General features: G+C 35.0%; 13 protein-coding genes across 14 annotated transcripts; 6 read left to right on the plus strand and 7 right to left on the minus strand.

Annotated features, from left to right (window-relative positions):
• Nucleotides 1-49,333: 49,333 nt before the first annotated feature.
• On the minus strand, nt 49,334-53,270 carry LOC143915225 (cytochrome P450 6k1-like). Its single transcript, XM_077435765.1, has 9 exons — nt 52,998-53,270; nt 52,760-52,924; nt 52,523-52,659; nt 52,319-52,449; nt 52,011-52,245; nt 50,841-51,062; nt 50,116-50,234; nt 49,918-50,044; nt 49,334-49,750 (listed from the first exon to the last, which is right to left on the minus strand). Exons 1-9 carry the CDS (start codon nt 53,180-53,182, stop codon nt 49,581-49,583), a joined length of 1,491 nt encoding a protein of 496 aa, XP_077291891.1. The 5' UTR covers nt 53,183-53,270; the 3' UTR covers nt 49,334-49,580.
• Nucleotides 53,271-58,821: 5,551 nt separating this feature from the next.
• Nucleotides 58,822-63,298, minus strand: wol (Dolichyl-phosphate beta-glucosyltransferase wollknaeuel). The gene is made up of 6 exons (XM_077436023.1): nt 63,047-63,298; nt 62,789-62,960; nt 62,376-62,581; nt 62,083-62,297; nt 59,330-59,467; nt 58,822-59,244 (listed from the first exon to the last, which is right to left on the minus strand). Exons 1-6 carry the CDS (start codon nt 63,119-63,121, stop codon nt 59,052-59,054), a joined length of 999 nt encoding a protein of 332 aa, XP_077292149.1. The 5' UTR covers nt 63,122-63,298; the 3' UTR covers nt 58,822-59,051.
• A 2,700-nt stretch (nt 63,299-65,998) lies between these two features.
• On the plus strand, nt 65,999-66,890 carry Polr1D (RNA polymerases I and III subunit AC2 l(2)37Cg). The gene is made up of 3 exons (XM_077436025.1): nt 65,999-66,385; nt 66,456-66,556; nt 66,630-66,890. The coding sequence occupies exons 1-3, from the start codon at nt 66,371-66,373 to the stop codon at nt 66,817-66,819; spliced, it is 306 nt and encodes a 101-aa protein (XP_077292151.1). The 5' UTR covers nt 65,999-66,370; the 3' UTR covers nt 66,820-66,890.
• A 2,319-nt stretch (nt 66,891-69,209) lies between these two features.
• Nucleotides 69,210-71,023, minus strand: RpS2 (ribosomal protein S2). Its single transcript, XM_077437159.1, has 3 exons — nt 70,854-71,023; nt 69,769-70,291; nt 69,210-69,562 (listed from the first exon to the last, which is right to left on the minus strand). The coding sequence occupies exons 2-3, from the start codon at nt 70,288-70,290 to the stop codon at nt 69,251-69,253; spliced, it is 834 nt and encodes a 277-aa protein (XP_077293285.1). The 5' UTR covers nt 70,291; nt 70,854-71,023; the 3' UTR covers nt 69,210-69,250.
• A 303-nt stretch (nt 71,024-71,326) lies between these two features.
• Nucleotides 71,327-72,398, plus strand: LOC143915706 (uncharacterized). Its single transcript, XM_077436460.1, has 2 exons — nt 71,327-71,569; nt 71,624-72,398. The coding sequence occupies exon 2, from the start codon at nt 71,661-71,663 to the stop codon at nt 72,063-72,065; it is 405 nt and encodes a 134-aa protein (XP_077292586.1). The 5' UTR covers nt 71,327-71,569; nt 71,624-71,660; the 3' UTR covers nt 72,066-72,398.
• Nucleotides 72,399-73,364: 966 nt separating this feature from the next.
• Nucleotides 73,365-75,800, plus strand: LOC143915707 (uncharacterized). Its single transcript, XM_077436462.1, has 3 exons — nt 73,365-73,511; nt 73,921-74,090; nt 74,166-75,800. The coding sequence occupies exons 2-3, from the start codon at nt 73,977-73,979 to the stop codon at nt 75,660-75,662; spliced, it is 1,611 nt and encodes a 536-aa protein (XP_077292588.1). The 5' UTR covers nt 73,365-73,511; nt 73,921-73,976; the 3' UTR covers nt 75,663-75,800.
• Nucleotides 75,801-78,175: 2,375 nt separating this feature from the next.
• LOC143915923 (zinc finger MYM-type protein 1-like) lies at nt 78,176-81,546 on the plus strand. The gene is made up of 5 exons (XM_077436743.1): nt 78,176-78,205; nt 78,925-78,994; nt 79,067-79,227; nt 79,349-79,477; nt 79,534-81,546. The coding sequence occupies exons 1-5, from the start codon at nt 78,176-78,178 to the stop codon at nt 81,544-81,546; spliced, it is 2,403 nt and encodes an 800-aa protein (XP_077292869.1).
• A 1,303-nt stretch (nt 81,547-82,849) lies between these two features.
• mIF3 (mitochondrial translation initiation factor 3) lies at nt 82,850-84,419 on the minus strand. Its single transcript, XM_077436463.1, has 3 exons — nt 84,021-84,419; nt 83,675-83,900; nt 82,850-83,597 (listed from the first exon to the last, which is right to left on the minus strand). The coding sequence occupies exons 1-3, from the start codon at nt 84,254-84,256 to the stop codon at nt 83,412-83,414; spliced, it is 648 nt and encodes a 215-aa protein (XP_077292589.1). The 5' UTR covers nt 84,257-84,419; the 3' UTR covers nt 82,850-83,411.
• Nucleotides 84,420-86,578: 2,159 nt separating this feature from the next.
• Nucleotides 86,579-92,744, plus strand: LeuRS (Leucyl-tRNA synthetase). The gene is made up of 11 exons (XM_077436464.1): nt 86,579-86,680; nt 86,850-87,062; nt 87,621-87,992; nt 88,061-88,305; nt 88,379-89,536; nt 89,603-89,967; nt 90,049-90,320; nt 90,395-90,652; nt 91,563-91,775; nt 91,847-92,075; nt 92,146-92,744. Exons 1-11 carry the CDS (start codon nt 86,678-86,680, stop codon nt 92,352-92,354), a joined length of 3,537 nt encoding a protein of 1,178 aa, XP_077292590.1. The 5' UTR covers nt 86,579-86,677; the 3' UTR covers nt 92,355-92,744.
• A 2,624-nt stretch (nt 92,745-95,368) lies between these two features.
• Rrp1 (Recombination repair protein 1) lies at nt 95,369-100,690 on the minus strand. Of its 2 annotated transcripts, none has more exons than XM_077436466.1 (5): nt 100,629-100,690; nt 99,428-99,575; nt 96,025-96,606; nt 95,769-95,949; nt 95,369-95,686 (listed from the first exon to the last, which is right to left on the minus strand). In XM_077436466.1, exons 1-5 carry the CDS (start codon nt 100,653-100,655, stop codon nt 95,560-95,562), a joined length of 1,065 nt encoding a protein of 354 aa, XP_077292592.1. In that variant the 5' UTR covers nt 100,656-100,690; the 3' UTR covers nt 95,369-95,559. The 2 variants fall into 2 exon arrangements, with proteins under 2 accessions (XP_077292592.1, XP_077292591.1); XM_077436465.1 differs by having other exon boundaries at nt 95,371-95,686; nt 99,649-100,676.
• Nucleotides 100,691-104,941: 4,251 nt separating this feature from the next.
• Nucleotides 104,942-107,770, plus strand: LOC143915716 (uncharacterized). Its single transcript, XM_077436473.1, has 2 exons — nt 104,942-105,228; nt 105,304-107,770. The coding sequence occupies exons 1-2, from the start codon at nt 105,115-105,117 to the stop codon at nt 106,360-106,362; spliced, it is 1,173 nt and encodes a 390-aa protein (XP_077292599.1). The 5' UTR covers nt 104,942-105,114; the 3' UTR covers nt 106,363-107,770.
• A 1,749-nt stretch (nt 107,771-109,519) lies between these two features.
• Nucleotides 109,520-112,353, minus strand: LOC143915711 (uncharacterized). Its single transcript, XM_077436467.1, has 2 exons — nt 112,168-112,353; nt 109,520-112,082 (listed from the first exon to the last, which is right to left on the minus strand). The coding sequence occupies exons 1-2, from the start codon at nt 112,348-112,350 to the stop codon at nt 110,073-110,075; spliced, it is 2,193 nt and encodes a 730-aa protein (XP_077292593.1). The 5' UTR covers nt 112,351-112,353; the 3' UTR covers nt 109,520-110,072.
• Nucleotides 112,354-124,833: 12,480 nt separating this feature from the next.
• On the minus strand, nt 124,834-127,044 carry LOC143915712 (uncharacterized). The gene is made up of 2 exons (XM_077436468.1): nt 126,609-127,044; nt 124,834-126,533 (listed from the first exon to the last, which is right to left on the minus strand). The coding sequence occupies exons 1-2, from the start codon at nt 126,720-126,722 to the stop codon at nt 124,959-124,961; spliced, it is 1,689 nt and encodes a 562-aa protein (XP_077292594.1). The 5' UTR covers nt 126,723-127,044; the 3' UTR covers nt 124,834-124,958.
• Nucleotides 127,045-135,703: the final 8,659 nt, after the last annotated feature.

Here is a 135,703-nt window from a genome sequence, read left to right on the forward strand (position 1 = left end):
TAAATAGAACTACATACATACATACATACATGTATATTCAATAATCTATATATGTATATATATATATATATATATATCAGTGGCGGGCGGTGACTTTTCAAACAAGGGATGCTGTCCCTTGTTTGAAAAAAAAAACCGACCAATTTATTTTTTAAAATTTAATTTTATTCTTCGTTCCTTTTTACAAAATTCATCGATAACCGCATCATAGAATTTTTTATTGTTTTTTAAATTTGACATTATTTTCTTTTCGATTGCAATTAAAGCAAGACCAGAGAGTCTTTCTTCACTTTGACTACTTCTGGTGAACGTTTTAATTCTTTTCATAGTCGAAAATGATCGTTCAGCCGATGCGCTCGTGGAAGGTATCGTACAAATTAATTGTATTAAACTAAATACTTGTTCCAAAACGTCTATTAGATCATCTTTCACAATTAATTCCTTTACGTCATTTATAGATTTCAAATGAAAATCTTGCGTTGAGTACATGTAAATTAATTCGCTTTTTAATTTCATAAAATCAAAGTATTTTCCATAAGTTAGGTGGAGTGATTTAAATAGGATATCTGGAAAATTATTTTCATATTCTTTAAATTTTTTGACGTTAAAAAATTCGAGAAATTTTAAATTTTCGATATCTCGAAATCGATTGGTTGTATTTACTGAAAGAGTTTCTAAAATTTCAGAATAGTGAAGTTTATACGTTGTTTTCACATCTTCTTCACATTCAGCATATTTTCTTTTTCTATTAAAATTTTTAGTTATTACTTTGTTCCACAATGAATCAAAATCGTCTTTTTTGTTATCTAAATATTTTACAAATTTTTTAATTTCACTTACGCAATACGATATGTCAAAGGTTTTTTTTTTGTAAAATTTCAAATAAAAAATCTGCCGAATTAAATATTGCAGAAAATAAATGCAAATTGAAATTGAATTCAAACTCTTTTAAATAACGATGAAGGACTTCAGCATTTATGACAGCATCAGTATCCCATTCGTCTTCGTCATTAATTATTTGATTAAATATTTCCATTAATTCTGTTTGATATTCTAATATCATATTTAAAATTTTGCTATTGTAGTTCCATCGTGTAGGGGCAGCAGTGGGAAATCGTTTTTTTATTTGACAATCGAGAAGGGAAATTCTTCTTGAAGACTTACAAAAAAAAGTTGAAAATGACAACATACGGCTGAAAAAACGTTTGCATCCGGATATATGTTTAACAGATTGCGACAAAACTAAATTCAATCTGTGAGCGTAACAATGGACAAATAAAGAATTAGGACAAATATCTCGAATTTTTCGTTGCACTCCATTATGCTCCCCGGACATTACAGCCGCTCCATCGTACGTTTGTGCAATTAATTTGTCCAAACAACCAAATTCTTCCAAGGTCTCACGTATGTGCTGAAAAAGAGCATTAGCTGTTCTATTGGGACTAACATCGACAAATCCAACAAATCTCTCCTGAATTTCATTATTTTCATCTACATATCTAAAAATAGTAGATAGCTGAGCTTTGCGACTGATATCTGTAGATTCGTCCACAATTATGGAAACAAATTTTGATGCACGTATTTCAGTTTTAATCTCATCTAGCAAGACTTTTGATATTGCGGATACCAAGTCATTTTGTATATGGTTCGATAGTCCAGTAAACACCGTAGAGTTATCTAAATGAGTTTTCAATTTTATGTCTGATTCACTCAACAGATACAGCAATTCAATATAATTCCCTCTATTTTCCGATTCCTGGTGCTCAAAATGTCCTCGTAAAGGTTGTTCTTGTTTTGCTAAAAAACAGATCGCGCTTATTAATTTCGACAAAATGTATCTATTTGCAGTAACTTCTTTGTTGTGCATTTCAATATTTGCTTTAAATTGAGCACTTAAAAAATTTTCTATACGAGGTCCCTTTCCAAATTTTTTAAATTGAGCAGCAGAACATATGTGAGCTTGAGAACATTCATGTCTCTTGCGCGATTTACTTAAATTGTTTAGGTCAGAAAATCCAAATTTACTCCAGACATTCACTTCTTGAGAAAATAAAATACATGGCCAACAGAATAATTTCGTTAAGTGAGCACATCCACAAATCCATGAAATTTTTTCGTATGTTTCTGTGTTAAAATACCTTTTAAATGTTTTTGTTTTAGACTGAATATTTAATATTGGTGTGGGTTTGGGGCTCTTAACAATAATCTCCTTTTCATTAAATGGGAGAGAAGCAAATCTTCTTTTCAGCACATTTTCAATTAAACAATTGCAATTATTATTGATCTCGACGACAAGTCCACTCTCATTGTTATTTTCGATATCCATATTAAAGGCAATAATGAAAACTCGTAAGTAGTGGAACAGTAAACTAAAAATAAAGTTAGACGAAACTAATTTAAATGAAAACTTAATTCAAAAGTAAAAAATAACCAACTTACAGTATAAATGATTAACTTCGTCTAAAGAAATGAATCGGCTAGCTTTTTGATAAATAACTTGGGGCGTAGCGTGCGGAAATATCGATCAACAGCGGCTTCCAAGTGAAACTCAATAGATAAGCAAACAGAGAAACCGAATCCACCGTAGAGGTTAAACAAGTGTCAACGCGTCCGCGCGAATAAGACAGCCTCATAGTGCGCATGCGCAAATGGGATCGGTCGCGACTCCGAATCCATGACGCGCGCGCACTTCACTCAGCGTCTACTCGCCAGCGTCACTCGCCTGTGGCCGGCCTATGCGAATGCGGCCTATGCGAATCCTTAATAAAAATTATCAAAAGATCCTATATAATGCATCATGTAACAAAAAACACGTGATATGTGAAATATATATCATATACTACATCATAATCACGTACATCACTAAGAATACATCGAAGCGAAATTCAAATATTTATTAAAAATACTCTTGGCTTTTTAAAGTTATAGGGGATGCGCCGCATCCACCGCATCCATGGACCGCACGCCACTGATATATATATATATATATATATATATATATATGTATATATATATATATATATATATATATATATATATATATATATATATATATATATATATATATATATATATATATATATATATATATATATAAAATTGAATGTCTGTTTGTTTGTCTATTTGTCTGTCTATCTCATATAGGCTCCTAAACCACTCAACCGATTACGATGGAACTTTCAGAATTTATTGTATGCATGTCCGGGAAGATTACTGTGAAAAAAAAACGGGTAAAAACCTCTTGACAATAATATTTAGAATTACGATTTTACCGACGCCAAAGTATGAAGCACCATTGTGAAGTCAAGGAAATGTGTTTGTTGGTAACCAAGTTAACAGGTTGGTTTATGAGGACATACCGTTGAGCTCCAATCATCACTTAAAACGGTAACGGGAATTGTATGCCTTATTCTGGCATTGCAACGCATGCCGGGTTCAGCTAGTTACATATATATAAAAATCGGACGCAATGTATGTATGTATGTTTATGAGTATGTATGTATGTATATATGTATGTATGTATGTATGTATGTATGTATATTTGTGAGTAACCAGGAGAATAGACTAGTGGTTAGCATATAATGCTTTGAACAGAGTGGTCACGGGTTCAAATCCCATTGGTTTCTGCTGGCCAGACCATGGATTTGTGACTCCAGATCAATCGTTTCCTATCAGAGTTTGCCAATTTTCTCTGATTATATTGTTGAAAAGCTTCCCAATTAAAAAATTTCTAAAATCCTTCCTACCTACTATGTCACCACTATTTGAGTATGATTAATGTACAATAAAATTTATGTTCAATTCATAGATGTCTCGTTAATTTGCGAGTTTTTCAGTATCTCGTAATTTACAGATTTGTATAATAAAAATGCTGTATTGTTTGTAACTGGCCAAGAAAGCGCATTGGGGTTTACCTCTAGGGCTTTCCTGGTATAAAATGTAATGAAAAATAAAATAAAAATATGTATGTATATATGTACATACATATGTATATGCCCAAGTTCTTAGTATCAGATTCACGATTGCTGTGTTATGTAATTTTGAAGAAAATTGCCTCAATTTCCTAAAAAGTCTTTCTGTAAACGTCTAAGTAGGCTGTGGAAAATTCCACTCAGTTTTCCCGCGAGCTTTTGCGCCGATTTGCAAAAATGCGTTTTGCACGGCGGCACGTGTCATCTTTATCCGTCTAGAAAAAAATAAAAGATTTGCCTAATCCACGTGGAGGAATTCACCACGCCTAAGGTTATTTTCGTGCGTAGTTTTTGCGGATATTGGAAAAAAGGTGGAAATTTTCCGTGGGCGCTGTCTTTGACTCGCATATCCTATCAGCTGTATATAACAAATCTTTATGTGAGCTGTTTATTTCCAAGGTGGAATAAATCTACTTGTTACAAAACAAAAGCCGTAGTAGATAAACTACATTCAGCCTTTTATTATACTACTAGTGGTTTTACCCGGCTTCGCTCGGTATTTGTAATATAAACCGCTTAAATATACTAATCTAATACTAAACTTGTCATTAAATTTAGTTGAATAGTTTTATTTTATTTAAATTTATTTGAATATTGATTTGTTTTTTTACTTTATCTATGTATACGTAGTAACAATAGATGAAGTTTTGTGATCATGCGAAAATTCGAACTTGAGATTTTGACTGATTCGAACTCAGAATCGATCACTGATCACGTTTTCATGATCTAGAAAAAATGTGTGTGTGTGTGTGTGTGTGTGTGTGTGTGTGTGTGTATTTTGGGGATATTTTTAACACCGTTAGTCTTATTGAACTGAAACTGAGTATCGGGTAATGAAATTCTTATCGACACGTCGTAATTTTTTTTCAAATTTTTAAGTTGACCGGAAATGGTACCTTTTTTTATAGGTGTCCTCTTTTTTTTTAAGTTTTTGAATTCAATTATCTTCCAAACCACTAACTAAATCAGACTGAATTTTTTTTAAATATGATAGAAATTATAATTTTTATAACCTTATATTTTTTAAATATTTCTATCTGAACCGAAAGTAGTACTTTTACTCTAGAGAATCGAGGTTTTTTATGTTTTTCTCAGAAACCTTTTGGTTTATTGAACTGAAATTTCATATCTAAAAGTTTAAGTTTAATACCAACTTATATATAAAATTTAGTAAGTATCTGTCAACCGGAAGTGGCAGTTTACTCTTGTTCGATTTTTCTTCCACTATTTTTTTCGACCCCTTTAACATGTGTGTTCGTCACAAAAAAATTCAAGTATAATTCTTGTAGCAATTTGATGAAAAAAAAAAAAAAATATTTAATTTTATAAACCGGAAGTGGGATTTTTTTCACTTGAAAGGTTGAAAATGTTGTGCCCACTCCTCTGTCCACACCCCTGAATGTATGAAGCTGAAAATTTATATTTCTATCCTTTATGTACTAACTTAGAGCTGGTAGGGTTTTGGTCAGAATTTGTAAGCCGAAAGTAGTATTTTTTTAAAAAACAATATTTCATTATTTTTTCATTATTTTATTTTGACCTTTTAAATTGTTTTAAGCTTCTTGATATTTAATATGTATAATAAAAATAGTGATTTTAAGTAAAAATAAAAAAAAAATTACTTAATTTAATGAACCGGAAGTGGGATTTTTTTCCTCGTAGAAAGGTCAAAAATGTTGTGCCCACTACTCTGTCCGCACCCCTGAACGTATTAAGCTGAAAATTTATATTTCTATCCTTTATGTACTAACTTAGAGCTGGTAGGGTTTTGGTCAGAATTCATAAACCGGAAGTAGTATTTTTTTTAAAAACAATATTTCATTATTTTATTTTGACCTTTAAAATTATTTTTATTTTCTTGATATTTAATGAGTATAATGCTGATAGTGATTTTTAGTAATAAAAAAAATTTGAACAAAATCTCGAAAAGAATTTTGTTTTGTAACCTTCTTATATTCCTCAAATACATAGATAAAGTCATGGGTTGGTCACACCAGAATTTTTTTTTGTTAAATTTAACGACACGGATTCTATGAACCAACAATAGTTACATACATACAATATATTAGTAATAAACTGGTCAATTGTCGTTTCTCACTATACGCTGATGATTTAAAGCTCTATTTGAGTCTCGATTCTGAACGTTCTTGTGAGCTTTTACAAGATGATCTTAATGCTCTTCATGATTGGTCGTTAACCAACTATTTGCCTCTTAATGTCTCCAAGTGCAAGGTTATGTGTTACTCCAGATCCAGATCCACCCCCGATCGTACCTTTCCATATCTTTATTGAACTGGATCGATTCAACTGTTGATCTTGGGGTTGTATTCCAGAGTGACCTGAATTTCTCTGTTCATATCGACTCTATGTGTTGCTCTGCCTCACGAATGCTTGGGTTTGTCTTTCGTAATTCTCGACACTACCATAATCCCGCTGTTTTGAGATTGCTATACAATGCTCTAGTTAGGAGTATCTTGGAATACGCCTCTATGATCTGGAATCCTTACACTAAATCTCTATCTATGATACTTGAACTTATCCAAAGACGATTTCTCAGACTGCTTTATAAGGAGCAATATGGGATTTACCCATACTTACATATTTCCTTCACAATTCGTCATGGGTATGGTCGGCTACACTTCTCTTGACCACACGAGGAGTGTTGCCCTCATCAAGTTCTTGTTTTCCATAATTAGTAGCTATATCTCCTGTACGTCTATCCTGGCTGAGTTGGGCCTTCATGCTCCAGAGAGTGTGATATGGACCCGCCATCGTCCCCTTTTTCATATTCCTTTGGCTAGAACTGTGGCTTTTAGTTATTCTCCCATTCCTCGTGGCCTCCGTTTCTTAAATTCACTGGATGGTGCCATTGACATTTGTCACGTCTCTCTTCATTCTCTGCACCACTTCCTAAGTTATTGAAGTCGTGACCATTTAGAAAGGTTGAGTTAGTTTATTTAATTATGATTTTATTAAGAATTATTTTTTTCATGTTTAATTTAGTTATCTTTTCTTTATTTAATTTGTATATTTGTATATATAATTTGTTTATTTAACTTGTATTTTTTCCTTTTGTACTTCTTAATCTTTTTAGCACACTGTTAGACGAGTGTGCTTGATTAATTGATGTTGTAAAAAATAAAATAAAATAAAAATACAAAGTCTCTTTCGGCTTCGCTCAGTATTTGTAATATAAACAGCGTAAACATGGCGAATCTAATAGTAAATATTCATTTGTTTTTTTATTAAATTTATTTGAATCGAAAAAAAAAATCAACTCGTCGTCATAGAAATTTTGACTTGTTTACGAAATTCCCAACCAACAATACTGTTGCGTAGGGGTGGGTTGAGGATCTAAATAAAACGCCAAAGTCGCTTCAAAGCATTTATTGGGTGATTAAGGAGATCCACGCACGGACAGTGCTCCGTCCAGAATGCCTTGGTATGGCTTGGTGTGGTACCTGCTTATAAAAGGCAGGTCGCTTACTGCATCTTCGACCGCCGTTTACTTCCCCATTGTTTAGGCACGTACACGGACATGCAGTCCAACGGTCCAATGCACTCATTCCCATGCTTTCGCGGTATCAGTTATGAGAAGCTCTAGTGGGAAGCGACCGATATCTAGGTCTGACCAGCAGCACTACAGATATACTAAGAAAAATTATTTTCAATCGAGTTCAGCTCATGGGATCGAACCTCTCGGTGTTAGGGCCGGGCCGCACCGCTCAACTCGCGAACAACTTAGTTGAGGGTGACCAGACCAATGCATGCAGGTAGATGGGACATGCCACACCCGTCAACTTGTTTGTCGCACACATTTCCATACATTTTTTCGTGTCGCGCAACAAGTCGGCCGACAAAGTTGCACGGTGCGGCCCGGCCCTTAGGCAGAAGCCGAGACCGAGCTATACTAAATATGTATGTATGTATATGCCCAAGACAGCAGTATGGCTAGGCGGTTGCGTTTTTATTTAGCAACGAGAAATTACTGGGTTCGATCCCGTGCTTTGATACTGCTGGTTAGACTTTGATATTTGTGACTCCAAATGGATCGTTTCTTATCAGAGTTTGCTAATTTATCTGATTTTCATTGTTGAAACGGTTCCTCAAATTGGCAAAAATCATCCTACCCGTTGCCAAAAATATCTGAATTTGATTTATGTACAATATGTAAAAATTTATGTACAAGTCTAAATCCATAGATGTCTCAATGGATTAATTAATTAATTAATTAATTGTTAATTTCGTGTTCTTCTGCCTCTTTAAATACAGTGATTTGTGTAATAAAAATGCTGCATTGTTTGTAATTAACTGTCTAGGCAGGCGCATTGGAGTCTACCTGTTACCTGTCTTCCTAAGGTCTTCCTGGTATATATCTATATAAGTAAGAAATATATATATATATATATATATATATATATATATATATATATATATATATATATATATATATATATATGTATATACGGTTATAGACTAGTGGTTAGCAAATAATATAATGCTTTCGAAGAAAGTGGTCACTGGTTCAATCCCACCGGTTGCTGCTGGTCAGACCTTGTATATGTGACTCCAGGTTGATCGTTTTCTATCAGATTTTGCCAATTTATCTGATTTTCATCGAAACGGTTCCAAAAAATAGGCAACCTTTACCCATTTTCTCGCCAAATTTAGAGTTTTCCTGTATCTCGAATTTCGTTCATTTGTATAAATGCTGCAAATTATTCATAGATGTCGCTGTGGATCAATTTTTAATGTTTAATCAATGTTTGAATTTGCCTTGTATAATAGTTACAATACTTCTATACAATGTTTGACCATATATGTATGTATATTTAATATAAATATTATATATAATTAACAATTCTTAATCTGTATACCACATTCGTAACTTTGGAGAAATCTGTGAGGACAAGTGTGCACGATTGATTGAAATAAAATTTAATCAATCGTATACCTTCCAAGCTCGCATACTCTAATTTTGGTGATACGAGGTAATAACAAATCTATAAAAATATTTGAAATAAGATATTTTTATTGTATTTATTATAATATGTGAAATAAATAATGAAAAATACCAAGTTAATATGACTATATAAACTACTATATAAAACAGTTAATCAGTAGCAGAACCTCCATTTCATTTCTATCGAAAAACGAAAAAGGCTTTTAATAAACGGTTCTACACGTTTCACAAGTTCATCGTTCCAGCCTCAAATTCAAATTAAAATGCTCTTCAAATACACTAATAATAATTAAAAATGTACATTAAATATAAGGATTCAGTGTTTAAATAATCTCTTTCGCTATAACTTGTATCAGAACTTTAAAACTATTAATCAAATAAAAATTATAAAGAAATAGTGATTGGGATGTTGATTGAATCATCATCATCCTAATAAACTTTTTAAAAACATAAACTACTCCTGAAACCTGACAATATATGCATACGATTATGCATTCCAGTACATATGTAGATAATATATATGCATATCTACCATCACCGATAAACCATCATGTCCCACTTTACACGTGGTAAGTGACAGATGTCTGTTATGTATGTATGTATGTACATATGTACATATGTCTATCTGTTGAATATTAAATGAAGATTTTGCATCGACATCCTGTTTATCAAATCTGATATATGTGCACATGTGATCTCAAAATATTATATGTATATTGACATATAATATATTTATAATATTACTTCCTACGTACATGTATGCATCTCTCTGATTCACTAATTCAGATGATTGTTATTCAAAACATCGTTTTTATTCAGATATGTTATTCAGTATATTCAGATATGTTATTCAAAACCGATTGTTATTCAGATGATTGTTATATAAAACATAAACATATACAAATGTATGTATGTATGTGTGTATTCGTAATTCTGGTCCTTTGTTAAAAAATTTTCGACCTGAAATGTTAAAGCACATTTCCTTTGTGGAAAAAGCTATATTATTTACTTACATTTTAAAGAAACGAATACTTGAAGAGTGCGAACAAATATAGGCTGTTGCTATATATATATATACATGTATTAGACTGAGTTCAAACATGATAAGAAGAATTGTAAATAGGTTTTTGAGCACTTTTTCCTATTATTCTGTACATTAACATTAGAATAATATCATACTATGATTACTAACAAAATTAAATTAAAATTGTAATATAGAAAATGATCAGTAGTTCAGTAGCTATTAAAATATATATAAGATGTATTGTGAACATAATTTCGTAATAATAAAAAGCATTTAAAAATCAAAAATCATAATAAGCAATCAAATGATGAATTAGACTCAATGTTATCATAAAATCACTGAAAGTTATGAGTTTGGATTCATTTGAAAATGTTATAAGCAGTTATTTGAATGGCTTCTATCCGAATTAGTCTTAAATTACGATTTACATATTGACAACTTATCGAGTAAGTCTTGTAGCAAGCTCATCAAAATCATTATAATTATATTAATCGCATTCTTTAAGTGATTAGTATCGACTGGTTGGCTATCTCTGAATGTCTCAAGGCTCTGAATGACACGTCAGGGATATGATAATCTCGGTGCAAGCCAAACTGCATCCCTAATAGGTGGAGATATTGCACCTCGGTGCAGTCAAGTTACCCAATTTGCATAATACATCGTTAAATTCTACACACGAAAAGCTGGAATTATCCTCGAGTGCATTTGGAGAAGCGATAAATCGCAGCTGCAAAAAGACTCGCTCAAAGTTTTTCATTCGACTTATCCAAGTTTAGTTTTGGTATGTTTAAATTAAAAAAAATTGGATGTGACCAACCCACGACTATATCTATGTATTTAAAAAATATAAAAAAAATTGCATTAGAACAACCCATAATTTTATCTATGTATTTGAGGAATATAAGAAGGTCACAACACAAAATTCAGTAATTAAACATTCATACACGTTCACACATGCCGGTTATGAGAGTATTTTTGATACAAATTGAACGCAAATTGTAGGGAAACTTAAACAACACAAAAGTTCTACTTCCGGTTGTCAGATTTTGTTCGAAATTTTTTTATTACTTAAAATCGCCATAATTATTGTACACATAAATATCAAAAAAATAAAAATAATTGTAAAGGTCAAAATAAAATAATTAAATATTGTTTTAAAAAAATACTACTTCCGGTTTACAACTTCTGACCAAAACCTAATCAGCTCTAAGTTAGTACATAAAGATTAAAAATATAAATTTCAGCTTGATACGTTCAGGGGTGTGGACAAAATCGTGGTCGCAAAATTTTTGACCTTTCTAAGAAGAAAAAGTCCCAATGCCGGTTTTTTAAATTTAGTGATTTTTTTTTATTTTTATCACATTAATACAAGAACTATACTTGATTGAAAAAAAAAGTGGAAGAAAAATCGAACAAGAGTAAACTGCCACTTTACTGCCGGTTGACGGATGTTTACCAAATATTACAAAATCACAAAACTTCATCTATTGTTCTTACGTACATATGTAGATAAAGTAAATGTATATTAAAAAAAATACATACACATTCACACATACCGACTACGACAGCATTTTCTATACAAATTGAGCGCCAATGTAAGGAATCTTACACAAGACAAAAAATTTACTTCCGGTTGTCGGATTTTGATAAATTTTTTTTATTTCTTAAAATCACTATAAATATTATACAAATTAAATATCAAGAAGATGAAAATAATTTAAAAGGTCAAAATAAAATAATAAAATATTTAAAAAAAAAATACTACTTCCGGTTTAGGAATTCTGACTAAAGCCTCATCGACTCTAGATAAGTACATATATAATATAAAAACAAATATAAATTTTGAGCTTAAATTCAGGGGTGTGGAAAAAATCGTGTGGTCACAACATTTTTGACTTTTCTAAGAGAAAAATCCCCAAAATACACAGACACACATACTAACATAGATACACACAAACACATTTTTTTAGATCATGAAAACGTGATCAATGATCGATTCTTAGCCCGAATCTGTCAAAATCTCAAGTTCGAATTTTCGCATTATCACAAAACTTTATCTATTGTTACTACGTACATAGATAAAGTAATAAGACAAAAGTGCAATTGTGAAATCTTTCTTGAATAGAGAGAGAATGAGCTGTGTTTCGAAATTCGTTTAATTTAAAACTCTAAAGAAAGTCAATAGAACTTTTAAACGGTCCCATAGTAAAGTTACACTATAAAGAGCTTCAACTTTGTTTCGTATTACGATCGCAATCTTTTATTCGTGCCGGGTATCTTGTACTTTTGTCTTTTTCAAACTATGGATTTGATATATATCTACTCGTACCTGTACTAAGTTTCCAAAATGAACATTGTCAAATTGTAGTATCTATTTCCGGGCATCTTTTTTAGTTTGCAATATTAGATTTCCCACGATAAATTAAGTGGCAAGCTTACATGGTATCAATAAAACGTCAAATAAAAAATTTCAACAGTTTTAAACAATGTTTTGTGTCTCCAATCAATCAAATTATCTCGAAAAAAATTTCGAAAATGTGTATTTTTTCATAGATCTTATTTTTTAGATAAGTATAGAGGTTAACACCATTTTTTGAAAAAAATAAACGCTCAATAGCAACCTATTTCATTCAAATTGGGTTGATTTTCATTACTTTTGACTGATTAACGGTAATTCAAAGTCACCGTTTTGCTAGAAACTCCCATACAAAGCGCACTATAGCCATTTACATGGCGGAAGTGGCATATTTAGAAAATCATTGTTTCATGTTCCCGTCATTATTTTAAATATAAAAATTGCTAACAGCTTTCTTGGATATTTATCTTTATTTTAAACCAAAAAAAATCTGAAAACATTTACTAATTTTATTAAATATTAGCTTATTTTACTCCGGTTCCGGCCAAATGTACATACATACACGTTTAATAGTTCAGTCTATTTTGTTGAATTTTTTTCATTATGATTCACTTATATATCTAAACTTTATTTAGTCTTAAAATAATCTTACAAATTGTAACTACATTGAGGTTTTTTTACAAACAAAATCACTCTAAATTATGAAAGCTATTGAGTGCAAAAAGATTTAACAGTATTTGTGATACTTCAATTAGAAGCCTTTATTCTTTTATCTCTTAAAAAATTAACCCAAATTCGCCTAAAGTTTTACCTTGACCCTTCAAAACTCAACCACAGACAACAATAGATTTGTCATCGAAAAAATACTGATACGTTTATTGAAAAAGATCTGAATTGTTCGTGTAATATTGATTACGTTATCCAACGTGAGGCGTATTGATGACGTAAAACAATCCACAATTACATGTGTATATTCCATTATCTACAAAGCTGTCACGTTTTGCGTTTGCGTAGATTGTATGTAACTATCTGTATATACCTACATAGTATATGTAAATTTTACGTATAGGCAGATACATAATCACGATGATATAAATTCACAGACACGGCAAACAGTGCGGTCAATGCGGTTTACTGCAATTAATTGAATCTCGCGTACCGTTCGAATAATGCAGATTTGCGAAATTCTCCCCTATCCCTAGAATTCAGGAATGATTGTTGATCCAGGTGGTAAATATTATTTTACATGCTTTCGGTGTAATCTATTGATGTTGATTGAAAAAATAAGATGATCAATTACCATCGATTTCAAATTAAAAATTTACATCCGTCATATTTGAAAGTAGTGAAAAATTTTCAGTTCCAAAAACCCACTATTTCTGTTTGACTTTTTTCTCAAATTTTTGACACTTCTTTTAATTCGATATACCCAGAATCTCGGAAATGCAGAATAAACTTATTACAGGCCACCAGTATTTTTAAATATTTCTAAACGCAAAACAATATACATATTTTAATGGTTTCCGAAATATTTCTCCAAATGAAGAAAAGTGGACTTACGCCATTTTAAAATATAAATTTCAATATTGAGAAATGTATATTTTTCTATTATTTAATGAATATTATATAATACCTACATATGTATATATATGTAGGTACATTTCAGGTTAATAAGATTTTAAAACCTGTAATTAATATATGTATATTCATAATGTTTAAGTCTATGATTTATATAACTAGTAATATTTTATGGAACTCTCAAGGTAACTGTGAAAAATTTGATTCAAACTTATGAATTATGTATTTATTATAAATATATATATAAGAAACAAACATACAAATAGTCCTTAAAAATAATATATACAGTAAACTTTTAGATATACATATTGCATACATATAATATGTACATATGTATGAACTGGAGGCTGGAGCGAAAAACACAACTTTTGAACTTTCATCGGTGGATCTAGTGGAAAACCTTTGTCGTTGGGGCATTAAAATAAAAATTTTCATTGATTTTAAACAGCGTCCTGTGCCTCCAAATAATCGATTTATCTCGACAAAAATAGGTTCGAAAAAGTATTTAAATTAACATTTATTTGTCAAAACTTATCATAATCGAATAAAATAAACTTCAATGTATGAATATTGAGCGTTTAATTTATTTAAATAATAAAAAAATTTAAATTTTTCACGAAAAATATATGAAAATATAACTACTTCAATTTTTTTGTTGACATAAATCGATTTGTTGGAGGCACATGACGTTGCTTAAGATCAAAGAAAATTTTTATTTAACGTTCCCTTGACACCGCAAAAGTTTTTCACTAGGTCCATCAATGAAAATCCAAATTCGTATTTTTTGGCTCAAGAAAAAGTACATATGTATATGAACGTATATTGCTCATTCAAAAAAATAATAGCATAACATAAGTTAAATTTGGCTCATAGTGCCATTGACCCAATTTTTTTTACTAATATTACCAAAAATCAAACTCTCCGATACAAGAAGAATTTCCAATGTTGACTAAAGAAATGTGTTTTATTTAAGAAATTCATTGTAACATTATTAACATTAAATTCATTATATCATCATAACAGTATTACAACTGCTATCGTGCTCTCTTCAGGCTACCAAGGAGTTGCAGCGCGTCGCAAATGTTCGTGGAGGGACACAGGCCTCACTTTGAGGCCATTCTCAGGATGAGAGCGGCCTCTCTACGTCTTCGTATATTTTTACTAGCCTCTTCTTACTTCGCTTTCAATTTTTACGTCTGATTTTTGTCTTCTTGCTGTCGCGTCTTCTCATTTATACTCTTCACTGTATGTATGTTCGATGGATGACACTACTCCACCAACCGCCTTAAATAGACAATAAATTGATTAATTAATTAATTATTATTCCTATTATTATTATCATTTATTATTTTTATTACTTATTATTATAATCATTTATTATTTTTATTATTTACTAGCTGTAATACCCGGCTTCGCTCAGTGTTTATAATATAAACCGCTTAAACATGACTAAGCTAATAGTAAACATTTAATTAAAAAAAAAAAAAAAAATTTAAATTTAAAAAAAAAATAAAAAAAAAAATAAAAAAAAATAAAAAAATAAATCAAAAAAAAATTTTAAAAAATCAAAAAAAAAATCAAATTTTTTTTTTGCCTTCTAGGGCTTCGCCCTCGGTGCCCCCCTAAGCCTTTGCCTTCTAGGGCTTCGCCCCTCCACGCCCCCATGAGCAATTGCCATTTACGGCTTCGCCCCCATGATCAGTTGCCTTTTAGGGCTTCGCCCCTCCGCGCCCCCATGATTAAATGCCGTCCAGGGCTTCGCCCCCCTTATTTAATGCCTTTAAGGGCTTCGCCCCCCGCGCCCCCAATATTAATTGCCATTTAGGGCTTCGCCCCCTTTAGTTTATGCCTTTTAGGGCTTCGCCCCTCCGCGCCCCCATGATTAAATGCCATCTAGGGCTTCGCCCCCCTTAGTAAATGCCTTTTAGGGCTTCGCCCCTCCGCGCCCCCATGATTGAATGCCGTCTAGGGCTTCGCCCCCATGATCAGTTGCCTTTTAGGGCTTCGCCCTTCCGCACCCCCATGATTAACTGCCGTCTAGGGCTTCGCCCCCCTTAGTAAATGCCTTTTAGGGCTTCGCCCCTCCGCGCCCCCTTGTATGTATGCCGTCTAGGGCTTCGCCCCCCTTAGTTAATGCCTTTTAGGGCTTCGCCCCTCCGCGTCCCCATGATTAAATGCCGTTTTGGGCTTCGCCCCCCTTAGTTAATGCCTTTTAGGGCTTCGCCCCTCCGCGCCCCCATGATTAAATGCCGTCTAGGGCTTCGCCCCCCTTAGTAAATGCCTTTTAGGGCTTCGCCCCTCCACGCCCCTATGATTAAATGCCGTCTAAGGCTTCGCCCCCATGATCAGTTGCCTTTTAGGGCTTCGCCCCTCCGCGCCCCCATGATTAAATGCCGTCAAGGGCTTTGCCCCCATGATCAGTTGCCGTTTAGGGCTTCGCCTCATAAGGCTGCGCCCCATGGGGCTTCGCCCCATGAGGCTGCGCCCCCCTGCGCCCCCTTCGGGGCCCCATGTGGCTAAGCTCCATAAGGCGGCGCCCCATAAGGCGGCGCCCCATAAGGCGGCGCCCCATAAGGCGGCGCCCCATAAGGCGGCGCCCCATAAGGCGGCGCCCCATAAGGCTGCGCCCCATAAGACTGCGCCTTATAAGGCTACGCCCCATGAGGCTGCGCCCCCTTTGGGGCCCAATGAGGCTGCGCCCCCCTGCGCCCCCTTCGGGGCCCCATGGGGCTACGCCCCTTTTGGAGCCCCATAAGGCAGCGCCCCATAAGGCGGCGCCCCATGAGGCTGCGCCCCCCTGCGCCCCCTTCGGGGCCCCATGGGGCTGCGCCCCCTTTGGGGCCCAATGAGGCTGCGCCCTCTTCGGGGCCCCATGAGGCTGCGCCCCCTTTGGGGCCCCATGAAACTACTCGCCTTGCGCCCCCGCGGGGGTGAATCCATTGAAACGAAAAAAACAAATCGGCGCCCATGGATCGAAAAAAAAAAAATCGAATCACGTGTTCGATGACGTCACCGATCTACGGACGACGACGACGACCAAGGATACTTACATACATACAAAGTCTCTTTCCAAATTATAGATTAGATTATTATTTATTATTATCATTATTATTTTTATTGTTTATATATTTACTAGTGATTTTACCCGACTTCGCTCGGTATTTGTAATATAAACCGCTTAAACATGAGTAATCTAACAGTAAATATTTTATTAAATTTATTTGAATAGTTTTATTTTATATAAATTTATTTGAATATTCATTTGTTTTTTTTATTAAATTGACTGTCTCGAACAAACGAACATATATACTATCTCTTTCGAAATTATATGTATACCAGAATCTGGCGCCTGCGCCCCGGAGTCTTCGCCCCCGGCACCTGCGCCTTCAGCGTTTTCATCCTCGGGAACTTCGAATCGAATCGGTGCCTATGAATCGAAAAAAAAAATTAAACTTGCCATCTACGAACCAACGAACGAAGGTGACATACATACATACATATATACAAAGTCTCTTTCGAAATTATATATTACATTTCTTTTTTTCTTTTTTTTTACTTTATTTATTATTTTTCTAGACTATTGTATTTATTATCTACTAGCTGTATTACCCGGCTTCGCTCAGTGTTTATAATATAAACCGCTTAAACATGACTAAGCTAATTTAATTAAAAAAAAAAAAAAATTAAAAAAAAATTTAAAAATTAAAAAATAAATAAAAAAAAAATAAAAAAAAAATCAAAAAAAAAAAAATAAAAAAAAAATTAAAAAAAAATTAAAAAAAAATTAAAAAAAAAAATTTTAAAAAATCAAAAAAAAAAATCAAAATTTTTTTTGCCTTCTAGGGCTTCGCCCTCGGCGCCCCCCTGAGCCTTTGCCTTCTAGGGCTTCGCCCCTCCACGCCCCATGAGCAATTGCCGTTTAGGGCTTCGCCCCCCTTAGTTAATGCCTTTTAGGGCTTCGCCCCTCCGCACCCCCATGATTAAATGCCGTCTAGGGCTTCGCCCCCCTTAGTTAATGCCTTTTAGGGCTTCGCCCCCCGCGCCCCCAAGATTAATTGCCGTTTAGGGCTTCGCCCCCCTTAGTTAATGCCTTTTAGGGCTTCGCCCCTCCGCGCCCCCATGATTAAAAGCCGTCTAGGGCTTCGCCCCCCTAAGTTAATGCCTTTTAGGGCTTCGCCCCCCGCGCCCCCAAGATTAATTGCCGTTTAGGGCTTCGCCCCCCTTAGTTAATACCTTTTAGGGCTTCGCCCCTCCGCGCCCCCATGATTAAATGCCGTCTAAGGCTTCGCCCCCATGATCAGTTGCCTTTTAGGGCTTCGCCCCTCCGCGCCCCCATGATTAATTGCCGTCTAGGGCTTCGCCCCCCTTAGTTAATGCCTATTAGGGCTTGCGCCCCATGAGGCTGGGCCCCCCGGGCCCCCTTCGGGGCCCCACGGGGCTGCGCCCCTTGTGGCGCCCCCTTTTGAGCCCCATGGGGCTGCGCCCCATGAGGCTGGGGCCCCACGGGGCTGCGCCCCCCGGGCCCCCTTCGGGGCTGCGCCCCTTGTGGCGCCCCTGGCGGGGCCCCATGAAGCTACTCGCCTTGCGCCCCCGCGGGGGTGAATCCATTGAAACGAAAAAAAAAATCGGCGCCCATGGATCGAAAAAAAAAAAAAATCGAATCACGTGTTCGATGACGTCACCGATCTACGGACGACGAAGACGACGACGACGACGACGACCAAGGATACATACATACATACAAAGTCTCTTTCCAAATTATAGATTAGAATATATTATTATTTGAACGATGGGGTTTGCAATATTCTCCCTGTCGTCTGGAATAAAAAAGTGATTATTATTATTTAAAGTCTATAAATTCTGAAGTTAAATATTTTAAAAGCATTTACATTTTATTTATAGATGCACGGTGATAACGCGTCGATGAGTGTTTTATATTTTACGTTAATATAAATCCAAAAATTCGTCAGGTGGATTACTTCAACATCCCATACAGTGTTCCGGTACAGTTCACGTGCCTAGTTTCAGCTGAAACCCCGACTAAAGTATAGGTAATCAAGTTAAAGTTAAAATCGCAAGGCGAAAATTCACGTCTCATCGGACGGAGAAAACTGTTCAATTCTTATCTTCGTCTCGCATGAGTAATTTTCGCACCCCTATCTCCCACCCCTGCCAGTCTTCCTTCTGGAACCCCGAGTACTAAACAAGTGTGAAGCGAAGCCTTCAAATGGTATTTTCCTTTCAAAATTTCCGGTCGAACGGAGACGGGGATAGCTCGACTGGAGCTTTTTAGAGCGATACTAACGCCTCACGTAGTACGTATTTTAGGGGTTGGAAACCTTTCCGGTTTTTTTTTTTGTTGTATTTTGGGTCCTCCAGTGTAGTAGACATCAATTGTTTGGGCCTGTAGACGGAGATATCGATAAATTGAATGCGTACGTGCAATGAATGGGATCTCGATGTACATATTGAGGTCGACTATGAGTACTAAAGGTATCGGACTCGCCGATGTGCGACACGGTGTGAAATCGACTGTGATACGATAATGTGCGATATAGCTTAAACTGTATTTATGTCTAATGCATACATACATACCTGCTATATGTAGGTGGAAATTTCGATACATGTTCAACTGGAATAATTCTGTAATTCTACCGAAACCTATATGTACATATGTACAGGTATATGCATAAGTACATTTGTAAATATCTGTCGGTATTTACGTTTATTGTTTAATATTATTGATACTATAAGAAAATTGAACTTATTTAAAAAATATATTCAAGAGTGTGGTTTTCCACACATGATATTTTCAGATGTTGCTGATTTATTTTCAATTGACTTTTCTTCTGTTCAAATAACTTCTTGTATGTATATATTTTATTTCGTGGTGTAGTCGAAAGAATACTTCAACCATCTGTTAACAATACATCTTAGGTCTATTCAAATACCTACTATTGCAGTAATCGTTATTTATTTTACACAATTATATTTCTTGTTGGTTGTGTCCCGACAAAACCGCGCGGGGAAAAAATCGCGGGGACAAAATCGCTTGGGCGAAACCATGTATGTATGTATGTGTGCGTCATTATCGAATTTTGCTTTTTGTACTTCTTATATTCCTCAAAATTTTTAGATAAATTAATGGCTTGGTCACATGAGATTTTTAATTTCTCTATGTACATGTACGTACTAACAATATATGAAGTTTTGTGATCATGCGAAAATTCGAAATCGAGATTTTGACTGATTCGAATTCAGAATCAATCACTGATCACATTTTCATGATCTAGAAAAAATGTGTGTGTGTGAGTCTGTGTATTTTGGAGATTTTTTGAAACACCGTTAGTCCTATCAAACTGAAACTTAGTATCGGTTACTGAAATTCCTATCGGTACGAAAATAAAAATAAACTATAAATTTGATAAACCGGAAGTGTGATTTTTTCCTCTTCAAGAAAGGTCAAAAATATTGTGCCCACTATTCCGTCTACACCCCTAAATGTATTAATCTGAAAATTTATATTTGTATTATTTATGTACTAACTTAGAGCTGATAAGGTTTTGGCCAGAATTCGTAAACCGGAAGTAGTATTTTTTTTTTTAAACAATATTTCATTTTATTTTGACCTTTGAAATTATTTTTATTTTCTTGATATTTAATGTGTATAATACTTATAGTGATTATAAGTAATATATAAAATTTGAACAAAATCCGACAACCGAAAGTAGAACTTTTGTCTTGTGTAATTTTCCATACATTTGCGCTCAATTTGTATCTAAAATGCTATCATAGTTATTAGTATTTCATAATCTGTCTGTACGGTTGAAAATCGAATTTTATTTTGTAACCTTCTTATATTCCTCAAATACATACATGGATAAAGTCGTGGCTTGGTTACTTCCGAATTTTTTTATATAAATTACCATTTTACATTAATCGTCATTTTCTGTACCATTCATATGACGCTTTGTGCAAATATTTAAAAATATATATTTATATTTAAAAATATTTAATGAAAAATTTCATTATTTGGAAATCTATACCCCCTTCTACCCACTCTCTCAGCAGTAAACATTTAAAAATAAAATTACCCTTTATTCCGTGTATTTATCGAAAATATAATATACATAGGTACGTCAATGAGATGAGCTTAAAGCCTACGGCGATTGACTTAACCCAAAAGTCTTATATCGTGTAGGTCCGATTTTTATTATTTTTTACGTACACTCTAGGCGTATATTTAGGCGTGGCCCGGGAGCTAAGGGGTTGCTGACGTCTGTTATAATATAATAATATACATATATTATATAAGACGTACGAATTTGACGGGCGCTTTCGTCAATACGATACGAAATATTCCAATACGTAATGAAATATTTTACGAGTCCGCGTACGCTTCATATCGTATGCAACCATCGTCTTAGATATGTATGAAATTACATCTGAAGTACAGTGTGCGTGAAAAGTGACGTCAATTTTGCCCTATTGGATCATTCAACTGTACATATATGTGTACATATTGGAGGAAACGATGGGAATCTGAGGCGCGGGCCGCATGTGGTCCAGTGAAAAAACATCGATATCTAAAATTTATGAGGTTTTGAAATTCTGCAAAATACAGATATGTTTGCATGGACTTTGGAACGTGTTTTGCTAGAAGTGAACAGCGGGCAGATTTGAACGACTCTTTATGATAAATAACGTTGAAAAAATAAGAAGAAAAATCCGATTCCCCATATACTTTTATTTTTATACAGGTAAAACAATTTTTACAAGCTTTTTATTTTTATTAACCGGCAGAATATACCAGGGCTTAGCATATAATGCTTTGAACAAAGTGGTCACGGGTTCAAATCCCAATCCTTTCTGCTGGCCAGACCTTGGGTTTGTGACTCCAGGTCGATCGTTTCCTACCAGAATTTGCCAATATATCTGATTTTCATTGTAACGGTTTCAACAAATTGGCGACCTTACCAATTTTCTCGCAAAATCTCGAGTTTTCAGCAATCTCCAATTTCGCTGAACTGTTTAAAATGCTGCCAATTTACAAATTTGACCATGGATGTCTCTGTGGATATTAATTGATGTGTATTTATGTACTTATATAATACTAATAATTGGGGATTATTGGGGTTACCTTTTAGGCCTTTCTGGTATAAATTAAAGATAAATAAAAAAAATTAAATTAGCTTCACTGACATTCCTGCCCGTCAAAAAATTTTGATCTAGTTTTGAACCACTTGAACTCTTCAGGTCGCTTTGATATCTTACTGACAAACGGGGGTTAGATAGCATCGGAGTAAGTGGAGTTCAATCATTAACGAAATCATTAAAAATTACATCGGAATCTTGTGTTAGATTGAAGCGATGACAACTAGCTATCCAAAAACATCTTTATACCAACCCTTCACAACTCACAAGCTAAACAGATAAATAGTTATAACAATTTTCACTCTCATTTACTCTTATCTTATAAAAACTGAATTTTACACGCTTTTATACTTTTTCAATTTACTTATAGCTCGAATAAAGTAATATATTGGTAGTATTCGTGGCAGAGAGATGTCCTGAAGCGTCATCGGAAGACCAATGAAGGTCCCGATTCTCAAAAATGAGGGTATTGATAAGAATATGTTTAGGATCAAGGCTATTTGCTGCTGGGCAAGCCTACAGTGACATTCGTAGAGTGAAATTACTAAATGTACTGCGCATTGAAGAATTGGTCTGCTTTAAATTAAATGACAAAACACAAAATTCTTAATTACATTAAAAAAAATAAAAATTCAATTAAATTTATACTATGTTTATCATAAAGATATCTATAGACAAATTTGATATACAGCAAATTTTCACGAGAAATACATCAATTTGTATGTACATAGGTGGGTAGCATATTTATGATAATCAACAAATGTTAGTAACATGGATAGAAATATGGATAGGTTGTCAATTTGGTGGAATCGTTTTAACAATGAAATTAAATAAATTGTTAAATAAATTCTAATAGGAAACGCTCGAGTCACATATATCCAAGGTCTGGCCAGCAACACAGGGTCAGTGATTGAACCCATGGTCCCTCAGTTGAAATCAATATACGGTAACCACTGAGCTACATATATACATATGTACATATATTGCTATACTGAACTGAACGGAATTTCCAAAGAAATTTCGAACATCATTATTACAGACGTTTAAAATGATATTCTGTCAAAATAATGGTGTATAATATAAACACTGATGTACAGAAACCATATCAAATAATATCTATCAAAATTATCAATACATTACATAGTAACATTTATCTACATATACTATTTGTACGTATACAATTATTGCTTACACAGATGATATAATATTACATATAACAGATTGGCTATCATCTCTTCTCACGACTCGGTGATTTTATCTAAAGCATTGTTAAGTAATTGTGTCTATCATTTTAGGATGCGTAATGGATGATTAGTTTGGATATAATACAACACTACTGATAAATTTCAATTCATTTTAAAAATTTGTACACCCCTGACGTATAGCATAAAGGACTTTTTTTTTAAATTGATGGATGTATTCGAAATGAAAAATAAAATTGAAATCGTTTCTGGAGGTGTGATCGATTCGCTAAGGAAACGGAAGTACAGTGATTGACGCGTTGGACGTTCTTTGTATGAGAGTTGCTTTGTTTTCCCAGCCGGATGTGCACATTCGATCCCTTTGTCTAGTGTTTTTCCGCTTTTCCGGAAAAGCAATCGGACGCGAACAACAAACGAAAAAATCACTAACCTTTGTTGTCGATTGACGGCACGACGAATGCACACGTTTGCATATTTATATATGTATATATTTGTATGTATATATAAATATATATGTATATGTATGTATGTATATATAGATCTGGAACATGTGTATATCAAAATACTATAATGGTTTTCATTATATTATAATTTTGCTGTAAACAATTTAGTTGACACTTTTCGTACTGTGATGGATAGCGAATGACCAGGAATATTTTATTTTATACTAGTTGTTTAACCCGGCTTCACTCAGTATTTGTAATATAAACAGCTTAACTTTTGAAGGACGGGGCGTCGAGATCAAACGAGTGTCTCGAACCGGGGTTGAGTAAGACCCCAGTATTTTTTAATCAAAATACAGCTTTTCTCAATACAAATAGGTTCAATATATATCTTATTAATCATTTTATACATCAACATAAAAAATATATAAATAAAGTCCTATAAGTACGTTTTTGACTATACGTAAGTAAGGCCAACAAGCGACTGCATGACTCAATAGCCACGCTCCAAAAGCGACGAAAACAATAGCTTTCGAAACTATAGCTGTCTCTGTCTCTCGCATTGGTTCATCGATCAACAAGAATATGCAAGCGAACAGTCAAAAACAGGACTTATCGCTACCGCCTTTAAATCATACTTTGGAACGTAGAAATGTATAAATGGATTTTTTTACAATGTTCCCCTTTTCTAAATCATACAAAATCTATTAAAATAAATTTGTTGTAGTTCATTCTAGGAGTACAAGAAATATAGGGTGTATAACTTTGAAAACGACATAGTTATTACGAAAAACGTAAAAATTGGGGCACTTGCAAACCCCACTTTGGTGAGGGAGGGTTAAACATGGCGAATCTAATAGTAAATATTCTTTTTTTTTTTATTAAATTTATTTAATCGAAAAAATATATAATATTCAACCAATTGAATTGTCAGCATAGAAACTTTGTTTTGTTTACGAAGTTCCCAACCAAAGATACTTACATACATATATACATACTTACATACAAAGTCTTTTTCGAAATTATATATTAGATTAAATAAATATGTATACTGAATGCAGGGTCTTCATATTTTATGTACTCTTCATCAAAACCTCTATGATTCGAATCATGCTATTACGAAATAAAAACATTGGTCGATATCAACTGAAATAATTATTTTCGTGGGAAGCCCCTTACAGATGCGAGAGAGAGAGAGAGAGAGAGGGAATTCAGTACGCGCTGTGCTCAACAGTCAGTGTGGGAAGGATATCCGCCTTGAAATGACGGCTCTGCTTCAGTCACCATTTTTTCATTTCTAACACTTATTTCATATAATTAGACGTTTAATACTTGATGAAATTATTTTTTAGGTAATTACAATCATTTATCTCGCAGATTTTGCATTATTTTAACTTAAAACACACATTTGTAACTGAACGCTAGGAGTCCAACACAGTGACTGGCGGCTTTTTTTAGCACAGAAAGGCATATTTTAACGATACATCAGTGAGAGTTATTTAAATTTTCATAAATAAGATTTTTCATGCAATATATGTATATATGTAATACAAACCATTTTTAGTAATTTAATCTGTTAATATGTAAAGATATTTTCCTTTAATACAAAGTTTTCATAGTAGAATACTTAAAAATATAATTACCTAGAAATGACATTGAATACGAATATCATAGAGTACGAATATAATTATATAAATGTTATAAGAATAAAATGTCGAAAACAAAGACATGCAAAAGTTTTTCTTAGAATTTGGTATTACATTAAATAAGCTTTCTTATTTTTCGCATAATACGCTTTTAACAACGTCATTATATACTCGTACTTAAGAAAAATATATTCTTGATGGTAAGAAATCTACATAAATATGTGTATTTATATTTTTAGTACGAAAAAAGGTATATCCATATAAGCACAGCACGTACTGGCAACTACACGAAACCAGCAATACGAAAAGTGTTATTCGGTACATGTTATGTATATGGACACATTCATATCTTATATAGCGCAAATGTAACGGCAAGTAACGGTAGTAGCCGACAAAATCTATTCATACTACACAGCAGTACATGTCACCTTAACGTATCAAGCAATATTTCGCCGTATCGTCGCGTTCTGTGATGTAGCTTAGCCAAAACTTGTCTCAACGTGCCAAAACATGCCTTGCTGTATAGTATGAATAGAAACTGTCGTTTACGTGAGCTGCTGTGATGTTGTGAACTGCTGGTTTGTATAAAAATACCTTATAGGTCTGTTTTTGCTATCTAGCACTACACGTCACCAAATCGACAAAACACTGAACGGAAAAGACTTATTTTATTCATACTATTCAGCATCAATCGTTTTCGGCACTTTCATAGCTGTTTCGGATAAGGCAAGGCAAAATTGGTTTACATGTACATTACAAAGCGTGACGATACGCCGTAATATTGCTTGCGTCGTAACTAAAGATACATATGTATACTCATTTATACAGTTAAGAATAGGTTATTAATACTAAGATTGCATTAATGATTTGCTTTAAGAATGAGTGATTGTCCATAAATGAGTTTATGTATTTACAGAAATGAACTTTTCAATCATCAGATAAATTAAATCAGCTGATAACTAAAAATAATTGTATGTGATAAAACTAAATGTATGTAAGCTTATTGTAAATCATATTAACAATTAGATACAACAAAACTTCTTATTGAATACTTATCTCGCAGATAAAACCGACTGAGGAGATATACAGTGAAATGTCAGATTTGACATATTTGGCCAAAAATCAATATATATCGTGTATTACATTACATGAAGCTGGACGCCAAATTTGAAATTTTTATATACATATGAGAGTTAAAACTATAAATATTTAAATATTAGAGATAACGAGAACCTATAGAGCAAATTTTATAAAATATAGAGTGAATTATAGGCGTTTAAACAATTAAAATCTGAAATAGCATATCAAGGCGAAAAGGTTGAAGATAGATTATGGTAGCCTTACGTACCGTCATAAACGTCACCGTATCCGAGATTCTGGATATTTGTTACGCATTGTCTACGATATTTTATCTCCAACGTAATGGCAGACGATACATTAACGTATATTGATGACCAAAATGAGCAATATGGCAAAGTATGAAAACGATCGGATAAGAGATAAAAATGACCACTGACACGAAAGCCATGTGAAACGTAAAGGAGGTATGTAATAAAAATGAATATTGTCACAATATGACTTTTTCGATAATAAAAATACTCACATGGTAACACTATCGTTAGTATGGGTGCACTCGCCATCATGCCGTCACTTCGTGCGTGAATATTTTCAGTGGCCAAAAATCCGGTTCTGCTTGACGTATTCAGTGACGTGTACTGCTTTATAATATGAATAGATCGTGTTGGTTACCGCTGTAAAGAATACGCCACGTACACATTACGGAACATGTGAATGTGTCCATATAGAATCTACATATATTGTAATTTTGGTGGTGCCAATTTTTCATGGAACCATAACAACAATCACTACCAAATAAAAAACTGACACACTCTGACGGGTGATCGATCTGGATTATGAAATGGATCGTGTGGGTTACTGCTGTTTCGGTACGTCACATTACGAACTTGCGGAACATATGAATGTGTCTAAATTACGAAACATATGAATGTGTCCAAATAGAATGTACTAAATAATTTTTTCATACTACATACTGTTTAAAATCAGTTGCTGCTTTGGGCTGTACTTGTATAAATGAAACTTAATATCTACAAATATAAAGTTTCGTTTGTTTTTAAATATAATCGTGACTTTATGTACATACATAACGAAAAAGCTTTCGTAATAAATAAGGCAGACGTTGCGAGTACGTCCCTTATCAGGCAATGTATTTTTTATTCATTTTTAATGAAGACAACTTCGTGGAATTTCTGTGTTTGTTGAACTTTCCATACATAAAAGTACTTTCCATACATTAAATATAATAAATAAATTGTATTTAAAATATAACGCCTATCAATTTTTAAGGGCATATACATATGTATGTTATGTACGTACATAAGATTAAACAACAGAAACTAGGATATATTTTTTTAATTCACCCATCATATCTATGAAATATTGATACAATAAAAAAACCCCTTTAACATACATACATATATTCATACTAGCACAGCTCAAAACGGCAACTGCACGTAACCAGCAATACGAAAAGTATTTCTTGTTACATTTTGTATGGACACATTCATGTCCAACGTGGCGTTGACGTAACAGCAAATAACGAAAAATCTATTCATACTTTACAGCAGTACACGTCACCATAACGTGAAAATCAAGCGAAACCGGTTTTCTTTTGCCACTATGAAAATATTCACACACAACGTGACGTTATAGTGATAGCCGACACGATCTGTTCATACTATACAGCAGTACACCTCGCCAAAACGTATCAAGTTGAACTGCTTTTCTTTGGCCACTATGGAAATATTCACGTATAACGTGACGTCATAGTGGTGAATGCACGCTTACTAACGAAGGTGCACAATCACATATGAATATTTTCGTCATATTATGACAATATTGATTTGACGATAAGACGCAAGCAATATTGCGCCATATCGTCGCCCTCTGTAATGTACATACATATATGTACATACATACATATGTATGTAAGCCGATTTTGCCATGCACTTACTTGCGATTTTGTCTGAACATGATGGAACCGTGAGGTGCTGGACATTATGAATAGAAACTGTCGTTTACGTGAACTGCTCTGCTGTGCTGTAGACGTGAGCTGCTGAATAACCAAAGACCTTAGATCTTAATTCAAACATCGTTTATATGCCTTCATCGACATTTTTGCATTTTTAATTTACATATATTGTACAAATATATAAGACATACAAACTTATTACATTATTTTAGATTTTATTTTATTTACATACATAGTGGGTTTGGTGCATCCGCTCTAAAATCGCCAGATTAACAGAACGGCAGCTTCAAACGTAATTCTCGTTTTCTCGAATGATAGATTGCACATCAGATGACGAGTAACCTTTCGATGTGCACAGATGCAATTATTAAAATTGAGTTGGATCTTTCTGGCGAATTTAATAAGGCAAGATTCGAAACTTATTAAATCTTGCCTTATTAAACTCGCCTAACAGATACAACTCAATTTTAATAATTACCATTTTAATAATTGCGTCTGTGCACATTGAAAGGTTACCCGTCATCTGATGTGCAATCTATCATTCGAGAAGATGAGAATTGCATATAAAGCAGCCGTCCGTTAATCTGTCGTTCAATTTGTCTGGCGATTTTAGAGCGGATGCACCGCATCCATACGTAGTATATACCAGGAAGGCCTAACAGGTAAGCCCCAATGCGCATTTTTTATGTGTATAAATAAATTATATATTAGGTACCGCAATTTATTCTCCTCGCCTGAGGAACGTACCATTTTAATGGTTTCGTCGCCTGTTGCCAGGGGCATCAAACTCCTCAACCGGATTCCTATTAGTTTGGATTTGTTTAATCTAAAATATACTGATCTAGTTAAAGAATTGTTTAATTTGGGATCGTAGTATGTTCTATTATTATTATTTCTTATGATTACTTGTTTTTAATTATATTTTATTTTATTTTCATCATATTGTATACGTTCTTATTTAGCCTTAGTGACGACTCTGTAATGTCACTATGACAAAATTATAATAAATAAATCGCCAAATTTCAAGATGCTGACAAACAGAAAATATGCAAGATATATATGGATAAATTTGCAGTATTTTATAAATCACTAAATCGAGAGGCTGTTAACTCAAATTTTGCAAGAAATAGGACAGAATTGCCAACTTTTTGGAACCGTTTCAATGAAAACAGATAAATTGGCAAACTCTGATAGGAAACAATCGACCTTGGAGTCACATAACCAAGGTCTGGCCAGCAGCACAGCCAGGGATTGAATCCGTGACCACACACACAATTGTAAGCATTACATGTTAACCATTTACCTATGCTAACTTCAATCAAAATGCATCGATGTTCGATATTTCTTAATTTACATACGTATTTGTTTAATAAAAATATTTGAAATCCTCTGACCGGAAAGCCCACACAGCAATATCACAGCATACGAGGATTATCAGATTATTTCGGGTTAAATAATGGCGATTTGATGTGTACGTAGTGTAGGGTTGAGCCGACACTGCAAATTTTACATTTGCTGAATTTTAATCAAGCTCCTCCATAGTGTAAATTCTAACCGTAAATAATATTATTTAATTCACATCTGCACGTATATTATTTAAACATTACATAGATATTCAGTTTACTTTCTGTTTGTTTTATATTTAATATGGGGAAATTCGTACGGGGAAAAAGGGGAGCACATTATCACGTCCGACCCGTAAAATTTCCCCGTCAAATTTTATATTTATTATACAGTTTTCCGTACGAACAACTTCTTAAACCGCTCAAGGAAATTTAACGACACACATACACACGCGCGCGCATTCGAGACACTTTTCATATTGTTTTTGTGTCGTTTCAGGTACAATGTGCGTATATGTAGGTGGGTAGTTGGTTCGTTTTAAGGGTTCCCCTTTAAGGGTCTCGCATAAATATGGCGTATCGAGCAGCCGGTAACTGCTAATGGAACGATTTCTGCAACAACGATAACTTCAACGTCTGTTCTTTATGTTTTCCGCCATTTTTTCTCTTCTCAACTTTTTTTTTCTTTTTTTTATGTTTCAATCGAGGCGAGATAAAGTCGCATCAGCGAAAATGCTTTCCACATATTAAATCAACGAATTATTATGTGAAAGAAGCTTAAGAAATTCAAAATAGTGTCTGCATATGATTTAGAGCTTTGCATAATCTATATAATTAGTCTAGATACTAATCTAGATTAATTAATCTGGAGTCTAGTATATAAACTTAGGTTTTTTGTTTGTTTGCTAATCCGCTATTCAAATCTACAACTTCCAATTTGGAGCCACCAAATTTGTAATATTTTTTCAAGCCCTAACTAAGACAAAGAACTCACTCCTTTTGTCTCTTATCCCGTCTTCTGATTCCTATAAATCCATTCTCCAAAATATTGTTGCATAGGGTTGGGTAGGGGATCCAAATAAAAGGCCAAAGTCGCTTCACAGCATTTATTGGGTGATTAAGGAGATCCACGCACTGCCAGTGATTTGGTATGGCCTAAGTACCTGCTTATAAAGGGCAGGTCGCTCAGTGCATCTTCCATGACACGTTTGTTTACCTATTGTTATAGTCACGTACCAGATGTGCAATCCCACGGTTTCGCGTTGTCAGTTCTGAGAACTCTAGCGGGAAGTGGCTGGGTGCCGTTACCGACCACTAAGTTCATTCGGAGGTCTCCATTGTTAGCCGACAGCACTTAAGCCTGGAGATAATTATAACGGTGGCTCCTTTTAGCATATGCTACAATATCATACTTTATACCAGGGACGGTACAATGAAGAGGCGAGAGAGACATGCCTCATGTGAACAATAGAAAGGGTGCCGAATTGGTTAGTTAATGACTAAAAAAATAATGGAAAAAAGACATTTGAAATTTGTAAGTTTATCAATTTCATTTTCGTTACAATAATTACAAGAAAGCCTTTCAAAATATTTTGCTTATATATTATATTGGATATTTTTTTGTGTAAGCTCTTAAAAAATCAATTTTTGCATTTTATTTCTGAATGAATGTGCATTATTTGTTCCAATAGTTAATCAATTAGTAATAATTAATTTGTGAAACCTTGATTCATTATACACTAATATGTTAATCTTTTATGAATACATAAAATACATATATTTACATATTAAGTCTTTTAAAGATACTCTTCTTCGAACAGTGGCCTTTTGAGCTAATAATATTTAATTTCTGATAGTATCGCTTATTCAGAGATTATTCAGAAGCGTTTTCTGCGTCTTTTATTTATTCCACAAGGCTGGTTTTGTTAAATTGTTGCCAACCTACATATAGTACATATAAAGACAGACTTTCAAACTTTAAGATTATAAGTTTGTCTCATCGCAAAAGAGTTTCTGATTTATTGCTTTTATATAATATAGTCACTGGTGCTATTGTTACATCACTTTTGGCAGATATTGATTTACTCTGTCCGTACTCGATTCACTATATGTTTAAAAAAATTTTATCCGCCAAATATTAATAATAATACTTCATTTAATTGTACATTTTCCCGGATATGCCGTCTTTACGATTGTACAGATGATTGCTCTGATTTGTTCTCTAATTCAATCAATACAATATTTTTTTATTTTTGTATTACGTACAAATTTCAATTATGTACAAATCTCTCATCAATACTCAAACCATATGTTTAAATGATTACATGTATAATCTTGTAAATAGTCAGTAAAATCAAACGAAGCATATACTCATGTAGTTTGGTATTCAGAATATGTTATTTTTTAAATTAATTTTAATTAATCTGCTTTAGGTCGTCGACTTTCGATCATCGTTTTTAATTAATATTATGTATTATATGTATTATGAGCATTTATAAGAATTGTAAATAGGTTTTTGAGCTCCTATTCCTATTATGCTGTACATTAACATTAGAATAATATAATACTATGATTACAAACAAAATTAAATTAAAATTGCAAAATAGAAAATTATCAGTAGATCAGTAGCTATTAAAATAGATATAAGATGTATTGTGAACATAATTTCGTAATAATAAAAAGCATTTTAAAATCAAAAAAAAAAGAATTGTACTGATTTAAAATTCATGCTTTTTGTATAAGATAACTATGTATTTGATTGTAAAAAAAAAATTCAATAAATCGTCACATTATGATAATAGATAAAAAAATGCACCGATCTTAATACATCACCTATCGCAATAAATAAATAATATTATCAAATGCTACTACTTCTGCGATATATCTTTGCAATCTTAATTGATGATTGATACATCGTTTATTGATTATTTTCTAATGACTAATTTGATATGACTCTTTCGATAAAATAAAACAAATTGATTTTTTTCACAAACGGACATTAGTAGATTTAATCCATCAAGTCGAATGAAACATCAATCAAAAAAACATTATTAATTTTAATTGTTTAAAACTCGCCTAATATATCGACATATGTATGTATGTATGTAGCTTTTATTGTGATCATTCATACGAAATTTAAGTATAAAGAAAGTTAAAGTATATTTATATTATCCGTTCGGTAAAGCACTGCACAGAAAAGAGTACTGATTTTCATACTATTCAGCACCGCACGTTTTCGGCATGTTCATACTTGTTTTGAACGAGTGTAAGACAAAATCGGCTTACTTATACATTACAGAGCACGATAATATGGCGCAATATTGTATCGTCGACTCAATGTTGTCACAATATGACGTTTCCAAAAATATTCATATGCCCATGACAGCACTTTCATTAGTTCAGGTGCACTCGCCACTATTACGTCACGTCATGCGTGAATAATTCCACAGCCAAAGAAAACCAGTTCTGTTTGATACGTGTTATTGACATGTACAGCTGTATAATATTGTAACGTGGGAACATGAGAGGAAGTATCCACAGTCTAAGTACATTCGTGGGTGAACAATAGAGACCCCGGATAACGGGACTCAGTACGTTCCCGAGCAAAGGATACACTGGAGTTCTCACAGAACAATAGTCTCACCACGGTAGACCTCTACGTCGGGGAAGCTGTGGTGTATAACTTGTCCTTTATAAAAAGGTACACACGGTAGATTTGATTATTATGGAGTGAGCGGTAGTATCGTTGAATCGTTGAAGAAATGCTGTGAAGCGACTTTGGCATTTCATTTGGATCCTGAACACACCCCTACGCAATAATATGAATATATCGTGTCGGTTACTGCTGTAACGGACACGCCACGTACATATTACGGAACATGTGAATCTGTCCATATATGTAGAAGCGGTCTCCGTGACGAGCCCGAATTTGAAACGCCGGAAAACGCAAATATCGGACGGCAAAGATCAAAAATCGAAAGATCAAAAAAAAAGGGTGCATGGTAAACGGTACATACTCTCGTACATACACACTTAATTTGCGCGAGCAGGATACAACAGGAACAAGAGGAACAGGCTTTTCCTCCCGTATTAATGTGCGCACGCAGAATACGGGAGGAAAACCCTGTTCCTATTGTTCCTGTTGTATCCTGCTCGCGCAAATTAAGTGAGTATGTACCGTTTACCATGAACCCTTTTTTTATCTTTCGACTTAAGATTTTCGATCTTTGCCTTCCGATATTTGCGTTTGCGGGCGTTTCACATTCGGGCCCGTGAGATAGACCCATGTATGTAGAAGGTATACTTGAATTTTTGGTAGTGCCAATTTTTTGGTAGAACAATTACTATCAAACAAAAAATGACACACTCTGACGGGTGATCGATCTAGATTATATTATTATACATTATCACCTAGATATGCCACAACTACATACACTGTGGCTACTATATGTAGATATACAATTGATTAAAACCGACTTTGCACTTCATAGAACGAGCCGCGTATTCAAATCCACTTTTCATTCAATCCGTTGGACGCAGATTAAATCCCGGAATTTCCATCCGGTTTACCCAGACACTCTTCCGCCGAACAATTATAAGTCAGACGCGAGAAATTATTTTTCATTTCTGCGCGCAATCTCTTTCAGAACTTTCCCATCGATTTTCCGCAGACGATAATAATACCACCAGTCCTGTCTAGCCGTGGTGGAAGGTTCACTATAATTTCAGAGTGATTATGGTCCATTGTCGAGGACGTATAACGCCCACAACAACAGTAATCACGGGGGACTGGGACAGTGTTTTGGCGAATAGCAGGTGATAATTTGTCGGCGTCTTGCGACCGGTAGATGGGGAAATTATGTTGTGGGGAAAACCCACCCCCATCCTGTCGTTAGTAATTATCGCGTGACGCTACGGGTTCAGTTCATCCCTGTGATTAATCACGTGCTCGTCTGTGCAACGGAACGGTACGTAAATACGATGTGAAACTCAAAGGGAAGGATTTTTCAAAAGACGCTTTTCCACGGCCGCTGCTTAACAAAAATTGCGCGAAAATCCGCGGAAAAGCTCACCGTATGAAACGATGGTGGAAAGTCTCAATTATTTTATGATAGAAGGATAGTCTAAACCTGGTTGAAATACATAGCTTTTCTGATCCAGTTTTCTGAATACAATAATACAGTTTATACAAGCATTTTTATACAATGTGAATTTATAAAAACATCATCCACAGTGACCGATATACATCTATGCAGAAATATTTGCAGCTGAATAACTTAAGATTTGCAAGAGAGATTAGAGAGGAAATGCCAATTGGCTGGAAACGCTTCAATGAAAAGCAGAAAAATTGAAAAACTCTGAAAGGAAACAATCGACCTGGAGTCACAAATTGAGGTGTGGCCAGCAGCGGGACTCTTGTTGGACTCATGACCACTCTGCTTGAAAAATAATATGCTGACTATTGGTCCACGCTACTGGTTATCGATAGTTAGCTCGTAATGTCTTCAATTGTGTGGTCACAGGTTCAATCTCTGACTGTGCTGCTGGCCAGAACTTGGATATGTGACCCCAAGGTCGATCGTTTCCTAGCAGAGTTTGCCAATTTATCTGATTTCATTGAAACGGTTCCAACAAATTTGGCATCCCTCACCTATCTCTCTCGCAAAATTCGAGTTAACAGCATCCCAAATTTGCTGATGTTCATTAAAACCTCAGCGTATAAACGAGCCATATACAACAGCCAATAAGGTCTCGCGACCCATCGACCAATGATCTCTCTGCGCTGAAAGTACACGCTGTGTATACATATTCGGCAGATTTTTTGCTTCATTTGGAACTGGCTCGTCAATGGAACAACAATAAACTACTTCTACCACTACCCGCTGCGTCTTTCACTCCGATCTCGGAAACCCTTCTGCATGTCTACACTACAATTTCAAGGATCTAAAAGTGATTTTTTCACTATAAATTGGATTTATCAATATTTTTTTCATATTATACAATACTTACATACATATAATATAACATATATGCTAACATTTAAAGATAATACTTCATATGAATACTATCATGGTTTCCTTGATTGTTCTGATTTACTGAGTAAGGTTAGTTTCAGGATCCCAGTTAGGTATTCTAGACACGTTGCACTCCTTTCGCTTAATCTTTACAAAACCAATTCCCTAAAATATTCCTATCTACAGCGTATTTATCGTATCCTTAACGGGGATGTTACATTCGTGGGTGATGTGTATTTTGTTGTTATTAATATTTCCGCTGCCACCAAGCGTTTTTGCGGAACGCTACTCCGTAAATAAAACTCACTTTATTTTATAAGATGATTATCTTCTTTAATAGTAGTAAGTATACACGAGATTAGTTAGTATTACACGTTACTAGTTAGTAGTTTACTAGTTAAGTCGTCTAATCGCGAGTCACTAGTTAGACGGTTCAATTGTAAGTCAGTGATTAGTAAGAGACGGTTCGGTTGTAAGTCAGACGGTTCGATCGCAAGTGATAAGTAAGAGACGGCTCGATCGCAAGTGACCTTCCATATGTTTAACATCAGTATATATTTAATAGACGTAACAATTTGGACCAATCATAGTTCGTGATAAAATAGGGGGGAACTCGAGTTAAGTAAAACAATATCTTAAGACTTTAATACTTTGACCCTTGAGTGTATCGAGAAATGGTTTTCACACAATTAGTTACGCAGCTTTAAAAGGGTTTTTGAGGGAATACGATTCGAGTCGAGTCGTGTGAAAAATGCTGGTAAACTAATTAAAGACAATATTTTTAGTGTTTGCATATGTATCCCTTGAGGGTAGATTTCACGCAATTCGTTGTGCGGATTAAGAGTCGTGAGAATAATGCAGAAAAGCGATAAAGTTAATTGAAAAACGATATTTTTAGTGTTAACATATGTGTCTTGAATGTATCGAGAAATGGCTGAGTAGATGCACGCAATTTGTTGTGCAGGCTTAAAGAAGGGCTTTGATATTTTTGGGGAAAACATAGTTCGTCTCGCAGATTGATTTAAAGGTCGTGGGAGTAGAATACATAAAACAAATAAAGACTTATGTAGATATAACAGGGAGCTGAATGAGGTTGACCTATTAGATATTTCCTTACAATAATTCAGGACTGCCATCAGGAGAGTCTTGACTGATTTATCCATTTCTATTATATATTCTTTGTCCAATTATATTGTATCACTTAATTTTAATCCAATTTTATTATATCACTTTATGTTTAATTATGCATTGTCCTATTTAGTCATATTTTAGTTTTTTTTCTTTTATTTCTCATTTGTTTGTCTATATGTACTGTCTAAAAATCTATAATTGGGCTCAGATGGTATTTTGTTATATTTATTCTTTGTTTTTATGAATTTCTACATCTGAGGCCTGTTGATTTTTCAATAAATAAATATAAAAATCAATGTTTGTCTGTTTGTTTTTCTGTGTCGTATGCGTTCCTATGAAATTCAACTGATTGCGATGAAACTTACACGAGTTATTGTGTGCATGCCCGCGATGGTTTCTGTAAAAAAAATGTCCAAAATTAGGAACGGGGAAACAAGAATGAGTGGCATTGCAACGCATGTCGGATTCAGCTAGTAATGTATAACATAGAAAATGATCGTTTGATTAGTAGCTTTTAGAATAGACCTGAGGTGTATTGCGAACTTAATTTGAAATCACACCCCACCCCATGTATTGCATTTACATAAATACATATATGTATCACCCAAAATATAAATTAAGCTAACTACACTTTGATTTAGCACCAAGCACACATGCCCTCGATTTGCAAATTGGAACATTTGTCTGGAGACCGGAACCACACCCGTTCCGAATTCCAAATTTCAATCTTTCCACTGTCAAAGCTTGGTCTGGGTAATTTGCGCGCGTGTCGTCGACACGCCCCAGATTAATCAACATGTTAATTTCTTACGAGATTTGCATCGGCCACGCATCTTGGGGAACGCCATGTACTACGCGACAAGTAATATAATATTGAAATATATATCCACTATGATAAATATTTTATGATTCGGGAGTGTGGCGCATACTTTCGGATGTCTTACTCTATAAATATATGAGTGCAAACTGAGAAGATGAATAACATCAGCAATAATGAGACCAATTAAGGTACACATAAACGGCACGTGTATTTTTAATATTATTCTATTAATTCAATTCCGATTCGTGTAAATACGAGTAAATACTAGAACGAGCTTTTAGCTCGCAATTTTACCGATTTAAAATTCAGCACACTTCCAATTAACCCTTTTAAACGAAAACAAAAAATATTGTGGCCAGAACACTATCCCAATAAACATGTTTCGATAAAAAAATACTCAGCATAAAATAGTATTAACAGTAGTACAAAATCCCAAATGAAAATACGTACTTTTGTCATTTGATTTGAACTGGACGACTACTTAGAGATATTTGAAAGTTGAAAAGTACTACAAGTGAAAGATAAAATACCCGACTATAGATTCCAATATTCATTTTGAACAGGAAACTGGCAGATTTTGAGACATCGACCGAACAACACCAAGATATAGAAAAATCGCGCGATTTAAAAAACACATATCTCCGAATCTCGAGCCAATCAACATTTTTTATTACCATATTCGTGCTAACTGGGCATAGATCTATAAGAAAAGTCATATCTCGTCTCTGAACCAAAAAAAAGTCGTCATTTGTCGAACAGTGTTATTAACTGTTGTTAACTATTCGGCTCATTTGAGAGTATTATTTTTAAATAAAATGAACATCCCTGCTGAAAGAATATTTAGTTAACAGTAATATCATAACAAAAATAGTATATGTTAGTACATATGTATGTATTCATTGTAGTTATTTACTTTCAAAAGATGCGAGAAAAACATCAATTTGACTGGTATTCGTCCTTTATTAGTCGAAAAAAAAGGTTCACGCTCAAAAAAAGCCCGCGTGGCCACCGCTGACGTACATGTTTTCATACAACAGATACCATACTTTTGAACCGTCTCTGTACAATTTAATGGAATTATAAATTCAAACCGGAAAGATGGACGACAACCGGATGGTGTTGTTGCAAAGTCTCTCCTCTTCATTCCCTCGCACCCCCACAGCCTCCTACCTTTTGACATGCCCCTTAGTTTCGCATTAATCATGCATTCGCGGTGCGCGCTAACAATTCAAGAGGCGCAGATACGGAACAAAGGACCTTTGTTCCAAACGGCTTGCATTCGCACATTCGAAGCCTTTCACGAGAACGACATGCCTACGATTGTTCAGTGTCGGAAGGTCTTCAAACTTTTCCAATCGTACCCCCCTCAAATTTAAAAGCAGTAATTGAAAATTTTAATCGATTTTATTTATGCTGGCAAGATTTGGGAGGTTATCAAAATCCAAATCGACTGTCCCCTATTAGATTTTGTCAATTTATCTAACTTAATTATTTTGATGGTTCTAATAAAATCTGCATCCCCCTCCTCTCTCTTGCAAATTCAGCAAGACCGAATTTGTTGATTATTGCAAGCCAGAGAAATGTTATAATAATAGGAGTGGCTTTTGGCGTCATATTGTTGTCAAGTGACGATTGTCCGCAGACAATCCTAAATAATCTCAGCACCAGTAGTATTTGATGCTTGGTACTCGACGTATGTCCGATAATTAATTAAGGTAATTAAGATGTGTAAAATACATTTGTTTGCAGATCATAAATTGATATATATAATTGGAAAGAATGTTGATGTAATGTCTGAGATTTTAAATATAGAATTAATTATGTGAATGACTGGTTGTGTGAAAATAAATTAAAGTTGAATGTGAATAAAACAAAAATGATGTGGTTGAATGGTAAAAATAAAAATATATTGAATGAAATTAGAATTGATGATAAGTTAATTGAAAAAGTTGAAAATATAAAATACTTAGGTGTATACATAGATTCAGGACTAAATTTTAAAATGCACGCTGACTATATAATAAAAAAAATGGCTAGAAAAGTTGGTGTATTATGTAGATTAAGAAATATTTTAAGTAAAAAAAGTAAAATTTTAGTGTTTAATTCAATTGTCTTGCCACATGTGATTTATTGTGCCACTGTGCTTAATTTGTTTAGTGGCCAAGATTTAGAAAAAATGCAAAAAATACAGAATAAAGCTATGAGAGCTATTTTGAATGTGAGTAGATTTAAGAGTATTGGAAGTATGTTAGATGAATTAGGATGGATGAGTATTAGAATTAGTCTAAATATTAGTACATTGTCTTTAGTTTATAAGTTAGATCATAAGTTATTACCTAAGTATTTTGATGATTATATAATAAGGAATAGAGATAAACATAGTTTTTATTCTAGAAATAAGGACAAACTAGTTGTAAGTAGAGTAAGAAAGAATAAGACGGCTGGGGGTGTTTTTCACAGGGGTGTGCTCATATATAATGCCCTCCCTGAGTGCGTCAGGTCTGCTAAAAACATGGATGCATTCCTGCGAGGTGCGAAGAGACACCTCTGTGAGGGACAGTACATATAAGTTAATTATAAATTTTAGAGTTAAGTATAATAATTAAGATGTATTTTTTTTAAATTAGCTTGATAGCTAAAATATATATAAATAAATAAATAAATAAAACTTATCTGTTTGTTTATATTACTCGCAAGATGGGCAAGCATCGGTAAAAATTGCACAATGCATTCAAAAACACATAATAAACAACATGGATACATTTTTATAAGTAAATTGATCCGATTGTATTCCATGCGTTGTGGCGTATTTATAGAGCCGTACCGCGTAATATTGACAACAATTATTTATTCGTAAGGGCCCTTCTATTATTATTACATTTCTCTGTTGCAAGCATACATATGTAGGATATTAATATAAAATGATTATAATTATGTATAATGATGTGGCTCATGCCCAACAGTTGGTATTATACACATATGTATTAATGTTAAGGTTGGTACTCCCGAACCTTGTCCGGGCGACAGAAGTCGCGTGTGACGTTTGACCGGGTGCGTACGCGCATCGAGTATTGTTCTCAAATAAACGTATAAGATTGAATTGAGATTGCTTTTACTTGTCTTTCTCTCCTGCAATCCTCCCTACTACCCAGCGGACTTCCTATACATATGCTTGCTGTTTTTAATTATTAATATATGTACTGGTGTTGTACCCGATGAAATATCATCGCATGCGTGTTAGCATATTAAGCTATTAAATAAAAAAAATAAAATAAATATCTCGGTTCTGTGTTCGATCCGCACGCGGTCAATTTTTTTTCAACTACCTTTTAAATATATTTAATTGTTTGATATGAAAAAAAATGGTAAAAACTAACCACCTACCTACTTGTAAACAATTAAATTATATGTATCTAAAATAATTAAATAAATATTAGCAGTAATTGATCAGAGACTTAGGGCCATCTATTTGAATAATGGAAACATTGGTGGCAAACAGTATATCTAGAGGTTTTTTTCTTTTGTTATTATATTCGTATACGTTTTGTTGGCAGTGGTTTAGTTGTGACGTACATATGTAAGTCGAATCGAAACGTCTACATTTTGTAGTATGGCGAGCGTTATCTCAGACAGACACACAAACGCTGCTTCGATTAATTGGGTAATACATATGTACATATGTGTGCTCTAAGGACGTGATATATCCTCGATATAACATTACATATGTATATGTATATATGTAGGTACTTCCAGCAGGTTTGAATATATGTAGATTATTTTTATTCTTATTTTCCTTATTCAAGATTAAGTCGAAATTCCAATATCTTAACAAGGTACCTTCAGAATAACTTGGAAGTAGATTCCACTGCTACTGGAATCTACTTCCACTCGAAACTTAACCTTTCAAGGATTGAGCTCATCTGTTTCTCAAAAACCCTTCTGGGTAGCCCCACTACTACTTTCATCTACTGGGAATACTTTTCGACAACCTTTCCTCGGGCATTCGAGCATGTATAGGTACATACATACACATGTACATGCCCCAGAACTTCCAATGTCTACATACATATATCTATTACTTTATTTTATTTATCGCACATATTTATATTTATCCCAAAATAAAACTTTTTGATAAGTATTGATTTTTCCCATTGGAAAATATTCACTCTCCCTCCTCTTTCCAACACTTTTTACAACTTCTTAAGTAAACTTCATTAATAGCAAGGTAGCTCAAGGTTTTTTTGTGTAATTTTGTAGCGTGGACGTGTAGAGGGCTTCCGAGATCGTAGTGAAAGATGCAGTAGTAATGGTAGAGGTAGTTTATTGTTCTTGATCGGTCGGCCTGCCAGCTCTAAATAAGGCACGGACCAAAACCATCGGTTACTCTCCGCTGAGAGATCATTGGTCGATGGGTCGTGAGACCTTATTGGCTGTTGTTTACGGCTCGCTTATAGGCTGAGGCCTTTTTGACGCAAACTCGAGATCAGGTGATTAGTAATGGTAAACCAACGGTCCACGAACACCAATTACCTGGTCTTCACGTTACGATGTGAATTCGGATACCTTTTTCCCCATTCAATAATGATTTGTGGATTAGGAGATAAGAAGATTTAATCAACCGTAGGTAAGAACCCCCCAGTCACGAAATTGGAGATAAGTATTACTCATAACTGATACGTGGTAGATATAAATTAGAAACATAATCATTAGTATATCTCAGAGTAAACAAATACTTGTCGATTGAGCAATTTAAGCCTTTTACAATGGGAGATAAGGCCATCATGATTAACGATGCTACTTCAACATGACAAACATGTATTGAAATGTCTTTTGAAGATTTTATTCGACAGTATGTATGATATCTTAAAGTATAAAATTGCATTGTGAAATTGAGAAAGAACAAATTTTTATAAAATTCTTTCGTCTCAATATTTAGTTATAAATTACTCACAAATAAAACATGAATAATCTTTTTACTTTTTTTTTAAATTTTAAGTTGACCGGAAATGATACCTCCCCTTATAGGTGTCCTCTTTTTTTTAAGTTTTTGGATTCAATTATCTCCCAAGTCACTCAATCGATTAGACTGAGTTTTTTTATGTAATAGAAATTAGTAATTTTATAGTTATATTTTTTAAATATTTTTATCATATATAATATCGCTATTCTGCCTGTCTGTGTGTGCATCTGAGATAACGCTCACCGTACTATAATAGTCGTTTCTATTTGATTTACATATGTATGTCACAGCTAAAACAGTGCCAACAAAACGTACAATATAAAATACGAATATAATAATGAAAGAAAAAAATTTCTATATATATACTGTTTGCTACCAATGTTTCCTCTGTTCAAATTGATGGCGCTAAGTCTCTGGGCAATACCAATCTATTGAAAATTTATTTAATTAGTTAATCAATTTTTCTATTGGTGTTTTATATTGTTCATATGAATGTAGGTAGGTAGGTAGTTTTTACCATTTTTTTTCATATTAAACAATTAAATATAAATATTAAATTAAATATATTTAAAAGGTATTTCAAAAAAAATCGACGGCGTGCGGATCGAACACAGAACCGACACATTTTTTTTTATTTAATACCTTAATAACCTTAATATGCCAACACCCTTGCGATGATATTTCATCGGGTACAACACAAGTTTTATATAATACTAGCTGAACCCGGCATGCGTTGCAATGCCAGAATAAGGCATGCATTTCCCATTCCCGTTTCGAGTGATGCTTGCAGCCCTACTAACGTCTCTTCAACGCCGTGTCGTCATAAAACAACTGGTAAAGTGGTTACCAACGAACACATTTCCTTGACTACACAATGGCGTTTCAAACTTTCGCTTTCGCTTTCAAACTTTTGTCGGTAAAATCGTAATTACAAATACTATTATTTAGAGGTTTTTTCTCGTTTTTTTTCACAGTTAGCTTCCCGGACATGCATACAACAAATCCTGAAAGTTCCATCGTAATCGGTTGAGTGGTTTAGGAGCCTATATGAGACAAACAGATAAACACCTATTCAATTTTATATATGTGCATATATTCATCGGGTTCAACATAAATTTTATATAATACTAGTTATTTTACCCGGCTTTGCTCAGTATTTGTAATATAAACGGGGTAAACATGGCGAATCTAATAGTAAATATTCAATTGTTTTTTTATTAAATTTATTTGAATCGAAAAAAAAAATAGAATCGTCGTCATAGAAATTCTAACTTGTTTACGAAATTCCCAACCAAAGATACACATATATGTACATACATACAAAGTCTGTTTCGAAATTATATATTAGATTATATACATATATATGATTCAATACCATACTTCAGAGAAACTACATATATGTATGTATGTAACGTCATTTTGATTAGACACATTATCAATCATTATTTATTGATACGTCAAACAAATACAAAACGTCACAATGACACGATGAATAGATGAATGATGAAATAGATATAATATATATGTACATGGTTGAAGAAACTCATATCGAAAAACGTGACCGCCAGCTGCATCTCGATAGAATGCAATTTTGAATCGATTTTGCACGTGTATTGAAATGCGTCACGCGTGCTTTGCCGCGCGATTACTATGCAAATATTGCTGATATAAATAAATCATTAATAGTAGAAACGTGTGAAATGAATAATAATAGTAATCCGCGTTTTAATTGTCGGCACGTGGACTTTAACCGGGGATTTTAATTATTATATTTAATCCGTCGCATTATCCCCTTTGCGTTGGGATGATTAATGATCGCAGCTTAGCAAAACTTGCAACAACCCCACTAATGTGATCAGTGGAAGGTTAAACTTTAACAGTTGTGGTCAAAAACGTGGATAAACTTTAACCACCGTCGAACGGAGGCATAATAATCACTTACTGTGTTGTTTAGTTTACAAATAAACCGCAACGGTACAACGATCCCATATTATTGCTTTACTTGTTCCAAGTTTCAAATTGAAACAGGGAAAGTATTACGAAATAATCAAACGCTCGTCCGTATTGATTTATATACCTATACAATTCTCATACATTTTATAACAAGATCTTCACAACTACAATGACTTAATTACACTGAGCAACAAAAATAAAGTAAAAATTACCAGAGCGGAAACAAATCAATCTTTACTAAGTTTGACCCACTGTATTCGAGTATGATAATTATTTTTCTTGGTTCACGATCGTTTACGAGACATGAACGTTTAAAAAATGCGCAATTTTTACAGTTTTTTGGCTTTTGCGGTATTTAACTTAAAATCTAGAATTTTTGTGCTCAAATTGAGTATTGGAATCAATAGTCAGGTGTTTTTTCTATTGATTGTGATTTTTTATTGTTTTAAAATACTTATAATTAATTATCTAGCGAATTTTAAAAGTCAAAAATATATTTTTTTTTACGGATTTTTTCTCCGTGCTATTTTGCGTTTGTTTGACCAGTTTATACGCGTTTATACGCTTATACGCGTAAACAGTACATTTGATACAAATATTATTAGTATTGTAACGTATACTAAACAGAGCCGCCGAGTAATTGCGATCGGATTAGGCCGGGTAGCGTCCTGAGAGACCGTGTGACCGGGGTAAGTGGTTTTAAGGATTAGCGACATGCTAAGTGCATGAAAGCTAAACAATGATTGCACTTCTCATACCGTGGGAATACATATCCAAATACGTGACTATACAGTAGGTAAACAGATTAGACGTCCTGAGAGATCTACCCCTTATAAGGCGGTACGTAGGCGATATCACGTCATTCTGGACGGAGTACTGGGAATGCGTGTATCTCCTTAATCATCAATAAATGCTGTGAGACGACTGTTGGCCTTTTACTTGGATCCTCCACCCACCCCTACGCAACAGTATTATACAAAGTACATAAATACATATCAATTAATATTCACAGAGACATCTATATATGTATGGTCAAATTTGTAAATTTGCAGTATTTTAATCAATTCAGCGAAATTCAGTAAATACATATCAACTAACATCCATAGAGACATTTATGGTCAAATTTGTGAATTTGCAGCATTTTATACAATTCAGCGAAATTCGAGATTGCTGAAAACTCGAGATTTTGCGAGAAAATGGGTAAGGTTGCCAATTTGTTGGAACCATTTTAAAGAAAATCAGATAAATTAGTAAACTCTGATAGGAAACGATCGACCCGGAGTCACAAATCCAAGGTCTGGCCAGCAGAAACCAGTGGGATTTGAACCCGTGACCACTCTGTTCAAAGCATTATATGGTAACCACTAGTCTATTCTGCAATAAAATAATCGCGAGAATAATAATTAATAGCTTTAGGCAAAAAAACAATTTTAAAGGTTTTTAGTATTTGAAGCAAAGAAATGGTTTTCTTGGAGTGTTTTTTTTTTTTTAATATTCGAATTGTATCCAAATGTTCATAATACCACTCGTCTATTCTGCTGGGTATTTTACTGCCAACGAAATATATTATACATTTGTAGTATGTATGTGTACATATATGTATGTATGTATGTTATAGTCACAGTGTACATTTCGTTCATTCATGAACATATTAGTTTGTTCATACACGAACAAATTGACTAACGAAATAGTATCTTCATGAACAAATTTTAGGCATAAGTTTATGTATTCTCAATCATTTGTCCCATCCTCTACGTATAGAACCCTAAACTGAAATAAAACATATACAAATCATAATAATGGCCATGGTATTGGTTTAATTGAAAGCCATTTATATTTAAATATAATATCGGGCATATGTGCCGCTCCTGGTTCAAATAAAGCGCAATCTGTAAGTTCAATTTTCGAACACCTTGATCCGTATATCGGCAATAACGCGGCGAATTTTGGCTTCCAAGCCATCCATCGTCTCCGGTTTATCGGTGTATACTAACAACGTCACATATGCCCACATAAAATAATCCAAAGGTACTAAATCTCACGATTTTGGAGGCCAATTCAAGACCGTAAAATGGACATAGCACACAATACTGAACTTTCGCGAACTGAACCACAATTTTTGAAATAAATTTGCAGAATTTGCAATCGTTTTTCTAGCATAATTGTATTTATGGTAAAATGACAAACGAAATTGAGTACAAATCCACTATGTATTAACTGTAAATTGGCTTCTTTTGGAAAAAAAAATACTAATTAAAAAATAAACCTATAAAAAAAAATTATATGAACCCTTACATGCAATGTACGCACATTATCCTGGATTGCGATATTTTTCATGATAGTCGAAACAGGAATTACAGCAACGATGTAATGCAGTTTCCATAGGATATAATTTTTAAATACTTGGCGTTTCGACACCTCAATGATTTTGAAAGCTCAAAAGTTTCGTGTGACACCTGTTGAGTATTGTTGCATAGGGGTGGGTGGAGGATCCAAATGAAAGGCCTAAGTCACTTCACAGCATTTATTGGGTGATTAGGGAGATTCACACACCGCCAGTGCTCCCTCCAGAATGAATTGATATGGCCTAAGTACATGCTTATAAAGGGCAGGTAGCTCAATGCATTTTCCTCGACACGTTTGTTTACTCACCGTCTCACGCTCGTCCGGATTCTTAGAAATAGCGGAGATGCTACTCAGCCTAATCCGAGGGTCTCCATTGTTGCCCTCGAATTTACTTAAGCCCGATTGCACTTAACCAGCGGCGTATGTTACAGTATTGGTGGGTGGAGGATCTAAGTAAAAGGCCAACAGTCGTATCACAGCATTTATTGATGATTAAGGAGATACACGCACTGTCACTGCTCAGTCCAGAATGACATGATATCGCCTACGTACCACCTCATAAAGGGTAGATCTCTCAGGACGCCTAATCTGTTTACCTGTTGTATAGTCACGTATTCGGATATGTATTTCTACGACATTAGGTCTCCCCGTACCGATTCTGAGAAATAACTAATAACGGTCATTGTTTAGCCTAAATGCACTTAGAGTCCAGATATAATCCTTGGAGGTAAGTGCATGCACTTAGTTAATCCGATAACAGATATCCGTTGGTCTAAGTGCAATTCGCTCAATCCGCGGCGTACGTAACAGTATTATATATTCGAAAATAGCTTTTGACTGTCAGACAACAATTTCGAAAACATTTGTTATGGAAATTGTGTGACACCATTTTTTACATACATATACATATGTATGTATATGTATATACGTTTATTATAATAGTATTATACCATATATGTACATGATATATTATACTTGTAGATCAGATGAGTTCATTTTAATTTTAGTCTACAGGAGATTATCACTGTTAAACAGTATGCATACATATTCGTACATAATTCAGGTGTCAATATATTTATTTAGTGCATTCATTTGAGATATGCCAAAAATGATAAGAAAGCTAATTGAAACAATAAAATATCTCAGCAATCAGCATGTAATCCTAATGTATGCCTAAAGCATGATTAGAACATGACTTCAGCATGACCAATATATGCACATACATACATACATACGTACTAGGGCATCCAATCCCGGGATCCCGGTTCTCGGGATCCTTGGATCCCGGCGTTTTTTGGTACCGTGAATCCCGGTGCTGAAACTAGTCTCAATACCGGGATTACGGTTCTGGCAGAAATGTATTTAAATACAATACATAAAACAACGTTATATTAGGTCATCCGCTCGAAAATATTGTTTTTTATACGGATTTTTGAGAATCACTTGTGATTCAACCATCGGTCAACACGTGACGAAAAACTTGAATATGAAGAGAAGTACCGGAATGGCATGTCTCGACATATGTACATAGAAAAAGCTTTCGACACGGTTTGGCACGATGGACTCATTCATAATCTCCTTATAAAGAAAATACCAAACTACCTAACTCTCATCATCAAATTGTACCTAACTCGTAGAAAGCTAGTGGTTAGCGTAAATAATGAATTATCATCTCCAAAAATAATCTTAGCTGGCGTTCCGCAGGGGAGCTTGCTTGGCCCACTCTTGCTTTCCATATATATGTATAAATGACATACCTATTCCAAAAAACTGTCACATAGCCCTATATGCAAATGATACCGCTTGCTTCACAAGTAGCAAAAAAACAGACACTATTCTTAAAAATCTTGAATTTGCAATTAAAACAATGACGGAACACTTCACTAAGTAGAAAATTCAAATTAATCAAACCAAAGCAGACGCCATATTCTTTAGTGTCTGAAAGAGAAAGTCTGAAATGGCAGTCAGTAATAAAATATTTAGGAGTAACGTTCGATAAAAGAATGAGATGGGTACCTCACATTGAGGGAGCGAAATGCAAGGCGATGCGGGGTATATCCTCAATATATCCAATATTAATCGCCATAGTTCTTTATTAACTCAAAATAAAATAAAATAATTATATCGCCCGCTCATATTACCACTATTAACCTATGATTTTTTGTTAAAAAAATAAAAAGCTGTATTTTTAAGTCATTGATTGATGTGGATTCACTCGTTTCATTTGAGGAGAAAGAATTTGAATTGATTCATGATTTGGTGAAAATGCTAAAACCTGTAAAGATAGCGGTCGAATCATTTTGTCGTCGTGATGCAACACTTTTCTCAGCTGACACGACTATAAATTGAATTGTATGAACAATTAAGGAAACAGTGATTTAGCAATTTGAATAAACAAACGTCGGACTCTTGTTTCTTCTTTATTCATTGAAAAGCAAAACCAAATAATACATTTCACGGATTCATTAACACCGAGCACAAACAATACACTTACAAACTATCACAACCCCGATGGGCTTAAAACTATTACACATATAATTGAAGAAAATTACAGCTACATACATTATTAGTTTCATATTTGATACAAACACATAATTAATATTATATTTAATTTAAATATTACGTAATTAATTATTCAACGACTTAATATCAAGAACTACGTCACAATTGGGTGTGTTGCCAAATCTCTTCGGACTCATTCGGATATCATTCGGCGTTTTTGGCGATACGGTTATCTTGTGATTCCTAATTGCGCTTATTATCGAAACTTTTATCATCATCACACCGAATCTCATACCTGCAAAAGAGTATGATTAAAATCAATGATTGCAATCATATCAACAGATACCAAGTACAGATTCATTCATGCAACACGCTACTAAATCTGATCTAGCACATCATATTATTAATGTATCGCAAATTATGCTTATCATTTACGCAATTACACATGATTGTAATATTTACCTATGCAAGTCCTCGGTCCCAAGCTGAAAGGCAAAAACGGTTTTTCTTGGGCCAAATGAATATCGTCGAATCTTTCAGGAATGATCTTATCTGGATTTTCATAATATTTTTCATCGTTTTGACAACCCTGTGGAATTCACTTTCGTTATTACACGTACTTCAAATTTATCTTTAAAATTAATTGTAAATTATGTTTACCGCTATTGGGATCATCAGCTTAGTTCCTTTATCGATCGTTATGTTGGTGCCAGGAATAATGTAATCGGCTGTACATATTCTGTCTACAAATGGGAATGGGGGATGCTTTCTGAAACATTCTGTAAATATTTATGATTATTTTTCGTTAGTATTAGTATATGTATAATATATGGATATAAACACGGACGCGATGTGTGTGGGTATGTGTATTTGTGCCAGACCGTCAACACACAGCCAGTCAGAGCTAAGGGCCGGGCCGCACCGTGCAACTTTGTCGGCTGACTTGTTGCGCGACACGAAAAAATGTATGGAAATGTGTGCTACAAACAAGTTGACGAGTGTGGCATGTCCCATCTACCTACATGCATTGGTCTGGTCGCCCTCAACCAAGTTGTTCGCGAGTTGAGCGGTGCGGTCCGGCCCAAAGTCATCAAAGGGAAGTGGAGGGGTGTGGAGCGTCATGTGACGTCAGACCGAGCGACGGGTGGCACATACACACACACACACACACATTCATTCATCATTTCGAACGGGCTGGATTAGTGAACGTGTGATGCGCACACTTTTTATTATAATTAATATTACGTGTGCGTGCGCCTATGAATTACCTTGCATTATATTTATAGATAACATATGACTTTATTTTAACTCGTGTATCAATTTCTTTCCGAAAACAACGGGCAGAATACTAGTATTAAATACAAACAATAATAATGATAGTATACCGTTGACAAATTTTCCTAAGTAAGTCATCTTTTGCAGGCCTTCGAATGTAACTTGACCATCATATTCAGCGGAGACTTCCTCAATCTCTTTTCTTAGTTTTTCTTGGATGTCTGGATTTCGAGCTGCTTCCAAAATGGTAAATATAACACCGCTGGCAGCCGTTTCAAATCCAGCAGTGAAAAACATGAACAGTTGAGAAGCCAAATTGTCATCATCAGGCTCTGGAAATTGATAATTTAATTTAAAATTTACTCATAAACATTTGTATCGTTAATTATTTAAACCTCCTTTACAAATTAAAAAAAAATCCTCCTAAAAAAACCATTTCTTTGCTTCAAATACTAAAAACCTTTAAAATTGTTTGTTTGCCTAAAGCTATTAATTATTATTCTCGCGATTATTTTATTGCAGAATAGACTAGTGGTTAGCATATAATGCTTTCAACAGAGTGGTCACGGGTTCAAATCCCACTGGCTTCTGCTGGCCAGACCTTGGATTTGTGACTCCAGCTCGATCGTTTCCTATCAGAGTTTGCCAATTTATCTGATTTTCATTAAAACGGTGGCAACCTTACCCATTTTCTCGCAAAATCTCAAGTTTTCAGCAATCTCGAATTTCGCTGAATTGTATAAAATGCTGCAAATTTAACCATAGATATTAATTGATATCTATTTATGTACTTTATATAATACTAATAATATATCTATCAAATGTACAATGTTTCTGGCCAGGAAGGGTTTACCTTTTAGGCCTTCCTGGTATATAAATTAAAAAGATATAATTAAATAAAATTAAAATAATTGCAAATAAAATTCTGAGCCATCAAATAATATGATACAAACGAGCGGTTTTAGAAAAAGCTTTAAATAATATAATATGTATGTTATACAAACTCTCACATTTCATACATAAAATGTATAATACCTACATATATAATAACACATGTAATTATATCAATATATTGAACAAAACGTGACAATATTTTGAATTGGCTGAAAGTGATAAAAAAAACACTTGAGTTTATATCTTTCAATATCGCCAAAATCAATACAATATACATATGTATGTATGTACAAAATATGCTATCGTAATATGTAGATCGTATCTTATTGGCTTTGTAACGAGGCAAATTAAGATAATGTTATAATATTGGATTGTGGATTATCTACCGATCATTTCACCGTCGTTTCCTTCCCACGGCCCTTTCTTCCTCATCTCCAAAAGGGCATCAATATAATCGCCATGTCGATTTTCAGGATTTTCAGCCATCACACTTTTGACGGTTTGCTTCATCACATCGTACACAGACTCCGGCAACAAGGATATTCTAAAAGTGTTCATGATTTCAGGCGCCAGGAACAGAGTGTTCGTTCTCATAGATCGGTTAATAGACTCTTCGAACAACTAAAAAGTATTCACAGATTAATTTAAATACATTAATAGTATTAACGGATCAATGGTAATGGGTGAAATTTACCGTGTTGCCCAATTTTCTCATTGTATCATTTTCTGGATCCTTCATAGCTAAACCGTTTCTCCTGAATACAGCATCTGATATGCTGTCTGCTGTGTAACAGCATGAGAGCTCTTTGATGTCAAGCTCTGAATCTATCGATGAAATATCGTATTAAAAAATATTCTTTATAAAAAACAGTGTGAAATTCAAATATAGATCGATTACTTTTTTTGAAGATGTCTTCGAATTCATTTCCAACTCTGACCAAGGCATCAAAGATTGCCTTTTGCTTCTTAGTTGTGAAGATAGGTGAAAGTCTTGCCCTAGTATTTTTCCACTCCTTTCCATGGATGGAAAACAAACTGTAAATAAACATGGTTTTAGTTTAAAATGCATATATTATCCTAATAGTATAGTATATGTCCTGCCGAAGCAGGACATGTTAAAAAGTGTGTTATGTACCTTCTAGCTCCGATTGGATCAGTTTTTTTCGATATTGTCAATATGCGATTGTTAAAATATTGAAAGTCCTGTTTCAGAACACGATTTACCAGTTCGAAATCTCTCACAAGAAGGCAAGGCTTATCGGCCATAAATATACCAACATAAGGCTCATCCTTATAGTCACTAATGAACAGATACAATAACATCAAAAATAGTTCGACACCATATGAAATATAACCTGTAAATTTATACTTACTTGTAAATCTTCAGCAAGAATTCACCAATAGACTCTTTGTATGTGAAAATCGGTCCCAGGTTTCCAAGAAAAGGCACCGGCTTCAAATAAACAATTCCTCTGTCCTTCCAATAGTTGAAATTCCTAGTGACGTACAAGTATACCGTCACTATCAACGAAGTGAACAAAATCAGTGTAGTTATCATGGTGATTTTGAACGTGCGTGATTGACGAGAGCTAAGTTCAATCTATACCTGATTGAACGCATGCTGCTTGTTTATATATGATCTCCATGCATGGCGTGTCTGTGACGTATTGATATTTACCTGTGATGAAAGCTGCTATCTCATCTGAAGTGTTGTAATCTAATGATGATAGAAATCTCAGTGATAAATTAGCGTAAACTTTGAACTGAATTGTTCTCAATTTTTTTTTTATTATTTGACTACATATCTATTATACTACATTGTTTACTAAATAGTCGAATTGTATCACATTAATTACTTTATCTATGTACGTAGTAACAATAAATGAAGTTTTGTAACTCGAGATTTTGACTGATTCGAACTCAGAATCGATCACTGATCACGTTTACATGATCTCGAAAAAATTTGTGTGTGTGTCTGTGTATTTTGGGGAATTTTTGAACACCGTTCGTCCTATCGAGCTGAAACTTAGTATTGGTTAATGAAATTCTTATCGATATGACATGAATTTTTTTCAAATTTTTAAGTTGACCGTAAATGGTACCTCCCCTTATACCGATCTCCGCCACGGGCCCGAATGTGAAACGCCCGAAAACGCAAATATCGGAAGGCAAAGATCGAAAATCGAAAGATCTTAAGTCGAAAGATCAAAAAAAAAGGGTGCATGGTAAACGGTACATACTCTCGTACATACACACTTAATTTGCGCGAGCTGGATACAACAGGAACAAGAGGAACAGGCTTTTCCTCCCGTATTAATGTGCGCCCACAGAATATGGAAGGAAAACCCTGTTCCTCTTGTTCCTGTTGTATCCTGCTCGCGCAAATTAAGTGAGTATGTACCGTTTACCATGCACCCTTTTTTTATCTTTCGACTTAAGATCTTTCGATTTTCGATCTTTGCCTTCCGATATTTGCGTTTTCGGGCGTTTCACATTCAGGCCCGTGAGGTAGACCCCCCCCCCCCTTATACATATATAGGTGTCCTCTTTTTTTAAGTTTTTGAATTCATTTATAACTGAATTGGACTGAAGTTTTTTTTAAATATAATAGAAATTATAAATTTTATACCCCAATATTTTTTAAATATTTTTACCTGAACCGGAAGTAGTACTTTTAATCTAGAGAATCAAGGTTTTTTATGTTTTTCTCAGAAACCTTTTGGTTTATTGAACTGAAATTTCATATCTACAAGCTTAAACTTAATACCAAGTTATGAGTAAAATTTGGTAAGCTTCCGTCAACCGAAAGTGGCAGTTTACTCTTGTTCGATTTTTCTTCTACTATATTTTTTGACCTATCGATTTTAAGCTATTTAAATAGTTTAAAAATCAAGCAATTGATGAACCAAATTTCAAAGATTATACTCTAGTGCAGCGGTTTTTCGCGTACCACTTAGTGGTACGCGAAAAAAAATCAATAATGGCGGACATGCAGGAATGGATGATTTACAATGATAAATAGAAATATTTTTTTTATAATTAATAAACATTATCATAATAAATCATAGTTGACGTATCGATGAATTCATTAAATGTCATTAAAATTATTACGTAAGGAGATTTAATTAAGAAAAAATATATATTTTATTATATAATATGTACTTTGTAATTTTGTGTTTTTATTAAAACCATTTATCAGTAATAGAAGTATGACGAAATAATATATAAATATATTAAATTTTGAGCATATTATAATTGTAACTCCGCAAATAACTTTTTTTCCACAAAATTTCTTAACAAAACAGATTCATTGCGTCTACCATGTCTTCACATTCCTTACCATGCAAATACTAATGCAAATAAAAATGGGTTCACTCTTGTCAATTTCTATTGTCAACCTTTTTTTTGCTCTCTAGCATTGTAGGACAATAGTAATTGACAATAGCTAACCCTATTTCTTAGGAAATGAAAACGCCACCGCCGAAGTCTAGTGATGATCAGAGATCGGCTAAACATGGGTTCGACTACACGTTCTATTGTCAATTTATTAGAAAGGGGGTGTTTTCACAAGCTGTGTTTGCTCTCTTCCTTTGAACACTGAAGGTTTTTCTAAAAAAAATATTGACCATTTCTAAAAATAATGCACCAACATGTAGCCGATCTCTGATGATGAGACTATATTCAGCGTGATCATCAAAATTAACAAGACCAATCACTCAATTATTAGAAAAACCGTATAAGATTTTCATATATGTATGTATGTAACTAAGAAGCAGTTTTTCGTAATACCCAAATTCCCCAAATGTAAAAATAAAAACCAAAAGTATGTAGATATTTTCAAATACAACTCACAAAAAAAACCACGGCTGTGAAATTTATTTTTTACATACACATGTACATATGTATATACCAGTAAGGCCTAACAGGTAAACCCATTGGGCCTTCCTTGCCAGAAACATTGTTAATTTGATACAAATATTATTAGTATTATACAAAGTACATAAATACATATCAATTAATATCCACAGAGACATCTATGGTCAAATTTGTAAATTTGAAGCATTTTATTCAATTCAGCAAAATTCGAGATTGCTGAAAACTCGAGATTTTGCGAGAAAAATGGTAAGGTTGCCAATTTGTTGGAACCGTTTCAATGAAAATCAGATAAATTGGCAAACTCTGATAGGAAACGATCGACCTGGAGCACAAACCAAGGTCCCACTGGTTGTTGCTGGCCAGCAACAACCAGTGGGACTCAAACCCGTGACCACTATGTTCGAAAGCATATATGCTAACCACTAGACGACGCTGCTGGTTGAAAACATTCAAGAGCTTTGTAATAAGATAAGAAAAAAAAACTTAATAAATTTTATTGAATTTTCAATAAACATATTTTAATCCGTTTAATCCCCCCCGCCAAGATTAAATCCTGGGCGCACCACTTTATACATGTACATAATATGTATATAATATTACTGTATGTGATAACATTTATCAATTATTTTTTTAAATTATCACACTGTGTTGATAAATAACGATCGAAAATATGTGGCGTGTTGCATTAAACGTCATATAAATTAGCAAAACAATGTCTTAAACAAAAGTAAACTTTGAGCTGACTAGATGCCCATCAAAGTGACGTTGAGTTGTTTATTATTTTTTTAAGCAATTGCCCTATTTTGTCCACTATAAACAGGTGTTTTGATAAGACATGTGTATCTATTTAATTGTTCGGATGGGTGGATACTGTACAGATAGCTGAAAGCTCTTTATTACGAGCTGTAAATAAATTATAATATAACTGATATTTGCATCTCTGGCAAATTTGCATTCACAGAGATCCAATAGTCAATGTTGATATACGGGTAATGATAATGACATTATATACATATGTAGTTAAATAATTTTCAATAAATGATCGTTTCAATGATGATACGAATTACGTTTACAGGAAGTCTAAATCCAATTATCATCTTATTAGTTTTATTAAACTACGTGGCTAATTTTTTCACTATATACAGTACCTGACCAATATGCTTCACGGATTTATTCAATAAAAACAATATAAATTTCATCAACATATTAATTTAACTCACAACGAAAATGGACCAGATCAAATAAATTTAATATACAATGAGTTGAGTTTGTTCATTTCATTTCCTATGCCTAAAAACCAAAATATCAATTCGAGATTTATTTAAGATGCTTTACGTCTATATATCTTAAGAGGCCTGGACAGCAGCGCCTTGTCCATACAAACGTACTATACTTCTCCCTTCCTCAATTATGGCACTAGAGAAATTATTTTTTAATATGCTATGGATATCTACCATTGGGGTGCATTTATCGTTTTATTTTTTTGATTAATTATTTTTTATATTAGCTAGGAGCCGCCAAACATCTATAAAATCGCCTCTTTTTTACACCCACGAAACGAGTCCAGCGTGCTTATTTAACGGTCGATTTTAAAAAAAATACGCCAATAGATGCACAGAAAGTATCTTTCTCATACCTATGATGAAATTTTTTTAAAAATTGGTCCAGTTTTGGAGGAGAAAATAGTAGAATACGAAACCTCGATTTTGTCAATTTAAAATACGTTTTATCTGGTCGAAGCGCAACTGTCGCATTCACTCAATATATATATTGATATATATTGTCGCATTCACTCAATATATACATACACTCAATATATATATCGAAGAAAGGAACGGTAACAAAATTAAGGTTTCAGGTGTACAGCCCTCTTTATATATAACTTTAAAAGAGACTTTGTAAGGTTTAATGTATGTATGTGAGGTTTGAGTGGAATAAACGTTGTCGAAGAATCTAATTTTCTATGACGACGATGTCGATTTCGATTCCTATTTCAGTTCCTGTTCCGGATTCTTTATTCAATTCCGTATCCGGATGTCCTTTTCATTTCCAGTTACGGATTTCTTTTTCAGATCCGGTTCCGGATTCCTTTTTCAGTTCCAGTTCCAGATTCCATTTTCATTTCCGGATCCAAATTCCGTTTTCATTTCCAGTTCCGGATTCCTATTTCAGTTCCGGATCCGAATTCCTGTCTAAGTTCTGGATCCCAATTCCTGTTTCAATACCGGATCCCGATTACTTTTTCAGTTCTGGATAAGGATTATTTTTTCAGTTTCGGTTCCTTTATATTGTAACGTACGCCACCGGTTAAGTGCATTCGGGATTATCCGCCACATTAAGTGCATTCGTAGGGAACAATGGAGACCCCCATATTAGGCCTAGCGGCATCTCCGCTAGTTCCCAGTGCCTGAGACCGTGAGACCGTACGTGACTTAACAATACATAAACAAACAGGTCAAGGACGCTACAGTGAGCAACCTGTCCTTTGAAAGGAAGTACACTTGGCATGGGGGGACTATTCTGGAAGGAACACTGGCTGTGCGTGGACCTCCTTAATCACCCAATAAATGCTGTGAAGCGACTTTGGCCTTTAATTTGGATCCTCCACCCACCATTACGTAACAATATATAAAAAAATACCATTTGTTGTGTGTATGTAATTTCTGATTAATATAAATTGATTATAAATATTTTTTTCGACAAATTCAAATAAATTTAATAAAAAACCAAATGAATGTTTACTATTAGATTTGCTATGTTTAAGCAGTTTATTTATAATATTACAAATACCGAGCGAAGCCGGGTAAGACCACTAGTATTCAATAAAAACAATATAAATTTCAACACACTCACAACTCACAGCAAAAATGGACCAGGTCATAAAAATTAAATATTCAATAAGTTGAATAATTTTTATTCATTTCATTTGCTAGACCGGGTTATAAAAATTGAATATAAAATAAGTTCATTATATTTTATGTTCATTTCATTTAATAACAAAAATAAAAATTCGACATTTATTTAAATGACTGTATAGCTGATTGCATTATCATTGATAAATATCAGTAATCACCAAAAATTCCAATAAATTTGCATTTCCTAGTAACATTATCAAGATCATCAACAACATACATATGTAATTTTTTATAAGAGATTTAATCGTCAAGAATATTTTTTTGACATTTATAATTTTGTGATTATAATCTTCTAAAATTTGGCAAAAAAAGTCTTTTCCAAATTTTAGTTTACCCAATATGTTTCATAATATATATGACACTGCCTAAATATAAAAGGGAAAAAAGGGTTGAATAAAAAAAAAGTAAAACTCATATGAAAAAATTTATTTCGTGGAAATAAAGCAACATAAAACTATTTTAAAATATACATATTACAAAATATATGACCCCACGTGCGCTTGATTCAATTTATATAAAAACGAGTCACAAGGAATGCTCAATGAAAATATACGTATAAATGCAATATTGTGACGCTATACATTTGTAAACACTCAATTCATATCCTTTAACACATCCTTCATAAGAAAGATCGTCTCATTCATCTTTGCGCAACTTCCACGCGCCAATTCTGTATCTCAACCATATGAGAAAGAGATCTGCCCCCATTTGAATCCAAGACCAAACTGGGGTGACTTTGGATCCGTCTATTTCAGTCCAATTAACGGCAACTTCCGCAATGTCTATTTTAAGTCTCTGGGCGATGTACAACAGCTCAACATCGAAAGCCCTGCAATAGTTTCAAGACATTAATAAACCATTATAAAATATTATATATATAAATTTCATATTATATCAAATGTAAAATCAAATACCATCGTTCAACATGCATATTTAAAAAGCACACTCTGGCTGCTTGTCTCGTCAACAATTTAAATCCGCATTGAGTATCTCTAATACCTCGAACTGCGAATAGCCATACCAAAAAATGAAAGCCGTACATTAAAATTGTCCTGAAAAATATATAGTACATATATATTTAATACAACACAAATATAATATATAAAACAAAGCATAGATATATGTATTAGGTATATATGTATTAGGTATATATGTATTAGGTATATCTTTGTAATAAGTACATAGACTAAGGGCCAAATCACACAGGAATGAACGTGGCACATAAACAGGCTTTTAAACATGCGAAACAAGGAGACACAAGGCAAAAAAAAACAATATGAGACAAAAAATAGCCTTGTAAAAAAAAGTTTTTTAAAAACAAACCTCTTTTTTAGTTTTGTATATAATATTAAGATATATAAATTATTATTTTGAATAAAAATACCAATAATTTTTTTTTACTACCGCCATCTATGTATAAAACTAAAAACTACATAGACATCACCCAGATTTCAAATTTGCAAACTTCGAACGCGTCTTAAACGATATTTTATCTCTATCGTAATGGCGGAGGAACCATTTACTTATATTGATGACCAAAATGAGCAATATGGCAAAGTATGAAAACGATCGGATAAGAAGCAAATTTTTTCCTGAATTGTAATCGTAAGTGAAACGTAAAGGAGGTTTGTAATAAAAAATATAGCGTTCCTTGCACATATTCAAGGCACGCCTAACACACACCGTCCCAAAATCACCCCCTGGAGTGTTTTCGGAAAAATTTTATCCTTGCTTGACAGTGATCGATAACCCCCACAGCGGGGATCCAAGCACACGACGTGCAGTTCTTCACTGTGTGATTTCGCCCTAAGGCTAGAGATTGAGGCATTACTGTTAATTTCTTAGAAAAAACATGTTTTTACAAGCAATTCTTGCTTTGAACACTGATGGAACAGTCTGTTGTTATTGTAGCGTGAGAACACGAGAGAGAGTATCCACTGTCTAAGTAGATATCCACTGACAATAGACACCCTGGATTAAGCTAACGAGACTCGGTAAGTGCCCGAACAAAGGATACGCTGGAGTTCTCAGACCCGGGCGAGTGCGTGCGACTCACCACAGTAGATCTGTACGTGCCTAGACAATAAATAAATGGATCGGGGAAGCTATGGTGTGCAACTTATCCATTATAAGGGGGACACACGGAACGTATCGTATTATTCTGGAGCGAGCGACGGCTTCGTGTGGACCTCCTGAATCGTTGAATAAATGCTGTGAAGCGACTTTGGCCTTTCTTTTTGATCCGGTACCCATCCCTACGCAACACTATTTAAAATTGCCCAGACCAGAAGCCAAAGTCTAGTAATAAGTACGGGTTCGGATGGTAATTAGGACAATAATGAAAAAATGGTCACTTTGGAGGCCGAACTTGACAATCGCTTTATAAGTATTTGAATTATTAGTCAAGATTGTCCAGCAACATAGCTCGGTGGTTGCGTTGATGCTAACCACCGAGAGGTTGCCGGGTTCTAACCTGTGGGTTGCCCTCAATTCAAAATAATTTATTTTTTTAGTTAATTAATTTATTATTAGTTTGCCAATTTATCTGATTTTCATTGAAACGGTTCCAACGAATTGGCTACCTTACCTATGTATTTCCAGACAAAATTTCGAGTTTTCAGCAATCTCGAATTTCACTGAATTGTATAAAATGCTGCAAATTTACAAATTTGACCATAAATGTCTCTGTGAATGTTAATTGATATTGTTACGTATACTAAAAAGAGCCACCGAGTAATTGCGATCGGATTAGGCCGGGTAGCGTCCTGAGAGACCGTGTGACCAGTGTAAGTGGTTTTAAGGATTAGCGACAAGCTAAGTGCATGTAGGCTAAACAATGGCGACCGAGTCGGCTGGTATTGGTCCTTTCGCAGAATTGACCTGTACCGTGTCGTGGGAATGCCGTGGGAAGACATATCCGTACGTGACCATAACAATAGGTAAACAAATTAGAAGTCGAAGATATCTTGAGAGATCTATCCCTTATAAGGCGATACTTAGGCGATATCTTGTCATTCTGGACTGAGCACTGCCAGTGCGTGTATCTCCTTAATCATCAATAAATGCTGTGAAACGACTGTTGGCCTTTTACTTGGATCCTCCACCCACCCCTACGCAACAATATGCATTTACTGAATTTCGCTGAATTGTTTAAAAAATGCTGCAAATTTTCAAATTTGACCATAGATTTCTCTGTGGATGTTAATTAACATGTATTTACTTTGTATAATAATACTTGTATCAAATATACAATGTTTCTGGCCAGGAAGGCGCATTGGGGTTACCTGTTAGGCATTCTTGGTATAAATTAAAAAATAAATAAGTATGGCGACAGCCATACCGCAATCCTACAACACTATAAAGCCTAAAGCCACTTCTATTGTTATTAAATTTCTTTGGATGAAACGGTTCCTCATCAAATTGGCAAAAACCATCGTACCCACTATTTGAATACAATTTCAAAATGTATAATCTATATATTTACATATGTACAAATTTAATACCATAGATGTCACTCAGGGGCGACCCGACGGAAAATATCAAATTTGTTCCATCAGTTATGCCCGCCTTTCCCAAGTATAAACAAATAAGTACATACAAATCAATTATTTTCCCATAAATAGTAGAAGATACGGTAACCCAAAGCTATACCATATTATAAAACTACCTAAATACGCTTCTAGTAGCGATTGCATCATCTTCTAGGTGAGCCCTCGAACCGATCACAATACATGATTTTTTAGATACTGAATCTTTGTCTTTTAAATAGTTTTTTCCACATAATTTTTCAAGACTTGCTTCCAATTTTGAAACGTCGGAAAAACGAGTTGCTCCATCGGCGTCCGCGAATAGTATGAGAGCACCTCTCGAGCTCATCATTCCCTACAAAACAATTAAATGAACGTCAATCATATGTACGATAATATCGTGTGATACAAGTTTTGAGGAAAAAGATCGAACCAATCTAACGGCACCGCCCTTTCCACGATTTTCAATCAAATCCAATACGCGTACTTTTTCCGATCCATATTTGTCAGTGTACTTTTTAGCGACGGCTACAGTTTTATCTCGGCTGCCGTCGCTGACAACAATCACTTCATATTGAAAATCAGGAGTATTTTTAATACCATCCAAATATTCAAGACACTCGTCTAACATAGGCGGCACTGCAACAATGAAAACAATTATATTTATATATATATATGTAAGTACAAAACAAAAATTCTAACATTGTATTATCATCCAATGGAATTCCGAAGATTGCCGGAAGCTCTATGCTCAAATATCTATCGTCATAAACAAACTTTTGAAGCTTATTATTACAAAATTGGATGACACCACTGATTACACTATATATATACATATGTAGTTACATCTCAATTCTTCTTCGTAAGCTGGCACGACTACGCTCAAGTGTATTGTAGGTGGGTCCGAAAGCGACGGAAATGGTATACTCTTTCCATCCCCATTTTTGAAATACTTTTCTTCTTTGTGCCGGAATATATTCGGGTACGGTTTCGTCAGTAGTACCAGCACTAAGCAGAACTGAAAGAGACAAGTCGACAGTGAGTAATTTTTAATGCAGTCTGATTGGATAAAGGTGCCCTTGAATAGGGCTTATGTAGTGTTACCGATACAAATGCTGCGCTACTCAAACAGATGACATAGAACGCTATGAGCGCCAAAGCCGAGAGTAAATGAGCCATGATGAGGATCAGAAGTGCAGCATCAGCCGCGTCAGCATCACCGAATTGCCAAGCCGAGAAATCAACGAGACATTGTAACCGGCTAACGAGCTCGCGCCACACAACTGACAAGTGACACGACACACTGACAGTTCCGCAAAGCAGCCAATCTAACGACTATGCTCACTGTTCGTAAATGTCATTTCATTTGGGGATAAATATAAAATAAAAAGTAGAGGATTGGAGCAGACCGCATTTTGAATTACTTCGCTCCATTGTCAAAATTCAAAACACTCCAGTTCCGCTCCATGTTCCAAGTTAAAAGTTTTAAAATAACAGAAAAATGTTATAATAATATAAGTGGCTTTATATTATTATAACATTTGACTATTTATTTTTGTCCTCAAAACGGGACATCTACCAATTCTTACGTAATAGTATGTATATTCAAGAAAACGCGTATTTTTTCATAGTTTTTATTTATTAATAAAAAGAACAGGAATGTTGATGAAGAAAAGAAAAGAACAGGAATGAATAATATAACTATAAAAAAATTTATGTTGTTTTATATTTTTCTGATGAACAAATTTTCTTAAGTATTACTGGGTTTGCTTTTAAATAAGAATGAAATTTTTGGCAGGATTTCTTAAAATTGATTTTGTGACGAACGGATTTACGCGTGCTTATCTGATCTCGCGGTGGGAGTGCAGAGGGCGTTTACTCCGTTATTCTCCAAGGGTCGGGTTATGTAGAAACGTGGACTAACCTTGGGATAGTGATATATATGTATATAGTCGGGGAGGTTCCTGACTGCAAGTCGTCTTCGTTGATAACAGCTTCCTCGTCGTCTCACGGCTGAGGTTTCTCCGGAAACAGCGTGAGGAATGCAGGGGAAGTTGTGCTGGAACTCAGGGGAGGGAGTGATGCTACACTCGACCTCGCAGCGGTTCTTCAGCACTGATGGTGATGGATCTCTGGGCCCCCCCCCCTGGAGACGTGCATAGGAGAGATCTTTCTTCGACGGGCGATCGCGGGTGAAAGAGAGCGCTCTACATGCGCGCGCGCATACAAGGCTTTTTCCTGGGTGGCCACTCGAAATAAAAGGCGAGTGCTGCCCTATGGGACGTTGGGGAGAACGTCGCGTTACAATTTTAATTAACAACATCGCTTTAAGAACTGAGACTTGCAACTGCGTTTTTTTTTTCATCCACAACTTGTTCGTTTGTGAAAAGACTCTTTCTACGGGAATCTTCATCCAGTTAATCTGTGGTTCAATCTGTCTGGCACTTTTCGATCGTTTGCACCAAACCCGTTGCGATGCTTTGCAGTAGATTATGTACCACACATTTATCGTGCTCCATTGCTCCACTGTTCCACTCCAACACTCTGGGAATAATGCACTGTTATATATTACAAAAAGGAATTCAAACTATATAAATATATATAAACATTTATAAATATATGGGTAAACGGACTACTAGTCATATGTGAACCAGTCACAGGACAACCGGTCGCTCTATATCGGTCACACGTGATCACCCGTCACACTAAATCTGGTCACGAGAAAACTGGTCACACCCTAAAATCGGTTACGAGAAAACTGATTAACCGATTTTAGGGTGTGACCAGTTTTAGTGTGACGGGTGATCACGTGTGACCGATCTAGAGCGACCGGTTGTCCTGTGACAGGTTCACATTTGACTAGTAATCGAACCATACGCATACGCGTACAATATTGCATAGTTATGAAAAAGATACGCGTGTTTTTGAAACAAGAAATGTATTCGAAAGGGTGCTTCTATTATTATAACATTTCTCTTTAAAATAAGCTTTAAGAGATTATATATGTATCATGTATGTATATTTCCCTTTTGTAATAGCTGAAAACTTGCTTATAAAGGATAGCCACACTGATTCAATTATAGAGAATTCTTGTGCATTATTGAAACTAATTTTAAATCTAACTAACGTTCAAATATCTTATGTTTTTTATGTCGTCAGACAATATTGAGAAGTTCCCCATAAAACAATTAGATTTAGCATTTAAAAACAATGAAAAACATCGGAGCAGTAGACTACAGAGCCACGCAACCTTCACACGCGTTAGATCTATATGGTGCTATACATTGAAATATAATGTATAGAATAGTCATTGTAAACAAAAGTATCGCTTAAAAGCGAGCCATCGAAGAGAGAGACGGAAAGTCAGAAGAGAGACAAAAGAGTGAGGAAAAAAAATTCGTGGAAGTGATCGTCCCTTACAGCTACTGGACAAAACAGCTGACATCTCCGGGCACACGGATTTTTTGTGGCAACATTTTTAGGGGCTGAGAGCAATTCTATGCATACTACTTCAATGTAGATAAAGTAATAATAACTGTTTTTCAATGAGTGAGGCTGGTCCGAACATCTAGCACGTGCACATACAAATGTTCGGACTTTGTCGAACTAATACTACCACACAATTTCACTAGTAGAGCCTATTTCAAAGAGATCCTACTGCAACTGAGAAAAACAGACGAAATCTCCGTCTGCACGAAGTTTTAGTAGCAACATTTTTGGAAGCTGAGAGCGCTTCTACCCATTCTACTTCAATGGTGCTATATGCTTCTACGTGTGCCGTGGCACACACATTGCGATGCTTTGCAGTGAATTATATACCATACATTTATCGTGCTCCATCAGAGAAATGTAATATTAATTTCTCTGTGCTCCATTGTTCCACTGTTCCACTCCAACACTCAATGCACTTTCATATATTCAAAAACGAAATCAAACTATTTAAATATATATGAACATTTATAAATATATGAGTTCGGTGATTACTGGTCACAAATTACTCGTCACAAAGTCACTAAAATCTCTATAACGGAACATCTGGCAGCCGAAAAGTCCATCATACTAACGATAACTATCATAGTAACGAGAACTTGAGTGCCAAATATTGTGTATTCGCGATTTTCATGGCAAAAATTGTCTTTGTGACCACCCCAATGTGACGAATAGTCCAATTACCAAATATATGTATATAAATTTTGATGGGTGTAATTTGTTTTTACTTATTCCATATTCACAATACAGACGACTTTAGGTGGCAACACTGTAACAACAACTGTCAGATTTTGCCGAAATTTAACCACATGGCTTCGTTACTTTGACTGCAATTAAATATCATCTTCGACGAACTGGTTTTTGATTATTCAAAATTGATTTTAAAATAAATTAAAACACATAATAATTTGATTATTGCGGCATATAAACGTCACAACAATGCTCATCTCCGAGGTTACTTTTCCTATACATTTAAATTCCGAAATAATTGAATCCATAATTTAAATCAATTTATATATTTCAGTTGCCAGGTAGTGCAGATGGAGATCTGACATGTAGAACTTTCGTATTCGAAGATGAAGGTCACACTCTTGGAAATGCGCTGAAATGCATTATTGCCAGATAGTAAGTTTCGACGCTACTCACTTTGATATTATAGATAATTATATTGTTATATTAAATGTGTTGTACTTAACAGCATAGAAGTCCAATTCTGCGGATACACGGTACCACATCCGGCTGAAAATAAAATGCATTTTAGGATTCAAACCGCTAACGGTACTAGCGCAGTCGAAACCCTTAGAAAGGGATTAGAAGACTTGGAAGATGTGTGTAGTCACACAATAAACTTGTTCGAAAGTGAAGTGAGAGATTTTACAAACAAGTGAATGTATATTAAGTTTATTATGTATGTGATAATGTATCTATAAGCCAATTAAATAAAATATTATAAAATTTGATTTGTTTTGTTATTCAATTTAGAAGACATCCCATTTATAAACAATATATGTATTTTGATTTTTAAATGCTTTTTATTATTACGAAATTATGTTCACAATAAATCTTATATATATTTTAATAGCTACTGATCTACTGATCATTTTCTATTTTACGATTTAATTTAATTTGGTTAGTAATCATAGTATTAGATTATTCTTATGTTAATCTACAGCACAATAGGAAAAAGAGCTCAAAAACCTATTTACTATCCTTATAACTGCTCATAATACATAATATTAATAACAATATACATATGTATGTACATCGCAAACACTAAGACTGGCCGCGCACTAGGCAGCCAAGAATTCCTAGCTGCGGCAGCCAATAGATCGCGTACGATTGCACCGCAGCCAGAGCGTGCAAGGTAGAACTGACAGGCTTGTATGTGGCTGCCTTCAGTCTCCGCGCACTTGTCGTAGCAGCCAGAAGTATTTTACGCTCCGAAACTAGTTTTAACTTCTTTTTGAAAATGAGTTTCGATACAGAGTAACTAATTCGAGAAATCGTAAGGCAATATGGGATATGTCTTCAGAAGAATATAGTGATCGGGATGTGAAAAGACGAAGATAGGAAGAAATCACAAATACAATGTGTGAGGAAAGCTTAGCAGAAAATGAAAAGAATGAATTCGGTATGTAATTTTATTATTCTGATTCATATACAGTATTTATAGTACTTATCCCAATGTAACCCTGTTTTGCCATTCTAGCGGATTTTCATTTATAAAATAATCCGCAAATAAATCCCTATAACATGTTGATGATTGGCTCCCTCTATATGAGGGACCTGGGGGTATTTCTAGCTCTGGAGGGACGTACAGTGTATCTTGAAATTTGTAGCCATCCCTTTCTCGTACATAATTGTGTAAAACACAGCATGCTTGTACTATAGCAATTGCAAATTCTTTTCGAACATCTATCGGACGGTGAAAAATTCTTCATTTATTTGCCAGAATGGAGATAATGGACGTCATACAAAGAGCACAACCGCAACCTATGGAAACTCAGCATTCGCAATTTGGTCTGTTTCGCCAAGGCTATGCTGATAATGAACCAGCAACATATAGCCAAAGATATACGACACAATCGAATTATGGAGCAGAAACTTCAGTTAGTGGGCAATGTCGCCAATACTCGACACAGCCAAACCATGAACAGGAAACCTTCAGCAGTGGGCAATATCGCAATCGTACTACGGCATAAGTAATCGTACTACGGCAAGGAAGACTGCAAACACAGTAGAACCTCGATCATCCGGATTGTTAAAAACAAATTTTACTGCTTTGAAATGCATAACATGAAATTTCGAAAATAAGATGGAGAAATGAGTCAGTCGTCTTCAAAATTCAATACTCAAAGGATGTTTGTTTCTTGAAAATTAGATCGCAATTCAAATGTTTATTTTTAATATTACCTAGATAGCGTAATATAGCTACATAGATACGAAAAGATAACGTGTTGTATTATCATTAAAAGGCAACTTAGATATAATCAATGTCTTGGGACGTTTTTTGTCAAATAAATATGGTGTTGGAATGTCAAAAATCTCGAATATAAAAAAACAAAGTGAAAAAATTATGAAGTTTACTGCTTCTTTGATGTCAGATGGAAGCTCACAGCGTAAGGCTATGAAATAATCAGGAAATGAAGTTGAAGAGTGTATTTGTATGTGGTTCATTGAAAGACGATCGTCTGGACAGCCAATATCTGGTCTATTATTGTATGAAAAGTATTCGCGATTTGGCAACTTAAAAGCACAAATCCATAATTGAATTTCTTAATAATGAATAATTTAATATTGATCTTCATATTATATATATATAAATGTAGACAAATAAAAATTATTCAAACTGAATGTACACGTCTTTCCCTTTCAATTGTGATTTTTTCGATTATCCAGGCTACCTTCATCCCAAATTAGTCTGTATAATCGAGGTTCTACTGTACACCATTGTTCTCCATAACGTAACACATGAGAATCATCACTCAAGTAACTTGTATTCTCCAATAAGCTTTCAGTTAATTAAAACTTCAATAGCATTTTATTCAAATATTTGTTTAAATTTGGAAGAATGAAGTTTTGGCATCCAATTTGACTAATCGGATCTATGGAAATAAATAAAAATTGTGTAGCTTAGAAATCCAGTCTCAACTGATCATAATATTCCCACCAGCACTGTTAAATACCAAAACTATTTGAAGATTGTTCCCAAATATCTTACATACTCAGTATAACCGTCTATATACATATATATAACCATAATAAAAATAAAACAAGAAGTATGATATCATCCAAAAGCTTTTATTTTCAATCAAAGAATTAAATTTGCTCATCAAGTCTGAACACCTTTTGGGGTTTCGACAAATATTCAGCGAATTCTTGATATGGTGTCTTGCCCAAAGGAATGTCCCTCCACAAGTCCGGTGTCAAGAAAGCGTAAGTCTTGGCGATCGCAGCATACGTAGCTTTAGCGAAATTGCCGAGAGTAGCGGTCGAACCACGAGCAGAAGTGTAGCAATCTTCGATACCGGACATTTGAAGCAGCTTCTTAGGAACTGGACCGGATACGATGCCAGTACCACGAGGAGCCGGAATCAAACGCACCGAGACGGAACCGCACTTGCCGGTGACCTGAAACGAGAAACAAAAGAAAAACTTAACATCGGAACTTCAACAACAAACACTTCCTAAGCTATTAAGATAAAAATCAGACGCATAAGACTGACATCGAGCCTGAGCCCTACAGTGGAAACCACGAATGTAATGTAAATAATTTATCATCATGTAATTAGAAACGTGATAAATGGTAGATAGAAAAGATGTGTGTGTGTATATACCTTGCAAGGAACGGTGTGGGGCTTTCCGATCTTGTTTCCCCAATAGCCTCTACGTACGGGTACGACGGAAAGCTTGGCGAGGATGATAGCTCCACGGATAGCAGTGGCTACTTCCTTGCTGCACTTAACGCCGAGACCGATGTGTCCCTTGCTGTCTCCGATGGCTACGAAAGCCTTGAAACGAGTACGCTGACCGGCACGGGTCTGCTTCTGTACAGGCATGATCTTCAAGACCTCGTCCTTGAGCTCTGTGGGCCCGATGAAGAAGTCGATGATTTCCGACTCTTTGATGGGCAGAGAGTACAGGTAGATCTCCTCGAGCTTGATGATCTTGCCGTCCTTGACTAAACGTCCAAGCTTAGTGACGGGGATCCATTCCTTCTGGTCTTCCTTGCCGCGACCTCTGCCGCGTCCACGGCCTCGGCCACGACCACGAAGTCCTCCCCGTCCACGATCTCCACCACGAGAACCGAATCCTCCGCGGAACCCGCCTCGACCAGCGGCCGGAGCTGCGTCCGCCATTCTGGAAAATTTCAACACACATTCAATCAAATCCCATCACATTAATACACTCACAATGAAACTCAATTGTAAATCAGACGTTTCGAGCCGTCATTGTGACCTCCGGTGGAAACCGCGAATGTAGGCAATTGCCGTTATCATCATTAAAACTATATATATATATATATACATCAAGCTATTAGTGTGCTCGACACCACGTGGCAGCTGTCACTTGATACAAGCACATTTATAGGTTATAGGTTATGTTCACCACGTGGCGCCACTTCTCCAGCATATAATCCAACACGATCGCCATAGTATGTGAAGGTAATTGAGCGTTGAATAAATGCAAAACAATCGTTACACAGTCTCGAAATAAGACTCGTGTTCGATAAGCGATGCGAAGCCATGTGTCCAATATGGCGGCCGTTTGGTGAGAAACGAATGCCAGCAGAACGAGGCTCGCTGGAGATGATTGCGATTGGTTTAACGATATGGCGATAGTCAAGATGCTATGCTAGGAGAAGGAAGTGGCTGACTTCAAGAATATAGGAGTATCGAAGGACGAGTTCAAGACTACTTACGTGATCTGTGACGAGCGTCAAACGGAAGTACAATGAGGCCGGGGTATGTGCGGCACTTGTATTTATAGCTTCGTAGTACCAACTGAGTTGCAGCGGAAATCAATTATTTCGACCATGTCTGCTGTCAATTTATATTTGTAGCTTTACATTTTGTGAAATAAATGATAACTATGATATATATATGTATGTATATATATTACAAAATATATTTTCTACTTAATAATAAAACTTAGCATTTGATATTATTGAAAATATGTTCTCTTCATTAACATTTTAATTTCAATAATGTGTTTTTTTCAACAATGCTTCAAATTTAAACTATTTTTATTGCTTTAGATCATCGACTTTAGAGAGTCTTTAATTAATATTATGTATTAGATGTATTGTGGCGGCTCGCTTATACGACATGGTCGAGTTTGGTTGCCTTCCTGCGAGTGGGAACCAACTCGGCTGGGTTCGGAGAGCTACTACTCACTCTGTCTTCAGCTGTCATATAATAAACACGTGCATTAACATGCCAGTCGTCTCATTCGTTCATCCTCCATACTGGTGACCCCCGACATCGAGCCACGCAGCCTCGATCAATTTCAACATGCCGCTCATCCCTGCCTCGCCGAGCCAGGCTACCAGCTACCCGCCGCGCCCCCATCGCCATCAACACAGCACGCCGCGGCCCGCGGGTGACAATAAACGAGCAGACATGGCTACCTACCTACCTACCGACGTCCAGCCACAACGTCGATGACAGGTGCTTAAAAAAATGGGGGAGCGAATGAGACGACGATCTTGACAGCTGGATGTGGAGTCATGCGCGATCCACTACACATAGAACGGTCATCCAGCACCACAAGACATACACCACCTCAGCACCATCATCATCATCATCATCAAGGCCCCGTCCGTCCCCACGAGCGTCGTCACGCCGAGACGGGCGGTAGCGCTACAACACCTCCACGAGCCACAACGACTCACAGTCCAGCTCGGAGTATCATCAACCACATCGATGCCCCTGCCGCCCCCGCCGCCCCACCAACCGACATCAGCCTCGGAAGAGCGGCGCCGCCGCAGCATCGCATCGCATCGGCGCGACCATCGGACCAGCCACCGTCCTGCTCGCGACGTCACCGCCCTCGAATCTACCGACCATTCAGGGCGGTACACCTATGTACACAGCGGATGACCCACGTCAACAATTTTTTTTCTCCCACGTAATAATTTTTTCTCTTTGTGTAACAATAATTTTTTTCTTTTGTAAAATATGTTTCTTTGTAATTTTGGTATCGCTGATGCTGGGGGGGGAGTGATGTGGCGGCTCGCTTATACGACATGGTCGAGTTTGGTTGCCTTCCTGCGAGTGGGAACCAACTCGGCTGGGTTCGGAGAGCTACTACTCACTCTGTCTCCAGCTGTCATATAATAAACACGTGCATTAACATGCCAGTCGTCTCATTCGTTCATCCTCCATAGTATTATGAACATTTATAAGGATTGTAAATAGGTTTTTGATTGTAACAAGGCTGGTTTTGTTAAATTGTTGCCAACCTACATATAGTACATATAAAGACAGACTTTCACACATTAAGATTATAAGTGTAGGCATATAGTACAACAAACAATGATCTCACCAGGCCACTGCGACACATATCCTGAAAATCGTTTACTCGTGGCAATCATTTACACGTGTTCGTGGAAACAAAGAAAAAGCATTCATGTGTGACGCTTGAACCTATAAAACACGCGCCTCGAAAATAGGTCGACACGTGCTTCGTATACACGTGTCTTGGAAACAAAGGAAGCGTATGACCCCATTCTCTTACGGACATCGTCCTGGCTTTGACCCCAAAGCTATAAAACTCTCGCCCTGAGAACACGTGCCCTGGAGAACAAAGAGATCTTTTGCACACGCCACGCTTAGAACTTCCATATATAAAGCAACGCAGCAACCTCCACCGGCAGAGTGAGCCTCTGGAGTTCATACAGATCACTTCTCCGAAGAAACCTCTTCGTACATATAATAAGCATTGTACCAATTGAACGCAAATAAACGATCCTCTTTCAAACTACACAACACGTGTTTCGTTAGACCGGGATACGGTCAACATACCTTCCCTGTCTTATACTGATGACCACCGACTACTAAATTGGCGATCTTACACTGGTGACCCCTGTTCTACATAAGTTTGTCTCATCGCAAAAGAGTTTCTGATTTATTGCTTTTATATAAAATAGTCACTGGTGCTATTGTTACATCTATAAGAATAATTGTAAATAGGTTTTTGAGCTCTTTTTCCTATAATGCTGTAGATTAACATTAGAATAATATAATACTGTGATTACTAACCAAATTAAATTTAATTGTAAAATAGAAAATGATCAGTAGATCAGTAGCTATTAAAATAGATATAAGATGTATTGTGAACATAATTACGTAATAATAAAAAGCATTTAAAAATAAAATAAAAAACTATTTTTATTAACACACAATTGAGGAGTTCATCTATCAGCTCATCTGACGCTCTCTAGCCTCTCTAGAGAAGGTTGGCAATCGCTTTTGCGTTCGTTTCACTTTGACAGTTCGAATGTCAAATCACAGTTTAATCTTAATTCATCTCTCCGAAGCTGAGAAACGAGCTTCTTTGTACATATAATTACTATTGTGTTAGTAAGAGGATCCTTTATTTATGTTCACTTGTTATATATTTTTGACTTTTAAAATTCGCTAGATAAAAGTATTTTAAAGCAATAAAATATCACAATCAATATCAAAAACATCTGACTATTGATACCAATACTCACTTTGAGCACAACAGTACTAGATTTTGAGTTAAAGACCGCAAAAGCCAAAATACTGTAAAAATCGCGCATTTTTTTAAACGCTCATATCTCGTAAACGATCAAAAACCAGACCAACAAAAATCATTATCATATTTGAATTCAGTGGGTCAAAGTTAGTAAAGATTGGTTAGTCTCCGCTCTGGTAACTCAAAAACGTGATTTTTTGTTGCTCAGTGTAATTATGGCAGCCCTAAACTAGTACCAAAGTTAGACCAAATATGTCACTAAACAGGATTGCAAGGCGAAAGCGAGTCGATCTGGTTGCTGTCAGAGTTAAATACGGGAACTATGGAGTGCAGGCTTTGTCTTGGATCAGCTCCGGCCGAATCTTCCGTCTCCATCTTCGGCGGTCCTCATCCAGAGCGTCTGCAGCAACGCATTCGGACCTGCTGTCAAATTCAGGTCGGTGCTACTTACAGGTTACAATTATTGTGGTTAACTCTTCTCACCGCTTAATCCTACTTTTTCCATCTGCAGGTTAAAAGAGGCGATGGGTTGCCAGACAGGGTGTGTCTTTCGTGTAAGACCAATCTGGAATTGTTGATCAGCTTTCGAAAGGCTTGTTTTCGAAACAACGAATCGTCTCGACTGGGGTCAGGTGATTGCTTGAAAATCAAGACTGAAGAAGTTTTATTGGAAGATTTAATTTGGAACGATGAGCCTTCACAATCGACAATTCATCGAAAGACTAGTGAAATTTGCTTGAAGCCGTTTCCCATTGAATCTGAACTTATTTTACACAAAACATCACTTCCTGGAGTAAAGCTATTTCAATGTGATATTTGTTTAAAATCATTTATTAGAAAAAATACACTTATGATCCATTTGAGATCTCACACGGGTGAAAAACCTTACAAGTGTAAAATTTGTCTAAAATCATTTATTACAAAATCTAGCCTTGAGAAACATAAAAAATTGCATACTGGGATAAAACTACACAAATGTGACATTTGTTTAAAATCATTTGTTGAAAAAAATAATCTTGTGATACATTTAAGAACTCACACTGGTGAAAAACCTTACAAGTGTGAAATTTGTCTAAAATCATTTACTCAAAAATCTCACCTCGTTTCACATGAAAATTTGCATACTGGGATAAAACAACATAAATGTAAAATTTGTCTAAAATCATTTATTACAAAATCTAGCCTTGAGAAACATAAAAAATTGCATACTGGGATAAAACCACACAAATGTGAGATTTGTTTAAAATCATTTATTTCAAAAAATAAACTTGTGACACATTTAAGAACTCACACGGGGGAAAAGCCTTACAATTGTGAAATTTGTCTAAAATCATTTACTCAAAAATCTCACCTCGTGTCACATGAAAAAGTGCATACTGGGATAAAACTACACAAATGTGACATTTGTTTAAAATCATTTGTTGAAAAAAATAAACTTGTGAGACATTTAAGAACTCACACGGGGAAAAAGCCTTACAAATGTGAAATTTGTCTGAAATCATTTACTCAAAAATCTTACCTCGATATACATAAAAATTTGCATACCGGGATAAAACTACATAAATGTGAAATTTGTCTAAAATCATTTATTCAAAAATTTAACCTCGTGTCACATGAAAAATTGCATACTGGGATAAAACCACACAAATGTGAGATTTGTTTAAAATCATTTATTACAAAAAATAAACTTGTGTCACATTTAAGAACTCACACGGGGGAAAAGCCTTACAATTGTGAAATGTGTCTAAAATCATTTATTACAAAATCTAGCCTTGAGAAACATAAAAAATTGCATACTGGGATAAAACTACACAAATGTGACATTTGTTTAAAATCATTTGTTGAAAAAAATAAACTTGTGAGACATTTAAGAACTCACACGGGGGAAAAGCCTTACAAGTGTGAAATTTGTCTAAAATCATTTACTCGAAAATCTCACCTTGAGAAACATAAAAAATTGCATACTGGGATAAATATAAAAAAATTGTTATTATATAAATACTGTTAATATTCTTACATTTTGGTTGTATGTGTGCCATGATGTTTCTAGCGCCCCCACTCGCATGTCATTTTTTCTCATTGCAGTTTATTTAAATAATTTTAAAAGAAATGATAGAAAATTAAATACACAGATGTATTATTTGGCTTTCTCGTTTTATTTATTTTAAATGTAATAATTTTTATTTATTGGATAAAATTGAGATAATTTTGGTAAACATACTTCATCATCCTAAACCAAAGTGTCAATTTAAACAGACGGGGCGAAAAGTATGACCGGCGTAAGAAAAATTTTTTTTGCTATTTTGAAAGGAAAAATTAATCACGACTACTTCCATCTAGAAGCGCTTTATGTGCGGACATTTCCAGAAAAAAGTAATGGAATTGGTGATCAAGATTATCAACTCCATTAAGGCTAATGCTCTTAATCATCGCCAATTTAAAGAATTTTTAGTTGAAATAGAAAGTGAGTACGCAGATCTTCTGCTGCATAACAAGGTACGTTGGTTATCAAGAGAAAACGTGTCGCTTCCTTATTACCAGAAATTAAAACATTTCCCCTTGAGAACACTCCAGAACTAACGGAAAATCAGTGGTGGATCAAAAAAATTAATTTCATGGTAGACGTCACGTCTCATATAAGTCAGCTTAATCGTAAACTACAGGGGATGGAAACACAATGTTTTCGATGTTAGAAGAAGTTCATTTCATTCGAAAACAAATTATCCCTTTTTGATCAAAAATTTTGAAAGAGAAACTTTGATTCACTTTCCAAGCCTGCTGAAACATCGCCAATAAAATACTTCTGATACTGACATTTGCTATTTAAAAAATATGAAAAAAGCTATTCTCAACAGGTTTCAGGAATTCAGAAACATCAAAGCGACGCTAGCTTTTGTAAAAAAAACCTCCTAATGCAACTAACAGAATTAATTTTTTCTCCCTTTAATGTTAGCATTGGCAACTTTGAAAAGCAATGGTTCGGTGATTACTGGTCACAAATTAGTGAATTATATACCACACATTCTACTTCAATGGTGCTATATGCTTCTACGTGTGCCGTGGCACACACATTGCGATGCTTTGCAGTGAATTATATACCATACATTTATCGTGCTCCATCAGAGAAATGTAATATTAATTTCTCTGTGCTCCATTGTTCCACTGTTCCACTCCAACACTCAATGCACTTTCATATATCAAAAAACGAAATCAAACTATTTAAATATATATGAACATTTATAAATATATGGGTTCGGTGATTACTGGTCACAAATTACTCGTCACAAAGTCACTAAAATCTCTATAACGGAACATCTGGCAGCCGAAAAGTCCATCATACTAACGATAACTATCATAGTAACGAGGACTTGAGTGCCAAATATTGTGTATTTGCGATTTTCATGCCAAAAATTGTCTTTGTGACCACCCCAATGTGACGAATAGTCCAATTACCTACTATAATATATAGATGACATATAGAAAATGTTATACAATGTAATAAAGATAAACAAAAAATGTTACCGACGATTTATTTATGTAGATGAGATGTAACAAGTTCATAATAGAATGACGAATTCACTTTTAGAAACCGTCCGTAATAAAGATTATTATATTCGTCACGTATTGAAAAATTCAAAGAAAAAAGTAAATCATGATTTTCAGATGACCTTTAACCCATGAAATTATCTCAGCATTAAAAATAATGTATGAAAAAATTTTTTAGTTAGTGGGACATAATATACACCTTCGTGCTTTAAATAGTTCTAATTTTTCGAAGTGGTATAAATTAGATCCCACCATTTAGTTAGTGGGACATAATATACACCTTCGTGCTTTAAATAGTTCTAATTTTTCGAAGTGGTATAAATTAGATCCCACCATGCAGCAAAAGATAAAAAAAGATGTTCCATTTTTGATACCTCTATGCTTCAAAGGTTAAGAAAATTTATTAATTTTTTCCACCAAATTAAATATAAAAAAATTCTAAGCAGCGGCATCAACAAGTTCGCAAGCAGATAGCCAATGGCCTGTGTACAAACATTGAAATCAATTTATTTTTATATGTGCGGATCATAGATATATAATACATAGATACGCCCTCACGCTTTATGCCGGTCTCCCTGTTGGCGCATGCAAAATACATGGCGCATGCACACTTTCTCTCAGTAGGTAGTTAGCTTCTAAGTAGGAAAGGTCGATTGCGGAGGTCTTGTCGTCACTAACTGAGGGGTGCGGGGGGTTTAACTAGCGGGTAAGTGGTGAAAAAAACGACGACCGCTGCGTCGTAGGGAAAAACCTTATTTTTTCCCAACTTCCCCGCTAGTTAAACACCCCGCACCCCTCAGTTAGTGACGACAAGATCTCCGACCAAAATCACGCGTCAGGGCCCATCTATTTATTTATTTATTTACTTAACATATTAGCCACAGTGACATTACAGAGATCTCCAACGCGTCACTGTGGCCGGTCATTCAGTAATAATAACTTATAATCAGTGGCGGACTGGCCATACAAGCTAACATGCCCGATGGCACGTGGGCCCCACGATCTGTTAGAAAATAGGGGCCCTCAGTAAAGTTAAATAGCTTTTTCACTATTTCATTTTACGTGTGTAAAAATGTACAGGATATTGCACTTCGGGACCTAAAGTTTGGGTATTTCAACAAAAGAAACTTCTTACGATATACAAAAGCAACTAATACCTGCTTTAATAGCCCAAGGATCGGTTAACTTTTTTTATTAGGCTCGAAATGTAAGTTTCAACATTTGTGTGGGCCCTTTTGTCAAGCCCATTTCCAACCTCAAGATTATGTATATACCTATTAACCTACATATGTAACAAATACCTACTGAAATAAAAATGGGAATATACAAATTTCCGTGAATAAAATAAAGTAAATTTCATAAAACAATTTTGATACTCATCATCAACCAGCGATTTAAATTTACTTCATACTTTAAAAATAACATTTGATTATACTTCGACAATATAGTAAGATTTAAATACACAATTTTAAATAGTTTCCGAATATAAAATTTATTCCTAATCTTGCCCCCTCCTCAAAAGCCCGAGTTTTGATTAATATTAATCGAAAATATTATGCATTGTTTTCTACCGAAAGTAAAAGCCGCTTTTGTGCCACATTATTTTATGATGCATTCTATTTACCTAGGACAAGGGTTAAAACGAAATATACAATGTAATTTATAGATCTATTTTGCTTTTGCCATTTTTATTGCACCTAAATTGAAAACGAAACTCTTTAAAGCGACTTTTACCCACGATCTTTCGAAAGAAACCAGTTAAAACCGTTGAAAATCTATTCCAAAGATCTGTCGGTAACTTTGTACGATTCTCCGGCAAACCTTTTTATTTTATTGGCTAAATACGACTTCGAAAATTACCTATAGTTTCAACTAGTGACAAGGAATTAGATATTACTTCAGACATAAATTCTGAGGCACATGATGTTATTGAACCTACACAAGAAAAAAAATGTACTACTGGAATATTTCAATATCCATCGCGAGACAATCTGAAACAATTTTTTGCTGAACATCCATTTCAGCCTGTAAGTGATCTACCATTTGATGCTCGATTATATGAGAGAAACACTATGAATGATTCAGTCCCAAGAAATTGGCTAACATATAACATAGAAAATAAGTGCTTATATTGTTCATATTGCTTAGCGTTTGAGTGTCCCAAATCGGATTCATCATCATTTGTACATGGCTTTAGTGACTACAGACGTATTAGCCAGAACTTGGCTGTGCACGAATCGACAACAACCCATGTGCGAAATGTTCATCAATATATCAGTGTGGTTAATAATGGAACATTAGATAATTTTTTTGCGTCATCATTAATTCAAAAGAAAGAAAAGGTACTAAAGCAAAGAAGTATTGTCATGAGGATTATAGACATCATAAAGATGTTAGGCAAGCAAGCAGTTTCTTTTCGAAGTCACAGAAATGAATCGGCCTATACTCTGGATGATGAAGCTTCGAATCATGGTAATTTTTTGGCTTCAGTGCAGTTGATGGCAAAATATGACACCATTATAGCAGCTCACGTTTCTGCAGTGCAAAAAAAGTCATATCAAAGAATGAAACGACTTAAGCACCAAGGAAAGGCGGGAAATAAAGGCCGTGGTGGACTAATTACCTACTTGAGCAAAACAACTGTTAATAGGTTAATCCATATTATGAAAACTATGATTCAAGAAAGAATTAGTCATGAAGTTTTTGAAGCAAAATATTATTCTATCCAGGTTGATTCAACACAGGATAATACAATCATCGATCAATTTAGCATCATTATTCGGTATGTGCATAAAAGCATTGTCTATGAGCGCCTACTTTCAATTGTGCCGTGTAATGATGGTACAGGACAGGGACTTTTTAATTTATTGACTGAAAAGTTGCAACATCTTAATATTGACCCTAAAAATTGTATATCTGATAGCACCGATGGTGCTGCAAGCTACCATGGAGAGTATAATGGTTTGCAGAGTAAACTTGCTAACATGGCAGATCAACATGTTCATATATGGTGTTATGCCCATGTCTTAAATTTGGTAGTAACTGAAACCACAAAATGTTGTGTGTCTGCAGTTTCTTTTTTTAATTTGCTTCAAAATTTAGCAACTTTTATAAATGGATCATATAAGAGAATGTCTGTGTGGATAGGAGTTGTTGAAAAACAACTGGGGCAAGAAAAGATGAAAAGATTAAAACTAATTGGTGAAACCAGGTGGTCGGGAAAATCTAATGCAGCAACAACAATATTTGGACATTTTAATGATCCCACTGCTAGTACTTTCGTAAATCTACTTACATGCTTATCAATGATACAGGATTCAGACAAGTTTGATGCAAAAACGAAGCACGAAGCCACTTATTTACTCCAGAGTCTTCAAAAGTTTGAAACCATATTGACAGCATTTACTTACTTGTACATATTTGAAACCACAGCCCCCTTGTCTAGTTATTTACAAACAAATTGTTTAGATATGTTTACTGCATGGAGTTTGGTAGATACAGCAACAACAAAGTTGATGGAACAGAAAAGAACATTCCATAATGTTCACAGTAAGGCTTTCGAATTCGTAACAATATGTAATGATATGATTTCAATGATTAATATGGATGAAAATCAAACATTGGAAATTGATTCTATAGAAACAGCGTTGCCTGTTAAAAGACAAAGGAAGAAGAAAAGAATGGCAGATGAAGTAACTAATGATGAAGGAAATTCTTCGGATCCTCTGGCTGATTTTCGAATAACTGTATTTAACCTTATAATGGATCGCATTGTCCAATCGCTACAATCACGATTTATACATCACAAGCAGTTGTATAAAGATTTATCTTGGTTGGACCCAGCTAATTTTAAAATTATTGCAGAAAAAGGCCTTGATGATATTGCATTGGATGGTGTTGTGAAGTTCTTTCCACTAATCAAAAGAGGCAATGTAAAATTAGAATTGGTTTCATTTGCCTCAAATTTTGATATATTGAAGCTATTACTTCAAATTAGTGAGAGTGAGGATGACAGCAGCAGCTGTAAAACTTGCAGAACATGTCCATCGTGCGTTTTAAAAATTTTATCGTCGAACAGACTACACGACAAAGCGTATGATAACCTATATGAATTATACAAAATCGTCTCCACACTCTCAGTTACACAAGTGCAATGTGAGAGGACGTTTTCAAAATTAAAAATAATTAAGAACAGACTGAGAAATACGTTGTCTGAAGAAAATTTAGAAAATTTTATGTTCCTTTCTATTGAGAAGCAAATGTTAGATGATTTGGATGCAGAAGAAATTATTAACAGATATGCACAAGCGTCGAAAGGACTCAAACGTTTGCTAATATACTCTTAATTTTCCAATTTTTCTTTTAGATTTTTTATTATTCTTTTATAATTATGTATTTTATGTGTATGTCCTTGTTGAATCTCGGTTCAGTCCTATCTTGTAAATAAAGTTTCCTATATACATTTTGTATTTCTGTTAATTGCCAGTAAGACGTGTAGTATGTGTATATTCTAATTAATAAAAATAAAAATAAAAATTGCAAAATATAATTGCAATTTTTATTTTTGATTCGTGCATTTTTGAAAATTTGATTTATTTTTTACCCTAGATTTTTAGCGTGATAAAAAAAAAAGATTTTTTTTTTTATATATGGGGGGGGGGGAGGAAAAATTTTTTTTAACCCTGGGGGCCCCCTTTGACTCCTGGCATGTACTAATTTCAGTCCCAGTCCGCCACTGCTTATAATAATAACAATATTAACACAACATCATTAAAATCATAAAAAAAAACATAGATAATGTAATAACAATCATTCATATTTATAATAGGCAAAATCAACCACTGGCATTCCTCAACAACCACTCAACCAGATTAGTATATTTTATATTGAAGAGGTCAATTTCACCAGAAATCCGGTTGAGTAGATATATCGCCCTAGATATAGGAGCCGTTGTCAACATATTTGTGCGAGCCACAGGAGGAACAAACAAATCACGATTTCTCAAGTCCCTGAATTTACTAGGTGCATTAAACCTAAATTCATTTAGAACCTGAGGATTGTGTATTATCCCATTCAACAGCTTATGTTAAATTACAGAAAACGCAAATATCGGAAGGCAAAGATCGACAATCGAAAGATCTTAAGTCGAAAGATTAAAAAAAAAATGGTGCATTGTAAACGGTACATACTCACTTAATTTGCGCGAGCAGGATACAACAGGAACAAGAGGAACAGGCTTTTCCTCCCGTATTAATGTGCGCGCGCAGAATACGGGAGGAAAAGCCTGTTCCTCTTGTTCCTGCTGTATCCTGCTCGCGCAAATTTAGTGAGTATGTACCGTTTACCATGCACCATTTTTTTTTTTGATCTTTCGACTTAAGATGTTTCGATTTTCGATCTTTGCCTTCCGATATTTGTGTTTTCTGTAATTTAACATTCTGTCTCGTCACGTAGACCCATGTATTATATATCTATGGTGCGGATAAAATACTCTAATGTCCGATGGCGTTTTAAGTAATGAAGTATTTTTTCTTTGAAAAATGTCCTGCTTTTAAATTAGAAAATAATAGTCACCTTATATTAAAGGCACAAAACATACTCGGCAATGTCCCAGGGTTCTTATTCTATAATATTTATAGTCAATTGTTTGATTCAAAGTTATTTTTTTAATCAGATCCTTTATAAAAAAAATTACAGGAAATACACTAATATCGTCGGTCATTTGGATTAAAATAGTACAGAATTTGGAATAATAACTTTTTTCCATCATTAATTCTTACATTTTAAGTTAATAATTGTGATCACATGGCCAACGTCAACATTTTCCATATAATTATCAATTTATGTAGCTTTCATCAAAATATTCATGCAGAAATAATAAAATAAACTTAATATCTTGTAAAAATTTATTTCTTCTTTCCTCGAAGTTGAAAAATTTTTATCAAATTTTCATTAGTGCAAATATTACCAAAAAAAAACAACACACATATTTAAAAAGCTTTGATTTTAATAAAGCTTCCTGGATTTTTTATAATTTAATTACATTAAATTTATTAGGTTACTACTTAAAATTAATCAACAATTTTCAGGATTCCTTTCTTTTAGCATTCTCGTAAGCGCTGCTCGTTTTCAAATAGTGATACAATGTATATTTAGTGACTATGAACATTGTAAATACACCAGCAAAACAAACAATTATGTTTTTTTCTAGTCATGATTTATTTGATTCGTCTGATGTATTTTTATGTTGTCCACTTTGTGATGCATCATCCGAAGCTTTAGTTTCAGATCTCGGTTGAGGACATACTACAAATTTGATATCACCACCCTTGACAACTTTCTGCTGAATATTACATTCTGGTGGACATTCTCCTGTTACTTTAGTAAAGATTTTTGCCTATAATCAAACAAATAGTTAAACAAAAGTATGTATTAGGTTTTATTTACATATGTTTATGTAACCGAATAACTCACAGATTTTTCAGTATTTTCTTTGTCGCCATTGATAATTACTTTAACTTCATAATTTTTATCCAACCATCTTTTTAGATTATTTATCCTTGTTTGTAAATCATTATCACCAATTTTTGTAGCAATCGGCAAAACTTTTCTGCCTTTAATTGTAGACTTATTTTTATCTGCCTTTTTTTCACTTCTTTTTTGCATTTCTTCTTTTAAATATTCTGATGGCGACATCAACCTAAACATTTCAAAAATACGAAATCAGAAAATGCGCAACGATTGAACAAATTACAATATATTAGATTTGTATAAATTATGTAAGATTGGAGGATGAAATTCGCTATTACTGACTACTAACTTATAAACTGGTCTTCTAGTTTGGGCATCATAATCTTCTATCTTGACTAGCTTGAAGCGTTTGATCTTGGCGATATTTTCAGCCTCGGCTTTGTCTAAGATGGAAACGGAGTTGTCTGAGGAGATGAGAGTGATACGAGGGGGCCTGGGGGGCCGAGGGGGCTCGGGAGGCTTCTTCACCGTCCTCCCTACGCCCCCAGCAAACCCCCTACTTAATAACAAGACACAACGCAACATCAACGAAACGTCAAATACAACGATATGACATTTCAAAGACGTCTAAAAAAATAATGTAACGACCATTAAATTTGAAACCACAAGTGATTTTGGGTAATTGGATTATTACTCACATTGCGATCGCCCAAAATACGACTTTTGCCATGAAAATGTCAATAATAATAATAATAATACCCAACTACTAATGTCATCTACAGCCATTCATCATCCACTGCTGGATGCAGGCCTCACCAACACCCATTCTATTCGTCTCTGTTTTGAGCGGTAATTGGACTATTCGTCACATTGCAGTGGTCACAAAGACAATTTTCGCCATGAAAATCACGAATACACAATATTTGGCACTCAAGTTCACGTTAGTATGATATTTATCGTTAGTATGATGGAGTTTTCGGCAGTCAGATGTTCCGTTATAGAGATTTTAATGACTTTTGGGCGAGCGCTTTGTGAGCAATAATTACCGAACCGTGATTTTGACCCCTGTTATAACGCTTCGGTGATTATTCCACACAAAACGGTCTCGAGCACCTCACTAAAATCTCGATCACGGAACATCTGGCATCCGAAAATTTCATCCATCGAGATTTTTTTCACGATCACGATATCACGAGATCACGACAATTTTTGCCACAAAATTTTCGAAACCGGAACATCTGGCACTCGAGTTCTCGTTAGTATGATTGTTCGCGTCGATAGCTCTCGATGAATGGGATTTGAAGGTGCTTTAATATGGCCTTAAAAAGTTTTAAACTTACGGTTGCGGCGCTTTAATAAGGTTTTATATAAAAAGTTTATGAATCAAATTGCAAATTATCAAAACAATTCACGTTTTCGTATTTATTGAAAAAAATTTCACCCGAAGCGTTGAATTTGTAAATTTTATTTTATATTTTTTTAATTTATGGGGGGCTGGCAATCCGATAGTTCCCATCAATTGACAACAAGATAATTGATATATTATTGTGAATTATTAACGAGAGCACAGAATTATTTTTTTTCATCAAAATTTAATTGATTAGCTGTATCGTTTCATTCCTAGTCAGAGAGATGTAATAAGAATAGAGGGAATAAATAATTTGTAGGAATCTCGTCGTCGTCATCGTCATCGAAACATTCGAGAATATTCCGCAACAACAAACTACATTCCCGAAAACCAGACGTCGTACACCTGCAGTCATTATATTAAACTCAAGCGGAACGCCCCTACCAGTCGAGTGGAACCAAAACGGTCGAAACACGCCGCCACCATTAAACCACATCGAGCGGAACGGCGCCAATCATTCCAGAAAATTCTACGCCTCGACAAAAGTGCATTCCTCGTTCACGCATCAACAACCACATGCGCTTACGCATCAACAACCACTTCCATCAATCGTTCCAGAAAATTCTACGCCTCGACAAAAGTGCATTCCTTTCTTACGCATCAACAAACCACCACCATCGGTCAGGCGATTCCAGAAACACTATAAAAGGAGGTACAACCCAAACAACGCCAGTCGACCCACAGCAGCAAGCGTCGACATACAGCTCCTGACCAGCCACCACTACACTACGCGGACTTGGAAGATCAACCAGCCGGACGAGCCAGCAACACACTGCCGTATCCAGAGACCTTCCGAACATAGCCGAACACCGAGCCAGCAACACACTGCCGCATCCAGAGACCTTCTGAACATAGCTGAATGCCGAGCCAGCGACACTCTACCATATCCAGAGACCGCTGAACGAAACACTTTTACCAACAATTAACCATACTTGTGTATACGTGTTACTACCAAATAAATACCATATTCAACATACAGCTGTATTAATACCGAACACAGACGAACCTGTCTATAATACATGGCGGACTGGTGGTGAAGAAGACCTTCACAACAAGACTAGATCCCCATAAATTGTTGTCAATTTTACGCGGTACGTCTCTATAAACACGCTACATCGCACGGAATACAATCGGATCAATTTACTTATAAAAATGTATCCCATGTTGTTAATTGTGTGTTTTTGAATGTATTGTGCAATTTTTACCGATGCTTGCCCATCTTGCGAGTAATATAAACAAACAGAGAAGTTTTTATCGGACATACGTCGAGCACCAAGCGTCAACTACGACTGATGCTAAAATTATTTAGATCTGTCCGTGGACAGAATGTCACTTGACAACAATATAAAACCTAAAGCCACTTCTATTAATATTACATTTCTCTGTTCCTAGCAGTCAAAATGGTGCAAGTAGAGAAAAAAGCCAAGCAAGTCAAATGGACTCAATTATCTAAATAAATAAATAAAAATAAAGTGAATTTGTCAAAATTATTTTGACATATAATTATTGAAAATAGTTTGCTTACGGCCAAATATTCAACTTAAAAAGTCATACGAAGTGACATGTGGACAAGTGTCGAGTCGCGCGGCTGATGAAATATGGTACGTTTTATAAGTTTCCCTATTTGTATACATCAAACTACATAGCATCTCTCAAACGAAATCTATAAACACTACCCTTATTATCCTTAACATTTATAACCTATAAAATTCATTTATCCTTATCGATGACTGAAAATCATATTTATATTCTTCTCTCATATCCACAAAGGCTGCACTCGATAGAAAAGGGACGTTCAAAGTCGAATACTTGCGCAGTATCGAAAAGGACGTGCAATCGCAATGGGAAAAAGATCGCATATGCGAAGAAGATGCACCGAAAGGGGATGCGAGAGGAGTCGGAAAGTTCATGTGTACTTTTCCGTTTCCTTACATGAACGGAAGACTGCATCTAGGTCATACGTTTTCCCTGTCCAAGTGTGAAGTAAGTCTTTATTATATTACTTTTAACCCTTTGCCCGCGGCAATAAATACAGCGAACAAGCCCTGTACGCGGCACCTTTTTCGCGAATTTTGCAATCGAGTTTTCGACCTTAAATACAGATTTTAATATTTACTTAAGTAACCAGATATGTTAATTAACACATAAAGTATTATTTTAAACAATAAAATACATAATATATCTCGTAGTTTTGGCTTAATTGTCAAATAATCATTCTTCATAATTGTATGAAGACGTGACGTCACATAAACGAGGTTTCAGTATGGTTCCACAAAAAACTAATTTTGACTGGTATATATTCATTTTATGCAAATTGAAAAGATGGCATTCAACTCTCAGTAATATATTCAACCAATTGTGAACCTTAAAACAGTTGAAATAGGCGCATATAAGGCTCAAAATCCCGTGCAAAGTTCAGAAATTCTATGGAAGACAGCCGCGCTAGACTTGACTTGTCGCGCAAAGCTTCCATAGAAGACGGCCGCGGGCAAACGGTTAACGCTATCACTCGATACCTCGATAATATCCGACTCGTTCTAGTTTGCCGTTCGATACCATCGCTTGAAAGGAAAAAAATGTTTATTCCCGTTTGGATTCCACTGTACTGGCATGCCGATCAAAGCGTGCGCCGATAAACTGAAGCGAGAGATTGAATTGTACGGATGCCCTCCCTTGTTCCCCGAGACGGAAGAAGCAATCAAAGAAATAATCGATGATGTCATCGTAAAAGATAAGAGCAAAGGGAAGAAAAGCAAAGCCGTGGCGAAGGCTGGAGGCGCCAAATATCAATGGCAAATTATGCAGAGCTTGGGCTTGGCCGATGAAGATATAAAAAAATTTGCAGATGCTTCATACTGGTTGGAATATTTCCCTCCTCTGGCTGTTCAAGACCTTCTAAGCATTGGAATCCACGTAATTATTTTTCTGTTTCAATAATAAAGACACCGATCAGTTGTATTGAAGGTTACAATACATTTTAGGTTGATTGGAGGCGTACTTTTATAACAACCGATGCCAATCCATTCTTCGATTCCTTCGTTCGGTGGCAATTTCTACATCTCAAAGACAGAAAGAAGATTCAGTACGGTAAGCGTTATACGGTATTTTCACCGTTGGATGGACAGCCTTGCATGGATCACGATCGTAGCACTGGAGAAGGTGTCGGCCCTCAAGAATACACTTTAGTAAAAATGCAAATGATTAAACCATATCCAAAACAGTTGAGGTATGTCTGCCGAAATCGAGTCGTAATACATATTTGTATTTAATATTAAATTGTATTGATTGTCTGATTTTAGCAAAGCTGGCAATAAGAATGTATTTTTGGTGGCTGCAACTTTGAGGCCTGAAACTATGTACGGTCAAACGAACTGTTGGGTTAGACCCGATATGGAATACATAGCTTTTACTACAGCGAAAGGAGAAGTTTTCATATGCACTGCTCGATCTGCTCGTAACATGTCTTATCAAGGTTTTACAGTTGAAGAAGGGAAAGTAGACGTTTTGGCGAAGCTGCGAGGACAGGATATTTTAGGTCTGCCGTTAAAATCGCCTTTGACTTCTCATTCGGTTATTTATACCTTGCCTATGCTGACAATCAAAGAAGATAAAGGCACTGGGGTTGTAACGAGCGTTCCGTCTGATTCTCCCGACGATTATGCAGCTCTAGTCGATCTTAAAAAAAAGCAACCGTTCAGAGAAAAGTACGGCATCAAAGACGAAATGGTTTTGCCTTTCGATCCGATACCGATCATCGACGTACCCGAGTTTGGAAATCTATCGGCCGTGGCCGCGTATGACAGATTGAAAATTCAAAGTCAAAACGATAAAGATAAGCTGCTAGAAGCCAAAGAAATGGTTTACTTGAAGGGATTTTACGACGGTGTAATGTTGGTCGGCGATTTCAAGGGTAAGAAGATTCAAGACGTCAAAAAGGATTTGCAAAAGAAACTGTTGGATAGCTCTGAGGCTGTTATATACTACGAACCAGAGAAGACTATTATGTCTCGCTCTGGCGACGAGTGTGTCGTTGCTTTGTGCGATCAGTGGTATTTGGATTACGGTGAGCCAATATGGAGAGCTCAAGCCGAGAAGTCCCTGCAAAACATCAACACTTATCACGACGAAGTGAGAAAGAATTTCACGGCATGTTTGAATTGGCTTCACGAGCACGCTTGCTCTCGGACATACGGATTAGGCACTAAACTACCGTGGGACGAGCAATGGCTAATAGAGTCACTGTCCGATTCCACTATTTACATGGCGTACTATACGGTAGCACATATACTTCAAGGAAATTCGTTCAAAGGAGATAAACCCAACATGTTCAATATCAAAGCTGAGGAAATGACGCCTGAAGTATGGGACTTCATATTCTTCAAAGAAGCCGCCTATCCGGCCAAATCTAAAATTAAAAAAGAAGCTTTGAATTTGATGAAGCGTGAATTCAACTTTTGGTCAGTGTTTTGTGTTTAATAATCGCATTACTGTTGAGTATTGTTATAACAATTGTTGAATTTTAGGTACCCGGTCGATCTGCGAGTATCCGGCAAGGATTTGATTCAAAACCATTTGACGTATTTCATTTATAATCATTGCGCAATCTGGCCGAAGGAAGAGAACATGTGGCCTCAAAGTATCCGAGCCAACGGGCACTTGTTGCTGAATTCTGCTAAAATGTCAAAGTCGGAAGGCAACTTCTTGACTTTGAGCGATGCTGCTAAGAAATTCAGCGCCGATGGAATGAGACTGTGTTTAGCCGACGCTGGAGACTCGGTCGAAGATGCAAACTTCGTCGAGAGCATGGCCGACGCCGGTATTCTCCGATTGTTTACTTTTATCGAATGGGTCAAGGAAACTCTAGCGGCACGCGAATCCCTTAGAAAAGGTGCATGTTATTTGTTATATTATCGAGTAATTATTTTGTTTTTGATTCGTTTAAATAATACGATCGTTATTATGATTACAGGCAAAGGAGAAACTTTCCACGATGGAGTGTTCATAAGCGAAATGAATTTAAAAATAAAAGAAACCGATGAAAATTACAATAAGATGCTGTTTAAAGAAGCTCTGCGTACTGGTTTCTTCGAGTTGCAAGCATCTAGAGACAAATACAGAGAACTTTGCGGCCCCGTCGGAATGAACGAAACGTTGATTCTACAATTCATTAAAATTCAAGCTCTCTTAATGTCGCCAATCTGTCCACACGTTGCCGAACACGTCTGGAAACTCCTCGGCAATGTAAATCATCCTTACTATTTACATATTATAAGCTTCAATCAAAACAAATATTTACTTCCCTTTTCGTTTACTAGGAAAAAAGCATTATGCTTGCGAAATGGCCCGAAGCTGGTGCAATCAACGATCTTGAAATCAAAGGCAGTTGCTATCTGATGGAAGCTGCACATTCGTTCAGAGTGTATCTGAAAAATTTCACAACCATCAAAAAACCTAAAGCAAAGGGTGCAGCACCTGCAATACCTGAAAAACCGGACAAAGCCATCATATGGGTCGCCAAAACATTCCCTCAGTGGCAAAGCGTCGTCCTTACGATACTAAAAAAGATGAACGACGTAATTATATATTATAATAAATAATAAATAGGCGTGTATTTAATTGATCAGTAATTTGTTCAGCTTTTCATCAACAAAAATAACTAAATTGTCAGTAAATATTTCGAAATTATCAGTGAGTATTCTAAATGATCAGTTATTAAACAAAAATGATCAGATAAAAAAATGAAACGGTCGATGATTATTATAAGATGATCGGTAGTATCATTTAGAAATGATTATTTAATTTTGACAGCCAGAAAATCGTATTATAGCTCCTAGTATAAAAAATCCCGATGAATTTTGCCACTTAGCAACATTCTTTTAATAATCTCCCCCTTTCGGTTTTCAACCCCCTCAGTCCTCGCTCCACGTTCAGTTCAGTCTCACTGTCTCAGTTTACCTAACCTAACCTAATTTTAAATGAATAAATACCGACCCTAACAACCCATTCTTTAATGAATAGGGACACCCTAACTTAACCTAATCTAACCTGACCCTTAAATAAATAAGTGTTGGCTGCTAAGATATGTTTTTTTTGTGAAAATATTGATGAAACAAAACTTAAAAAAATATATATTACAATGTGTTTGGATGGATATTACGGTGTGTGAACCATGAAGAGAGTGGGAATGGACAGTAGCAGGGCGACGCGCTATCATCCAACTGTCAAAACTTATAATTTCACTGATAGAAAATCCTTTTTGATCAGTAATACTGATCAAAAAAGAATTCTTTACTTGAACAAAGATGGGCAATTTACTGATCGTTTATTATATTCTACTGATCAAGTTTAAAATTAATTACTGATAAATTTTTCATTTTTCACTGACCACATTTGGAATTATAAACTAACCAAATAGTTTGTTGCCTAATAAATATACATGTGTATATAAATTTGGATTTATTCATACAAAGCCGTGCGTTTTAGGAAAATAAAGGACTGCCCGAGAATAAAGTCATATCTGCCGAGCTCGGTAAGTTAGACGTGCTGAAAAAATACATGAAGAAGGTTATGCCGTTCGTGCAAGCGACCAGGGAAAAGATGGCCGTCATCGGAGTTCAGGCTTTGTCGCTGACGATGGAGTTCGACGAGGCTGAAATTCTCAAACAGAACGCATCGTATTTAGCCAGTACTTTGGATGTAAGTGGAAGAAGAAGTTTGGTGTTGTTTTTGAGTGTGCATTTCAGTGATTGAGATTGTTGGTGTTGTAGTTGGACGAGGTGGCGGTGAAATTCATCGTCGAAGGTGAAGATAAGGCTAAGGAAGACTGCTGTCCGGGCCAGCCTTTTGTGACGTTCTCCACGACGCCCGGTCTAAGAATGGAATGCACGAATCCTACTCCGATGAGCGGACTATTCACGCAGGAAGTGCTGGTGACTGATGGTGATACAGTAGAAAAAGTCAAACAAAGATTTTTGAAGGAATCGAAAGCAGTTAAAGGTATATTTAACTTTCAAAACGATTTAATACGAATAAGCTTCTTTATTTCTATTGATTTTGTTGTTTTTAGATTCGAGTGTATTGAAGTTTTGGAGATTCGCCGATCCCGTTTCGGGGCCGAGAAAAATTCCGTCTTTTGATAATCCGTTGGACGGCAAGGTTCAGCTCGAAGGAGGCAACAAATTCAAAGTCGATATCGATAACAGAAAGTTGAGCGTTGAAAGTGGTAGTAAAGTTATCGACGTCGGTTTGAAGATAATTTACACTTACGGACTGTAAAAGTCTACGATTGGTTGTGATTTTTCACATTTCAAAGGGTTGTCATTTTCGTTTTCTAATACAATTCATGATTATTTATTTAATGTGTATTTCGTTGCTATGCAAATGGAATTCATTGGTAATATCTGTACCGGTATGTTGTTGTTTCGACGTAATTGGCGTTTACTTATCGTTAGTGCGTAATTTCATTTATCGTGCATATTATTTTAAGAATAATATTTTGTAGTAAATTATTATTATTTATCTCATTGCCAAAGGCGCCTTCTTTTTATTATTAAAACATTACTTTTTATTTTATGCAGTGATACTGTCCAACATGCGAGTGTACTTCACTAATAATAGTGAACAGTATTATATTTATTTGAAATAAACTATAATAGCACAACCTTAAATGCAGTTTTTTTTATTTATTCGATCCATTATGTAGCCAGGAGTGTAGCTCGGTGGTTGCGTTAACCCTTTGAATGCTGACCAACGCTGATCGGCGTTTTGCCAACAAGTCCGTGAGCCTGAATACGCCGATAGGTGTTGTTTTTGAGTACGTACAAAATAAACAAGAATACTACCCGCTAAGCCTTTCCAGGTAGCATTGAAAAAAAAAATGCATTGATCAGGGGTCGCGTAATCCGTGTCAACACTTTCAATGCTGAGCTAGAATCCATGCTATGCTGATATTTTATAAAATAGCTCTGTCTCACAAATGTTTTGACAGTGTGGAGGTTCTTGGAAAGGGCGTCTACTTGCATCTTGCATAAAGCACGCTATACAGTACCTATATTTATTCATTATTTTCGTAATTTTTTGTTCGTAGAAATAGCAAATAATATTACGATATTTAAAAATAATAAAACACTTTAATTTATGTTTTAACAAATATTTTTAAATAAAAATTGCATTCTCTCCTTTCGTTCCCTCCAGCAATAGTGGCACCGTCTTCTTTTCGTATATATATACGGCTATGGTCACAATTCGATCTAGTTAATATTTCTACTGCATATAAATTGCTTTGTTCAATCACGAGATTATAAAATTCCTGATCTAATAATAAATTAAAAAAATCTATGGGTTCATTTCCCTGAATAGCAACTTTAATCCCTGGCCTCCCCGTAAAAGGAATCTCCTGACGCTGCATAGCTGTATTCGACCATGTTCTTGATGTTGAATGCTGGCTGGTTGACCCGTTTGAAGAAGTTGAAGGTACAACAGAAGACATTATGGTTTGAGAAATATTAGAAGGAGCGACATTTTCGTCGTTATCGCTATCAGACTCCAATTCGCTGTCGATTTCATATTCACTCTCTGTTCCATACTCAACATCAGTGTCATACATATTCTCCATACTAAAACGTAATAAAAAAAAAAAAAATAGTAACAACACTCGAATGTTTACTCGATTTGTATATTCGAAATTATATACATATATTTATTCAAAATCTGCACTCTCTAAGACGGTCCAGGTTGTAAATAAGTAGCGGAAAATCAAGTAGATACGTAAGTCAAGTCGTGAAGTCTCAAACGACAGTTGAGCTAAGACTGAATGTACTTTTCATATGATATCCCGTAAAAAAGGAACTTGTGGTTTTTCCCTATTTAGTTCCCGTGCTTCCGTAGCGTAAAAGTCCACAATTGCTAAAAGGTATTACATGATGTTTTCCAAGAATCGACTCACCATTATCGTGAAAGCAGGTAAATCGAAAAAAAATTGGCATTTTTACATATAAAGTGATAGCATCATATTTGGATCACCCATTAGACATTTTAGTATATTCACTTACATTTACTAAGCTTTTTGTATAAAAATATAATCACCAAAACATCTATATTTTTTGAATAAGTTAAAAAATAAACAGTAAATAACATTATATAAAATTTAAAATAGAGTGTATAGAGAACTTTAGTCGAAAAAATTAAATGCTTCTCGCGTTACTACAGCAAGTGCGTATTTTTTTTTTAAACCTTTCTGTTGGAAAGGGACTAATGTTTATAAAGACTAGTTTGCGCTGGAATTTCTGAATTTATAACCATAGCAGAATTTCTCGATGAAAATACCCAGCTGCCGAGTATTTTAGATTGTGGCTTGGCGTTTAGATTACGAGCATTACATTTTAACAACAATGAAGAAGATGGAACTAGTTTTGGAAAAATACATTCATTAATAGACTTGTTTTGTTTATTTTATATTGTTGCAAAATATATTAGAGAGTCTAAACACATCCTTTACAAAACTCGAAATCCTCAGCGGTTGTTATCTAGGGTTTGTTTGGATCAGCTACAATTTTTATACCTGCTTTCTATTGGATTTCTAAATAATTCTAGTTGGAAATGTTGACGAAATTTTCAGCGTGACGGGCTTTCAACAGAAAAGACGTCAGCACTCGAAGGGTTAATGCTATCCCTTTGGAATCGACCTCGATTGAAAAGAATTTACTCCGAGTATTATCTATAGTATTGTTGGCCAGACTTGGATGTTCAGCAGCGTTAGTATATTATGCTTTCGAGCCGTGTCACAGGCTCGATTCCCACTAGAACCCGGCTGCTGGCCAGACCTTGGTTTGTGACTCGAGGTCGTTCGTTTCTTATCAGAGTTTACTAATTTATTCAAATTTATATATGTATGAGCTATAATTAAATAATTGAAAGTGGCATATTTTCTTCATTTCGAGAAATATCTCCGAAACCATTAAATATAATGTTTTACGTTTAACAATATTTAAATATACTGGTGGCCTGTAATACGTTTATTTGGCTTTTCCAAGACTGGACACATGGAATTAAAAGAAGTGATTTGAATTTGTTTTTTTGGAACTGAACATTGGACTTCCACCACTTTGTACATTGTAGTTTAATACCATAGGTGTCGCTCAGGGGCAACCCGATAACAGCATTTGGGAAAATATTAAATTGGGTTTACTAGCTATGCGGCCATTTCTTAGTACAAATAAATTAACGGTTGGATGCTTTCGCTACCATAATCGAAATTGAAATCCATTTTTTGGCAAAATAAAAATAAGCCCATCAGATATATAATTGTTTATTAAAATTTGAATAATATGTATATGAAATTTTATAATAACAATAAACACATTGCTATTATTTTGATTAAAGTTCAATTAACATACATAGTTACATACAACGAGATGGATAGTGTAGTAAATGATTGCGTTTAATCCATGGATAACAAAAATTTAATACAAAATAAAACACACTATTTACCGTCCAAATTCAAAAAGAGTGTTATCGGACAGTGATCGCTTCCGAAAACGTCACTGCGAATAATATTATCGCACACTGACGGCATCAAACGTTCCGACACAATACCGTAATCGAGCCTCCTGCAAAATATTACACACATGCAAATTTCACACACATTTTAAATTCGCTATAAAATCATAAATAAACATTTAAAAATCTTACCATCCAACATTTTTGACACGACAATTGCTCATGTAAGTCCAGAACGTGTACCGACCCGTTTCTTCTGGATAAAACTTCCTGAAAGTATCCACGAAACCGTCTCCGAGGAACTCCGTCATACCGTCACGCTCCTCTTGCGTAAAACCGGCATTCTTCTTATTCGTCTTTGGATTAGCAAGATCTACAAACGCAAACAAACATACATATAATAAAATCAAAACAATCATCAAAATGTATATGCTGTAGTAATAATGACCTATTTCAAGGTGAGACACGTTCATATCCCCACAAATGATGACCGGCTTTTTAGCATCGAGCTCCTTCATGCGATCTCGGAAAGCCTTATTCCACTCCAACCGCTTGGGGAGCGTAACCAGACCTCTGCCGGAATTCGGCACGTACGTGCATACAACGAAGAAGCTTTCGTATTCGACTGTGATCATTCTACCCTCTTCGTCGAAGTCTTCGGACAGGCCGTATTCAACTTTCAAGGGTTCTTTTTTGGAAAATATTGCGACTCCGGCGTAGCCTTCCCTCACGCCGGACGCCCAATATTGACTGTATTCAGGTATATTGATATCTTCGGGTAGCTTTTTTTCAGAGCACTTTGTCTCTTGCAAGCACAGTATATCTGGCTTCTCATGATTTATGAATTCCAAGCCGCCTTTGTTCCACCAGGCTCTGATTCCGTCCACATTCCAACTGGATATTTTAAAGTTCCACGGTTTTCCATTGGCACTCTTTTTGCTGCAACCCCAATCTATCTTGGAGTAATCAGTTGATGATTTGTTCTGCAGCGGCTTATTTGCTTTAGCTTGGGCTGCGGGTTTTCCCTTCACTGAAAAAATGCAAGGTATTATTCAAATTAAAATTTGACTCGTCTAATTACATATTTCTGTATGAAATAAGGTAATTAGAAAACTAGGCCATTTTATCAACGACAGAAAAATTTGTTTTCTAAATACTTTCATTATTGAAAACTAACATAAAGAATTAATTTTCTTTAACCCTTTGAGTGCTGACGTATTTTCTGTTGAAAGCCCGCCACGCTGAAAATTTCGCCAACATTTCCAACTAGAATTATTTAGAAATCCAATAGAAAGCGGGTATAAAAATTGTAGCTAATCCAAACAAACCCTAGATAACTACCGCTGAGGATTTCGAGTTTTGTAAAGGTGTGTTTAGACTCTCTAATATATCTTGCAACAATATAAAATAAACAAAATAAGTCTATCAATGAATGTATTGTTCCAAAACTGGTTACATCTTCTTCATTGTTGTTAAAATGTAATTCTGACAATATAAATGCCAAGCCACAATCTAAAATACTCAGCAGTTAAGAATTTCCATCGGGAAATTCTACTATGGTTATAAATTCAGAAATTCCGGCGTAAACCAGTCTTTATAGACGTTGACAAATGAATGACACGGATTACACGACCCATGTTCAATGCATTTTATTTTCAACGCTACCTGGAAAGGCTTAGCGGGTAGTATTCTTGTTTATTTTGTACATGCTCAAAATACAACGCGTATCGGCGTCTTTCACGCCCATGGACAGCCTGTTCCTCTTGTATCCTGCTCGCGCACATTAAGTAAGGCTGTACGACAAAAAGAGAGAATTTTACTGCACGGCACTGCTATTCTAGATAACTACCGTGAGGATTTCAAGTTTTGCAAACGTGTATTTAGACTCTCTACTAAATATCTTGCAACAATATAAAATAAGCAAAAGAAGTCTATTAATGCATGTATTTTTCCAAAACTAGTTCCATCTTCTTCATTGTTGTTAAAATGTAATGCTCACAATCTAAATGTAAATTACTCAGCAGTTAAGGATTTCCATAGGGAAATTCTGCTATGGTTATAAATTCAGAAATTCCTGTGCAAACCGGTCTTTATAAACATTGACACGTATTACACGACTCATGTTCAATGCATTTTTTTTCAATGCTACCTGGAAGTAGTATTATTCTTGTTTATAAAGCGAGTACTATTCTTGTTTATTTTCTATATACTCAAAATACAACTATCGGCGTTTTTCAGGCCTATGGACCTGTTGGCAAAACGCCGATCGGCGTTGGTCAGCATTCAAAGGGTTAATGCTCTTATTGCGTTTCATCACTGGACCACATATTGTTCATCGAAGAAGTCCTTCGGCAGATACATACATATGTATGTTCCTGATAAACAATGACAATATATGACTAATTTGCCAATATTTTCGTAGGAGACATCATTTTAGCTGAAGGCTTTATATATTTAAATTCATCTATGAGATAAAAAAAGTGTGCTGGTTTTATCTCACGACTACTCACCAGGACAGATACTCAAAAAACCAGTACTGTACTGGTAAAAAAACAATTAAGGGTTTCTCATCTGCCCCTAGAATAATCCTTTCAGGAGTTCCTCAAGGTTCTCACCTTGGACCACTTCTGTTTATTATTTTTATTAATGACCTAATCCCCCTACTGAAGTGTCAATGCTTACTTTATGCCGATGATCTTAAGGTTTTCCATCCTATCAATAGTGAGTCGGATTGCTTAAAATTACAATCCGACATTGATATAATATCTGAATGGTGTAATGTAAACCTTATGCATCTCAATATTTCTAAATGCTTCTCATTGACACTTTCCAGAAATCGTAACCTAATTGACTTTACTTACAATATTAATAACGTAGATCTTACAGCAAAAAATTGTGCCAGAGACTTAGGTATACTTATAGATTCCAAACTATCATTTAATGAACATATTAATCATATTGTTACTAAATCTCATAAACTCTTGGGATTTATTTGCCGAGTTGCGAAGCCCTTTAAAAACCCCCATACTCTGATTCTACTCTATTACAGTTTAGTTCGTAGTAATATGGAGTATGCCTCAATCATATGGTCTCCTTATTACCAATCTCACATTGAGCATTTAGAGACAATTCAGAAGCGTTTTTTGCTATAAGACTGGTCTTAAAAAACTGTTACCATCTTATAATGACAGACTTTCTTTTTTCCATATTGCGAATTTGTCTCAGCGTAGAAGGGTTTCTGATTTGTTAATTTTATATAAGATTGCTAATGGTATTCTTGACACATCTGTTTTAAGCGAGATTAATTTTAACGTTAATGCCCGATTCACCAGATGCACAAATCTTTTTTATCCACCAATTTGTCAAAGCAACACCTCTTTCAATAGTGCAATCGTTCGTATATGCCGTATTTACGATAGCTTGATTGATGACCTCTTTAGTGACTCTTTTAGTATTTTTAGGACAAAGGTGAAGAAAATAATATGTGGTTGATTTGCTTCTTCACCCTGAAAGTCTTTCTTTTTCTATTTTACTTTATCTGTATCTTTTTCTTTATCTGTTTCTTTTCTTTTTTTTTTAAATCTTGATGTTTTTGTAATTTTACTTTTTTATATCACCATGTGGTGCTCACTGTAAATGGAATATTATATTTTTATTTATGTTTATTATTATTTTTTGTCTCATTATACAACTTTCTTTTTATATTTTATTCTGTATGTGTGCCTATTTAAATAAAATAAAATAAAAACAGTACGAATGGTCACCTTAGTACGTATAAAAGTTTTGTGAGATTGAATGTGGATTGACTATGGATTATATCTATATTGTAATACGAATGATGTATATATAACCTGCTTTAGTATTATTTTTGCCCTTTTTTTGTAGTTTAGCAGGCGGTGCTTCTTCCTCACTGTCGCTCGATGTCTCTACATCTTCATCTTTCGGCTTGCGTCCTCGTTTCGTAGCTTTGTTAGTTTCAGAACTCTCGGCAGCCGTGACCTGAAAGTAAACAAAAGAAAAACATCAGATTGACGATAGTCTACGTGTGATGGGGCAAAACACAGATATGCACCATCGGCAAAAGATGCAACTGTCTAGTCAGCATTCGCCGTAGTGTGCTCCGCGCGATTCCCAACTGAGCGGAGCGCTTTCTCATCGAAGTGTCGGGACTGTTCCTCAAACTCTCGCTCACACGTTTGAGATTGCTACCGGAGCATATCGTCCGAGGTCTACCACGAGGCTTTACATCCATCGGGGCGGACCCTGATTGTGAAAAATGCGTAGCCAAGCGGCGGATGGTCTGCGAGGTCGGAGCCGTGCGCTCGCCGTACAACCTTCGAAACTCACGTTGGGTCAACACAACCGATTTGTTTCTGATGTAAATCGTCGCTATAATTGCACGCTGCTGCAGCGTATATCGGAACATTAGATTAAAAGCGTCTACTTCACTTTCGGTGAGATAGTATTTAGGGATAGCCGTTTGACCGAAGTAAACGATCAATTGTGTAAACTATAATGGGGCAAGTATACGAAGACATGAAATCACATCAAATGTTATATGTATGTAGATTGCATACTATTATAACAATATCTTGGCAGCCTTTTTTATTTTAAGGATGATGCTCAATGGAGTTCTGTCGTAAATTTATCCAGTCATTAGGTTTGTATTGAAATGGCTACAGCACAAATTGTCTGATGTGAAAAATGAATGAGTGAAGATCCAGATCTTCCATTGAAACCTGCAAAGGTGTTATTCGTTTCTATTCTATAAAATAGTTCAAATGAAAGTTTAGTTCAAAACAAAAGGCATTTAATCAGTTTTTTGAATATTTTGAATTCCAACATAGGCTTGATGGGTTTTGTATGTATTTTGACACTTGGAAGAGAGCACACCTAATTCTCGTGTGGGTTTGCTTATACATGTGTCAAAATGCCAAGTAAATGCAATAAATGCAGGATTTGCACTCGGTGCGGTGAAGACGCGAGAGATTCGAGAAGCATCATCAGCGTAATTCGGCTGAAAAATTAGAATAAAATTGTGTAAAATCGGACCCCGGAACGCTGCCGGCCTCGCGCCATCGCTCAGCGTCTCTTGAGATTAAACGTTCGCTTTCACGGCCATAGTCAGAGTTATCTCGTAGAGGTAAAATGCAAATAGTTTTACACACAATTCTTATTTATTAAATTCAAGTGGCCAATAGGCATCAACACAGTAAACAAGGCTCACGACTGAAGCGTTTCCTCTGGGTGACCGTAACAAAGTCGACAGTGAAAAAGTTGAAAATGTTCGTTTACCATGCATACATATGAAAAACGGCTAGTATATATATATATATATATATATATATATATATATATATATATATATATATATATATATATATATATATATATATCAGTGGCGTGTGGTAAAACTCTCTTTCCCCCCGTCGTACATCCTCGGTTAATTTGCGCGAGCAGGATACAACAGGAACAAGAGGAACAAGAGGAACAGACTTTTCCTCCCGTATCCTGCGCGCGCAGATTAAACAAGGTTGTATGAAAAAAAAGAGAGATAATTTCACCGCATGCCACTCATATATTTTTTTGATTTTTAAATGCTTTTTATTGTTACGCAATTATGTTCACAATACATCTTATATCTATTTTAATAGCTACTGATCTACTGATCATTTTCTATTTTACAATTTAATTTAATTTGGTTAGTAATCATAGTATTATATTATTCTAATGTTAATCTACAGCATAATAGGAAAAAGAGCTCAAAAACCTATTTACAATCCTTATAAATGTTCATAATACATCTAATACATAATATTAATTAAAGACTCTCTAAAGTCGATGACTTAAAGCAGATTGTGTTTAGGTAATCTGTGTTTATACCTGAAGGGTATAGACATTTTGTTGTAATCACCGAGACTCTTCACAAGTGTGTTAGTATGGTTATTAGTGATTCTGTCATATAATCTACTAGTTAGTTTGTTAGTAATGTCTGTAACAAACGGAATATTATATATGGCATGCAGTTTTTTCAAATTAGTATATATGGGTGTATGCCACTCATATATATTATATATACATAGTACCGTTAACCATGCACCCTTTTTTTGATCTTTAGACTTAAGGCCTTTCGATTTTCGATCTTTGCCTTCCGATATTTGAGTTTTCGGGCGTTTCACTTTCGGTCCAGTGAGGGAGACCGCTCGTAAAGGTAAAATGCAAATAGTTTTACACACAATTCTTATTTATTGAATTCAAGTGGCCAATAGGCATCAACACAGTAAACACGGCTCACGACTGAAGTGTTTCATCTGGGTGATTGTAAAAAAGTCGAAAATGTTCGTTTGAACATTAAAATAAAATATTGAAAGTTAAAACAGAACATGCAATTGTCTTTCCACACGTAGTTTATTGTGCCACTGTGCTTAAATTGTTTAGTGGACAAGATATAGGGAAAATACAAAAATTACAAAATAAAGCTATGAGAGGTATTTTGAATGCTGGTAGATTAAAAAGAATTAGAAGTATGTTACATGAACTGGGGTGGTTGAGTATTAGTAATAGTTTGAAGCTAAGCACATTATCGTTTGTTTATAAGTTAGATCATGAGTTATAACCCGATTATTTTAAAGATTATAGAATAAGAAATAGAGATATTCATAATCATTACACTAGAAATAAGAATAATAAGTTTTTTTTTGTAAATTAGCTAATAGCTAAAATTATATATAAATAAATAAATAAATAAATATATTCTTGAGCGGGCAGTAAAGTGTTAATTTACTTGGCGTTGGCGAGCGATACTGCACGAACGAACGATACTGAAAGCCATCAATTGCTTTTCTAAGTTGCCAATGTTAACATTAAAGGGAGAAAAAAATAATTCTGTTAGTTGCATTAGGTTTTTTTACAAAAGCTAGCGTCGCTTTGATGTTTCTGAATTCCTGAAACCTGTTGAGAATAGCTTCTTTCATATTTTTTAAATAGCAAATGTCAATATCAGAATTATTTTCTTGGCGATGTTTCAGCCAACCAGAGAACCAGAGAAATATTATAATTTCTCTGATTACGAGCGAAAAAAACCTTGTTGCTATTTCTTATTAAAAGTCGTCACGATATACTACTGTGTTTCCGCCGTCGATGAAACATTTACCAAAAAAAAATGTCGGTGATTTGTCAAAGGGTTTTTTTTTTATTTCGTCGAAATAAAATTAATAATCACACATTATCCGATAAATTTTACCTCTGAGATGATTTAATTAATTGATTTATTTCGACGAGGGAAACAATTGAAGACTAAAGAAATTTCGATTGATATGCCGACAACGCACCGGATTGCGAGAATCGCTCGGTCACCCATACTAATACATGAGATATTCTCAGTAACTGCGCATTACGGGGAAGTAAAAATAATAGTTCTTTGATTTTTTTTTAGATCTTAGTGCGTATCTTCGTAAGTCAAAACATCTTCGAGAAACAAAAGTCAAGGATTACCTGTATGTGATTGTTGATGATCCAATTTTAGGTCAATCTCGAAAATTTATTTAAATTGGGCATGTTCTGTTTTAACTTTCAATATTTTATTTTAATTTTAATATATTGATTATAATTTTATTTTGATATTTGAATTTAATTTTAATATAATAATAATAGTTTTAATTTTGATATTTAATTTCAATTTTTAAATTTAATTTTTATTTCGATATTTTGTACGCTACTGGTTTTATCCTGCTGGTTAAAACGTTGGCCCAAAATCGTCGTTGGTTTGGTCCGTACGCAGCATTATAGCTATGGCATCGTTTGTTTTATAGCTATGGGGTCAGCGCCAGGACGTCGTTCATTTGAGAATGCGGTCATGTGCCACGTATAAATGTCTTTCTTTCACGTGTTAGTTTCCTGATGACATCACTGTTGGGTTTCGTTCGTTTTACGATCGAGCGATGAACTCTTTCTTCTGGAATGGTCGAAGGGGATGTTGTCGTCGAGTTCTGCTTGTTTGTACAGGAGCGATGATGTTTGGTGTGAAATGTATGAGATCACTGGTTTTGATTCGAAATAGCACAATCTGTGCTAGATTCCTACACACCGATGCATATCGCTTCGTCACAAATGAAGAGATCCACAAGAACCTTAAAATCCAAAAAGTAAAAGAAGTCATCCGAGAATGCGCCGGGAGGCACGAGTTGAGACTGCACCGTCACCCTAACATAGAAGCATTGCAGATACTGGACACAACTCACCAGCAGAGGCGTTTAAAGCGAAAAAAGCCTCACGAATTGGTGTTCTGAATGTGAGAGATCAAAAATGAAATCAAACTATTTAAATATATATAAACATTTATAAATATATGGGTTCGGTGATTACTGGTCACAAATTACTCGTCACAAAGTCACTAAAATCTCTATAACGGAACATCTGGCAGCCGAAAAGTCCATCATACTAACGATAACAATCATAGTAACGAGAACTTGAGTGCCAAATATTGTGTATTCGCGATTTTCATGGCAAAAATTGTCTTTGTGACCACCCCAATGTGACGAATAGTCCAATTACCGAAATAACAATAAATTTTGAGATCATACAAAAATTCGAACTCGGAATCGATCACTGATCACGTTTTCATAATCTAGAAAATTGTGTGTCTCTCTGTGTATCTGTGTGTGTGTTTTTGGGTAAACGGACTACTAGTCAAATGTGAACCGGTCACAGGACAACCGGTCGCTCTAGATCGGTCACACGTGATCACCCGTCACACTAAAACTGGTCACGAGAAAACTGGTCACACGCTAAAACTGGTCACATGCTTAAACCGGTCACGAGAAAACTGGACTTTTAAAATTCGATAGATAATTAATTATAAGTATTTTAAAGCAAAAAAATATCACAATCAATATCAAAAAAATCTGACTATTGATTCCAATACTCACTTTGAGCACAACAATACTACTGTAACGTTACATAGAGAGACGCCCCGTAGACCGGTGACGTCATGGTGACGCCGACCAATGGTGGAGTCGGGCGTTGCGGCCAATGGCTGCACCAGACTCCTTGACCAATGATAATACGTGTATGCGCTGAGCGCTCTATGCTATAAAGAATGGTACGCTCTCGATCGGGGGCATTCGGATCCTGACCTCCACCGGACGAGCAGCAATAAAGACTTGGAACCTGCCTGCGTGTTTTCTTGTACCTCGACCTGACTCCACTTACCTTTGAATACTCTTCACTACATTTTGAGTTAAAGACCGCAAAAGCCAAAAAACTGTAAAAATTCGCTCATTTTTTTAAACGCTCATATCTCGTAAACGATCAAAAACCAGACCAACAGAAATCATTATCATATTTGAATTCAGCGGGTCAAAGTTAGTAAAGATTGGTTAGTCTCCGCTCTGGTAACTCAAAAACGTGATTTTTTGTTGCTCAGTGTAATTATGGCAGCCCTAAACTAGTACCAAAGTTAGACCAAATATGTCACTAAACAGGATTGCAAGGCGAAGGCGAGTCGATCTGGTTGCTGTCAGAGTTAAATACGGGAACTATGGAGTGCAGGCTTTGTCTTGGATCAGCTCCAGCCGAATCTTCCGTCTCCATCTTCGGCGGTCCTCATCCAGAGCATCTGGAGCAACGCATTCGGACCTGCTGTCAAATTCAGGTCGGTGCTACTTACAGGTTACAATTATTGTGGTTAACTCTTCTCACCGCTTAATCCTACTTTTTCCATCTGCAGGTTAAAAGAGGCGATGGGTTGCCAGACAGGGTGTGTCTTTCGTGTAAGACCAATCTGGAATTGTTGATCAGCTTTCGAAAGGCTTGTTTTCGAAACAACGAATCGTCTCGACTGAGGTCAGGTGATTGCTTGAAAATCAAGACTGAAGAAGTTTTATTGGAAGATTTAATATGGAACGATGAGCCTTCACAATCGACAATTCATCGAAAGACTAGTGAAATTTGCTTGAAGCCGTTTCCCATTGAATCTGAACTTATTTTACACAAAACATCACTTCCTGGAGTAAAGCTATTTCAATGTGATATTTGTTTAAAATCATTTATTAGAAAAAATACACTTATGATCCATTTGAAATCTCACACGGGTGAAAAACCTTACAAGTGTAAAATTTGTCTAAAATCATTTCCTCAAAAATCTCACCTCGTGTCACATGAAAAATTGCATACTGGTATAAAACCACACAAATGTGACATTTGTTTAAAATTATTTGTTTATAAAAATAAACTTGTGAGACATTTAATAACTCACACGGGTGAAAAACCTTACAAGTGTGAAATTTGTCTTAAATCATTTACTCAAAAATCTAACCTCGATAAACATAAAATTTTGCATACTGGGATAAAACCACACAAGTGTGAAATTTGTCTAAAATCATTTACTCAAAAATCTAGCCTTGAGACACATAAACATTTGCATACTGGGATAAAACCACACAAGTGTGAAATTTGTCTAAAATCATTTACTATAAAATCTCACCTTGTTACACATGAAAAATTGCATACTGGGATAAAACCACACAAGTGTGAAATTTGTCTAAAATCATTTACTCTAAAATGTCACCTCAAGAGACATGAAAAATATCATTCTGGGATAAAACCACACAAATGTGAAATTTGTTTAAAATCTTTTACTCTAAAATCTCACCTCAAGAGACATAAAAAATATCATTCTGGGATAAAACCACACAAATGTGAAATTTGTTTAAAATCATTTACTTTAAAATCTCACCTCAAGAGACATAAAAATTTGCATACTGGGATAAAAAATACACAAATGTGACATTTGTTTATGACACATGTAATTTTTTCTCATTGCAGTTTATTTAAATAATTTTAAGAGAAATGATAATTGAAAATTAAATACACAGATGTATTATTTGGCTTTCTTGTTTTATTTATTTTAAATGTAATAATTTTTATTTATTGGACGAAATTGAGTAATTGTTGAATATAAGAAGTGAAAAATATGGAATAGTGCATGTGACATTGTTTTGAGTTGCTGACTATCACCGATTTAATTACCAATGTATTGATAAGTAATATGTATGTACAATAGAACCACGATTATCCGGATTGTTAAAAACAAACAAAAATTTTACGATTTTGCTGCTTTGAAATGCATAACATAAAAATTCTAAAATAAGAAGGAGAAATGAATCAGTTGTCTTCAAAATTCTTTTTTCAAGTTTCAATTCAAGTTTCTTGAAAACTTGATCGCGAATAAAATATTTATTTTTAATATTACCGATATGGAAAAGAAAACGAGTTGTATTATCATTAAAAGACAAATTAGATAAAATCAATGCTTTAAAAAGCGGTGTATTAGGACATTTTTTGTCAGATAAATATGGCGTTGGAACGTCAACGATCTCGGATATAAAAAAAACAAAGTGAAAAAATAATGAAGTTTACTGATTCTTTTATGTCAGAAGATGGAAGCCAAAACGTAAGGTTATGAAAAAATCAGGAAATTAAGAAGTCTACAAGTATATTTTTATGTGGTTCATTCAAAGACGATTCTTGATACTTGGTAAAGTTACATCAAGTGATTTCAAAAAGGAAGATACTCATGACATTGAATATCTCTCAGATTCTGAATTAAGCCATGAAATTAAATTCGAACATACGTCGGACAGTGAGTCTACATTACTATTGAAAATGTGAGTTCGCCAAAAAAATAATCACCAGCTTTTTCATACTAAGGAAAAAACGTACAAATGTGATACTTGTACGAAAACACCTTTTGTTTTGTCATTAATTAATGTCAGTGATACCTTTTTGTAAAGACAGAATATGAATTGCCAACATCCGATTGTGATAATCTGGTAAATGATGATTTATATAAACAGGAAACGAGTTCCTTCGAACGAATTAAATCTGAGCAAAACTTGTGTTCTATTGAAAATGTTAGTTCACCAAAAACAAACACTAGCTTTTTCACACATAAAAATTTTAATACTTAAAGAAATAAGTGCAAATTTAATATTTGTACAAAAACACCACATTTTGCTTTATCATTTATTAGTCTCATTTCTACCTTTTTGGTTGCAGGTTAGGTCAGAATATGAATTGTTGGCAACCGATTGCAATTATCCTGTCAATGATAATTTATATAAACAGGAATCGACTTCCTACAGACGTATTGAATCTCAGCAAAATTTTTGTTCTATTGAAAAAGTGAGTTCACTAAAAAAAAATATACAGATTTAAAATCATACAACATTGTTTTTATTTTATAGATGTGCAGAGGACAAGAAACTGGAAGCGATTTCAAAATGAAAAATAATGACAATATTGAATTCATATTACCGAACACTTCCAATTACGAAAAATGTGTCTCAAATCCTGAATCAAGCCAAGAAATGTATTTCGTAAATGTATCAAATGGCAAGTCTATATTACAACTGCACCAAGAAAATGTAATACAATTCGAAAATGAACATTCAAAATTTACATTCAAAAATGAACATTCAAAATTCAAAATTTTTACTTGTGATCTATGAAAGATCTCATACTGGGGAAAAGCCATACAAATGTAATATTTGTTTTAAATCATTCGCTTTAAACTATAGCCTTTTCACCCATAAAAAAGATCATCATTTTGAAGAAAAGCAGTACAAATGTGATATTTGTTCAAAATCATTTACTCAAAAATATTACCTTGTGGATCATAAATTAACTCATACTGAAAATATGTCGTACAAATGTGATATCTGTTTTTTTATCATTTGCTAACAAATCTCAACATATCACGCATAAAACATCTCATACTGGCGAAAAGCTTTACAAATGTGATATGATATAACATTTGCTAAATGATATCACTGATATCTGTCCAAAGTCATTGGCAGCGTTTCCCAACCTGTGGTACGCGTACCACTTGGTGGTACGCGAAAAAAAATCAGTAATGGCGGACATGCAGGAATGAATGATTTACAATCATAAAAATAGAAATATTTTTTATATCTAATATATAATTTGAAAAGAAACTTTGTAAGTTTGTATCTTTGTTTGGGAACTTCGAAAAAAAAAATTTTTCCATCACGACAATTCATTTGGTTGAATATTATATTTTTTTCGATTCAAAATAAATTTAATAAAAAAACAAATGAATATTTACTATTAGATTCGCCATGTTTAAGCTGTTAAAATACTGTCAAATACTGAGCGAAGCCGGGTAAAACAACTAGTAATTAATAAACATTATCTTAATTAGTCATCGTCGACGTCAATATGTACAGTCAATGATCGAAAATCTGGCAATCGATACGTTTTCCTCGGATCCGGCATGGATTTTGGAGTGCATTTTTAAATTTACCGCGTTCACGTTCCAATAAATAAATAACTTGAATTTGACACTTGAGAGCAGTTCGATAATAATCTTTAATGTCGCAGATAAAATTGAAAGTACATATGATTAGAAAATTAGATTTTTGGAATTTATTTATCGAAAATGATCAAATTGAAGTATTTTAAACTTTACATAATTTCGTATCTGCAAACAAGAGTCGTATGTCTCGGGATATACGTGAAAAAATAATTGAATATTTAATAGGGCTGAAATCGTCTTTTACGCAGTGCTTCCCCCCAAACCTTTAGAAGCAAACAATTTGATTTCAAACCCCTTTGATAATGAACATTTTCGGACAGCTACGAAGGAAAAGGAGAACTTGATTGAACTTTCAAATTATTGCTTTTAAAAATTGAATTCGAAATAAATAATCTTATTAATTTTTGACTAGGTGTTAGTGAAGAATATGAACAGCTTTATGACATAGCGCTTAAATTTCTGTAGCCGTTTACTAGCACTGAACTGGTTGAGAGAGCTTTTTCTTCATATGTTTTAATAAGACAAATATAGAAATTGATTGAATCCAGCTCCAGACTTAAGGGTAAATCTCGCATCATTTGAACCAAATTTAAAAAAAACTCAGTACAAGGATCTCATTAAATTTATTTTGTAAGGAGATTTAATGAAAAGAAAACATATTATATGTACTTTGTAATTTTGTGTTTTTATTAAATTATTATTAAAACCATTTATCAATAATAGAAGTATGACAGAATAGTAGATAAATATATAAAACTTTGAGCAAATAGCTTTTTTTCCACAAAATTTCTTACCAAAACAGATCTACATATGCTACATATCCTGTCTTCACATTCCTTACCATGCAAATACTATATATAATAATTACACTTGCAAAAACAAATTTCATGAAATACAATCATTTTTATATGGTGGTACAATTTAGCGTTATGTACTACCAAGTGGTACGCGAGTCAAAAAAGGTTGGGAAACGCTGCAGTATGCAATTTGCTGTCTCGAGGTTAGATTTTTGAGTAAATGATTTTTGACAAATTTCACAATTGTAAGGCTTTTCCCCCGTTCTTAAATGTCTCACAAGTGTATTTTGTCACATTTTTGTGGTTTTATCCCAGTATGCAAATTTTTATGTTTCTTGAGATCAGAACATTGAGTAAATGATTTTAGACAAATTTCACACCTGTAAGGTTTTTCCCCCGTGTGAGTTCGTAATGTCTGACAAGTGTATTTTTTCCAACAAATGATTTAAAACAAATGTCACATTTGTGTGGTTTTATCCCAGTATGCAATTTTTCATGTGAAACGAGGTGAGATTTTCGAGAAAATGATTTTAGACAAATTTTACATTTGTATGGTTTTATCCCAGTATGCAATTTTTCATGTGACCCGAGGTCAGATTTTCGAGAAAATGATTTTAAACAGATTTCACACTTGTAAGGTTTTTCACCCATGTGAGATCTCAAATGGATCATAAGTGTTTTTTTACCAAAAAATGATTTTAAACAAATGTCACATTTGTGTGGTTTTATCCCAGAATGCAATTTTTCATGTGACACGAGGATAGATTTTTGAGAAAATGATTTTAGACAGATTTCACACTTGTAAGGTTTTTCACCCGTGTGAGTTCTTAAATGTCTCACAAATTTATTTTTATGAACATATGATTTTAAACAAATGTCACATTTGTGTGGTTTTATCCCAGTATGCAATTTTTCATGTGTCACGAGGGTAGATTTGTCAGTAAATGATTTTAGACAAATTTCACACTTGTAAGGCTTTTCCCCCGTGTGAGTCCTTAAATGTCTCACAAGTTCATTTTCATAAGAAAATGATTTTAAACAAATGTCACATTTGTGTAGTCTTAGTTTTATCCCAGTATGCAATTTTTCATGTGAAACGAGGTTAGATTTTCGGGAAAATGATTTCCAACAAAATTCACACTTGTGTGGTTTTATCCCAGCATGCATTTTTTCATGTGACACGAGGTAAGATTTTTGAATAAATGATTTTAGACAAATTTCACACTTGTAAGGCTTTTCCCCCGTGTGAGTTCTTAAATGTCTCACAAGTTCATTTTTATAAGAAAATGATTTTAAACAAATGTCACATTTGTGTAGTCTTAGTTTTATCCCAGTATGCAATTTTTCATGTGAAACGAGGTTAGATTTTCGGGAAAATGATTTCCAACAAAATTCACACTTGTGTGGTTTTATCTCAGCATGCAAATTTTTATGTTTCTTGAGATCAGAACATTGAGTAAATGATTTTAGACAAATTTCACACCTGTAAGGTTTTTCCCCCGTGTGAGTTCTTAAATGTCTGACAAGTGTATTTTTTCCAACAAATGATTTTAAACAAATGTCACATTTGTGTGGTTTTATCCCAGTATGCAATTTTTCATGTGTCACGAGGGTAGATTTGTCAATAAATGATTTTAGACAAATTTCACACTTGTAAGGCTTTTCCCCCGTGTGAGTCCTTAAATGTCTCACAAGTTCATTTTTATAAGAAAATGATTTTAAACAAATGTCACATTTGTGTAGTCTTAGTTTTATCCCAGTATGCAATTTTTCATGTGAAACGAGGTAAGACTTTTGAGTAAATGATTTTAGACAAATTTCACACTTGTGTGGTTTTATCCCAGAATGCAAATGTTTATGTGTCTCAAGGCTAGATTTTTGAGTAAATGATTTTAGACAAATTTCACACTTGTGTGGTTTTATCCCAGTATGAAAAATTTTATGTTTATCGAGGTTAAATTTTTGAGTAAATGATTTAAGACAAATTTCACATTTGTAAGGCTTTTCTCCCGTGTGAGTTCTTAAATGTCTCACAAGTGTATTTTTTTGAATAAACGATTTTAAACAAATATCACATTGAAATAGCTTTTCTCCAGGAAGTGATCTTTTGTGTAAAATAAGTTCAGATTCAATGGGAAACGGCTTCAAGCAAATTTCACTATTCTTTCGGTGAATTGTCGATTGTGAAGGCTCATCGTTCCATATTACATCCTCCAATAAAACTTCTTCGGTCTTGATCTTCAAGCAATCGTCTAACCTCAGTTGAGACAATTCGTTGTTTCGAAAACAAGCCTTTCGAAAGCCGATCAACAATTCCAGATTGGTCTTACACGAAAGACACACCCTGTCTGGCAACCCATCGCCTCTTTTAACCTGCAGATGGAAAAAGTAGGATTAAGCGGTGAGAAGAGTTAATTACTTGGGTCCTCAATAATTATAACCTGTAAGCAGCACCGACCTGAATTTGACAGCAGGTCCGAATGCGTTGCTCCAGACGCTCTGGATGAGGACCGCCGAAGATGGAGACGGAAGATTCGGCCGGAGCTGATCCAAGACAAAGCCTGCACTCCATCGTCCCTGTATTTAACTCTGACAGCAACAGATGGACTCGCCTTTGCCTTGCAATTCTGTTTAGTGACATCTTTGGTCTAAATTTGGTACTAGTTGAGGGCTGCCATAATTAGTGTTGTAAAATTCTCGGTCATAATCTTTTGGCGAATATTCTCCAAATCGAGAATTTTCGGGAATATTCATTTTTAGAGCATCTGGAGGGCTTTTATATTCCGTTGCAATTTTATCAATAATAATTTTTAACATTTTGCATTTCATATGTACAGAGAGAGGGTAAGCAAATGTGACTTTTGAGCAGTTGGCGAAACACAACCGAAATGTTACGCCTATTATGTAGTTTGTGTTAAAAGATTTAACGATTTCGGAGACAAATTCAAAGCAACTTATTTATAGATCTGGAAGCAAAAAAAAACCAACTGACATTTTAGTGTTAATGGTAAACTCGCTTTGTTTATTTACCAATTTTTATCCTTTCTAAACTTTATAAATTTACGATTTCACATTATGTAATATATTTTGAAAGTAGGCACTGGTGTGAAATAACAATTAATGGGACCCGGTCAATTCGGCGATGAGGACGATCGGGCAACAGGTTTTACTCGCCACTGCGATTTTCGCGATCAATAGGAAAAACATCAGACTATTGATTCCAATACTCACTTTGAGCACAGCAATACTACATTTTGAGTTAAAGACCGCAAAAGCCAAAAAACTGTTAAACGCTCATATCTCGTAAACGATCTCCAACCAACAAAAATCAATATCATATTCGAATTAAGTGGGTCAAAGTTATTAAAATTGGTTAGTCTCCGCTCTGGTAACTAAAAAACGTGATTTTTTGTTGTTCAGTGTAATTTTCAACAATAACCGTAGAACGGGAGATGCTAGTGTGGTTACCTTTAAAATTGCTTTAAAAAGCTAACTTTTTCGAGAATTGCCTCTGCGAATCGTAAACGATGTAATAATTTAATTATGGGAAAAGCCGAAAAAAATTATTCGAGCTCCGCGAACGAATTGAAGTATTCGCTTTTTTTTCGTAAACGTATTTCATCATTGAAAAAAAATATATTCATGAAAACTTTGAGAATCGCTGCTAGAAAATATTTTGTAATTATGTATAACTATTAGTGTTGAGAAAATTGAGAATAGGGTGTTAATTTATCCAATTCATAAAACTGAAATATAACATTTAAAAGAGAAAAAAAGTGTGTCCATTTGAAAACAAACTAAAAGCACTGCGCGAAAGATTCAATCGATCATTTTTCTTTTATATTATTTTGGAGAATATGGAGGTACATATGATTTGTCAAATGATATGAAAATGTGCTACACATGTATTTATAAAAGTACGTTTAATATAAAATTCCAGCAAATATAATATAATATAATATATGTAATATAGCGAAAAAAATGAATAGTATGATTCGTGTTGTTACGAAAAATTGGTAAAACTGAAACGAAAAATAAAGCGTTATAAAGCATATGTATGTAGGTAGAATATTTGTCAGTGCATCGGTAATTCCTATAACGGGGACGGTCGCGGTCGTTCCTTGCAAAACGCAGAGTTTACGTAAGCTTGGCGTCCACTTCACCAGCGGGCTGTCGCCGAGTTAGCTGTCGCCGAGTTGGCGGTCGCCGAGTTGACGGTCGCCGAAACGCCAATCATTGAAATCATTTTGATTGAAATTTTAATCCCACACATTTGTACATTTGTTGTTGAAATATTGTTTAAATTGCCTTTTTATTTTAATAAATTAATTGTATTTAATTTATTATATATTTATTTAATTATTTATTATATTTTAGTACATTATTTGTTTATATACATTTATTTTACTTGACTTTTTTTTAATATAGTTTTTTTACTAAAGTTTTTTATATACATTTATTTATTTTTTTATATAAAATCAACACAAATGCTTTTGCAATTAAATGGAGTAGTAGCATCCAGGGGAACACAGTTTCCCAAAGCATTCCGTGAACTTTTCGAAAGCTCTAAACGATGCTTTACTCATTATTAGATCCCCATGATGTAGGGGGCCAATGAAAGAACCCCTGACGCAGCAGAACCCTCCTCTCAGCCTCCATTCCAGGACAGGACCACAGAATATGATCTGCATCCTGCTCCGGAAAAGAACACAGACAAAAGGACTCAGATACCAAGCCCATAGATGCGAGCTTGCCGTTAAAGTGGCCATGACCAGTTAAAAATTGACTGGTCCAAAAACCAGTTAAAAATTGACTGGCCAATCACGCTCAAGGCGCGAAGTGACCCTCGGAAAAAACAAATAGGTTTGTCTACCTTTAGAGGAACAATCCCATCTAAGTTGCCAAGCCGAATATAACAGACTTCAAACTTCGCCAGAATCGAGGATTATCGCACTGTGACTGATTAGGAGCACGAAAAAGGACGCCTAAGACGGAAGCATCTAACCCACCACGAAGTTTTTCTCGAGCAGCTCTTATTTGGACGACCAAGTCAAGTGGCAATGTACCCGCAAGAATCTGTAGTGAGTCTGTAGACGCAGTGCGATAAGCCTGGGTGAGAGCGAAAACGCTGACCACTATTTAATGTACGACGGACCGTCTTTAATTCGACACGATGACTCCAAATGCTAGATGCATACGTCAAAGAGTTCACAAACACAGCATCGTATACAAAGCGTTTTTCATGGAAACCCAAAAGTATAATATAATAATTGTTGCCCGCATAACCGTTACGGTAGTTCGCAGTGTACAGGCGTGGACATAAAAAATACCGCATGACTGCATAGTACATTCAATTTGGGTTTTTTCTCAGAATTCTGTCTCGATTGTTTTCATTTTTTGTTTTTGGGTATGGCGCATATTTGGTACAATGCAATATTTGATACAATGATTTGATATTTGATACAATGCAAGTGTTATAGGTTCGACATTTTTTTGTTGGACGTCACCGCGCAAACATCTCGCAAAAAATGGATAACTCGAAACAGATGACGATTGTTTTAAAACCAAAAATTATTACGTTATTCGAAGCAAATCTTTCTATACGTGAAATATCGCGTCGAGTGGGATTTGGAGAGCTCAGTTCGTCGATTTTTGAAAAAATATCGAGAAACTGTTACTCTGGGGAGGAAACCTGGAAACGGAAGAGGACGTGTGACCAGTTTTCGCGAAGGTCGCCCTATCAGCATATCTAAGTTTCCCATCCGTTTTTGCGTTGTTATCACTACTCGCCACCGGTGTCGCGTCGATAGCTCACACACACACACTAACAGACATTTGTTTACGTTTTCACATTTGACATTTGACGTGTGTGTACTCTATACTGCGGCATATATAATACATTAATGAGTCAGTGTACACTTTTCTTCGAAGCCGTTGATATAGCTGAACACCATCTAACTCCTCTATCATGTCCAACTTTTCTAAAGAATACAAACATAACCCCGTGGGTTCCACATCAGATGACGGTTTATCCATAGAGCTTTTTGCCGGGATGGATTTCATTGTATGCTGGTCTAACAAATTCAAGGTGGATCGTTTCCAAGTCGATAAACATTCCCATGATTGGGTTCCACTGATTTCAATGCTATTTTCATAGTATAGTGGATGTGGTGGAGGCAGTTCAACAGCATGCTGCATTTTTATATGAAATAGGTGGAAAAATGACTAGTATGATTAAGGTAATGAATATTATGACAATGAACATTTTATAAAGCTACATATGTACATAATAAATTTAAAATTCTTTTCTTACAGAAAATATACATTCAATGTTAGACTATTATTCTTTAGAAAAGTTGGACATGATAGAGGAGAGGTAGTAGATGTTAGATATGCGTTCAGCTATATCAGCGGCTTCGAAAAAAAGTGAACACTGAGTCATTAATGGATTATATATGTCACAGTATCAGTACACACACGTCATACGTAAAAAAATGTATGTTAGTGTGTGTATGAGCTATCGACGCGACACCGGTGGCGAGTAGTGGTAACAACGCAAAAACGGATGGGAAACTTAGATATGCTGCCAGTGGAAGTCGCTGCGTTGCTTTATATATATGTTTATATAATTGTCTTTGGCCAGGAAGGTGCATTGGGTTTACCTGTTAGGCCTTCTTGGTGTAAATTAAATAAAAAAATAAAAAATAAAATAAAATAAAATAAAATAAAAAATACCTTCTGGCTTGAAGTGTGTCGTGTGCATATCCTTTGTTCTCCAGGCACTGTCGATGCAAGCGATGACCTAGTTTCGAGCACGTGTACATGTGACACGTGTTGAGTGCATTTTCCTTTGTTATGCTGCGAGCGTGGTTTTATGGGTTCATGCGCTTTCTTTGTTTCCAAGACACGTGTATACGAAGCACGTGTCGACTTTTTAACGAGGCGAGCGTTTTCCATGCGTTAATGACTTTACAGACACGTGTTCTTCCTTTGTTCCCCGGGTACAGTCACAGGGATCGTTGCCCTTGAGTTTATGCGTGTTTGGACAGGATCGATGATGAGATCGTTTGAGTTGTACTATATGCCTACAAGTCTATTTTAAAAGCGTTGCAGATTTGATGCAGAAAACAAATGTAGAACCCGGTAGCCGAATGGAACACCCATGAAAGTAACTTTTGACTGTCGGCACCCCGAGAATTCCGTAGCAGAATTAATGACAAATTAATTTCATAACGGATAAATTAATATGTAAATAAATTTATGTTGTTATTTGTATACCTTTTTATCTTTGGTATTATTTTCTAGGAATTCGATTTGATTTTTAAATCCAACATTCTAAAGGTCTTGCTCAACCTTTCTATTCAAAGCAAAGTCTAGATCCATCAACAATATACACGCTTTGTGCCAAATTGACGCTTCATCTTTCTTTTCACACGCATCCACATTTGCGTATGTATTTCACTATCATTTGAATCCACGAAATTATCCTGGTGAACCACTTTTACCGGAATTCGCGTGCCCGTTTTGATTCATATTTAGATGCATTTGTATTGAACCACAATCGAATGCGTGTATATTCCATTCGCAGCATGTGGAATATTTCCGTACGCTGCCCAACCATCCGAAATTATATGTGAACCAGGCAGTATATGTCCGAGTATTTCATCAGGCAATACTATTGGCATCGCAAAGGGTAGCCAATCACAGGAAGGAGCGGGTCGACCAAGCCTCTCTTCCGACTTAGCGGTCTCCACCCTGTCGAGAATTTTGACTTTTACCGTATTTTTTGAGTAGTAGAATCGAGGGTTTTTATGTTGTAGGATTCTAGCACAACTTGTGCTATTACGAATCAAAACCTGTGATCTCATACATTTCACACCAATCATCGTCGCTCCTGTACAAACATGCATAACTCAAGGGCAACGTCCCCTTCGACCATTCCAGAAGAAATAGTTCATCGCTCGATCGTAAAACGAACGAAACCCAACAGTGATGTCATCAGGAAACTGTAACACGTGTCCTAAGAAGTCGTTTACGCGTGGCACACGACCCCATTCTCAAACAGCGATCATCACAGCTTTCGGTCTTTTTGAATTTACCGCCATGCAGTTGGGCCTCTGCAATGCCGCACAATCATTCCAACGATTCATGCATGAAGTGTTGAGTGGATTTAACTTCTGTTTTGCGTACATCGATGATATTCTCATCGCATCCAAAACAAAACAACAACACGAAGCGCACATAGAGATAATCATGCAACGTCTCGAACGTTTCGGGTTAGTTATAAACGTCAAAAAGTGTAGACTCGGAAAATCGGAAGTATCCTTCCTAGGATACTTGATTACTGCAGACAGCGTTAAACCACTACCTGAAAAAGTGCAAGCAATCAACAACTACCCAATCCTGGACACATACAAAGCACTCCGAAGATTCCTCGGAATGGTTAACTTCTACCGTCGCTTCATACCACACGCCATTGATGCTCAGCAAGTCCTATTCGACGCAACTGCCGGCTACAAAAAAAACGACAAACATCCTCTCACGTGGTGGACAGAAATGAAAGAAGCCTTTCAAAAATGTAATCAAGACCTGAGTAACGCAACGATGCTCGTCCATCCCAAAGAATCAAACACATTGTCTTTAATGGTCGACGCATCGGACATCGCAATAGGAGCAGTCATACAGCAATCTAGCAACGACGAGCAACAACCTCTCGCATTTTTTTCATGCAAATTCAACAATGCGCAGAGGAACTACAATACATATGATTGGGAACTCACCGCAATCTACGAAGCCGTCAAGTACTTTCGTCACTGGCTGGAAGGAAGACATTTCCACATATTGACTGATCACAAACCACTAACGTCTGCATTCACCAAACGAACCGAAGTCACATCACCAAGACGCCAACGCCAACTGGATTTTATCGCACAATTTACCACAAACATAAAACACATAAAAGGTGACTACAACATAGTGGCAGACACACTTTCCAGGATAAAAGAAATAACAATGCCATCCGAGCTCGATCTTGAAAAAATCGTACAGGAACAACAAACAGATGTCGAACGTTCAACAATACGAAACTCAAACACCGGAATGGCATTCCGTCAAATCCAGCTATCAAACGTGGAACGACCAATTTGGTGTGATATATCTACGGGAAACATACGACCTGTTATATCTATATAAGTCTTTATTTGTTTTATGTTAGCTGTATTCTATTCCCACGACCTTTAAATCAATCTGCGAGACGAATTATGTTTCCCCCAAAAATATCAAAGCCCTTCTTAAGCCTGCACAACAAATCGCATGCATCTACTCAGCCATTTCTCGATACATTCAAGACACATATGTTAACACTAAAAATATCGTTTTTCAACTAACTTTATCGCTTTTCTGCATTATTCTCACGACTCTTAATCCGCACAACGAATTGCGTGAAATCTACCCTAAAGGGATACATATGCAAACACTAAAAATATTGTCTTTAATTAGTTTACCAGCATTTTTCACACGACTCGACTCGAATCGTATTCCCTCAAAAACCCTTTTAAAGCTGCGTAACTAATTGTGTGAAAACCATTTCTCGATACACTCAAGGGTCAAAGTATTAAAGTCTTAAGATATTGTTTTACTTAACTCGAGTTCCCCCCTATTTTATCACGAACTATGATTGGTCCAAATTGTTACGTCTATTAAATATATACTGATGTTAAACATATGGAAGGTCACTTGCGATCGAACCGTCTAACTTACAACCGAACCGTCTCTTACTTATCACTTGCGATCGAACCGTCTAACTTACAACCGAACCGTCTCTTACTTATCACTTGCGATCGAACCGTCTCTTACTAATCACTGACTTACAATTGAACCGTCTAACTAGTGACTCGCGATTAGACGACTTAACTAGTAACCACTAACTAGTAACGTGTAATACAAACTTATCTCGTGTATACTTACTACTATTAAAGAAGATAATTATGTTATAAAATAAAGTGAGTTTTATTTACGGAGTAGCGTTCCGCAAAAACGCTTGGTGGCAGCGGAAATATTAATAACAACAAAATACACATCACCCACGAATGTAACAGACCGTATATACCAGTATCATGTCGAAGATCGGTCATCAAAAGCTTTCACGATATAGCACACGTTGGACCAAAACTAACACTTAAAGCTATACAGACTCGTTTCGTGTGGACAAACATGAAGAAAGAAATAAGTAATTACGTACGCACATGCATTCCATGCCAAAAATCAGAAATTTCTCGTCATACGATCAGCCCCACGGAAACTATAGCAATTACCGACACAAGATTTAGTCATATACATATCGACCTCGTCGGACCACTGCCTCCTTCAAAAGAATACACATTCTGTTTGACAATCATCTATCGTTTTACACGATGGCCAGAAGCAATTCCCATCAAAGACATCACAGCAGAAACAGTAGCTAAAGCACTTCTAGATAATTGGATTTCAAGATTCGGTGACGGCGATACGACTATCATAACTTCTGACCAAGGATGACAATAAATTCGAATCACATATTTTCCAACAATTAACTAGACTACTGGGAATCAAATATCAACAGCTTACCATCCACAAGCAAATGGAATAATCGAACGTTGGCACAGAACACTAAAAGCATCAATTAAGGCCTACGATACTGACAAATGGACAGAAGTTCTTCCGATTATACTGCTTGGACTCCACTCTGCAATAAGAGAAGACATGGTATATTCACCGGCACAGCTGACATACGGTACAACACTTCGCCTGCCAGCAGATTTCTTCACCAACACACCAACAGAAGACGCGACAACATTTGCTGGGAAATTATAAAACACCATGCGCGAGCTAAGACCCAAAATACAACATCACGGACAACACAAAACATATTTTGTCAGCAACCATCTACGCGACTGCGAGGACGTATTTTTAAGAACGGACTCCGTACGTGCACCATTACAACGGCCTTACGAAGGCCCATATAAAGTTCTACGACGCAACAACAAGAACATGTGGTTGGACATCTCTGGTTCTGAAAAAGTCGTTACCATAGATCGAGTGAAACCAGCATTCATACAGAACTCGGACACACAACCACAACCAGTGTCACAAGCTGAAACACAACCACGAACACCATCATCAACCTCAACGGAAAAACGATGGTAGGAAAATAAAATGGCCAGATAAACTTGATCTGTAACTAAAAGTATATATTCCTACAAAACTTCAAATAGCGTTGTCACTTGGGGGACAACCATGTAGGAATATAACACAACTTGTGCTATTTCGAATCAAAAACAGTGATCCCATATATCTTATACCAACATGCAGAACTCGAGGGCAACGTCCCCTTTTTATCCCAGAAGGAAGAGTTCATCGCTCGATCGTAAAACCAACGAAACCCAACAATGATGTTGTGGCGGCTCGCTATACGACATGGTCGAGTTTGGTCACCTTCCTGCGAGTGGGGACCAACTCGATTGTGTTCGGAGCTAGCTACTCACTCTGCCTTCAGCTGTCATAAATAAAACACGTGCATTCAACATGCCAGTCGTCTCATTCGTTCATCCCCCATAATGTCATCAGCCGACTGCAACACACGCCTTGAGAGTCGTTTACACGAGGCATGCGTTAACACGAGACAAGTGTTTACGTGTGGCACATGACCCATTCTCATGCGAACGACGTCCTGACGCCGACCCCAAAGCTATAAAACACGTGTCCTGAAAACAGGTCAACACACGGATAAGACACGTGCCCTGAAAACAAAGACATCTCTGCACACGGCACGCCTGGAACTTCCTTATATAAATCCGCACAGCAGACGCAGCGGTAGTCCAGTCCAGACTTTTTCCCCTGAAGCAGGCAACTAGCCCACTTCCCCGTGAATTTTCTGTACTGACAATAAACTTGTATACTGAAGAAAATAAATTTCCTCTGTTATCTACAACGAGTTTCCACAGGCCGCGTTTCGGTCACAACATAACCTCCGGTCCTATAACCCCCACCCCTCTTTCCCCCTGCTTGCTAGCTGTACACATAGTTAAAATACAGTTGCTTACAAACAGATTTACAACCTGTTTCATTGTTATATAATCTCCCGCCATTTTCCTTCTCCTCACACACGCTGTACTGGAGAGAGAGGGAGACAGAGAGGCGAGCCGAACTGAACAGAGACCAGACTACAGACGACGAAGGAAGACACCGTGAGGGAAACCACGCCACGCTCTACCGCCTAGCAACTCTACAAATTACGTCAGGTGGCATCTCAATTGAGAATGCCTGGCGTCCAAACAGACATAAATAATATTCTTAGTTCTGTAGGCATATAGTACAACTGAAATGATCTCATCAGGTCACTGCGACACATATCCAGGAAAGTCATTAACGCATGGCACACGCTCGCCTCGTCAGAAGGTCGACACGTGTTTCTATACACGTGTCTGGGAAACAAAGGAAGAACTCACTGAACCCATAAAAACCACGAACTACGTCCAGGCGTATGAACCCATAAAACCACGCTCGCAGCATAACTAGGGCAGCGCGAGTACCAAGAACAAAAGATGTGCACACGACACACTTCAACCCAAAACGTTTATAAAGCAACGCAGCAACCTCCACCGACAGAGTGAGCCTCTGGAGTTCAAACAGATCACTTCTCCGAAGAAACCTCTTCGTACATACAATAACCATTGTACCAATTGAACGCAAATAAACGATCCTCTTTCAAACTCAACTGAATTTCCATAGGCCGGGAAACGGTCGAAACCTTTCACTCGACCACCTGTCCTATAGTTCAAACTTCAATATCGTGATCTTGAGATAATATAAACGGTTCGGTTATTATTGGTCACAAAGTCACTAAAAACTCTATAACGGAACATCTGGCAGCCGAAAAGTCCATCATATTAAAGATAACTATCATACTAACGAGAACTTGAGTACCAAATATTGTGTATTCACGATTATCATGGCAAAAATTGTCTTTGTGACCACCGCAATGTGACGAATAATCCAATTACCAATATAAACATACTAAAATCACGACATGTACGTAGTGATAATGTAACATCACTACGTACATGTCCCCCCCATATAATCCATGGATTCAATGCAATGGATATGGTAGGAGTTCGCTGCCTTTAGGCTGTATCTTTTGACATTTAGGTTATACCAAGTTGACACGATACGAGTGACTTGCACATCCAAGTGACATGTAAACGTGATTGGCACGTTTCCGAATATATTCGAACAGTTTCATAATGGCGGATCTGGTACTACAGGGTATCGGAGCTGTCGCGGACATGTTAATAAAAGAATTAAACATTTATCAAACTCGCTCCCGTTCAATGAACAAAAGAACCTGGACCCGCAAATGCTTTTTGAGACGTGGTGAATTGGGTGCATGTGACAATTTCCCTAACGAAGTTCAGGAGGAAGAAAAGAATCATTCACGATTAACAAGCGAGGAATTCGAATTTCTCTTGGAACGGATCAGACCAAAAATCCAAAAAGCTGATACTGTCATGAGAGCCGCTTTACCTGCCCAACTAAAACTGCAAATAGCGATGAGGTACCTGGCGACCGGTGATAATTTCCGCACTCTCGAAAGTTTATATCGAGTACCAAAGAGTACCATATCCAAGTTTCTCCCATCGGTTTTGGATGCCATTTACGAAGCTTTGGAGGAATTCATTCAGGTATTTAATCAATAACTAAGTATCCAGTATATTTTATAAACACTTATGTATGATTCATGAATTGATGATTTTATAATTTCTATATTCTTAATATATTAGGTACTTATCATATATATAATATCACTATTCTGTGTGTCCGTTTGAGATAACGCTCGCCGTACTATAATAGTCGTTTCGATTCGACATACATGTGTACGTCACAGTTAAAAAAATGCCTACAAAACGAACGAATCTAATATACGAATATAATAACAAAATAAATAAACTTCTATATAATCTGATTGCTACCAATGTTTCCTCTAGGCCTATAGAAGGCAAGTGTCTGAGAATTTACCGCCATCTATTGAAAATTTGTTTAATTAATTAATCAATGAATTATTTTTTAGGTAGGTAGGTAGATTTTAACATTTATTTTTAATATTAAACAATTAAATATTAACATTAAATTAAATATATTTGAAAAAAATTGGACCGCGTGCGGATCGAACACAAAACCGACACGTTTCTATTTAATAACTTAATTGGTCAACACCCATGCGATGATATTTCATCTGGTACAACAGTAGTATGTTATAAAGGCGCATCCGAGTATCAAATAGACACACTTAAACCAACACGAAAAATACATGTCAGTTAAATTAATGGCCTCTGGATTTCGCAGATAGTTTTAGTAAAGTGATAGTATGCAACTAGTAATTGACGTTACATCGAACAATATGCTGAATTCAAGGACATTATTTTCTTGGCGATGTTTCAGCAGGCTTGGAAAGTGAATCAAAGTTTCTCTTTCAAAATCGTGGATCAAAAAGGAATAATTTGTTTTCGAATGAAATAACTTCTTCTAACATCGAAAAAATTGTTTTTCCATCCCCTGTGGTTTACGATTAAGCTGATTTAGATGAGACGTAACGTCTACCATGAAATAAATTTTTTGGATCCACCACTGATTTTCCGTTAGTTCTGGATAGTGTTTTCAAAGAGAAATGTTTTAATTTCTGTTAATAAGGAAGCGGAACGTTTTCTCTTGATAACCAACGTACCTTGTTATGCAGCAGAAGATCTGCGTTCTCACTTAATATTTCAACTAAAAATTCTTTAAATTGCCGATGTTTAAGAGAGCTATAATGGAGTTGATAATCTTAATCACTGATTTCATTACTTTTTTCTGCAAATGTCTGCACACAAAGCGCTTCTTGATGAATGACGCAATGGTAAGCAAGCACCTTGTGATTAATTTTTCCTTTGAAAAGAGCAACTAACCCTTTTCTTACGCCGGTCATTCTTTTCGCCCCGTTGGTTGAAATTTATCAACATTTTAGGGCACTTTGCCTTAGGATGGAGTATGTTTACAAAAATTATCTCAATTTCATCGACTAAAAAAAAAATAAAAATAAATAAAACAAGAAAGGCAAATAATAGATCTGTGTATTTAATTTTCAATTATCATTTCTATTAAAATTATTTAAATAAACTGCAATGAGAATAAATGTCATGTGCCAATGCAGCCAAAATGTATGAATATTAACAGTATTTATATAATAACAATTTTTTTTATATTTATCCCAGTATGCAATAATTTATTATGTCTCTCGAGGTTAGATTTTAGACTAAATGATTTTAGACAAATTTCACACTTGTAAGGTTTTTCAACTGTGTGAGATCTCAAATGGATCCTAAGTGTATTTTTATGAGCAAATGATTTTAAACAAATTTCACATTTATGTGGTTTTATCCCTGTATGCAATTTTTCGTGTAAAACGAGGTAAGATTTTTGAGTAAATGATTTTAGACAAATTTCACATTTGTGTGATTTTATCCCAGTATGCAATTTTTCATGTGTAACAAGGTGAGATTTTTGAGTAAATGATTTTAGACAAATTTCACACTTGTAAGGCTTTTCCCCCGTGTGAGTTCTTAAATGTCTCACAAGACTATTTTTTTCAACAAATGATTTTAAACAAATTTCACATTTGTGTAGTTTTATCCTAGTATGACAATTTTTATGTCTCTTGAGGACAGAATTTTGAGTAAATGATTTTAGACAAATTTCACATTTGTAAGGCTTTTCCCCGGTGTGAGTTCTCAAATGTTTCACAAGTCCATTTTTATTAGCAAATGATTTTAAACAAATGTCACATTTGAGGAGTTTTATCCCAGTATGCAATTTTTCATGTGACCCGAGGACAGATTTTTGAGAAAATGATTTTAAACAAATTTCACATTTGTGTGGTGTTATCCCAGTATGCAAATTTTTATGCATCACGAGGTAAGATTTTCGAGAAAATGATTTGAAACAAATGTCACATTTATATAGTTTTATCCCAGTATGCAAAATTTTATGTTCATCGAGGTTAGATTTTTGAGTAAATGATTTAAGACAAATTTCACATTTGTAAGGCTTTTCCCCCGTGTGAGTTCTTAAATGTTTCACAAGTCCATTTCTATGAGCAAATAATTTTAAACAACTGTCACATTTGTGTGGTTTTAACCCAGTATGCAATTTTTCATGTAACCCGAGGTAATATTTTTGAGAAAATGCTTTTAAACAAATTTCACACTTGTAAGGTTTTTCACCTGTGTGAGATCTCAAATGGATCCTAAGTGTATTTTTATGAGCAAATGATTTCAAACAAATTTCACATTTATGTGGTTTTATCCCTGTATGCAATTTTTCGTGTGCAACGAGGTAAGATTTTTGAGAAAATGATTTTAAACAAATGTCACATTTATGTAGTTTTATCCCAGTATGCAAAATTTTATGTTTATCGAGGTTACATTTTTGACTAAATGATTTAAGACAAATTTCACATTGAAATAGCTTTTCTCCAGGAAGTGATCTTTTCTGTAAAATAAGTTCAGATTCAATGGGAAACGGCTTCAAGCAAATTTCACTATTCTTTCGGTGAATTGTCGATTGTGAAGGCTCATCGTTCCATATTACATCTTCCAATAAAACTTCTTCAGTCTTGATCTTCAAGCAATCAACTGACCTCAGTTGAGACGATTCGTTGTTTCGAAAACAAGCCTTTCGAAAGCTGATCAACAATTCCAGATTGGTCTTACACGAAAGACACACCCTGTCTGGCAACCCATCGCCTCTTTTGACCTGCAGATGAAAAAAGTAGGATCAAGCGGTGAGAAGAGTTAACCACAATAATTGTAACCTGTAAGCAGCACCGACCTGAATTTGACAGTAGGTCTGAATGCGTTGCTCCAGACGCTCTGGATGAGGACCGCCGAAGATGGAGACGGAAGATTCGGCCGGAGCTGATCCAAGACAAAGCCTGCACTCCATCGTCCTTGTATTAAACTCTTGCAGCAACAGATCGACTCGCCTCCGCCTAGGCTTGTGTACGAACTTCGCGAACGAACTAGGTCGCTCCTAGAGCGCTCCCACAGGTAAACTAGTCGAACTAGTCGAACTAGTCGAACTAGTTCCCTCACTCCTCGTTCCATAGTTCACTAGTTCGTGACCGAATGAGCGAGAGTGGGACGGCACTACACTACCAATACTGCCGCTCGCTCACTGCGCATGCGCGCGCCTCTTGTTCACTCTCTTACGATCTAGTTCGTTCGCGAACTACACAAGACTAAGTTCATTAGCTCGTGACCGAATGAGCGAGAGTGATGTTAACCGAACGTTAAATAAATTTTCAAATAATAAGACACTGTTGTTATCAGGTAACTTATGTTTCTAATGTATAATAACAATTACTATTAACAATTAATTAATTTCTGTCATATACTTTAAGTTCAAGTCCTTAATGAACGTAGAACACTATTTTCATCGAATAAAGTGTCCAAATTGATATTTTTACATAGTAATATGTAATATTTTTTTTCTATTTCATTTTTTTTTTATACTGTGGGAATCTCGTCATCGTCATCGTCATCGAAACATTCGAGAATATTCCACAACAACAAACCACATTCCTCGCAGAACTCGCACACGTAAACAGCACGTGCACTTCTTGGAATCAATCGCCAAACCTTCGAGAAAGCTCCACCCCTACCAGTAGAGCGGAAACAAACCAGTCGAAGCACACCTGCAGCCATTAAACTAAACTCAAGCGGAACGGTGCCAAAACCTTCGAGAAAGTTCCACCCCTACCACTCGAGCGGAAACAAACCAGTCGAAGCACACCTGCAGCCATTAAACTACATCGAGCGGAACGGTGCCAATCGTTCCAGAAAAGTCTACCCCATCGACAAAAACACATTCCTCGCATACGCATCAACAACAGCCAGCAACCAGAAACACTATAAAAGGAGGTACAACCCAAACAACACCAGTCGACCCACAGCAGCAAGCGTCGACACACAGCAGCCGACCAGAGACCTTCTGAACATAGCCGAACGCTGAGCCAGCAACACACTGCCGCATCCAGAGACCTTCTGAACATAGCCGAATGCCGAGCCAGCGACACTCTACCATATCCAGAGACCGCTGAACCTTTGTACAATATTTAGGCAAACAATAAAACTTTATTAAAACAAGCACAACAGTGTTTCGTTAGGCTGGGATACGGTCAACACATCCTACCCCGCCTACAATATATACGATCTCACTCAAACAAGTCATTATGTTTAATTGTTAGGTAACAACTTTATAAGTGTAAGTGATATTTTTTATAAGAACTAACCAGTACCTAAAAGTAATATAATTGTTGATTATTTCTAAAAAAATATATAAAAAATTTGATTATTTTTGTTTTCTTTTTTGCGTCATGTGTTATTCTGTCATCGAGCCAAAACGAGCGAACGATCTGCGAGCGAACGAACGAGCGAACGATCTGCCTTTCACTGATTCGAGCTGGGAGCTGACGAACTAGAAGGAGCGATCTCAGTTGCGAACTACTATGCCCAAGCCTACCTCCGCCATGCAATTATTTTTAGTGACATCTTTGGTCTAAATTTGGTACTAGTTTAGGGCTGCCATAATTAGTGTTGTAAAATTCTCGATAATAATATTTTGGCGAATATTCTCCAAATCGAGAATTTTTGAGAATATTCATTTTTAGAGCATCTGGAGGGCTTTTATATAATACTATTGTAACGAACGGATTTACGCGCGCTTATCTGATCTCGCGGTGGTGATGCAGAGGGCGTTTACGTCGTTCTTCCAAGGGTCGGGTTATGTAGAAACGTGGACTAACCTTGGGATAGTGATATGTATATATGTATATATATATATATATATATATATATATATATATATATATATATATATATATATTTTTTTTTATTTTTTTTTTATTTTACATATATACCAGGAAGGCCTTACAGGTAAATCCCAATGCGCCTTCCTGGCCAATTACAAATACAAATGCAGCATTTTTTATTATAAGTCGTTGAATTGCGAGACACTGAAAAAACTCGCAAATTAACGAGACATCTATGAATTGTACATAAATTTTTATTGTACATCCATCAAATTTCAAATAGTGGTGACATAGTAGGTAGGAAGGATTTTTAGCCAATTTTTTTTTCCGGGAACCGTTTCAACAATGAAATCAGAGAAAATTGGCAAACCCTGATAGGAAACGATCAACCTGGAGTCACATATATATATATATATATATATATATATATATATATATATATATATATATATATATATATATATATATATATATATATATATATATATATATATATATATATATATATATATATATATATATATATATATATATATATATATATATATATATATATATATATATATATATATATATATATATATATATATATATATATATATATATATATATATATATATATATATATATATATATATATATATATATATATATATATATATATATATATATATATATATATATATATATATATATATATATATATATATATATATATATATATATATATATATATATATATATATATATATATATATATATATATATATATATATATATATATATATATATATATATATATATATATATATATATATATATATATATATATATATATATATATATATATATATATATATATATATATATATATATATATATATATATATATATATATATATATATATATATATATATATATATATATATATATATATATATATATATATATATATATATATATATATATATATATATATATATATATATATATACAGTGGCGGACTGGGACTGAAATCAGTGCATGCCAGGAGTCAAAGGGGGCCCCACCCAGGGTTAAAATAATTTGTCCCCCCCCCCCCCATATAACAAAATTTTCTTCTTTCCATCACGCTAAAAATCAAGGGAAATTTTTTTTTTTTTTTCAAAATTGGGAATAAACAAATTTAGGTACAAGAAAAATGGCAAAAGCAAAATAGATCCATAAATTATATTGTATATTTCGTTTTAACCCTTGTCCTAGGTAAATATAATGCATCATAAAAGAATGCGGCATAAAAGCGGCTTTTACTTTCGGTAGAAAACAATCAGGGACGTCATTTCAGCTTTTTCTTTGGGGGGCAGGGCAGGCAAAGATTAGTCAAATTGAATTTTTTTTCAAAAAACTTTTTTATATCGGAATAAAAATGGAAAATATTCTTTACCTTATTGAGTTATAAAATATGAAAAAAATAAGCTTATTTTTGAAAAAGTAATTATAAAAAAATATTATGTAAAAAGAAAAAAAAGCGCCGCAGGCGAAAATTTTTTTCCACAAATCTTTACATAGTCAACATTAATCGACCATCAAACTGATTCTCCAAAAAACTATCAATTAACTTAATTTCTACCGACTGTCTTGTCACTTTATCTATGTACATATGTACGTAATAACATTAGATAAAGTTTTGTTTTGTTTTTTTTCAAAGCACATAGCAGCGATTATTTTATTAGTTACCCAAAAGTAACATACATAAGAAATACACGTAGCATTCATAGATCCATAGTATCTCATTAATCATTAAATTCATAATATTTTCTAAATTCACACTATTCCTTAATTTAGGCGAGTGCCCCCCTATGGCCCCCCCAAATTACGTCCCTGAAAAAAATGCATAATATTTTCAATTAATGTTAATCGAAAATCAGGATTTTGGGGAGGGGGCCCCTATCCTATATTTTTATTTACATGGATGTGTCTAGATTAGGAATAGATTTTATATTCGGAAACTGTTTAAAATTGTGTATTTAAATCTTACTATATCATCGAAGTATAATCAAATGTTATTTTGAAAGTATGAAGTAAATTTAAATCGCTGGTTGATGATGAATCATCCTATCAAAATTGTTTTAAGAAAATTTGTTTATTCCCATTTTTATTTCAGTAGTTAGTTGTTACATAGGTATTGGTATATACATAATCTTGAGGTTGGAATAGGCCCGGCAAAAGGGCCCACGCAAATGTTGAAACTTACATTTCAAGCCTAATAAAAAAGTTAACCGATCCTTGGGCTGTTAAAGCAGGTATTAGTTATTTGTGTATATCGTAAGAAATTTGTTTTGTTGAAATACCCAAACTTTAGGTCCTAAAGTTGCAATATCCTATACATTTTTACACACGTGAAATAGTTAAAAAGTTATTTAATTTTACTGAGGGCCCATATTTTCTAACAGATAGTGGGGCCCACATGCCATCGGGCATGTTCGCTTGTATGGCCAGTCCGCCACTGTATATATATATATATATATATATATATATATATATATATATATATATATATATATATATATATATATATATATATATATATATATATATATGTATGCTAACCACTAGTCTATTCTGCTTGTTTGAAAATACAACATGTTTCTTATTGTTTTAGATCCCGAAAACAACTGAGGAATGGGTTTCAATTGAAAAGGGATTTAATGAGCGCTGGAATTTTCCTGGATGTTGTGGAGCGATAGACGGGAAGCATATTAATATACAAAAGCCAGAACACAGCGAAAGTGACAGTACTGTCCTTTTGGCACTTGTTGATAGTAGTTATTGTTTCATCTTTGTTGACATAGGAAGCCAAAGCAGAGTAAATGACAGTTCAATATTCAATAATTCAACACTCAAAATAAAAATTGAAGATAATTCAATGAACTTTCCTGAGTGGGGGGTCATATTAGGAGATGAAGCTTTCCCATTACAAAAATACCTAATGAAACCATATACAGGTCGATCAGATTTGACAATGCAAGAAGATAATTTCAACTACCGCTTGTCCCGTGCCCGAAGAATAGTTGAAAATGCCTTTGGCATTATGGCCATGAGATTCCGAATCTATCATACTCCTATTCATTTATGTCCCGAAAGAGTTGACAAAATTGTGAAAGCGACATGTGCGCTTCATAACTGGTTGATTAAAACATCCCCTCATGACTACGCGCCTCCTGGTTTCTTGGATGTCGACGATAGCCCCGGTGGATGGAGATTAGAAGCGAGTTCTCCCTACATTACAAACATTACAAATCAGGAAAGCGACAATCACACCATGATTGCGGAGCAACGAAGACAACAGTACAGAGATTCTTTTACAACTGATGGTGCTATACCATTGCAAAACGATAGAATATGTTAGTATTTTTATGAACATTGTAATATTGTATGGTAGCCAGCATTATGGCTCGGTGGCTGCGTTTATGTTTAGCACCGAGAGATTACTGGGTTCGACCCCTTGCCAATCTTTAATACTGCTGGTCAGACTTGGATATTTGTGACTCCAAGTTGTTTCTTATCGGAGTTTGCCAATTTATCTGATCTTCATTGTTGAAATAGTTCCTCAAATTGGCCAAAATCATCCTACCTGCTGTCACAAATATCTGAATTTGATTTATGTGCAATATGTAAAAATTTAAATACAAGTCTAAATCCATAGATGTCTCAATGGATTAATTGATTATTTAGTTTTTCAGCCTCTCGAAATACAGTGATTTATGTAATAAAAATGCTGCAATGTTTGTAATTAATTGTCTATGAAGGCACATTGGGGTCTACCTGTCAGGTCTTCCTGATATCCCTTTAAATGCCGTTGACGGCTATAGCCGCACACGTTATAAGGAGAAATTGTGTAATTAAAGAATTCAACTCAAAATCAAGAGACCTCTGTATATTTTTAAGGAAAATTATTAAAAAAAAATTAAATTAATTTTTCAACTGGTTTCAAAATTAATCGTCATTAAGTGAATAGATGTCGTCAGGGCTACCACATGTTCATTGTGACGTGTCAAATTTCAAAAAAAAAATATTTTCGTATTTATTTTCGTCTACAAATTTCAACTTGTTTACATTCCGTTTATTTTATTAATTTTCTATTTTAATTTTTTTTTATTATTTTCCGTGAAATTTGTGATTTTTTTTTAATTTATTTTTTTATTATATCATTACTAGAGGTAGGATAGCCAAGGTGCCGCTCATTGTTCCATTGTTGTAAATCGTTTGTAAAAAAGGTTCGGCAAACCTTTAACAATGCATTTACAACATTTGAACAATACGCGGCACCCTCTGGGTCCGGGCTTTGTATATGTAATGATTCATTACATTCCAACGATTTACTGCATTATAATAATGAACAACTTTCTACATTTAAATTTTTTTTTCAAATTAAAAATTTGTGGCAGCCCTATTATGAAAACACAAATATGCGTATTTCTAATGAACTAATGACTAAAAATTAAAGTTGAAGTCTATATTTTGGATAAAAAAATATTGATTCATTTTTTTTTTGGACTGATTTAAGCCTAAAAAAAAATCTTAAACATCTACGGCATTTAACAAACAAACAAACTTCATTTCATCTTTACAGTATAATACAAATGTATCCCAATAATAAACAGGAATATATGTATATGTAATAATCACTCAAGCTAGGTATTTACCAGATTTGTGAATGCTTTTCTTGATTGGATAACGGTGGATAGAAATTGATCATCAATTTGAAAGCATGGCAGTGAAGATTTGAACATATATTCGGCAGCTATGCCGGCTCCGATTGATTTTGGTTTTTACTTATTATTCTTTTATTTTTATTGACATTCAAAGCATTGAAAAATTTTCCATAAAGCTTCAGGAACAAATATATTATTATTGAAACAATGATGAGTAATAACAAAAGCTTATTTTAATATAAAAAACATATATATATTAGGTATGTAAATGAAAGTGTATCTAATCAAATGGCGCCCTAAACGATTACCTGAATATATCCATCTATTATAATACATATAAAATTCTAATTACTTTAATGAAATGTCATCATCTTGTCAATGTTCATACAATATGAATTGTCCATTGAATAAAGTACACATTAATTTATTAACTGACAAATAATATTTGTATACTTTTAATTAATGAATTATTGATCGTTGGAAAGTGTCATGATTGATGTGTTGAAATTTTTTTGTGATTAATAAAACTGTATACATGTTTTAGGATAAAAATTGAAATGTCGAAAACAAATGTTGTTAGTGTGATAGTCAGTGGAGAGCAATCTCGGGGAGTTTTTCAAACTGATTCAGTTAAGTGCTAAAAATGAAGTATTTTTCGGAATACAACCAATCTTATACTTTAACGCTTTATTAGGAATAAGGAGAATCAAGCAACAGGATGGAAAAACTATTCAGATTGGAAAATATGATAAAATCTATTCTATTTTACTCTTACTGTCATTGATATGCTTGGCGTTAATCGTTTATTCTAAACGTTTTTTGGCTCTGAAATCACATAATCTCAACTATGCAATCCTCGATAATATTGCATCTATGATTTTATTATTGGGAAGCTGTCACCAAAAATTGGCTACCATTCTGGTAGCCAATTTTTTTTCATCTCCGTGTGTTCAGACATTTATGCACAATGTTGAAGAAAATGACGAAGAGCTTTTGATCGATGCGTCGATTTATAAGAATTTGAGAAAAAAATTACTGATCGTTCTATCTATCTATTGGGCATTTATTGTTGTTGAGAATGTAATAAACTATTGTGTTTGGGGTTTCCCATTATTGATAGTGGTTTGGGATGTATCAGTAGTTGAGTTTCTGGACTTGACCCGACCCGGACCCGAACCCGTCGGGTAATGGACCTAAAACCCGGACCCGAGACCCGGGATTAAAAACCATCGGGTCCGGGTAACAAGAAATAATTTTATTTTAATTAAAAATATTTTTTTAAAATCAAAATGCGTTATAAAATTGAATTTTTTAACAAAATAAAGGCGAAAAATAAAAATGGAATAAGCAATTCGAAATATTTGAAGTTTAAATTTTCTTGCCTTTTAAAGTACATACATATGTAAAACGTTATTTTCGTACGCAAATAATTTCTTCTCAGAATACCGCTAAGGATAATAGAATTCAATGGGGCATATATAGATGCACGTCCATCTTCCATCAGAAGATCCGTATAATCTTGGGCTTGTTCGTGTCATCGGATCTTGTACAGCAACGAACTTACTTGAAGCAGTTACTAAACATTTAAAATCGTTCAAAATAGATTACCAGAAACATATTGTTGGATCCACAGGCGAAGGTGCTTCTGCTATGATCAAATTCGGTAAAAAATGTCCATCATTTTATCAAGTATGTCTAAATCACGGTATTCATCTCGGAGTGTGTGATACTATATATTAAAAAAACCTACTGCTATAATGGATACTGAGTGTGAAGAGGAAATAAATGATTTCGAGGGTGAAGATCTCTTTAATGATTTGGATGTTGAAATATTCAGAACCGATGAAGAAAATTTTGTGGAAGTAAATAAAATTGATCAGATTATCGACACTGTTCGAAAGCTGGTGAAGTTTTTTAAATCTTCTTCTATTAGAAATGGAATCTTACAAGACAAAATAAAGGCAGAGCTTGGTCACACCAACGACCTGATTTTAGATTGTAAAACTCGTTGGAACTCATTAGCAAAAATGATTAGTGTATTTATAAAGCATCGAAAATTTACAAATGTTGGATGTCGTAGATTTTATGAATGTGATCAAACCTGCCGAATTGGCAGTCAACATACTAAGCCGAAATGACACAACCATCCATTCAGCTGACCTCACACTAAATTATATGAAGAAAAAAATTAAGGAATTTAAAAGTCAAATAGCAGTTGAATTACTTGAAAATGTGGAGAAACGGCTAAACGATAGAACGGACTCAAATTTAATCAATCTATTCAAATCGCTAGTGTTACTTTTAGCTACACATTTTATGAATAGACTCTTTGGAAATTCGGTTTCTGGAGAAGTCAAGTCTACGGATGATTTACAGGTATTAATTTTAATTGATAACGAAGATGAATGTGAAATGACTA

The sequence above is a fragment of the Arctopsyche grandis genome, chromosome 8 (genome assembly GCF_051622035.1).
Source record: "Arctopsyche grandis isolate Sample6627 chromosome 8, ASM5162203v2, whole genome shotgun sequence".
Classification (NCBI taxonomy): domain Eukaryota; kingdom Metazoa; phylum Arthropoda; class Insecta; order Trichoptera; family Hydropsychidae; genus Arctopsyche; species Arctopsyche grandis.

Coding starts and splice junctions, on each gene's coding strand:
- mIF3 (XM_077436463.1), bottom strand. CDS start 84,256: ATGTTGCGTTGTGTCTTGTTATTAAGTAGGGGGTTTGCTGGGGGCGTA. Junction 83,901..84,020: donor ACTAGAAGACCAGTTTATAA/GTTAGTAGTCAG, acceptor TGAAATGTTTAG/GTTGATGTCGCCATCAGAAT. Junction 83,598..83,674: donor AAGAAAATACTGAAAAATCT/GTGAGTTATTCG, acceptor GTTTGATTATAG/GCAAAAATCTTTACTAAAGT.
- LOC143915712 (XM_077436468.1), bottom strand. CDS start 126,722: ATGGAGTGCAGGCTTTGTCTTGGATCAGCTCCGGCCGAATCTTCCGTC. Junction 126,534..126,608: donor AGACCTACTGTCAAATTCAG/GTCGGTGCTGCT, acceptor TTTCATCTGCAG/GTCAAAAGAGGCGATGGGTT.
- LeuRS (XM_077436464.1), top strand. Junction 89,537..89,602: donor AAGCGTGAATTCAACTTTTG/GTCAGTGTTTTG, acceptor GTTGAATTTTAG/GTACCCGGTCGATCTGCGAG. Junction 90,653..91,562: donor TACTAAAAAAGATGAACGAC/GTAATTATATAT, acceptor CGTGCGTTTTAG/GAAAATAAAGGACTGCCCGA.
- LOC143915716 (XM_077436473.1), top strand. CDS start 105,115: ATGGAGTGCAGGCTTTGTCTTGGATCAGCTCCAGCCGAATCTTCCGTC. Junction 105,229..105,303: donor GGACCTGCTGTCAAATTCAG/GTCGGTGCTACT, acceptor TTCCATCTGCAG/GTTAAAAGAGGCGATGGGTT.
- Rrp1 (XM_077436465.1), bottom strand. CDS start 100,002: ATGTTCCGATATACGCTGCAGCAGCGTGCAATTATAGCGACGATTTAC. Junction 99,576..99,648: donor AGTTGCATCTTTTGCCGATG/GTGCATATCTGT, acceptor GTTTACTTTCAG/GTCACGGCTGCCGAGAGTTC. Junction 95,687..95,768: donor CGTGTCAAAAATGTTGGATG/GTAAGATTTTTA, acceptor AATATTTTGCAG/GAGGCTCGATTACGGTATTG.
- Polr1D (XM_077436025.1), top strand. Junction 66,557..66,629: donor AAATGCATTATTGCCAGATA/GTAAGTTTCGAC, acceptor TGTACTTAACAG/CATAGAAGTCCAATTCTGCG.
- LOC143915711 (XM_077436467.1), bottom strand. CDS start 112,350: ATGTCACTAAACAGAATTGCAAGGCAAAGGCGAGTCCATCTGTTGCTG. Junction 112,083..112,167: donor GGACCTGCTGTCAAATTCAG/GTCGGTGCTGCT, acceptor TTCCATCTGCAG/GTTAAAAGAGGCGATGGGTT.
- LOC143915225 (XM_077435765.1), bottom strand. CDS start 53,182: ATGATAACTACACTGATTTTGTTCACTTCGTTGATAGTGACGGTATAC. Junction 50,045..50,115: donor AGCTGATGATCCCAATAGCG/GTAAACATAATT, acceptor TGAATTCCACAG/GGTTGTCAAAACGATGAAAA. Junction 49,751..49,917: donor GGGACCGAGGACTTGCATAG/GTAAATATTACA, acceptor ACTCTTTTGCAG/GTATGAGATTCGGTGTGATG.
- RpS2 (XM_077437159.1), bottom strand. CDS start 70,290: ATGGCGGACGCAGCTCCGGCCGCTGGTCGAGGCGGGTTCCGCGGAGGA. Junction 69,563..69,768: donor CCCACACCGTTCCTTGCAAG/GTATATACACAC, acceptor TTCTCGTTTCAG/GTCACCGGCAAGTGCGGTTC.
- LOC143915923 (XM_077436743.1), top strand. CDS start 78,176: ATGCCCGATGGCACGTGGGCCCCACGATCT. Junction 78,995..79,066: donor TCTATTCCAAAGATCTGTCG/GTAACTTTGTAC, acceptor AATTACCTATAG/TTTCAACTAGTGACAAGGAA. Junction 79,478..79,533: donor AAATGTTCATCAATATATCA/GTGTGGTTAATA, acceptor TTAATTCAAAAG/AAAGAAAAGGTACTAAAGCA.
- LOC143915706 (XM_077436460.1), top strand. CDS start 71,661: ATGCGCGATCCACTACACATAGAACGGTCATCCAGCACCACAAGACAT.
- LOC143915707 (XM_077436462.1), top strand. CDS start 73,977: ATGGAGTGCAGGCTTTGTCTTGGATCAGCTCCGGCCGAATCTTCCGTC. Junction 74,091..74,165: donor GGACCTGCTGTCAAATTCAG/GTCGGTGCTACT, acceptor TTCCATCTGCAG/GTTAAAAGAGGCGATGGGTT.
- wol (XM_077436023.1), bottom strand. CDS start 63,121: ATGGCTCATTTACTCTCGGCTTTGGCGCTCATAGCGTTCTATGTCATC. Junction 62,961..63,046: donor GTAGCGCAGCATTTGTATCG/GTAACACTACAT, acceptor TGTCTCTTTCAG/TTCTGCTTAGTGCTGGTACT. Junction 59,245..59,329: donor AATATGCATGTTGAACGATG/GTATTTGATTTT, acceptor AAACTATTGCAG/GGCTTTCGATGTTGAGCTGT.